General features: G+C 39.7%; 13 protein-coding genes and 1 long non-coding RNA gene across 18 annotated transcripts; 7 read left to right on the forward strand and 7 right to left on the reverse strand.

The window, feature by feature from the left end:
* Positions 1-22592: 22592 nt before the first annotated feature.
* LOC120412965 (dynein light chain Tctex-type) lies at positions 22593-43743 on the reverse strand. Its single transcript, XM_039573613.2, has 3 exons — positions 43546-43743; positions 37743-37908; positions 22593-23597 (listed from the first exon to the last, which is right to left on the reverse strand). Exons 1-3 carry the CDS (start codon positions 43564-43566, stop codon positions 23449-23451), a joined length of 336 nt encoding a protein of 111 aa, XP_039429547.1. The 5' UTR covers positions 43567-43743; the 3' UTR covers positions 22593-23448.
* A 21-nt stretch (positions 43744-43764) lies between these two features.
* On the forward strand, positions 43765-45032 carry LOC120412964 (uncharacterized). 2 transcript variants are annotated; one of them, XM_039573612.2, is made up of 3 exons: positions 43765-43856; positions 44031-44177; positions 44264-45032. In XM_039573612.2, the coding sequence occupies exons 2-3, from the start codon at positions 44161-44163 to the stop codon at positions 45015-45017; spliced, it is 771 nt and encodes a 256-aa protein (XP_039429546.1). In that variant the 5' UTR covers positions 43765-43856; positions 44031-44160; the 3' UTR covers positions 45018-45032. The 2 variants fall into 2 exon arrangements, with proteins under 2 accessions (XP_039429546.1, XP_039429544.1); XM_039573610.2 differs by lacking the exon at positions 43765-43856 and having other exon boundaries at positions 43874-44177; positions 44235-45032.
* Positions 45033-45049: 17 nt separating this feature from the next.
* Positions 45050-45683, reverse strand: LOC120412966 (uncharacterized). The gene is made up of 2 exons (XM_039573614.2): positions 45508-45683; positions 45050-45449 (listed from the first exon to the last, which is right to left on the reverse strand). Exons 1-2 carry the CDS (start codon positions 45681-45683, stop codon positions 45050-45052), a joined length of 576 nt encoding a protein of 191 aa, XP_039429548.1.
* A 3978-nt stretch (positions 45684-49661) lies between these two features.
* On the forward strand, positions 49662-50103 carry LOC128093543 (uncharacterized). The gene is made up of 2 exons (XR_008212572.1): positions 49662-49796; positions 49863-50103. It is a non-coding gene; the product is annotated as an uncharacterized LOC128093543 (long non-coding RNA).
* A 2290-nt stretch (positions 50104-52393) lies between these two features.
* Positions 52394-59105, forward strand: LOC120412936 (DNA-directed RNA polymerase II subunit Rpb4). The gene is made up of 3 exons (XM_039573573.2): positions 52394-52556; positions 52616-52972; positions 59089-59105. The coding sequence occupies exons 1-2, from the start codon at positions 52493-52495 to the stop codon at positions 52969-52971; spliced, it is 420 nt and encodes a 139-aa protein (XP_039429507.1). The 5' UTR covers positions 52394-52492; the 3' UTR covers position 52972; positions 59089-59105.
* Positions 53069-53603, reverse strand: LOC120412937 (uncharacterized). Its single transcript, XM_039573574.2, has 2 exons — positions 53232-53603; positions 53069-53175 (listed from the first exon to the last, which is right to left on the reverse strand). The coding sequence occupies exons 1-2, from the start codon at positions 53581-53583 to the stop codon at positions 53132-53134; spliced, it is 396 nt and encodes a 131-aa protein (XP_039429508.1). The 5' UTR covers positions 53584-53603; the 3' UTR covers positions 53069-53131.
* Positions 53630-55143, forward strand: LOC128093541 (uncharacterized). Of its 2 annotated transcripts, XM_052710774.1 has the most exons (3): positions 53630-53747; positions 53851-54922; positions 54993-55143. In XM_052710774.1, exon 2 carries the CDS (start codon positions 53863-53865, stop codon positions 54793-54795), a length of 933 nt encoding a protein of 310 aa, XP_052566734.1. In that variant the 5' UTR covers positions 53630-53747; positions 53851-53862; the 3' UTR covers positions 54796-54922; positions 54993-55143. The 2 variants fall into 2 exon arrangements, with proteins under 2 accessions (XP_052566734.1, XP_052566733.1); XM_052710773.1 differs by lacking the exon at positions 53630-53747 and having other exon boundaries at positions 53761-54922.
* A 26-nt stretch (positions 59106-59131) lies between the features above and the next one.
* LOC120412935 (gamma-tubulin complex component 5-like) lies at positions 59132-66222 on the reverse strand. The gene is made up of 4 exons (XM_039573572.2): positions 65976-66222; positions 64136-65917; positions 59325-60543; positions 59132-59268 (listed from the first exon to the last, which is right to left on the reverse strand). The coding sequence occupies exons 1-4, from the start codon at positions 66054-66056 to the stop codon at positions 59225-59227; spliced, it is 3126 nt and encodes a 1041-aa protein (XP_039429506.1). The 5' UTR covers positions 66057-66222; the 3' UTR covers positions 59132-59224.
* A 2999-nt stretch (positions 66223-69221) lies between these two features.
* LOC120412930 (uncharacterized) lies at positions 69222-81208 on the forward strand. 2 transcript variants are annotated; one of them, XM_039573560.2, is made up of 3 exons: positions 69222-69356; positions 75384-76426; positions 78298-81208. In XM_039573560.2, the coding sequence occupies exons 2-3, from the start codon at positions 75474-75476 to the stop codon at positions 81077-81079; spliced, it is 3735 nt and encodes a 1244-aa protein (XP_039429494.1). In that variant the 5' UTR covers positions 69222-69356; positions 75384-75473; the 3' UTR covers positions 81080-81208. The 2 variants fall into 2 exon arrangements, with proteins under 2 accessions (XP_039429494.1, XP_039429496.1); XM_039573562.1 differs by having other exon boundaries at positions 69224-69344.
* A 4284-nt stretch (positions 81209-85492) lies between these two features.
* Positions 85493-111909, forward strand: LOC120412921 (probable ATP-dependent RNA helicase DDX55 homolog). Of its 2 annotated transcripts, none has more exons than XM_039573552.2 (3): positions 85493-85676; positions 85732-87468; positions 111782-111909. In XM_039573552.2, the coding sequence occupies exons 1-2, from the start codon at positions 85572-85574 to the stop codon at positions 87457-87459; spliced, it is 1833 nt and encodes a 610-aa protein (XP_039429486.1). In that variant the 5' UTR covers positions 85493-85571; the 3' UTR covers positions 87460-87468; positions 111782-111909. The 2 variants fall into 2 exon arrangements, with proteins under 2 accessions (XP_039429486.1, XP_039429487.1); XM_039573553.2 differs by lacking the exon at positions 111782-111909 and adding an exon at positions 102689-102816.
* LOC128093542 (SRA stem-loop-interacting RNA-binding protein, mitochondrial-like) lies at positions 94976-95254 on the reverse strand. Its single transcript, XM_052710775.1, has one exon. The coding sequence runs from the start codon at positions 95252-95254 to the stop codon at positions 94976-94978; it is 279 nt and encodes a 92-aa protein (XP_052566735.1).
* On the reverse strand, positions 95273-96087 carry LOC120412922 (histone-arginine methyltransferase METTL23). Its single transcript, XM_039573554.2, has 2 exons — positions 95930-96087; positions 95273-95863 (listed from the first exon to the last, which is right to left on the reverse strand). The coding sequence occupies exons 1-2, from the start codon at positions 96035-96037 to the stop codon at positions 95273-95275; spliced, it is 699 nt and encodes a 232-aa protein (XP_039429488.1). The 5' UTR covers positions 96038-96087.
* On the forward strand, positions 103219-107279 carry LOC120412919 (NAD-dependent protein deacetylase Sirt7). Its single transcript, XM_039573551.2, has 2 exons — positions 103219-103351; positions 104019-107279. Exons 1-2 carry the CDS (start codon positions 103229-103231, stop codon positions 107277-107279), a joined length of 3384 nt encoding a protein of 1127 aa, XP_039429485.1. The 5' UTR covers positions 103219-103228.
* A 5295-nt stretch (positions 111910-117204) lies between the features above and the next one.
* On the reverse strand, positions 117205-121377 carry LOC120413002 (uncharacterized). Its single transcript, XM_039573652.1, has one exon. The coding sequence runs from the start codon at positions 121375-121377 to the stop codon at positions 117205-117207; it is 4173 nt and encodes a 1390-aa protein (XP_039429586.1).
* Between the last annotated feature and the right edge of the window lie 519 nt (positions 121378-121896).

Genomic DNA, 121896 nt, shown 5'->3' on the forward strand with positions numbered 1-121896 from the left:
TCTCATACGTGTAGAAATTGTGTTTGTGGTTTTTCAAATAACCAACAAAAGTTTGGTGATCTTGTAAAGATTCCGTCAACAAGCGACATTCTCCTCTTCGACCAAGCTGGAACGAAACCTTCAAATTGCAAGTTTCCTTGCAATTCTTCAGTTGCGTTCGAAAGCTGGCCAAATCGGAGACGGAAGTCACTACAATTGGCGGAGCCTTTACTCGTTTCTCGACGGCAGTAGGCTCAGTACGAGGAGAAGGATCCTTGTCAACAGTTTCGGATAAAACACCGAAACTGTTTGCCAATGGAATTGGAGGATTGACCTCACTTTCAGAATCAGAATCAGACCTCAGAAGAGGCTGTTTTCTTTTTCTGTTTCCGTTAGCCGATTTAGCGTTCAAACGCTTCACCGACGTAACGACCAAATCTTCAGAAGATTTGCGTTTACCTTTGTTTTGACGCATTTTGCAATCAAAGTTCTCTTAAAAAGATGGCTTCGTTTGTAAAATACAACAAAATTTCAGGTGAGGTTAGTCTTGAAAAGACTGTTTAGAATTTTGGAAAATAACTCAGGTAGTCTTTAAAAAGACTGTGAATTTTGTTTGAAATAACTCTGAGCTTAGGTAGTAAAAAATACCGCAGCTCTAGTGTCCGTTCACCTCGAAGGTTCGCAAGACACTGTTCTAGTCAGATAAATATATTCATCAGAAGGGCAGAGAGTGAAAATAAAAAATCATGGGAAAAGTTTTGCCCAAGCGCGAAATGAAAAGTTCATCCAGCAGCGAAACAACAATTTAATTGTTGGGAAACTTTTTTGAAGGTGCTTTAGAAAGTTGACAACAAAAATTTAAGTTAGATGTTTAACAAGATTAAAAACAAAAATAACAAAAATAATATTTTTTTTAAATATATAAAATATGACCGTTAAGACATTATGAAAAATTAGGCTAGCAGAGCGTAACCCAATACCTAGACATGGTGGATAATAATCGAGGCGAAAGAATCAATAAATTACACAAAATATAAAAAAAATCAAACAGAGTTGAAACCATCCAAACCCGATAACGCTAAACGAGGGCGGACATCGGCCCCTGAAATGAAAAGAGTAAACAACCAACGACGTGCCTAATGAACGCGTAATTTGGCCGGGCCAGGCCGTCGATTCGATTAATTTCCATTTGTGGGATTGTTTTGCCGCCCTCCAACTTTTTTTCTGTTTAGATACTCTAGAATGCTTGTTGAACTGGAAACGGTGGTGATAAGAAAGTGTTTTTGAAGGGTGGGAATTTTTTGAAATGTTATGTGAAAAAAGGGTGGGAATTTTAGTAAAAGTTTAACAGTAGAATTTTTCCAACTAAACTAAAAAATCGAATTCATTTTTTTAATCTGTAAGTGGTTCTATTCTATTGGTGGTTTATTTTTTATTGTCGAGCTTAAATATGACCCCTTAACTACTCTAATAGTAGTTTATGCAACAAGTTGCAAAAAGAGTATTTTTTCAGCACGAGTCGTACATTTATCCAACGAGGTTGTACCGAGTTGGATAAATACGAAGAGTGCTGAAAAAATCAAATTTTGCAGCGAGTTCCATACAACATTTTTTGCAATTCCAGAAAACACCCATTGAGTGAAGTTTTAAGTCAAATTTCCATGTATTTTGTCAATAAATCGTTTAAATCAAAAAAAATGTTGAAAAGTGTTACTTTTCGAAACAAGTGCTGAAAAGTTCAACTTTTCAGCACCCATTTCAGTGCTGAAAAGTGTTACTTTTCAGCATTTATTTTAAAAAGTGTTGCTATTCGATTCTGTTATTTTTGGTACAGAAAAGTAGGCTATTTCGTCGTTCAAGAATGACAGGAAAAGTAAGTAGTTTCACGACGGAATTGCAAAAAGTGATTTAGAAGTTATAAATCCAAGATGGCGGCCAAAATGGCAGTGATGAAATATTGAAAAAATGCATTTTTTAATTTAATAGGCATTCTACAATTAAATTTTGACTAAAATGAGGCGCAGAGCTCGAATTTAATGTTGAAAGCATGAAAATAAAAAATACAGCACATTTTTTTTGCTCCTGATTCGGTTACCCGAAGTCCCATACAAATCTTCAGATAATCGAACTTCGGATAATCGAAACATCGGATAATCCAGACTGGACTGTAAATCAATTCTCTACGAAATGAGCCTTCCTCTAATTTTAATTTTTGATTATTTTTCATCTATAGGTGAAAAATCCTCCATACAAATTTAGCAGCTGTACATACAAAAATGATATGGTAAAATTCAATTCACCTCTGTATTTTTTGAAGGATTTTTTTGATCGATTTGGTGTCTTTGGCAAAGTTGTAATTATGAATGAGAACCAAACCGAAAAAAATGATACACGGAAAAAATGCTAATTTTCAAAATCACTTTTTGTCACTAAATGTTGTTTAAAAAAAAAAGTTTTTCTACTTTTTTGTTATGGAAAACAATATTTTCATCATAAGTTAATGGTGCCGTTTGGTTTAAAATCACGTGAACTTTCAGAAAAACTAAAAATATGCAGTACTTTGTTCTATAAATCCCGAGGAAATCTAATCTATGACATTTCCCCGAAACCCATATTACCGAAGGGACATTTCCCCGAATGCCACTTCCCCGAAAAGACACTTCCCCTAATAGTCATTTCCCCGAATTCCATTTACCCGAATTTCCCATTTCCCCTAATCGTCCACATCCCCGAAAGTCATTTTCCCGAAGGCCACAATCCCGAATGCCACTTACCCGATTAGTCATATCCCTGAATAGTCATTTCCCTGAATGCCATTTCCCCGAACGCGGTCAAGCGGAAATGCATTTTAGGGGGAAAGGGTGTTGAAAGGTTTGGTACTATTCATTCAAATACAATGAATATTGTTACAGACTTTTGGTTATATATTTTCAAACCAAATACTTTTTTTCTTATAGACTTATAGTCAATAATAATGCAATAGAAGTTTTGTTAATTTTTATGATTCAGAAAGCATACTGTGTGATTTTCGTTGTACAGAACCCCGTTCACACTGATCATTTTATTCACATTGCTAGTTTTGGATTTGGCGAAAAGTATAATCAACAAAAACTTTAAATAAAATTTGTACCAGCCTTATGTACCTATTTGTTCGATTTTTGGGTTCTTGAACACACAACAACTCGATTATCCGAAGGCCTCGGAAAAATTTCACTTCGGATAATCGAACTTCGGATAATCGAAACTTCGGATAATCGAGGTTTCGGATAATCGAGTCTGGACTGTAATTGGGTCCTAAAATTAAGCTGATATTAGTGTTCACAATGATAAAGCTTATTTTTCTAAGTACAATGACCCTTTGAACGACAGCAAAGGATTTAAAATGGATTTTTAATTCAATTTCTTAAAAATCACTTCACAGCCCTTCTTGGCAGAAAAGCTCTTACTTGACAGTTAGATCCAGGGGGGCCATAGCTGATCCATCGAAAAAATGTTGTCTTGTCAATAACTTTTTTTTTTTGCATAAAAATGAAAAAAAAAGTTATCAGAAATGGTTTTTAATCGTGTTTCTTGCCGTTGTTCAAAAAAATTGACAACATTTAATCAAAAGCATACCCGAAAAAGCTGTTTGTTCGGTAAAATTGAGAGAGAAAATAACTGTTAGTCGTGGAAAAAGGCTTTAGCGAAAATAAAGATTAGGGAATATGAAAATTCGGGAAAATTTAAATTTAAATAAACGGCAATTGGCGTAAGTGTCACATCGGGGAAATGGCCGATTAGGGTAAATGGCATTCGGGGATATAGCCGATTAGGGGAAATGATATTCGGGGAAATGGCATTCGGGGATGTGGCTGATTAGGGGAAATGATTTTCGGGGATGTGGCCAATTAGGGGAAATGATTTTCGGTGAAATGGCATTCGGGGAAATGAGCTAGACCCGAGGAAATCAAGTTTTTCCGCGAAGACCTAAAAAGAAACCTTAAGTCTGGGACAAACTTTCATGGTTAGTATATGTCTCTAAACTATTTTGGAAACTGTTTGAACATATGTACGAGAACGTATTTTTGAACGCTGTTCGAAATATTTAGATTTTTTCACTTTTAATACAGTTGTTTATTTTCTTAAATATTTTCGTAATCCTTAGTGTTAAACAGCTATTATTTAGTTGAAATTTTGATAATTTGGCTTTATTTACTTATTCTCTTATTCCCGGTTGCAATCAAAGGCGTGGAACATAAACTTTTTTGTATAGTAATTTCAAACAATCAAAATAATGTCAATCCTTACCCGCAATTATGTTTGCTGAAGGTTTAGTTACCTTTGTAAAGAATCAAGATATATCTCAAATGTTATATGAAAAATCGATTGCAACGATTTTTCAATGAAGTAATCAAGTTTTTGTATTCATTAGTGATTGGCGCCAGATTTTGTAGAAAATTGTGAAGAGTGTTGAAAATTATTTCTGGACTGTTCTATCATAGCGAAACAAAAGCCTGTATAAAAGTGTTCAGAGAGTTATGAGAGGTTAATTGATTTTTTTTTTCTAAAATGCCGCCATTTATAACGCAGTAGGCCTGGCCGCTTTAACGTCTGTGATGTTTCAATGCATTCCGATGCAATGGCGCACTACAGATGTTAATAAATGACAAGAAGAGTGCTAGGCGTCATCTAACCTAAGGCACTCTCCAGGATCCCTTCGAAAGATTGGCTGCGCTAGGGTTTGATTAGATTAAAATTCCGCCATTTATAAAAATTCTTACATTACTCATGCACAACAGATTCGTTAATTCGAATGGAAACGAAACTATTGGCACTACGCCCCCCGGGGCATGGCCTTCCTCTAACGTGGGATTTCTGCTCCAGCGCCTCTGACGAGACAGGAGAAACCGGGACCGACGTTTTACTTCACCATCCGATAGAAGCTCAGTGGATAAGGCGGGAATCGAACCCGCGTCTCATAGCATCATCGGGATCGGCAGCCGAAGCCGCTACCCCTGCGCCACGAGACCCCCCCCCCCCCCCGAATGGAACTGCATGCGAATTAGTGAATCCGTATCCGCTCATTGGAATTGTCAAAATCACGAAAACACTTGCTCAGAAAACGACGAACAAGAGAGTCATAATATAAACCTAAACATTAGTGTGACATCTCAATTTTGACATTTGAGTGCTTTTTAATTCGATTACGTTCGAATTAGCAAGCATTCAAATGAGCGGACGTTCGAATTAACGAATCCGCTCTGTGCGTTTATCCCGGGATTTTTTTATAACCGAGAATCCCTTCCCCGGTTTTCCTAAAATTAACAAAAAAAACATTTTTTATACATTAACCCTATCAGGCCTGATGGGTCATAATGACCCAAATGTCGAAATTTCCAAAAACTAGCCTATAATTTTCGTGTGGACCTAAAAGTCATTTTCCGATCATTAGATGCAAAAATATTTTTTTCAAGGTTCAGGCCTGAAAGGGTTAATCTGAATTTGCATGTGGAAATAAATAATAAAATATATATTTTAAAATCATTAAAATTCCCCATAAAAATTCACTAAAATTCACTAAATGAACTAAAATATGATAAAAGATACCAGACTTGAAATTATTTGAGATTTTTTTTTTATATTTGCTAAACAAAAAAATCAATCAATAGAAAAAAAAAACTTGAGTGAATAGAGAAAATAATTTTAGCCATAAATTTATTCAATATTTGGAATTTTGCTTGAATTTTAAGTACTTTAAAAATGGTTGTCCATATTTCGACTTCAGTCCAGATTAACCTCAGCTGACGGTAATTAACAAATATAAAAAATCCAAGATGTAAGGATAAATAAAAACTACTAAAATGTGTTAAAAGTTTGTTTTATTGACCTTTATAAAATTTCCGGATTCAAAGTGCAAATATCTAATTTCCTCAAGATAAAGATTACAGAATGTTTTCAAGCACTTTTGTTCCCCAACATTTCAAGAAAGACTTGTATGGGCATGATGCAGTATGGATTTTTTATAAAAAACTGAACCAACAATATTTTCTATTTTTTTTAATATTTCTACTGAATTTAGTTTCAGAAGAAATTTTGGGATGAAATTATGCAACTCCATTAGTTAAATATCTGGGTTTAACAAAGTATTTTAATTGGAAGGGTAATCTCAAATTTGAAGCATAACGACAAAAAAAATAAAAATTCTAAAAAATATGCAAAACTGAAATCTACATAATATACAGTATTAAAAAGTATTTACACCCCTTGGGCACTATGCACATATTGTGATAAAACATGTAAACAATTTAAATTTTGACAGAAACCTAGTACTACGTTCTGTTCAGAAACGCATGCCGAACATTTTGCTACAAAATGCTCATGAAAAGATGATTTCTATAAAAAGTTATATAACAAATACAAAAATCAAAAAAGGTGCAAAAAAGTTTTTTACACCTTTCGAAAAATTAACATAAATATTGCTGTGACTTTAAGTTAAAAGTTATTGAAAGTTTGAGCATTGAACTTGAAACTTCTTTTGGGAAAATTATGATTGCAGCTGCATATTTGCCTTTTCAATGCACTGGGGAAAATAAAAATTATTTCAAAGGGGATTTGAATAAACTTACTCGGCATAGATCTCGATTTTTGATCATCGGTGATTTTAATGCCAAACACCAATCTTGGAATAATTCAAAAGTAAATTCCAATGGTAAAATTCTATTCAGAGATTGCACTTCTGGTCTTTATTCGGTTTTATACCCGAATGGGCCAACTTGCTTTTCTTCTGTTAGAAATCCATCAACAATTGATTTGGTTTTGACAAATCAAAGTCAGTATTGTGGTCCTTTAGTGACTCATGCTGATTTTGATTCTGATCATCTTCCAGTAACTTTTTCAATTTCTCATGAAGCAGTTATCAGACCCAATAGTTCTGTGTTTAATTACCACAAAGCTAATTGGGACAAATATCAGCATCATATTGAGAATAATTTAAATCATGATTTTGTTTTAGCAACCAAAGCTGATATTGATTCAGCCTTGGAATCTTTAACTAATGCAATTTTGGATGCTAGGAATATTGCTATTCCTAAAGTCCAAGTCAAATTTGATTCTCCCATTATTGATGACGATCTTCAGCTTCTGATTCGTCTGAAAAATGTTCGCCGAAGACAGTATCAACGTTCTCGTGATCCTGCACTGAAGCGAATTCAAAAAGATTTGCAAAAGGTTATTGACCACAGATTCACTCTCCTGCGAAATGAAAAGTTTGCAAGAGATGTCGAACAAATTAAACCTTATTCCAAACCTTTTTGGAAACTTTCAAAGGTTCTTAAGAAACCTCAAAAACCAATCCCTTCTTTAAAAGATGGTGATAATATTCTATTAACTAATGGGGAGAAAGCTTAAAAACTTGCTCAGCAGTTTGAGAGTGCTCATAATTTCAACTTAAATGTTTTGAGTCCTATTGAAGATCAAATTTCAATAGAATTTCAGAATATTGTTGATCAAGAATTTTCATCAGATGAAGTTTTTAACACAGATCTGAATGAAATAAAATCTATTATCAAAAAAATTAAAAATATGAAAGCCCCTGGTGAGGATGGCATTTTTTACATTTTAATTAAAAAGTTACCTGAAGCAACTTTAAGTAGCTTGGTCAAAATTTGCAACAAATGTTACTTTCCCAGTAGTTGGAAAAATGCCAAAGTAGTTCCGATTTTGAAACCGGATAAAAATCCTGCTGAAGACTCAAGCTATCGGCCCATTAGTTTGCTTTCATCTATTAGTAAATTATTCGAAAGAATAATTCTTAATAGAATGATGACGCACATTAATGAAAATTCAATTTTCGCTGATGAGCAGTTTGGTTTTCGCCTTGGGCATTCAACTACTCATCAGTTGTTGAGAGTTTCAAATTTAATTCGAAGCAACAAATCTGAGGGCTATTCTACTGGCGCTGCTCTTCTAGACATAGAAAAAGCATTTGACAGTGTTTGGCATAAAGGTTTGATTGCGAAATTAAAAAGGTTTAATTTTCCGATTTATATCGTGAAAATTATTCAAAATTATTTGACGGATCGTACTCTGCAGGTATGTTATCAGAACAGCAAATCTGATCAACTACCTGTACGTGCCGGCGTCCCTCAAGGAAGCATTTTGGGTCCAATTTTATACATATTTTTACTTCTGACTTGCCTGATTTGCCCCCAGGATGTCAGAAATCACTTTTTGCTGATGATACAAGCATCTCCGCCTTCGTGTCATCACAAGAAGATTACAAAAAAGCTTGGATATTTTCAATTCTTTTTTGAAAGAATGGAAAATTACTCCAAATGCTGCAAAAACTCAACTTATTATTTTCCCTCACAAACCAAGGGCTGATTTTCTTAAACCAAAAAGTCATCACATTATAAAGATGAATGAGGTAAATTTAAAGTGGGAGGATAAAGTGAAATATCTTGGACTTGCTTTTGACAAAAACCTTACTTACAAGGATCACATTGAAAGTATCCAGGTTAAATGTAACAAATATATTAAATGTTTGTATCCACTTATAAACAGGAATTCTAGACTTTGTCTCAAGAATAAACTGTTAATTTATAAACAAATTTTCAGACCTGCCATGCTTTATGCTGTGCCGATCTGGACAAGCTGTTGCTTAACCAGGAAGAAAAAACTTCAGAGGATTCAGAACAAAATTCTGAAAATGATTCTGAAACTTCCTCCCTGGTTCAGCACCAGTGAACTTCATCAATTAGCCGAAGTTGACACTTTGGATGTTATGTCCAATAAGATAATTGATGCATTTCGACAAAAATCATTGCAGTCTTCAGCTGCATTGATCCGCTCTTTATATAGTTTATAAGTTAGTTTTAAGTTATCCCTTTTCCCTTTTGTACATGTAGGACCTCCTACATTTGAAATCACTGAATAGCGAAAGCTACAATATTTCATGAATAAATGAAAGTTGCTAGTATTTAAAATTGAGGTGAAAAGTCATCGATTGTGATTGGACACTCAATAATATTTTAACTGAATGAATGTACATAGAAGAGAAAATCTGAATAAATATAAATTTAAAAAAAAAAAAAAAAAAAAAAAAAACATAAATATTGCTATTTGTTGACAAATCACCATAAATCCAGTCTCTCAACTCCAAATAGGCATCTTTGACTGGATAAAAAATAATTTGGATTGAATACTTAGTATAAAAGTTTATATAACTCTGGAAATTCTATATAAAACTTATCTAAACTTAATTTTGCAAACTTTTAATTCAACTAATTGTCAATATATTTCCATAGAATTGCTAAATAAACATTTTGGAGTGGGTATAACACCGTTTTGGGGGTCTTTGTATCGCTAGAATAGATTTTTCGTTGGAATTTCGTACCAACCCAGAATTACGTCGTCGGAAAATCCGCCGGCATCCGAACCGGTCCACAATTCACAAGTCAACCTATGTGGCATTGGAAAGGGCATAAAATTTCTGATCTTTTGATACCCATACATCTAGGTTTTCTATAAATACCTGGTAAGTTTGATCCACGAGAACAAAAATTACGAAAGTCCATACAGTTTTGGCAGATTACTCAAACGAAACCATAACAACAGTAGTTACAGAGAAATTATTTTTAAAAATATTGCTTTGACGAAAGTAACAAAGCTGTATGTGATATAGATTCAGAGAAAAATGTCCGCACGCTAGGGAAAATTCAGGGGTTTACATGTTTCTTTGCAACGGCTATCAAAATCAAAACGGCTATATTTAATATTAAACATAACAATTTGTGAAAATTTAAGGCATTGATAATGCACGACTCCACTGATTCAGCACAGTGTAATAGTTTTAATGGCAGCTCACGCAAGTAGTTCATAAACCTACATTCCTGCTAAAAGCACCACTCTCTTCAAACACACACTCGTCGCGAAAGCACTTATTCCTGTTCCGGAAGCGAACAAGAAGCTCGCAAGACACATTTCCGGCAGCAACAACATCATTTTCAAAGAAAAGCCATCATCCCCGGGAAAACTGACGGTCGCGAAATGGCCCATCAAACGCGCTGAAAGCCATCAAAAACATCATACGTCGTTTAAGCTAGTTGAATAAATGATTGATCCACGTGCCAACCCTCTCCCCCCTCGACTTACCAAGCAAGATTGCCAGAAGCTGCAGACTGTATCGCCGATCCATCCCGTTACCAAGCAGCAACATCAGGGCCGGAACAATTTGACGAGCGCGCGGTGCGGAAGTTTGGAGATTTGTCAAACCCTGTGGCAGGACCAGTGCGAGGACGCACCGGGGTAATCCTTCGTCAAATCGAGCAAGCAAGCAAACACCACTTCAAAGAGTGCCTCTTCCTCTTTGGGATGAGAGTTGCTCTTCCGGCGAAACTGTTATTATTCAATTTGTACTTGGGAAAACACTCGATTTGCTGGCCCCTGCTCTGTTGGAAGGTAAAGCACTTGAAGAGACTTCAAGGACGAGCTCTTTTCCGCTTGAATATTTAACAAACTTTTATTCACTTTCAGGAATGAAAGACTTTTTCTTCACGATTTGATCTGGACACTCGCCAGCGGGGCAAAATTTCCCAAAATTTCTAGAATTAGAATGTATTATGAAGCACTCTCCAAACTTGGACAGCGTGGAGATTCAATTTTCTCACTTGACTCGAGAGAGCACCGACACACACAAACTTTATCACCAACTAAACAACGACCGAGAAGGTAGCGCTGGTAACCTGCCAATCAACTATTATTTATTCACAAATCAATTACACACTTCTCGACCAGACCAGCCTCGACGGAAGCTGCTGCGAACTGGACCACTTTTCCCACCTTGACGGAATTTTGCTTCACCTCAGGTGCAACTGCCACCTTTCAACTCACTAATCACGTACACACACACACACCCTTCTAGATATTAAATCGCGATTAAGCGCGGGTTTAATCACGCGCGCGCGCGTAAATTTCAAACAATCGCGTCACTCAAAATTCGAATCTTGCACACGCGTCCGTTCGGCTCGCCGGTCACAGTTCTACTGAACTCACGTGCGTTCAACAGAAACCAGTTCCGTTCCGCGTCTAGCTGGCACGCGAGAGAAATTCAAACTGATAACCTCTACACGCCAATACGCCTCAAGCTCACAAAAGCACAATGTGGTGACCATCTGTTTTTGGCGCGAGTGCTCGCTCTCTTCTCTCCGCTCTGTGAGGATTTTGCTCTCTGTTGTTGAAATTTTCTGCTCACTTTTCTCTCAGTTGCATGCTCTCCCTCTCTCTGTTTATCTGCACGATATCAGCTGCACCACATGTGGATAAAAGGTTCATTTCAAATTCAAATTTGTTTTTTTTTCGCGCTAACAACTGAGAAACTCGCCTAAAGTTATACTGAAGACTGTACTCGAAACAGTACTTTTTGAAAATATTTTCAAAATATTTAATTTAAATTTAATATAGTAAACACCAGGTAAACACTATAACAAGGAGCGGTCGTGGCTGAATGGTTACGATGTTCGCTTTATAAGCGAATGGTTCTGGGTTCGATACCCATCTGCTCCCAACGAGAATGTTCTGGAATCATTAAATTTGGAATTAATGGAAAATCATGAAAAGCTCACGGCGGGGTTCGATCCCCTGTCCTTAGGATTGGCAAGCAAAAATGCTTTCCACTTAACCGTGGAGCATTGGTAGCTTGAGGAGGAATTAGACTGGTATAGTTGAATCCAAGAATCGGACAAAAGAATCAAAATTGAATGCAAGTTGAACATCAGAACTCAAACAAGATTGCATGCAAGATTTGCAAGCGCAGTTGAAATTGAATCTAAAAATACCTCGCTATAAATAGCCTGGGCGACTGATAGAATTCATCCAATAAGAGATGAGAAGAATTGAAAGCTTTCCCATTAGAAATGAGAACACACGAAGAATTCGAACAACAATGCAAACGGTCGTTACCACTCGCCTAGGGTGGCTCCTCAGACCATTCACCTTCCCAAAAACCGTCCAACTCCAAGCGAAACTTACTTGAGGATACCGTGGAGATTTTCCCTTAATACTCTTAAAAAAGTGGAGCATCAACACTTCCCGTCTTCCAATTCCCTTTCCTTGTCCCTGGTGCGCGGTGGAGATGGGAGCGGCCGGCAATGGACGGCTGCCATGGTGGTGAGAATCTGGTTCAGGTGGAATTGGTTCTATTCCCAATTATCGATTCCTAGGCAACTTGGGCTTAGACAATCATCACATCACATGGCGAAAATCCAGTCTGCAATCCGCTAAAATCACCGTCTCCTAGCGAAGCGAAGCGAAACACCAGGTAAACACTATAACATGGAAACAAATAGGGGTCAGGGTCATCACGAACAAAATAAAAATCGTATTTTTTTTTATTTTCTTGCTTTTAACATCAAATTCGAATTCTGCGACCCCATTTTAGGCAAATTTGAATGATCCAAGATGGTGGCCGAAATGGCGGTGATGAAATATTGAAAAAAATGCATTAAATTGAAAAATCTTGGATTTAAAAATTCTAAATCACTTTAGAGTAGTTTTGAGAGAGATGTATTCTCAAAGGCTGCTATTGGCAGCCTTGCTTATATTACATCTTACATGAATATGTTGGTTTTTTAATGCTAATGCTCGTATTTAATTACATGTTTGATAAAAATACTTTATATTGCTGTTTAAGCCCAAGAAACTAAAACATTTTGTGTCCCTATTTTGGGGATATTGCTCGTACCCAGTCAAATCAATCCGAATTCTGAAACGGAATCTAATTAGAATCGTATACAAATTCCGTTTCAAACGCAACAACCGGTTCCGTGTTCGAACCGGTTGTTGCGTTTGAAACGGAATTTGTATACGATTCTAATTAGATTCCGTTTCAGAATTCGGATTGATTTGACTGGGTAGGATACGACCTTCTTTGTGCCTATTTTCGGCCTACTTTCTGATTGGTTGAAATCTCGAAGCAAGTGGCGAACTTTTTTGAGAGCGTTCTTTTATTACGTAACGCAGTTAGGGGGGGGGGGAGGGGGGGTCGGCGTCTGTTACGAAATGTTACGAAAATTGGGGGAGGGGGGGTGTGAAAAAAAATTATGTTACGTAACGCAAAAAAATGCAAATTTTCCTTGTGTTATGTGTTATAGGGGGGGGTAGGGGGATCGCTCATCTGTTACGATTTGTTACGAAGGGGGGGGGGGGTAGGGGGGTTTATATTCCCAATTTTGCGTTACGTAATAAAAGAACGCTCTCTTTGACGTACGGTTCAGCCCCAGCTCGTACAGTACAGCCGCACTTTACGAGCTTCCATTCGCTTGTGTTCTGATGGACTCAAAATTCTGCTACCTACCAGAAAGGATCACAACTACGTTCGGGATTTCCTGAACAACACAAAGATTGAATACTACAGCCATGATGACCCAGGTAAACGACCCATGAAACAGGTCCTCCGTGGCCTGTACGACATGGATGTGAGTGTGCTGAAAGAAGAGCTCAAAACTCTGAAGTTGAACGTGATCGAAGTCTTCAAGATGACGAGACACAACAAGGACATCAAGTATCGTGATCAACTGTACCTGGTTCATCTCGAGAAAGGATCGACAACGCCGTCTGAGCTGAAAGCAGTTCGGGCAATTTTCAACATCATCGTGACTTGGGAACGTTATCGTCCAGTGCACCGTGACGTGACACAATGTTCGAACTGCTTGCAGTTTGGACATGGTGGAAGGAACTGTGTCATCAAGAGTCGTTGTGCAACCTGCGGAGGTGAGCATAAAACTCAAACTTGTAACACTATCAACGAGAACATCAAAGCCTAATAATAAGAATCGGAGCTGCCCAAAACGGGCTGAGTTTGTAAAAATTCAGCAGCAAGCGACGACGAGGCACCAACCAAATCGTCGCAAAACACCACCAACTTTCACGGACGTAGATTTTCCTGCTTTGGCGTCACCAGGAGCGGAATCTGTTCGAGTGGTTCCAAATACACGGAAAAAAAAGGTTTCCGAAAATCATGCAAATCGTACCATGAAATCGTGAATATCGCGATTTTTGCTTTACGAATTTTTGAACTATGCATAATGGGCACGAATTATCCAGGAATCGTGAATAAATATGCATGACTTTCCATGACCGATTTCACTCGTAAACGTGAATAATATTCATGATTTCATGAAATGGATGCATGAAGTCGTGAAAAATATTCACGATTTTATGAATAAAAATTCATGATTACGATCAAAAAAATATACCTCGTGAATTAAAATTCATGATTTCATGCATAAAATTCATGAAATCATGAATTTTTATGCATGACTTCGTGCACAAAATTCATGAAATCTCGAATTATTTTTACGATTTGTAAATGAAGGCGTAAAAATATTCGCGATTTCATGCTCACAATTCATGAAAAAATGTAAATAAATCATGAAATCGTGAATTTTATTCATGAATTCGTGCACAAAATTCATGAGTTCTGGAATATTTTTTATGATTTATTTTTGAAGGCGTAAAAAAATTCGTGAAATCATGTATAAACTTCATGAAATCATGCATAAATTTCATGAATTCGTGATTTTTTTTATGAAATCATGAATTTAATTCACGTTTACGAGTGTATTCGGGCATGTCTAATCATGCATATTTATTCACGGCTCCTGGCTTATTCGTGCCCAATATGCATAGTTCAAAAATTCGTAAAGTAAAACTCGTAATATTCACGATTTCATGGTACGATTTTCACAATTTCCGGATTACTTTTTCTGTACATTTACCATATCGTGCCACTGGGGGCACATACCGGAATTGACAAGGAATCCTGTTTTGTGAAAGAAAAAAAAACGGAGCACATTTTATGTGATTTCAATGTTCTATGGCCCAACCTGGCCACTTTGGAACCGGTCACCGGTTACCGGTGGTCACTGAAGACATTTCGGAATGTGCATGAACCCTGTCTTGTGACATATTAAAATTCATGAAATTTAAAACTGTGGCCATTTTATGTGATGCCAATGTACACTGGCCCCACCTGGCCACTATGGAACCGGTCACCGATTACCGGTGGTCACTGGGGACATTTCGGAATGTGCAAGGAACCCTGTCTTGTGACATATCAAAATTCATGAAATTTAAAACTGTGGCCATTTAATGTGATGCCAATGAAATCTGGCCCCACCTGGCCACTTTGGAACCGGTCACTGGTTACCGGTGGTCACTGGGGACATTTCGGAATGTGCAAGGGACCCTGTCTTGTGACATATCAAAATTCATTAAATTTAAAACTGTGGCCATTGTATGTGATGCCAATGCACTCTGGCCCCACTTGGCCACATTGGAACCGGTCACCGGTTACCGGTGGTCACTGGGGACATTTCGGAATGTGCAAGGAACCCTGCCTTGTGACATATCAAAATTCATGAAATTCAAATCTTTGGCCATTTTATGTGATGCCAATGTAATTTGGCCCCACCTGGCCACTTTGGAACCGGTCACTGGTTACCGGTGGTCACTGGGGACATTTCGGAATGTGCAAGGAACCCTGTCATGTGACATATCAAAATTCATGAAATTTAAAACTGTAGCCATTGTATGTGATGCCAATGTACTCTGGCTCCATCTGGCCACCTTGGAACCGATTACCGGTCACTGCGGAAGAATTCTGAATTTACAAAGGTCCCAGTTATGTGATGTTCAAAAATGCTTTAAATAAATTAAAAATACAATCATAAATTTAGTAAAACCAACATTCAAAAACTTGACATGAGCATTTCGGAAACGTTAATTGGGTACCGATCGTTACTATACAAAAATACAACGAAAACTTAAATTAAATACAAAAAGACCAAAGGGATTTCTTGTACACTCCAGACTCGATTGTCTGATGAACTAATAATAGAATAATCGATAATTCGTATAATAAAGCAATAATTTTTTTGACTCATTAATAACTCCAATTACAATAAAGTGATTAATTACAATAAAAGGATTTATTTTTGTAAATGCAGATGATCAAACACTTTAATTTGACGCAAATAGAGTCATAGAGAGTTGAATTGAAAATTAAAAAAAACACCGAAATTCTTAAAATACTCAACAAAATAAAAATCTTTAAAAACTTCAAAAACTCAAACTATTTAAAATACGCAAAATAAATTAAATACTTCACAAACTCAAAATATTTGAAATACGCAAAATACATAAAATAAATAAAATGCTCATAAAACTTAAAATACTTGAAATACCTAAAATACTTTTTTTGTATACTTTATTATAGAGTTTTAAACTCTTTACTTAAAGTAATTAAAATTCTTAGAATACTTAAAATACTTCAAATACTTCAAATACTTCAAATACTTTAAATACTTTAAATACTTTAAATACTTTAAATACTTTAAATACTTTAAATACTTTAAATACTTTAAATACTTTAAATACTTTAAATACTTTAAATACTTTAAATACTTTAAATACTTTAAATACTTTAAATACTTTAAATACTTTAAATACTTTAAATACTTTAAATACTTTAAATACTTTAAATACTTTAAATACTTTAAATACTTTAAATACTTTAAATACTTTAAATACTTTAAATACTTAAAATACTTTAAATACTTTAAATACTTTAAATACTTTAAATACTTTAAATACTTTAAATACTTTAAATACTTTAAATACTTTAAATACTTTAAATACTTTAAATACTTTAAATACTTTAAATACTTTAAATACTTTAAATACTTTAAATACTTTAAATACTTTAAATAATTTAAATACTTTAAATAATTTAAATACTTTAAATACTTTAAATACTTTAAATACTTTAAATACTTTAAATACTTTAAATACTTTAAATACTTTAAATACTTTAAATACTTTAAATACTTTAAATACTTTAAATACTTTAAATACTTTAAATACTTTAAATACTTTAAATACTTTAAATACTTTAAATACTTTAAATACTTTAAATACTTTAAATACTTTAAATACTTTAAATACTTTAAATACTTTAAATACTTTAAATACTTTAAATACTTTAAATATTTAAAATACTTTAAATACTTTAAATACTTTAAATACTTGAAGTACTTGAAATACTTTAAATATTTAAAATACTTTAAATACTTTAAAAACTTTAAATACTTAAAATACTTAAAATACACAAAATACTTAAAAAAATTACAATACTTACAATACTTAAAAACTTACAATACTTAAAATACCTAAAATACTTAAAATACTTAAAAACTACAAATACTTAAAATACTTGAAATACTTGAAATACATAAATTACATAAAATACTATAAATACTTAAAATACTTAAAATACTTAAAATACTTAAAATACTTAAAATACTTAAAATACTTAAAATACTTAAAATACTTAAAATACTTAAAATACTTAAAATACTTAAAATACTTAAAATACTTAAAATACTTAAAATACTTAAAATACTTAAAATACTTAAAATACTAAAAATACTAAAAATACTTAAAATACTTAAAATACCATGAAATCCTTAAAATACTTAAAATACTTTAAATATGTTAAATATTAAAAAAAAACTTTAAATACTTACAATATTAAAATTATCAACATACTCAACATACTTTAAAAAAACATCTTTCACTTAAAATAATAAAATACCTAGAAAAAAATAAATGCTTAAAATTATTTAAATACTTATCAAATTTTATTCAATTTAAATATTTTAAATAATTGAAAAAAACGTAGAATATGAAAATACCTGAAAAAATGAAAATACTTTCATTCATACTTGAAAAATAAATATTTCAAATACTTAAAATTATTTAAATACCTAGAAAAAATTAAATTCTTAAAATTATTTAAATACTTAACAAACTTTAAACACTCAAATTATTTCAAATACTTGAAATACTAAAAAACTTTAAAAACATATTATATTAAAATACCTGAAAAAATGAATATACTTAAAATCATTAGCATATTTAACATATTTAAAAAATAAATATTTCAAATTCTTATAATATTATTAATACTCACAATATTAAAATACCTAGAAAAAATTAAATGCTTAAAATTATTTAAATACTCAACAAACTTTAAACACTTTGAATATTTAAAATACTTGAAATACTTAGCTCAAAACAAAGCGCCGAAATGTCACTCAGCGCATCCACGGGAACCGATAAAAAAACGGGATTTTTTAGTTTCCAAACCCAAAACAAACCTCACTGTCTGTCACACGCGTAGAATGCCCCGGCAATTGACAGAAAACCGAAATCCCTACGAGTCCGCGACCAAGAAACTGTCACACGCGGAGATAAAACACGGGAACTGTCTTATGGACCATGTTCCCCTTGATTCGGCAATCAAAACAAACACGCGAACAAACCGGGAACTGTTCTGTCTTTTGCAGATTGTCCTCACTCTTACCTTGTTACTCCTCCTGCCGCCCGGTCCTCCTCCCACGCTCGGTCCTCCTCCTGCCACTCGGTCCTCTTCCTGCTAGCCCTTGGCTCCGTTGCCATTTCCAACGGAACGGCCGCAGATCTTTTCCCGGTTCCGGTGGACAGCACCTCCAAATCCCGGGTCCACAAATCACGGTCACTTTCACCGGCAAACACAACAGGACGCGACAAGTCACAACGCGATTGACTTCGTGGCAAATAAACACGCGGCTGAACTGGCAAGCGAAAAACAAACTTGACAGTTCGAGCGAAACTGTTCTTGATTGATCAAGATCACTCGTCATAAACATGGATAAAAAATCATAAACCCATGAATGTTATGCACGAATTCATGCATTTTATTCATGAAATCATGTAAACTTTCATGAAATCATGAAAAACATGATTCATAAATTCGCGAATAAAATTTTACGACGTAAAATTTACGCATGCATAAATAATCGTAAAATCATGAATATTTTTCATGAATTCATGAAGTTTAGTCATGACTTCATGAAAATCAGTCATGAAATCATGAATAGTGATATTCATGATTTCATGAAGGAAAATTCATGAATATTCGTAAAATTATTTTAGCCATGAATAAAATTCATAAATTCGTGCATTTTTATGCACGATTTCATGAATAAAATTCATGAAATCATGAAAGGTATCACGAAATCATGCACAAAATTATTCACGAATTCATGAATCGAAATTCACGATTTCTCGCACACTTTTTTTTCCGTGTATGCAGCCATTGCCGTTGAATCAGCGGCAAAAAGTTGCAGAGAATACAACACCTCCAGGCTTCAGTCAGCAACCGAGGGAAAACCAACCAGCATCAACGGATGAAGGCAGTAGTGACCTGTTTTCACCACAAGAACATTGAACATTTTCATCGAGATGACAACAACACAACGTGGGTGCAAAACTCGTGCGGAACAAGTAGGGGAAATATACCCTTTCTAATCAAACACCTATCTTCGTCATATGGAGAGTTTGATGCTCGATTAAAGCTCCAAAAATACTATTTAGGCTATAAACTTACCAGCAACAGCACCGCCTCGAGTAAACACGCAAATTTTTGCCATTTACTGGCCACAGAATCAAATTTAATGCACTTTTGATCATAATTTCTATTTTGCGAGACCATTTCTCATCATTTTGGTGGCAAACACATCCACACGCAAGATCAGAGGTTAACTGCTTAACGAAAGTCGCCATCAATATCTTTTCACTTGCGCTAACGATTTCAAAGCGCTTAAGATATAAAATTGCTTCCAACTACCGGCAACATGTTCTTTTGACCGTTACTTAGTCCTTCCTTGACTTGACAAAAAGTACACACTACAAGTTATCGTATCCAATAAAGCAACAAATTACAAATTACTTAGTCACTCACTTGAAAAATAATCCCGAAACATGTAAATAATTAGCAAGCACCATCAAAAAAACAAACGCGCCAAGTCGTTTGACGTTTCAATTTTGAATACCCATTCCAATCGAAGGCTGAAGAAAACCGAGCGAGGAGCGAAGGCAAATAAAGAACAAAGGGTGGCCACCAACACCACCAACATGCTGGTGCAGCGCCTGTTGGAGTGAGCAAGTGCTGCCAGGAAAATTTCGCTATAAATGCTACTTTGATGCTACGTGAGTGCTCGCTTAAAATTTCATCAATTTTGGCAGCACTAAGCAGACCCAAAAGAGCGCTGGAAGAAAAAAAGAACTAAGCTGAAAATAGAAAAATGGGCGTGGCCCAATGCACTCGACTGATTAGAATGCATCATTCAAACACGACCGCTTATTAGGCTTAAAATGGGCATATTTCCCCTAAGAACGCTTGGAGGATTTATCTTAAAATACAGTTCGTAGTTTACTCGTTCTAATGATTTTGAATATTTAAATGAATTTACTTTTTTTAGTTTTAAGTTAGGATTAGTTGTTAAAGTGATTTATATTTCTTTTTTACCCAAATGTATTCGATTCAATGCAAAAATGTAAAACAATTTGAAGTAATGTGAATGTGAACAGTTAATAATAAAACGAAAAATACAATAAAGACGAAGAGCATTTAGCCATAACACTTAGAATGTAAATGAAATGTAATTATTTTAAGAAAGTTCAATAAAGACATATTTAATTTTAAAAAGCACATACAGAAAACATATAAATTCAAGTTCGCCTTGCCCAAACAATCGCTGCTCGGCCAAAGTTTTGTTATTTTGCCGAGACCGGCTTTTGCGTAGATAGGGATCCCACGGTAAATTATTTCAGAATAACAGACATCATGTTTCCGATATCGAGTCCAAGAAAACTAACGGGACAGGCTCTAACGACGAGTCCAACAATGTCATTGTATTGATGATTTGCGCAAGGATACCTACAAACTGTTGGGAATTCGCAGGATAACCTTCTTAGGTTTCACGTTGGCGTTGCTGGCTTATTTGCCCTTCAAATATCACATGAAGAGATGTGATGGCTGTCCTTCACACCGCTGCAGAGAAAAGTAGTACGATCGTAGTAAACCATGCAAGAAAACGGGATTGATCGCAACAGAAGAACAGTCAGACATAAGTCCGTAGGAAAGTCCAAGAGACATACGAAAACACGAGGAGATATTGGAAAGACTGTATCCCAGTACAATAGGGAGACGGTCAATTGAACTTTCCAGTATTGAAATACCGTTTTACCCGTACAAGTCAATTGGTATTCGCGTTTGTTTTAATAAGCAATTGAAGTCCGTACTTGAAGAGATAAACTTCAAAGTATAGTGAAAAGACGTACAGAAAGATAACTTATCTTTCTGAAATGGCTTTCCTGTTTTTATTTCGTTCCTGATGACCCGTGCAAAACTCTCTGGCTAAACAAAGCGGGTTCTACTTTTTGCATACGTATTGGGCGTCTCGAAACTGAGGAGCGGCTGTGGCTGAATGGTTACGGTGTTCGCTTTGTAAGCGAATGGTTCTGGGTTCGATTCCCATCTGCTCCTATCGAGAAAGTTAAGGACATAGAAAAACTTGAAAATGCTGAATATGAACGAAAAATCAAAGTCGCTTGTGGCGGGGTTCGAACCCCCGTCCTTTGGATTGGTAAGCAAAAATGCTAACCACTAGTCCATGGCGACTTGGTGAGCCTAGACTGGAATTAGGAATACTGTTATTCTCGATTTCATTGGTAGGTTTTCAAACGAGCACGAAGCAAAATGTTTAACGTTCGGTCAAAACGTTCATCATTTGTGCAAAACGAGAGAGAATTGAGAGAAAAATACCATTTCCGGTCTCTTTTCGCTCAATTCTCTCCCATTTGTCATCGAATTCCTTCATTTTCTTGACATTCGCGTCCTACTTCCTACTCCCTGATTCCTGTTTGTGTCATTTTACATGCATTCGAGTTCATCGCTCATCAATTTGAGTTCATTGTAAGTGCTCGTTTGAAAACCTACCAATGAAATCGAGAATACAACCAACCCGCAACGCCTTTCGAGGTGTATCCTAGGGTTTTACCTCTCCTACTAACATTGAGTCCAAAACCTCCCTACAAACATCTATACCACTAAGGTGACGTAGGGGTCCTTGCGCACTTTAGATAGGTGTTTACTAACGATCCTCCCCTTCCCTGAGGATAGCTTGGACCCGGCCTGGACCCCCTTATGCCCTGGGCTGTATTACACACTCATCAAAAGATGAAGACATGGTATCTCCCGTGTTGGATTATTGTTCCGGATGAGGGTCTAATACAACCACACCAAACAGTGGGATAAGCGTTGTGGAGCCTTCCGGTGGTGGGGCGTCCTCCAAATGCTAATGCTAATGCTAATGCTAATGCTAATGCTACGTATTGGGCGTCTCGAAACTAAAATACCAAATAATATTTCTAGAGATTTTTTTAAAAAAGATCCAGTAAACTATAGTCTTTCATATGTGTTTGGGTGGACCTTGGACTGGGCCGACAGGACACGAGACCGGAGGAGAATAAAAGACGACCGCGTACTACAACTTAACTAAAACTACCGTTTATTTGCTTCTGATCGCGTCGAGTGGTGGTAGGAGACAGTTGTGCAGGGTTGCCAATTCACCGGTAGGGAGCCACCGGAACAATATGATTATAGAACCTATTAATAAAAACTCTAGATTTGTTAAGCAGCGACGCGAACCATCAGACTGACATTTTCGGATAAAAATGAAACAAGTTATGAGTTAATTAATAAACCCTACAAGTTACACTTTATTTTGATATCAACGCGTTCTCATCGTTCACTTACTTACGCCTTCATGCAAAAACCACGAGAATTTCTCGAAAATTCAGCTTAGCTCATCTCGAACCAGCAGCAATTATTTTTTCTCTTGTTCATTATTGTTAACCTCTTTGCGCGTTACGATTTACCCCATCTTTTGGCTCCATTCACACGCACACATTTTCGTTCGCCCCACACACTTTCATAGTCGTTCCTAGATTATTCAATTTTTTTTCTTGTCTAAGCGCTAAAAACAGTTAATTGTTTAAGGGACTTCCAAACGAAGCTTGCTAGTGTGTAACTTTAAGTAGGAAGAAGAAGGGGGAGGGAAATTTTATGGATATTTTTTTTTCTCGGTAACAAAAACTGCTTACACGATAATTGAAGTGTTTTGTTTTTAAAAGCAGGGTGACAAATTCAAACAAGATCTCTTAACCCGTCTCAAAGCGTCTCGTTTACTGTACCAAAAAATACATAGAATTTAGCTGTTTAACTCATAACAGACTCGATTAATTTCATTCGGTGTGTCACTAATTGCTAAACTCTTTAGAAAAACAAACGGACGAAAGCGTCAATAAGATTTAAAATTAAAAACTATGTTAAGTTGAAAATTTTTGTTTGTTTTTTTCTCGGTTTTCTGTTGGAATATATATAAATAGTGATGATATCGTTTTACAATTGTAAGTTTAGAATGTCTCTGTGTAGGTGTGTCTGATCTCTCTGCTGTGTTTGTGTGTTTTTTTCCGTGTATCATATATTATTATCATTCCAACCGCACAAACAAACTAGGACATAAATAAAAAAAATAGCGATAATCCTTAGATCGACAGCCCAAACACCGACACGATGCAGTACATCGTCTTGTTCTCCCAGCGCACCGTGCAGGAGCCGTCCGTTTCGTTGTTCCAGAAGCAGGAGCTGGCCGTGTGCAGACCGGCGCCGTTCTTCTGCATGATCATACAGGTGACTGGAAAGAGGGAAGAGGGAAGGCGAAACTTTATTCTCCGAGCAAACTCAAAACAATGATAAGGCGAAACAATTATATCGATGGCAGTGCACTATCACTCCTATTGTGTCGGTACACCTTTTGAATGCAGTGCGCGCAGACACGGTGAAAGGAACCGGAACCGGGAAGGGAAAAAGTTTTTCTTTAATATCACACTTAATGAGTTTTCCACCGCCGCCGTTGCCTTCGGAAAAGTACCTTCCCTATACTTCTTCTCTGGCCACTAAGGAGTTGATAGATCCGCAGCAGCGCCCAGCGGTGAGTTAATAGACAATTATAGGCTGCCGCTGCCGGACTTGAGATTGTTGCTGAAAGTGTGAGACGTTCCAGCTTTCCCCTCTTGAACAGCAAGCTTTTAATTGCTCAAGTCCCTGGGAGAATGATTTTAGTTTTTCACTGTTTTTGTGCTACTGCAATGGAAATTCTTTCATCAAATCTTAGTTGAGTTTTTGAAACAGAAGCGTTTTATCAAATAATTTGAACCGAGATTGTTACAAGGTAAGCATTTCCCACTCACGGACTTCAACGTCAAGGTACCTCTGCAACTCTTCAGTGATAATCTTTGATAGGCAAAGGTAAGTTTCAGTGTAAACATTAGTATACAAAATTAAGATGAATTGATCTAAACATAACATTTCGAGCATAATTCCTTAGGCAAGTCCAGTAGACATACGAAAACACGAGAAGAAGTTAGAAGTATTTGAGTGAATGATTTTAGTTTTCACCTAAACAGAGTGACCACCGAAATTCTATATTAAATTCCCGGTTTTCTAGAGATTTTTTTTCACGTTTTTCTTGAAGCCAGTTTTCAGCAGTAAAATGCTTAGAGTGCATAATTGGCAAAGGGAGCGCGTGGTCGTAAAAAAATATTCGGAGTGAAAAGTGTTTTTTTTGGTGTGCCTTTTGTTTCGAATTTTTGTCGTGAATTGTGTGCTGCGAGGAGAAGAATACCCTCTGAAAATGCAGCGTCATCAGTGCATAATTGGCAAAGGGAGCACGTGGTCGTAAAACGATATTCGGAGTGAAAAGTGATTTTTTTTGTGTGCCTTTTGTTTCGCATTTTTGTCGTGAATTGTGTGCTGCGAGGAGAGGATTAAAAAATATTCGGAGTGAAAAGTGATTTTTTGTTATTTTTAAAGCCCTTCCTTTATCATCGTTGATCGGAAGGCACGGCGTCGGGTGGACTGTGTTTAAATTTTTCGAGTAAGGTTTAATTTTTGCGGCGAAAAAGCCATTTATATATAATTATCGAAAGACGCACTGACAATTTGGATCGTCGAGTTAACAGTGGAGCAAAATAACTGTGTGTGAGTGATTTTGTGTGTTAACCAGAAAGACCTTCCCATAGCATTGTTGCTCGGAAGGCTCGCCGACGGGTCTGTTATGAAAGTCCTCCCCATAGTCGTAGCTCGGGAGGCATCGAATAGCCAATACCTTATCCTACTAACCCAAAAAAAAAATAATCACGTGATGCTTGAAGGAGATGCTGTGGATTCAACGGTCTCATGCGGTATCAACAGGTATATAGCGAAAAACTGTATGCTTGATGAATCTGCAACTTCAATTATCGGACTAACATTCCTCCCTTTCGTTGAACTGCAGGCTTCTTGGGAGGGCGCCGGTATTGACTAATAAAGTAGGGATCTTCAGAGGTTAAACAGTGAGATGGTTGGCTCCCACTGATCATTTTTGATTCATTGTTTAACTTCAGCTGACCTGTCAATAACGGAGTAGCAGCTCATTGGCAGTCAACCATGCTCATGCTCATGCTCAAGCCAGTTTTCAGCAGTAAAATGCTTAGAATTAAGAACAACTCATTCAAAATTGCAAGAAAATCTTAATTTCTTTTCTCAAAAAAAAATAGTTGGATTCATAAACATATTTTTAAAACTAATCTATTTTTCAAACCATTGAGATACTCAGAAACAGGAAAAAAAAGAGCTCAAATCAAGGCCTTTTCAAATAAAACTCTAGATATTTTAAGATCAGTTCCTAACTGGACTCGGTCGTTGGAAACGACCGTCGGCTCAACGACCGACGAAATAGGCGGCGGGCCAGATGCGGGCATAAAAATGCCAAAACCTCTCCCTTCTCACTTCGTCTCACCATCCAGCTGTAGTTTGTTGACAAACAAACGGAGCACGCGGTCGCATGATGGCGGCATCGAGCCAGAATTAGGGGTGGTCTTGTGGTTAAAATTGAAACTTTTGTCAAGAAAAATAATATTTTTCCAACTGAATAAAAATAATTGCGAGCATGTTCAAACAATTATTTCTGATGTCAGAGAAGTGACTAAAAATCAAAATTTCAATCCGTAATTTTTCTGGTTCTATCCCATTCCCCAGAATCCCATTCCCCAGAATTCCATTCCCCAGAATGCCATTCCCCAGAATGCCATTCCCCAGAATGACCCATTCCCCAGAAATATTTAGGACCTTGAAAACATGTTATGTTTCCCTTGATTGTGTCACGTTCCCCAGAAAACCATTCCCCGAATACCATTCCCCAGAAATCAATTCCCCATAATGAACCGTTCCCCAGAAAAACATTCCCCAGAATGTATTATTCCCCAGAAAACCATTCCCCAGAAATATTTATCGCGGTGATTATAATTATTTCCAAAATTTCAAAAAAAAAACAAAATTTTAAATTTTTTTAAAATTTTCAAAATTTACAAAATTTTTAAAATTTACAAAATTACCTAAATTTCCAAAATTTTTAAAGTTTCCAAAAATTCCAAATAAATTCAAAATTTCCATAATTTCAAATTTTCAAAAAACAAAAAAAATAAAATTCATAATCTTTGATTTTTTTTTTTAATTTTACAATTTCTTTTCTCTTTAATTTTGATTTTGGAATTTCAAACTTTTTGATTTTTTGCCTTCCTCACTTTACTGAGGAAAGGCTATAAAATCACTCGAAAAATGAACTTCTTAATTTGACCTCCTAGACCCACCTTCACGTATACATATCGACTCAGAATCAAATTCTGAGCAAATGTCTGTCTGTGTGTGTGTGTGTGTGTGTGTGTGTGTGTGTGTGTATGTGTGTGTGTGTGTGTGTGTGTGTGTGTGTGTGTGTGTGTGTGTGTGTGTGTGTGTGTGTGTGTGTGTGTGTGTGTGTGTGTGTGTGTGTGTGTGTGTGTGTGTGTGTGTGTGTGTGTGTGTGTGTGTGTGTGTGTGTGTGTGTGTGTGTGTGTGTGTGTGTGTGTGTGTGTGTGTGTGTGTGTGTGTGTGTGTGTGTGTGTGTCTCATTCGATCCGTCTTGGGGTCCCATAAGTCCCTATTGAAAATTATGAAGTTTAGTTAAGTACTTCAAAAGTTATGCTAAAAAAACGATTTTGACTAAAGTCCGGAAGATTGTAAAAAGGGTGGTTTTTGTAAGAAACCCTGTCATGCTATACATTTTTAGAAAGGTATTTGAAAGACCTTTCTAACGCGTCCAAGACATTGAAGATCTGACAACCCTATCAAAAGTTATAAGCACTTAAGTGTTATTTATGCACTTTTTGGAGGCCGGATCTCAGATATTTTGATGAAAACGTTGTCCGGATCTCTCATGCGACCTGTCGTTGGATAGGTAATCAAAATACCTTTTCAACGGGCACGAATTAGATTGGAGATCTGACTACCCAATCATAAGTTGTAAGCACCTAAGTGCCCTGCAATATGAAGCTCTGACTACCCAATCTAGTGGTATGAATAATAAGTCAAATTGATAAAACACTGATAAACACCGCCCTTTTGTGTCTTTTTTGGACAGCACCCTTTAAATGTGAGGAAGGCACCAACCATTGGAGGGTGGATTAAGTAACGTTTTTTTTGAGAATTTTGAAAAAAAAAATTATGACATTTTTGAAGCTTTGGTCCCGCCAGTAATGACAGGAAACGCTGACAAACGGAATATGTGCCAAAATCATAAGTGGTTTTTAACATATGAAGGGAAATCATCGTGAACTGGAACTGCCGGCCGTTAGCCCGGGTAAAGTGGAAACGTTGAGATGATTGTTGTCCTCTGCTCTCATCTCGCAAAAAGCCATACAGAGAACCACGTCCTTTTCAACCGGCTCCGTGGCTTAATGGTTACGGCTTCTGTCTCCCAAGCAGAAGGTTCAGGGGTCAAATCCCGGTCGGTACCTTTGAAATTTGGAATCAGGAATTTGAATATGAATAAAAACTAAAATGAATCAGGTGGGATTCGAACTCACACCTTTGGATTGGTGGTCTGTGACGCTAAGCAGTCGGCCATCAGAAGGTTCACACTCTTGCAGAGAATTGATCCGTATATCACAGTAAAAAATTTCTGTGTAAAATCGCATGCAAAAGCATGCACATCACCTTTGTGAGCAAAAGCATGTAATATTGTATGAGAAAACGTGTACACAAAAAGCATGTGAGCAATTCTCTCAGATTTCGGTCATTCGTTTTTTTTTTGTATTTTTTAATCCGACTGAAACTTTTTTGGTGCCTTCGGTATGCCCAAAGAAGCCATTTTGCATCATTAGTTTGTCCATATAATTTTCCATACAAATTTGGCAGCTGTCCATACAAAAATGATGTATGAAAATTCAAAAATCTGTATCTTTTGAAGGAATTTTTTGATCGATTTGGTGTCTTCGGCAAAGTTGTAGGTATGGATATGGACTACACTGGAAAAAAATTATACACGGTAAAAAAAAATTGGTGATTTTTTTATTTAACTTTTTATCACTAAAACTTGATTTACAAAAAAACACTATTTTTATTTTTTTTTATTTTTTGATATGTTTTAGAGGACATAAAATGTAAACTTTTCAGAAATTTCCAGGTTGTGCAAAAAATCATTGACCGAGTTATGAATTTTTTAATCAATACTGATTTTTTCAAAAAATCGAAATTTTGGTCGTAAACATTTTTCAACTTCATTTTTTGATGTAAAATCAAATTTGCAATCAAAAAGTACTTTAGTGAAATTTTGATAAAGTGCACCGTTTTCAAGTTATAGCCATATTTAAGTGACTTTTTTGAAAATAGTCGCAGTTTTTCATTTTTTAAAATTAGTGCACATGTTTGCCCAGTTTTGAAAAAAATATTTTTGAAAAGCTGAGAAAATTCTCTATATTTTGCTTCTTCGGACTTTGTTGATACGACCTTTAGTTGCTGAGATATTGCAATGCAAAGGTTTAAAAACAGGAAAATTGATGTTTTCTAAGTCTCACCCAAACAACCCACCATTTTCTATCGTCAATATCTCAGCAACTAATGGTCCGATTTTCAATGTTAAAATATAAAACATTTGTGAAATTTTCCGATCTTTTCGAAAAAAATATTTTCAAAATTTTCAAATCAAGACTAACATTTCAAAAAGTCCAAACATTCAATATTACGCCCTTTTAAAATGTTAGTCTTGATTTGAAAATTTTGAAAATATATTTTTCGAAAAGATCGGAAAATTTCACAAATGTTTCATATTTTAACATTGAAAATCGGACCATTAGTTGCTGAGATATTGACGATAGAAAATGGTGGGTTGTTTGGGTGAGACTTAGAAAACATCAATTTTCCTGTTTTTAAACCTTTGCATTGCAATATCTCAGCAACTAAAGGTCGTATCAACAAAGTCCGAAGAAGCAAAATATAGAGAATTTTCTCAGCTCTTCAAAAATATTTTTTTCAAAACTGGGCAAACATGTGCACTAATTTTAAAAAATGAAAAACTGCGACTATTTTCAAAAAAGTCACTTAAATATGGCTATAACTTGAAAACGGTGCACTTTATCAAAATTTCACTAAAGTATTTTTTGATTGCAAATTTGATTTTACATCAAAAAATGAAGTTGAAAAATGTTTACGACCAAAATTTCGATTTTTTGAAAAAATCAGTATTGATTAAAAAATTCATAACTCGGTCAATGATTTTTTGCACAACCTGGAAATTTCTGAAAAGTTGACATTTTATGTCCTCTAAAACATATCAAAAAATAAAAAAAATTAAAAATAGTGTTTTTTGTAAATCAAGTTTTAGTGATAAAAAGTTAAATAAAAAAATCACCAAATTTTTTTTACCGTGTATAATTTTTTTCCAGTGTAGTCCATATCCATACCTACAACTTTGCCGAAGACACCAAATCGATCAAAAAATTCTTTCAAAAGATACAGATTTTTGAATTTTCATACATCATTTTTGTATGGACAGCTGCCAAATTTGTATGGAAAATTATATGGACAAACTAATGATGCAAAATGGCTTCTTTGGGCATACCGAAGGCACCAAAAAAGTTTCAGTCAGATTAAAAAATACAAAAATTAAAATTGAAGAAAAAAGACCGATTTCGTAGAGAATTGCTCATGTACAAAAGAAAAATAAATTAATTTTGCACACCCCAAAAATAACCATCAATCTGTTGACAGTCATATCCAGATTACCAAGTCTGCGCCCCAACCATCTCGGCTATCTCGCCGCTGTGAAATTCGCTGGATCAACACCGATGTAGCTGTGCGTTCCCCATACATCGTATACAGTTAATTCAGTATTTGACGTACGGGAAACCTACTGCTACATCGGCGTTGTACACAAGTTTTACAAGACGGTGAGATAGCCGAGACGGTTGGGGCGCGGACTTGGTAATCTGGATATGACTGTCAACAGATTGATGGTTATTTTTGGGGTGTGCAATATTAATTTATTTTTTTTTGTACATGCTTTTTGTGTACACGTTTTCGTATACAATATTACATGCTTTTGCTCACAAAGGTGATGTGCATGCTTTTGCATGCGATTTTACCATCGGATTTTTTGCTGTGTAGTTGAAACAAGTTATCTTCTCATATTAAATACGCGCTGATCCCTGTTTTGCCTGAGGGGATTGGAAGTCTAAATATAGATCAAGTTTCCTTCAGATGCTTGCTTCTATGTTTAGGCGGGGCCGAACAATGCCCAGCGACCTCGGAATTGGACCGCAAGGAGCTCTGTCATTCTGAAATGGGTCGTTGGAAGCAGCGCGAGGGCTATCACCACCTAATACCCGGGACTGAGATAAGCTGTATCAGCATTCGGCATGTACACAGTCTGATACAAATTATACTTTCCCATAATTTCGCTACCGGTTAGCGGGTATTGGATTGGACCACACACACATGACATTTTTGAACCTTTGGTTTTTTTGACTTACCATTAACAAATTATGATCGTAATATTTAGATCGAAAAATCTCGATCGTGATGCGAGAAATAAAGATTGCGCTCGAGTGCAATAATCACCACGTTAACTTGTGTCAGCAGTTATTACAAGGCTAGAAAAGTTGAATTTTACCTTTAAAAGGGAGGAGGAGAGTTTTCCCTTCTGTAAGGAAGAGAAAAATGTATAGCCTTGTTATTATAACTGCGACATGGGTTTAGTTTTCCCTTTTTTAAGTAAGGGAAAAAATACTTGACCACTTACACAACTTTTTAAATTTGTTATCACTAGTCAAGAGAGTTTTTCCTTATGGAAACAAGAAAGAATACAAGAAAAACAGTTTTCCCTTCTTTAAAGAAGGTGAAATTCAACTTGTGTCACGAGACCTTAAAAGAAGGAAAAATTAATCAGTTATTGTAAGTCAAGAGAGTTTTCTTCTTCCAAAAATGATAAATTAAATTTTGTCACCTTAAATCAAATTTAGAAAATTTCAATAATCATGCAAAATGAGCAATATGCCAAAGGTCCAATATGTCAAATGGAATCATACCAATGACACCCATAATCATATTTTAATTTTAACAAACATTTTTCTTCCTTGCAAAATAAAAATAGCATTCACGGAAAACAAGAAATAAAAAGAAACTGCAATTTATTCGGCATTTGTATAACAAATTTAACACGACTGAAAAAGAAGGGAAAATTTCTTAGAATAATAGAACGAGTCATAAGCCGAATTAACATTTTCTGTTATTTTCTCAAGAATTGCTGTCAAAAAAAAGAAAAATTTCTTGGCATGGATAAAATAACCTTGTCCAATTTTTATATTTTCTAAGAAATTTCAAACAAACTAATATTTGAAACTACTTTGATTTTTCGAGAAAGAAACTTTTCTGGGGAATGGTTTTCTGGGGAACGTGACACAATCGTTTCCCTTTTGATACAATGTTTCGGCTCAATTTTCACATTTTTGATCGTCAAAATTACAATTGTTGATATGTTCATGGATTCTTTGATGGAATCGGTTCTCAGATGTCTAGTGAACATAACTTTGATAAAAGTTTGGAAAAATATTTTTGCAGGTCGTTTTTATGTAAGTTTTAAGTGAAAAATTGGTCCGGCCCGCGGGCCGGATTGATTTTTGACGTAAAATGTAGATAAAAATGACTTGTATAAATATTTTTTCAAACTTTTGGTAAAGTTATGTTCACTGGTCATCTGAGAACCGATTCCATCAAAGAAACCATGAAAAAATGAACAATTGTAATTTTGACGATCAAAAATGTGAAAATTGAGCCGAAAAGGTTGGGCAGGCCTGCTTTAAAGTATGTTTCTGAACCAAAACTTGAGTGAATGCTCTGCCACGTGTTCACCGTCTGATATGGGGCGTCGTGGTTTTCACCTAGCCGTCATAGCATACTAAGGACAATGCGTACATTTGAAGGGTGAATCGTTGATTCTGGAGACACCGGACGTCGATCCAATGCGCACCTTGGGGACAGAATGGACAACCCTCATTCCTTCTAGAATTTGTTCATTGGACCATCCCCTACACACCTGTCTTTATTCCGAGTGAATCCATGTTGTCCCCAGACCTGTAGGAACGATTGAACGAAAAGCATAAAAATCCCATAGTAATTTACATGTAAACTTTGAACCGCTAAGGACAGGCCAATTCTCAACCAAATGGGCTGATATTTGGCATGAGAGTCCCTATGGGTATCCTCTACTAGGGGAACCTCGGTTTGCCTGATTCTGAGAACTTTTTTGTTTGGATGAAATACCCTAATAATGATATTAAATTATCAACATTAATTCAATATTAGAATCGGATTAAAGAAGCCTTCTCGACTTGTGATAACTGCTGACACTATTTTTTTATTCTTTAAGAAGGTAAAACTCTCTTTACTAGAGACTGCTTAAGCAAAATTGTCAGTATGCTGCAGTTATCACAAGTCAACAGAGTTTTCTCTCTTTAAAGAAGGGAAAATTCTACTTTAAAGGGAAATTAAAGTTTTGGCAGACAGTCCCCTTCTTTAAAGAAGGGAAATTCAACTTTAACGGGAAATTTAACCTTTTGTCCGCAGTTATGACAGTCACGAGAGTTTTCCCTTCTTTAAAGAAGGGAAAAATCAACTTCAAAGGGAAAATTAAACTTTTGTCAGCATTACTGACAGGCAAGAGAGTTTTCCCTTCTTTGGATAATTCAACTTTAACGGTGCACATCAACCAGAGTATTTGCACTAAGATTTTTGTTACATATATTTTACTATTTTCGAAACTACGGGAACTATCGATATGTTTTTTTATTCATCCCCGAAAGTACTGTCTGCTGAGCGATTTATAAAAAAAAATGCCTTTTTATACAATCATATTGTTGCAGGATTGGTTCCGTAAGTCTGTCAATTTTTGAATAAGAAGACAACTACTTCCTTGGTTGCTGTGCACCCTTAAAGGGAAAATTAATCTTTCGTCAGAAATTATCACAAGTTAAGAGCGTTTTCCTTCCTTTAAAGAAGGAAACATTTAACTTTTGTTAGCAGTTATCACAATAAAGACGAAATCTAAATACTTCACACTTTAAAACTGAACATTTTTTGAAATAAAGTACATTCATAATAAAAATAAAGCTTTTCTGGGGAATGGGTCATTCTGGGGAATGAACCATTCTGGGGAATGGATTTCTGGGGAATGGGATAGAACCAATTTTTCTATGAATTGAACTTTTTCACACCAATTGGGAATCCCTAGGTCTATCCACGACCGTTTCCAATGACCTTGAAAAGATGCCAGAAGATCCAGCTACCAGCGAAATCCACAATATGTTAATTAAAAACGAGGAATTTTAATTCGTGATCAACGTGTAGGATTTTTTTTAGGAATTTAGGAAACTGTGGCAATCTAGATCACAAATCGGAAAAGACGTAAAACTTTAGAAAAAAAAATTGTTTTATTAAATTAATATGTTGTAAATTGTATGATTTTGTAATGCTTTGTGCATCATTTTTTTAGAATTTGATTTTTGTTTTTTTTTATTGATAGAAATTTGAAATTAAGTTTTTTATATTTCGACTTTGTCAAGAGCCAAGGAACAAAAACTTAAAATAACATTTGTACTAGCCTTTTTCAAATGAAAAATGTTTTATTAGTTTGTTGTTGTTCACATAGTTTACATAAGTCATGACTCGAGTTTCAGAACCGTTTAAAAAATTAAAAAGATAATTGTCTTATATCAAAAGTGATCCGACAACGCGGGCGAAAAAAAGTGTCAAAAAAAGCGTTCCAAAACGATTTTCGCAATAACTACACTGCTGGTTCGACGTGGAATCGCTGTATATTTTTTTTATAAATAACTTTAAGCTTTTATTTCGCAAAAACCACATTTTTCAAAAAATCGCCATGTTCATGAAAATCAGCTAAGGGGCAAATGAATCGAAAAAGGTGGAAAATCACTGATTTATAATTTAGAAAAAATTTCCAATAATGCCCATGCAAATATTTATCAATGTTGTTTTTCCAAACATGCTGAAATGATTTAAAACACAGGGGAATGCATTTTAAATTGATTTCAGCTGATTGCATTGAAATTTCCATTGAAATTGTGAAGCTTTCAGAAAAATGTGTGCCTCCTTATTTTGAAGGAAAGGGAGGGGGGAAAAACCCGGCCGTTGCAAATGTTTCTTGAAGTTTATGTCAGGCGAGCGTAATATCAAGTTTTTATTTTATTTTAGTCGCTTTTCCAATACCTTATTGTTGCGAAACTATAGAGAAACGCTGAAAATACTGCTGCAACTATTTTGTTTTCAACATAATGCAAGATTTTTTTTCAATCTTGAAAACCTTGATTTGCGCTCTTATGTGCGTTATTTGGGGATTTGGGTGCAAATCGTGGGGTGTAAAACGCAAGTGGCGTATACTGGGCAGCGTGAAACGAGATTTTAATGTTCTTGCATGAAATAGTTTTAGATTTTTTATCAGAAGCCCTTCTAAAATATTTTAAAAATTAATACTAAAAATGTTCAAATTTCCCACTCACGGACTTCACTGTTCAATACAGAATTGAGATAACTTCAAAAACTGGAAATTTGTTTTATTGGACCTTTAAAAAAAACTCCAGATTTGATGACAATAAAAAACCGTCAGACATCACTATAAGGAAAATCCTGAAAACATACGAAAACATGAGAAAAAAATGGAAGCCTTTTGACGTATAATATTAATTTCTACCGTTTTTGCACATTTTCAATGTACATATACTCAACGGAAGTTCTTATCGAACTTTCGCAAAGGTAATTAAGTAGCTTTTTTTAAAGCTAAATGGAGTTTTAATATTAACATTAATGAACCGAGTTTGAAAAAGAATTGATCAAAAAAAACTGTTGGAAATAAATCCATTGGTTGGTCCAAAAGACACATACGAAAACACGAGAGGATTTTTTTTGACGAGATTTTGCCTCTTTTACTTAAAATAGATCGTTGATTTAGTTTTCGAAAAGAAGCCTTCAGCAAACTGTTTTTTTTTTTTTTTTTTGGGAGGGTGGTCCAGCCGCACATCGTTGATGTCGCAACCTCTAAACTGGGCCCTCGTCCTGTCACGTCCGTCAGTAGTCTTGTCGTACATTACAACTAGAGCCAGATCTGCCAATGAATTAGTACACTTCGACCAAATAAACACTGACGCTGTATGGATCTGACTCTAGAATAAATGCACAGTTGTGTGTTATTCATAAGTCCAAAATGTTCAATTATTCATATAAGTCCAAATATTCATTTGCGGATAACTACCTAACTTGAATTGAATACAATATTTAAAGTAACCTATCCGAAAGCTACTGTTATCTCAAATCCCCGACATTTTAATTAATAGACAAAAAATCTAGAACGTTTCTTTAAAAACCTGTCTGGCTTCTTTAAAAAAACAAAAACAAAAAAATAGATTAACAGTTCATATTTTACAAGTCATGAATTGAAAAAGAGACGACCATTTGATCGTCAGAATTTCAGTAGATCCTCGATTCGCAACAATGGTCGATACAATCATAATCCGACAACCGTTAGTTCAACAGATCAACGAATTTAGTCCGATATCATTTCACTATTGATTGATCGAGACTCTATGGAAATTTTTACAAATCAGAATGGTTTTTATGCAATTAATTCCCAGAAGCAAAGAAAACAACATAAAACAATGTTTAACAGCTTAACAGGCCCTCGTCTTGTCACGTCCGTCATAAGTCTAGTTTGCTGAAAGTTTAAATGGTTAGTGTTGTAGTTAATCGTATTCAACATGACCATAATAGGCAGGCCTGTAATACGATTTCCTTACTGATTTGTTACTTAGCTTTTAAGAGGACGACCCCGCAACCGCCGTCAGATGTCCTAGATCACCTTCGCCAGTAGATGTCGGAATTGGTCAGTAACGAGTTTGACTTGGTCATCCTTTGACCAGCTCCGCTGATGAGGCTGGGTACCTGCAAATATTAAGCAAAGGTGGCGGCAGTATCTTTTTTCTCCTAATTTCTAAGGAACGAAGAACTCATTAGGAAGAAATAAACCCTACAAATCTTCTCTAAATAATAATAAAAATAAAACTGAAGCTCATGGGCAAAATAAGTGTGCCTAAACCTAAATGCACTTTTAAATTTCTAAATAGTCTAGCTTAATTCCGCTTAACACCTATCATTTCTAAATTGTCTGTTGAACAAGCAAAAGGCTTAGGTAACAACAGATAGTATTTTTTTAAAACCTGTTATAGAAAGTTATGTGGAGATAACAAACAGATAAATATTGTAATGTTGAAAATAATTATCCTAAATACTCTAAACATTGATTTCAAAATTGTATGGCAAACAGTAATTTAGACCCTACAATGCCTAGAAGAGGCCTCGGTTTCTGTTGTTGTGAGTAGACGCTGGTTTCAGAGTTCATTTTTCAATTTAAAAGGGGTGGGAGACGACTAATTTGCTTCATGAACTCCTAATCGACCCCGGGATCACCTCTTGTGTTTGTCCACTGATCGCTCCTAGCTAGGTGTTACCTAGACACAGTGTTAGAGGCCCGCTTCGCATGGCAAAAATGTTGGCTGGGGGGAGGGTGATATTATCCAATGAATTTTATTTTTAAGCCAACATTGCTAACGGCGTTGAGATCTCTACTCATGCCCAGGGAAGAAGCCTTCAGCAAACTGTTGCAACAATAATAGCTACCAAGTAAATATTTCCCACTCGCGAACTACAAGGTTCAGTACTGTTGCTGCTGATGTATAAAAGAAGCGACAAATGAACACATATTTTCCACTCGCAGTTAAATATCAGTGTTCCCTACAGAAAATTAACTTGAAATAGTTAACGATGGTAGACGGAAAAGTTAATACCACTGTCGCCCAACAACATCTTATCATTGCACAGTGATGGTTCGCAAAACAATCCAAAAGCGAAATGAGATCATTTTTGATAAGCATGAACAAGAGAAAGTTGTTCATTTAGACGAGTTAAAGCGTCAGCCCTCTTTGGGCACTTGAACGTTACGTCCGGAGTAGAGAAAAGTACCCTCTGCTATACTGAAATCATATTGGGAGAACAGCACAATCTTCGTTGACCAATGCATGGTTTATGTCTGTGCATCGTAAAATAATGCCATTGGTTGGAGTTACCACTGTTGGAAATAAACTCATTGGTTGGATTTATTTCCAACAGATTTCAGAATGTACAATGCATTTTGCAATGCCGAGCTACACAAAAAAAAACGAAAATTTACTTCGACAGCTAGGAAAGGCAAAGCGAAGGTCACCTGTCCTAAGCATTGACTGGCAGCCTGACACAAAGTAACGATTGGTGCAAACAATTGAATCCTAAATTTAGACTCAAGCCTCTTTCTCACCAAGGTTGTTCTGATTTTTTTGAAGACTTTTCGAGCAGAAACTAACCCTAAGAGAGACAGCCTCCAACTTACCAATGTACTTGTACGGCTTCTGCAGCTTGGTCAGCACGCTCAGGCACGTCTCCACCACCGAGCCGGTCCAGTTGTTTACCTTGTCGTGCTGGTACGCGTTGCCGCCGATGGTGGTCTCGATCGCTTCCTTGATGATTTTGCTCACGTCGTCCACGACGAACTGATGCTGGTAGAGGATGAGCATAATAGCGTGGAATTAATATGGTTGTTGGTTTTTATTAATCCAGGGGAGAGAGAGGGACAATTCCAGAATTCCCGAGTGCCAGAGCTGCCGGGAGCGACTAACGGCAGGAATTCCAAGCCCCACCAAAATCAAGAACTGCTCGTTTTTTATTGCACGAGCCTCTGCTATCGTCGTCGCGAAATTCCGACGAGGCGCCTACGGAGAACGTGTTACCACAGACAAGCAGACGGGAAACGGGTTTGAAGTCCATCGCTTAAAATAACGGTCAATTTAAATCAAAAACTTGTCAAACGTTTTTGCTACAGGCCACCAGATTGCGCTAGTAACCAACACAACTCTTAAGATCACATCCATTTATCTGTGGCGTAGCATAATTTCTCACTCACGAGCAATGAGTAGCGTGCACGCGATCAGTAAGGACATGCTGATGTGAAAACTTCCACGCCAATTTATGTTTTCATTCGTTTACTGTCACAACTTGCAGGGTAGAGCCGCCAATTGTCGGACTCCAAAACCCAAAAAAAGTACCAGTTTCAAGTCCAATAGATGACGGATTGGCTGAGGATTACTTGCTCGCAAAGACACGCTATCGCAATTTGCGCGCGGAAAATCAGAATCGTACGGGAAGTCGCTGGGGATGGTTCGTGGAAAGGAAGAGAGCAAGTTGCTAATGTTTGATCAATGCCGCGATTCCAGACTTATGTGTGCCATGTGCGGAGTGGAGCTGCCAAGAGGTGTGAGCAAAACTATCCAGGTTCTGGCACGAAAGCTGGATTAATGATGTCGGGGCAAATGGGAAGGGGGCACGGTAAGTTTTCAGGAGGTAGTTGCACTCGAGTGTGTAGGCACGAGATTTGAGACTTGATTAATAACGCAGGGATAAGGACAATTCATTTGAGTTGTAGCCAGTTATTATTACAGAAGCAGGTCCTTCGATTGTGTTTGCCAATCAGGATTTTATTTTCAGTGTCATATCAGCCATCATGACCTCGGATACTTATTTGAATTTTCAAGTAAAATAATAATTTTGATTCAATCTTTTCGACAGCAAATTAAAGTTAATTTATAGAGGTTGTAAGATTGAAGAGGGCCTAGCATCTTCTTGTCAAACCATACAATTTTTGGCAATATAGGTACCAAAATTCATGGTTTTGATACTGGACATGAAAATGGTCATTTCGATGATGGTGGCCACAACCTGGAGTGGCCGGTGCCCTCTGGGAGGTTCCCCCGGGGGACATTTACCGAACCATAGATTTATGGCAATATGGGAATCAAAACGAATGTTTTTTTATGCTGGAAATGAACATTTATATTTCCACAGTGGTAGCAATGTTTGAAAAATTAAAAAATAGAATAAATTAATTTTAAATCAACAAATCAGCAATGATTCAAAAAGTAAACATTGAATAAATTTTCTAGAGTTTTGTGCAAATGGAGTGTTCTTTTATTATGTAACGAAGTTAGGGAGGGGAGGGGGTGTCGGCGTCTGTTACGAAATGTTAAGAAAATTAGAGGAGGGGGGGTGGTATGAAAAATTATTTTACGTAACGCAAATTTTCATATAAACACTTATAAAAATTTACAAAAAGACCATGTGTTATGGGAGGGGGGGGGGATTGCTCATCTGTTACGATTTGTTACGAAGGGGGGGGGAGGGGGGCAAAAATCCCAAATTTTGCGTTACCGACATCAAGGGTGACATTGGGTCTGCGGGGTGAGATTGGGTCATACAAATATTAGCATTTTTGTATGACCCGATCTCACTCCCCAGACCCAATGTCACCCCTGATGACGGTACGTGATAAAATAATGCTCCCTAAGTTCTTTGTTATATTGGTCATGTGTAACATAACCACCTGAACCATTTTATACTCATTTTTTTTCACCAAAAGTAAAATCCCCAAAAAACGTATTTCTTCATAGGCAATCAAACGTCAAAATAACCCCCCACTAGAGGGCGCTGAAACTTGGGGTGATGTTTTCATTATAACCTACAGCGAGTAAATTGGTTTGAAATTTGAAATTGTTTTATTTCATCATAAAATCGACATTAGTAGCAAATTATACCATTTTCAGGTAAGAAATAAATAGCTTAATTGATATAAACAAAAATATTTTTGCGATGGCCGATTTAACCTGTTCATTATCTGATTCAAAATAAGGGAATGTTTTAATCAACCAAAACCTAACTAATCAATTGAGAATGTAGATTATCCAAGTGGACAAATATTTTTAAAAGTCACTTCTATCATAAAAAGCAAAGCTCTGCTTCAAAAATGATAATTGGAATGATTTTCAAAATTAGCAATCTAACCTCATTTTCGCGTTTTCAATCCGGATCTCAGAATTTTCAATGAAAAAGGCAACTTAGCAAAAAAATCAAAAAGTCAGTCGATAGAACTTTTTATTTCTTACCTCCTGTTAACTTTATTTTATTCCAAAAGATCAATTTTCTTTTAAAAAACCTTAAAATAGTTTTCACTCCCCTTTGCACTTATCGCGCAAAAACGTAAACGTAACCTTGCACCAAAGTTCTCCTACTCGAATGTAGGTGGCGAATCGAGTTTTTAGCTTTGGTTTTGGGGGCCTATTGTTTTCATGTTTTTTTTTTTTTTCATATGCTTTAGTGGACAAAAACGGCAACTTTTGAGCCACAGAGAAGTCGGTTTGGAAAATTTGTTAAACCTTTAAAAATGTCTAAAAAAAAAATTTCTGATTTCAAAATTTAAAAATCACGCCAACACATTGCAACAGGTTCTTAATTTGTCAATTATTTAATAGATTCCCAAAGCCTTAAAAAAATGTACAGAATTTTCTCAACTTCTTGGAGAAAATATTTGTAGAAATGAACATAAATGGAATTTATTTTATAAAAGCAAAAGTTTTTTTTTTTTGTGCATTCAAATGTTATCATTTAAAAACTACTTTGTTTATCGAGAAACAACGTGAAGTGCCTTTCTAATCTTATCTAATCTAAATTAATCTAATCTAATCTAACCCTAGCGCAGCCAGTCTTTCGCGAGGGCATCCTGGAAAATGCCTCAGGTTGATTAACACCTCTTGTCATTATTAACAATTGCAGTTCCCCATAAGGCTTTCTAGGCCCAGTGAAAAAAATATTATTTAACCCAAAAATGACGAACTTCTCGTCACAGTGTCCTGATGCAAACAATGATCGAGCTCGAGCTGTCACAGCCCTGCGAAGTATGTTGGCTGACATATCGGGCGGCCAGTCAAAAAAACCAGCAAGAAGTCGCCTGACAAAAAACTTTTGCTAGAAAGAGATAGGAAACCTGATGCAAACAAACCTCCAGCTGTAATGTAAACATACTTTGAATGTGTTGGTAAATTTCTGACTAAAAAGCCTTATTGCATTAGAATGCATTGAAACATCACAAACGTTAAAGTGGCCAGGCCAACTGCGTAAAAATGCCGCGGTTATAGCGCCACAACTCGCTCAAGAAACAACGTGCAGTGAAAAAAGAAAAAAAGATTAAAGAAAAAAATAGATTTAATTTAAAAAAAACCACGATTTTTACAAAAAAAATCACTTCTAGAGTTTTTTTTTAAAGGCCCTATAAACTATTGTCTTTCATATGTTTAAGGGAGCGTTTTTTTATTACGTAACGCAAAATATCGGTTTATAGTGTTAAATTAACACTTAAGCGGTCATAACTTTGGATAGAGTTGGCAGGTCTTCAATGTTTTGGACTCGTTGGAAAGGGAATATATCTGGAGTTTTTGTTTTTTTTTTTTTTTGAAGAGGTCCAACATACCAATTTTTTTAGTTTTTGCTTTTTGGGTGTTTTATAATATTCCTGACTCAAGGCGGTTTCAAAAACACCCAAAAAGCAAAAACTGGAATTTTGGTTTATTGGACCTTTTAAAAAAAAACTCCAGATATTTCTAAAAATGTAAAATTTGACGAGTTTTTTTTTTACAAAAAACACCCTTTTTAGAATCTTCCGGACTTAAGTTAAAATCGTTTTTTTATCGTGACTTTTAAAGTACTTAACTAAACTTTATTATTTTCAATGAGACCAAAACGGACAAAATTGGGCCAGTGCTGAGATAACCAAGTGCAAATTTTTTACTTTACCATAAATAAATCGAACAGTTTCAGTACGATGGGATGTTGCACCGTACTGAAACTGTGCTATTTATTTATGGTGAAGTATAGTAGGACCATATGTTTACAAAGTAATTTTTGGTCGAATCCATAATTTCAGGACCCATTTGTATTGTTCATATCGTCGCTTATATTTTAAATGTCTCATACAAAGGTCATTCCGTCGTGAAACTACTTACGTTTCCTGTCATTCCCAATAATAATCAAAAATAACAAAATCAAAAATCAAACGATATTTACAAGGGCTGAAATTTTTACTTTCAGCACTGAAATAGGTGCTGAAAAATTGAACTTTTCTACATTTGTATCGGAAAATAGTACTTTTCATATTGTTTCGATTTGAAAGTTGCATGGACTGAACACATGGACATTTGACTTAAAATTCCATTCAAAAGATGTTTTTTGGAATTACAAAAAAAAAATTGCGACTAGTTGGAAATGTACGACTCGTGCTGAAAAAGTCAGCTTGTTGCATAAACTACTATTGTTTGTTACTACTGGAGATAGCAATAGACTCATTAACTACTGAAAACTAAAACGAGATTTCATCACAAAATGGAGTTAAGGTAAAAAAAAGTTTGCATTTAAACTTTCAAAATTGCAAAAAAAAATATCTGCTGTTGACCAAATTTGGCCCGCTGTACCTAGGGGGTCATCCACCAGTAGATCCAGCTTGCATTGCTCAAACATAAACCTGCTGAAAATGGTTATATCGAAACTAAATTTTATATCACGCAATTGTGACTCGATCAACAATAAAAGACTGAAGGCCCTTCTCAACAGCAAGGCACAGAGAAGGTTCGCACTTCCGTGGCTCAATTAATGATTCTTCTACCTCTAGTGACAGGAAATCAAATCAAACTAAGCGTAACAATCTGTACCCAACCAGCACAACAACAATCATCTCGCTTTGATTTCGAATTCTCCTCACCACTTTTTTTCATCGATCAAATTCCGCCCGGTTGCGAGGGTGTTTCTTTACACTTGAAAAATAAATATTTCTGTATCACACAATTCGCGACCCAAATCCACTCGCCAAGGAACAAACTCTGAAGGCGATTTATTTACATTTCGAGCGAGCGAATTAATTTCCATTTTCGTCGCCAAATAAACGACAGCGAAAATGAGATGATGATGATTGTCCTCTCCCCCGACAAATATTACGATTTCACAAGACCCCGTTCCCGTAATAAATCTATAATTACAAAACGGTAAACCGCCGCGCAATTGGCCGCATTGGCCGATTACCATAATCTAACAACACCAAAGCAGGATGATTAATCGGTGATGCGACCTCCCCGCAAAAAAAAGTGACGCAAGCCACCCCGAGAGTCCGGGAATGCGGGACGCTGTGCGGGCGGGAAATAACTCGACGTCAGCTGGCAGACTCTTGATGGAAGAGGGGGAAGGAGCGGGAGCGAAAAAGATCCAACGGAACTCTTTTTTTTTTCGGAAATTCTGGAAAGATCCAAGTTGTCGATTCTTACCTCTTCCCGGCCGTCATCCATTGTGTGTGGGTGGGGGAGGGCGTAGGTGACTTGTTGAATTCCGGAGCACTAGAAGCACAAAATGACCGATTCTTCCGTGGAGCAGCAGGAACAACGCCGAAAAACACAGAATTTTCCGCACCAAAAAACTCTCTTCTCACAGACGAAGTGACAGCTGCTACCTTCGTTGATGATCTGTCAACCAAAGCAAGCTGCACCAAAAAGTCTGCAGAGGAAAAAGATGACGTTTGTCATTTTTGTACTCATTTCTGAGCAGATTCGGATTTGACGAAATCTGAGTGATTTCGCATGTGCGTGTAGATTTCTTCTTGTTAATGCATTTTCGACCGAAGTTCCGACACCAGTTCGGATGTAAATATAAACTTTTTATTTTGTGTGAAACCGGCAAATTCGAATTTAGGCGCGAAATCAATGATTTTTTCTTAGGTTTATTTTTCATAAAAAATGCAATGAACTCGCTCCAGTACAAGTGCTCCTGCGATTCCCAGCGACGACGGATTGTGCTGAACCGGTTCCACGACCCCGCAGAGGCAGCCCAGCTGGACAAGGCCCTCGACACGCTGGTAGATTCCGCCTGGGACGACGAGGACGAAGATGCTGACGAGTTGCTTGTAATTCAATTAAATTTCCATCAAATGCGTTTAAAAATTAGTTTGAAACTGTTTTAGTGCACCCTTATAAAAACTCTCAAAAGCAGCAGTTCAAACATCCCGGAAGATCAGCTGATAAATCTGTTGCAACGCCCTCCGGATGATCCCGTTGAAAAGACGAACCTCATTCTGTCAAACGACAGGACCTGCGACGACGAGGAAGATTCCTGCCACTGTCGAGAGATTTCTCACAATCTCTCCTTAGTGCTGAACATGGGCTTTAGCGAGCTAAACTCCAGCTCAGAACCAAACGAGCGAGTTTTAACGGATTTGCTCGATCAGTTGGTTCCATTCTCGGAATGCTTTGCGGGTAATTTGGAGGGATTTCTGAGACAAACTTGGCATTACGCTGTTCGAAGTAGTAAAAGCAATCTTATCAGTAGGTTGGTTGCAATTTTTCCTAAAGAAATTGATAGCTTAGTTGAGAAAATTCTCAAAACTAACTTTGTAGATTCCGCAAGCATTCAGGACAACGACGATTTCATTAGTTTAGCAAATATCATTTGCAACGAGGAGGTTTTCAGGCATGTTAGTTTACATTTAGCTAAAAACTATTCATATTATTCAAACTCACAGAGTTTAATTAGTGCCATTGTTAGGTATGTTAAGTCCAACTTAACTAAAAGTAAGTTCTTGAAACTTTACTCCACTGAGCTTAGTTCAATTGTTGCCATTCTTAACGAGGCGATCAATCCAGATGATCCTCTAGTGTTAGCATTGTTAGAGCAAGTAAAACAAGAAAACTATTTCAACTTTCTTATATTAGTTACACATTTTCCACTATTTTTACACTTAAAATAAAACTTATAACAATTACAAAACGTTTTCCTCACTCAACAATCAAACATTTCCCTGGCCATCGCGTCCAACCGTGATTCCAACTTCTTATTAATCCTTTTCAGCCTCAAATTGCAACCAATCAACTCCTTCGCGCGCTCAATCTTCTCACATCCCTGAACTTCCACAAACGGACTGTAATCCCGTGCCATCGCCTCAACAATCGTTTGCAAAGTTCGCTCAATTTCCAGCTCATTTCCCCCCTTTGCAACCAAATCCGCTCTCATTTCCTTCACAGAAGCAACCAGATCTCTAGCACTAGTCAGCGGCGATTCCGGCGGTCCCTTAAGCTGGACACTTCCAAAAACGCGCACCGTGCAGTTGCGAGGAATGGACCCGTAATAGTTGCCGAAGCTCAGCGCGACCTGGGTGGCGCCATCCGGAAGTTGAAGATTTCTAGAAAATAGGTTTAATGTTAATTTGAAGACAAATTTTCAAATAATTAAATTTTTACTCTGGCAAACTGGGAATCGCCAGCGACTCTAGAACATTTGGGCGAAGATATCCAACGAGGGCGCATTTGCCGTAATGCACGGTGCTGGGATGGCGGGCCAGGGCGATCTCTTCTACCAAAAGGGGCTCGTAGTGTTCGCAGTACGTTGGAAGTGGTGTGCTGATTAGTGGTTCCATGATGAATCGACTGAAAATTAAATAGTTTTTGAAATTCGGTCGTTCAATGGGGAGCTTCAATGGGAATGGGTTTAATGGGAAGAAAGGCCGTAATCGAGAAATTAAAAGTGAGAGTGTGTGCAACATGGAGTTAAACTTTCTGTGCAGCTGCTGTGAAGGTTTCCATGGTACTTCGAAAAGTTTAACTCCATGTTGCACGCACACACTCTCATTTTTAATTTCTCGATAGCAATGTCGTACCGATGACGTCGTACCTCGCGTCGTACCGTCCCTTTGAAATGTTGCTCCAGAAGAGATCTATTTCTTCGACCGAAGAGTCAATATACTATTAATACATCAAAATAAATGTTCAGTACATCGGCATTTCGTTAATATATTGATCCCACCGTGGATCCCACCCAATATAATCTGTTTTATGAAATATTTCATTATAAATCTAAGGGCTTTTGTTAATTTGATTTGGTTAACCGCGGTGGATTTTCTTGAAATATTTCGAACTGTCAAAAATCCACCAAAGGATCTACCGGTGGATATTTTTCTACCACAGTTTTTTGTGTGATCAATGTGGTAGATGTTTTGGTGGATTTTTGACAGTTCGAATTATTTCAAGAAAATCCACCGCGGTTAACCAAATCAAATTAACAAAAGCCCTCTAAATAAACGGATCAATGTCCATGAACCATCATAAAGAAGGTGTACAAATGTCAAAGTGAATGTCATTTGTGCACTGTTACCAAAAATTACACAATGCTAAGTTTTAGTCTTTCACCATTGTACGAATTGTGCTGTTCCACCCAGATTATGCTATCCCGAGTAACCATCCTGCACTAAAACAAATCACTGTTCAGCACTAAAAGCGCTTTTACAGCTGCGAGCTAATGCGAAAGTGTTTTGACATCTGCATCAAAAGCGCTTTTCCAGCCGATTTGCAGCTGAGTTTGGACTTTATATTTCTGATTTCCAGCTGGCCCCTACTGTTGTTGTTCCACCCCTGCAAAATGACAACAAAGTTGAGAGAGGCAAAAATATTGCTCTCTCACATTCTCTCTCAATTCTATTTTTAGTTTGTTTTCCCACTTTACCAACTCAGCTGTCCGAGCGGAGAGGCATTTTTTTTATTGAATTTACTTTGTTGGGGATGTGATGCCAGATACCAGAGGTGATCTTCGATAATTGTTGATGGTTCCTGCGCCCGTGTTGTCACGCCTGTTTGGGAAATGTTTAACTAGTGTGATTTCACAGCTTCAATTGCCGTTACATCCTCTAGCAAATCACTCGAAACCAAACCTTTGTAAAAATGTCCGCCCTTCGGATACAAATGTAAATATATTTCTTTGAGAGAAAAACAAAACTTAATTGGATTTAGGCTCAAAACCATTTTTTATTGATAAATATCAAACGTCGCACCTCGCATCGCACAGTTAAATTATCACAAACTTAAAACACGGAACTCGCTTTCGTAAATGCATCTGGGGCACCACGAAGTGTCCTCCAAATCCGGACAATTCAGCGTAGAATTCGTGGATCGTCGTATCTGCCAATGCCAGATTCTGATTTCAACAGGCGGTGTTTCCTCGCCGTCGTTGAAATGTTGGAATTCCATTATACAGCTGTTGATTCCTGAAAAATATGTGTTTATTTATCATGCAGTTATGCAAAACTAATTATCTTGTGTTAAACTTACTAAAATAGTAAAAAAAGGAGTCCAGATTTTCCCAGTTCTGATATTTCCATGTTGATTTCACTACGAGTGAGCGAGAGCTTTGTATTGATTTGTTTTCCTTCCCGCTCACTCTCTCTCACTCTCACTCAAAATGACAGACGTGATGCCAGATTTAAAAAAAATAAAAACAGTGTTGCTAGTGACCGCTGTAAATCAGCTCTAATTCTGCTTTTCTTAGAGCAGTTGATTTAGAGCTGATTTGCAAAAACCTTAGCTGTTTTATGACAGGCTAGCTGAATGCTGTTTACCAACTAATTTATGATTTCTTTTAGTGCTGGATGGTTACTTGGGTATTTTTTGTCATTGTATGCAAGATTGTATGTGAATTAGCGAATCCTCCTTGGAATTATCTCTAAACTTATCAGAAGATATGAATCATTTAAATATCAATTATTATTCAACCATCCAAAAGAGGAAAAATCCGAACAATCTGTTTTGCTACGTTCACTCTCATCCAAAATAATTTAGTTTTTGTCAAACACGTACGTTTAAAACAGGGGTGCTCAAAGTTTTTGAAGGCCGGGCCAAATTTGAAGCTCAAATGAGCTTGCGGGCCAAATTTACAAAAAAAAAGGTTGTTAAAAAAAATTACGTTATTTTAATGTAAATTATCGGACATTTCTGTTATTTAAAAAAAAATATTTTCAAAATAATAGAAACCATTAAATAACGAGTTTCTATCGGTATTGTTGTTTCTGATATTTGAAAAAAAGAAGTTCTTAGCTGAATGTACTTGTGTTTTCAAAAAAAAAAAAATGTTTTTATATATCGAAAATTGTGGTGACATTACATGCTGAACAATTCTTCTATAAGTTAAGTTTGGCTGAATGCTCTTAAATTTTATTTTTTGTAAGTTTTTTGAAAATATATTTTTGTTCCTGGTTTTTCGAGTCAATTTTTTAATAATGGTGAAGGGGTAGGTTGATCGACAAAAGCTTTGTAAAATATTTGCTGCAAACTTGATCCTTCGATTTCCACATTTTGTCTGCCTGAATCAGTTAATAGTCAATCAGATTCGTTATCTAACTGTAATGAGTTCGAATCCCTAATGAAGTGCAATGTAAGTTTGAGGGTGACTTGCAAATTAATAAAGAAAACTTGTATTTTTGCAACTATTACAGAATTCTACCTAAGTCAAACTTGAACGTCTTTTTGATATTTCTAAAAATGTTTGATGAAAGTTTTGACGACATTTTTTAGTTTCACTCACATTGAAATGTGTGAAATTGTTTTAACGGTGCACAGCAACCAGAACTTTTGCACCCAGATTTTTGTTGCAGACATTTTAGTATCTTCAAAACTACGGGTACCATCGAAAATTTTTTTGCTTTTCTCCCCTAAAATTCTGTCCACAAAGAAATTTACAACAAAGTTTCACAAATTTTACAAACCCGTAGTTGCAGGATTGGGTCCATAAGTTTGACAATTTTGGAATAAGAAGACAGCAACATCTTTTGTTGCTGTGCACCCTTAATTATAAAATATTTTGAATATATTATTTGTATCCTAAAGTGGGGATCAAAATATTGATAAATCATAAGTTTTTTTTATTAACAAAAAAAATAAAAAAGATTAGCATATAAAAGCTTAAAATAAACCATAATTTTGAAAAAGTATAAAATCACTTTACAAGTGGCCAACGGGCCATTTTACATGATCATTCAAAATGGGTCCGCGGGCCACAAAATATCACCTCGCGGGCCACGTTTGGCCCGCGGGCCATACTTTGGGCACCCCTGGTTTAAAACCACTCAGTGTTCGTCAAAACCGGCCCCACTCAGAAATGAGTAAAGGGGGCATCTGTCTAATTTGAGTGAATTTAACTCAGATCTGGGAGGATATCACTCAGTTTTCGTGGAATTCTGAGTTAAATTCACTGAAATCTGACATATGCCCTCTTTACTCATTTCTGAGTAGGATCGGTTTTGACGAAAACTGAGTGATTTTGAACGTGCGTTTTTGAAGTAACAGAGTAACGATCGTTTTGAAGGTTGTTTGATTGATTGATTCGTTTTTTCATCATGACAGAAAAAGCAGGCAAAGGATGAGTTATCTGAGGGATTTTGGATATGCGTGCATTGATTTTAACAGTAGTTTTTTTTTAAATCAGAGTAATTTTGAATTAGCGTAATTCTTCATGTAAACTTATGTCAAAAACAAAAACAATGACTTTTATATCCCGCCGTTTGACTTGTCGGCTGGGGTCATCCCGCCAAACAAATCCTAGTAAACTCTGGGTTGCGAAGCGCAAAAACTTGTCAATATTTTTTCTGTGTTTGGCAGAAGTAGTGGAGTTTTCGAAAAAACTATTTTCTGGCCAAAAAAGAACCTGTTCTGGTTTTGTAGGGGGTTTTGCCGTTGAGAGTTCAACCAAGTGTCGTAGCGCTAAGGTTTGTGGTTAGCTTTTGTTTTTTTTTTTAATTTATTTTCAATAATTTGCTCATTTTGGTTCACAGGCCAGCAAAAATCGAAACGCAAAATAACCTGGAACTAAAATGTGAAATGCAAAGGGTTTGGCCCCAAAGACTATTGGTTTGGGGCTGACCAGACTGAGGGATTAGTTGCATTCTAAATGTGAGAGTAACTGTCCGACATGATTTAGAAAGTATGCAACAAGTTTAAAAGTGATTTGACAGAAAATTAACAAAGAATGTTTGTAGTAATTTATTAGATCCTCAAAATATAACACAAAACACATCAGATGCTTTTTAAATTGTTTTTTTATTCATGATCTCCTACCGTCATCAGGGGTGACATTGGGTCGAGGGTAAAGTTAGGTCATTCTTCAATGCATAAATTTGTATGGCCCAATCTCACCCCTGATGACGGTATGTAAAAGCGTTGTAACACCTTTTCATAATCTAATTATCCTGAAACCTAAGTGATTCAACGAAGAAATTCGTTAAACCCCAATAATTAACATGATTCAAAACCCATGGATGAATCGCGTTCGAGTTTTTAAAAACTTCGTCCCTATTTATTTTTACAGTAAAAATAAATTGTTAGCAAGTCCGTAAATTTCATCCGCTCGTGTTTTTGTGTGGGCGGCAGCCCAATAAAAGACATTGAATAGTTTTTTTTATTTTCAAGCATTGCAACAAAGTATAATTTTTTTTTAGATTTGTACACTTGTACAACGACCATTTTGCTTCACGAACGAAATGCAATCTTCAGATGCAAAAATAACATTTCCTTTCGCCTCTCAGCCCCAAAATAATCTTCTTTTCACAGTTTCACAGTATAGTTCCGGGTAATTTTACATTTTGATTTTTGCCGGCCTGTGAACAAAAATGAGCAAATTGTTGAAAATATATTTAAATAAACGAAAACTCTAACAACAAACCTTAGCGCTACGACACTTGGTTGAACTCTCAACGGCAAAACCCCCTACAAAACCAGAACAGGTTCTTTTTTGGCCAGAAAATAGTTTTTTCGAAAACTCCACTACTTCTGCCAAACACAGAAAAAATATTGACAGGTTTTTGCGCTTCTCAACCAGGGATGCCACATTTGAAGATTTTCGAGCACAGGCTCAATGCTCAAACGTATTGTTTTGCCATGTTATTCGATGATTTTCAATTAAATGAATTACTCACGAAGAAGATAACAATGTTTTGCTTCTCTTGCCAAAAACAGATTTGTAAAATATTATTTTGCCATCAAGTTAAACTCATTTGCGTTTTTGTGATGTGCCCGAAAATCTTCAAAATCTGGCATGCCTGTTCTCAACCCAGAGTTTGCTAGGATTTGTTTGGCGGGATGACCCCAGCCGACAAGTCAAACGGCGGGATATAAAAGTCATTGTCTTTGTTTTTGACCAGCCCTCTGTCACGACGGCCATGTTTATGAAACCTAAATGTTCGACGCGAACATGAAGACGACAAAGAAGATGAAGAACGCATTTGCTGTCAAAATTTGAAAATAAACAAACCGCGTGGTAGAAAAAGGCATTATTTCATAATGTTGAAATGATTTCCATGAAAAAATAACGGCACGGGACACGGGACGGATTTCCAAACGCAAGTTCCCGAAGGACCCTATCCGCCAGAGACTATGGATAAATGCCCCGCGAAGTGGCGATGAAGACGGTTTTGCAAGTTCAAAGTTCAGATTTGTTCGGACCACTTCGCGATGAACTTCTTGTGAGTCCACGAAAGGTCGGATTCTACACAAGCACGCGATTCCTTCGATTCTCTGTGCGAGTCGACAGCGGGAGTTGGCCAGGATGTTTCTGCACTTGGTCGGTTACTCCCTGCCGGAGATTGCAGCGAGTTGTTCGGAAGGATCAACAGCGGGACTTGGCCAGTCCCCGGTCCAGTACTACCCGGCAAATCTTCCCGGTCAATCGGAAGCAACAGTTCTCATCTTTTTTCGTAACAGATTTGCACACACAAAAAGAGATGTTTCTTGAAAATTTGGTGTAAACAAACAGACAACACCAATACTGCTACACTCACAGAGCCCACGCAGTAGTATTAGTGAAGAGCCCACGATAAACAACGTGGGCTCTTCACTAATACTACTACGTGGGCCAGGCATGCCAGATTTTGAAGATTTTCGGGCACATCACAAAAACGCAAATGAGTTTAACTTGATGGCAAAATAATATTTTACAAATCGGTTTTTGGCAAAAGAAGCAAAACATTGTTATCTTTCTCGTGAGTAATTTATTTAATTAAAAATCATCGAATAACATGGCAAAACAATACGTTTGAGCATTGAGCCTGTGCTCGAAAATCTTCAAATGTGGCATCCCTGACGTGGGCTCTTCGAGGTTTTGGTGACTGTCAAACGTTCTAGCCATTTACAGTGGTGCCAGGGGGTTGTTTTTGACGTAAGTTTACATCTTGAATTGCGGTGTAATCCCCCCTTTGAAATGTTTACCCTGAACGCCACTGCTTCATCTTTTCGAAAAAGAAACCGCTTGGCAAATGTCAAAACAGTGACAACTGTCAAAAACAGTTTAGACGGAAATTTTGAAGCGCGCGTCTTAAATTTTGTCTTCAAATTCAAAAAATAAAAGCAATTTTAAAAGCGATTTAAGGTTTTCCAACAGTCTAACAAAACAAAACAAGTTAATTTCACAATGGCCGGTTACAATCCCGTCGATTTGGTTGAGGAGGACGCCGCCGATTTGCAGTTTCCCAAAGGTAAACATTCCAACTAGTGTGAAAGCGGTCCTCTCTTGAATCTTGATTCTTTTCTGCAGAGTTCGAGAACGCCGAAACGCTGCTCATCAGCGAGGTGCACATGCTGCTCGAGCACCGCAAGAACCAGAACGAGTCGTCCGAGGAGGAGCAAGAGTTTTCCGACGTGTTCCTCAAGACGTACAACTACACGGGCCTGTTCCGCAAGTTCAAGAACAAGGAGACGATCGCGAGCGTGCGCAACCTGCTCATGTCCAAGAAGCTGCACAAGTTCGAGCTGGCCGCACTCGGGAACCTGTGCCCGGAAGCGCCCGAGGAGGCGAAGGCGCTGATTCCGTCGCTGGAGGGCCGCTTCGAGGACGAGGAGCTGCGGCAGATCCTAGACGACATCGGGACGAAGCGCAGCTTGCAGTACTGAAGGGGTGGAGGGGGAGGTTCTCATTTCTTGTTACTTTAAGTAAGTCCGTAGATTTGAGGATTAACATTGTATTTAATCAAAGGATGGTGATAACACGCTAAGAATAAATAAACTGGAAAAAGATTCCAATAAACGGGTTTTACTTACCGTTACGAGATGTTTAGTGAGGAACGTTGTAGCTGAAGGCGTCTGCCAGGGCGGCCACTGTAAGTAAAGTAGGATTTGAGTACTTCTTTTTGTGAAGCAAGTAACAAACTTACGATGCATCTTCCGCTTCGCATAAACCTCCCGATTCAGCAACTCCGCCAGCTGCTGGTGGCACTTGCAGTACGTCGTCTCCAGCATTCCGACCTGGGCGTTCGCGATAAAGTCTCCGATCATGCTGTTGTCCTCGATGTACCCGCGGGCGTCCATCTCCACGTACAGCACGTTGCTGTTCCACTCGTCCCGCACGATGTGGACCAGGTTGAGCAGCCGGATGACGCCCTCGCGGAAGGGTTTGCTGTCGTCCGTCTGGAACGAGTGATCGTAGATGGTCCCAATGTACGATCGATGGACGAGGATCATTTCGTTCAGATTGTCGGCCGCTTCGAGCCGTTCGTCCAGTTGCATCGCTTCAGGTTCAGGTCGTCAATTTTTGACAGCCACCCAAACAAATTTTTTTCGCGTTGATCGCAGGAGCCGACCATTTTGGTCGCGAAAAAAAAACAACGATCGCCAAGGACGACTCGCGTAACCATGGTAGCCATAGTTACGAGAAAATAACAAGCTGAAAGGTGTGTAGGTCAAGTGCAGACCCCCTGTTCAGCCATACCCGCTTGGGACGTTGGTGAGGTTAGACGCACTTACTAATTTCTCTCTCTCTTTTTCTCATTTCAGATAGCCGGAGAAATGGGTGCGAAAATGTCTCGCCGTAAAGGGCGAAAGGCCGCTGCGGCCGCCGAAGAGGCCAGTACGGTCGAGGAGTTGGCCACTCCGCGTACGGACGAAGCTGACGTTGACCGGGTTGCGGGTGGCGGACGGGTTGACGGGGGTGATGACTCGGCGGGGGGAATTCCGGAACCGGATCCGCCGGTTCTGGAACAAAATTTAACTGACTCTTGTTTTGACCATTCCGATGAACCGGCGGATCCGGTTCCGGAAGCCCCGGTGGTAATTGAAATTCCTTTTCCTTTAAATAACTCTTTGGACAATACTGCGGCGGTTCCAATTCCGGAACCGCTCGTAGATCAAAATTCTACTTTGAATGATTTGTCTATTTCAGGGGGAATCGAGGGCCAAATCGATGAGATTACCGTTGCTCCGATACCGGATCCACCGGTCACGGAGCAAAATTTAAACGACGATTCTTTGGAAAATTCCGAAAGACCGGTGGATCCGGTTGAGGAATCAACGGTAATCGATTCAGTTGAATGTTCGGAACCTGCGGCGGCTTCCATCTTGGAACCGCCAGAACGTTATGTTCGCAAAATTAGTTTGGAGGAAGTTCCGGAACAACCAAATTTAAAGGTAGTCCTAAATTCTAAAAAAAATGTCCGTTTTTCAGATGAAGCCCAGGTTCAGGAGTTTACAGTTGAGGCATCCGCCTCAATCCCGACTTTTTATACGGTTCTGGTAAAAGATTCCCCAGAATCTGTTCCGGAACTTCCCATACAAAATTCAAAAAACATAAAATATTTTTGGTGTTACTCCTGTCAAAATTTTGGTTCAAATTCTTTGCCCTGGTTGCTGCGATTGCGGTATTCAAAATTTTCGATGTGGTTGCGCCATTTGTTTTGTGGTTCGATGTGTTGCGCGGTTATTTGTTTGCTTGTTTTTGTTTGAATTGTTTAATGTTTTTTCTCGTTTCATGAGCTGTTTCTTGTTAGGAGCGTTTTTAGCAATTAAAGATGACGATTGATGACGATGACGATGATGATTAAATGCGATGAATATTGGATGGATTAGTAAAGTAAGTTTTGAGATCGTTAACAAATAATTTATTACAAATAATTACAAATGTAATGTTTTTTTCATTTCAGATGCCGAATTTCTGGACTGGACTGGACGATACTGACGGAGCTGGGAGCTGGGACGGAGAGGCCTTTGACTGGAGATTTGTTATTATGAATGAAATGTATTTTATTTCTGTATTTTATTTTTGCATTGTATGAAATAAATGTATGAAAACATTGAAAACAATTGTTCTGCTTTATTTTAAGAATGTAATAAATTTCAATTAAAAAATTCCAAAAAAATTTAAAAAATTAAAAATTTAAAAATTTAAAAAAAAAATAGAATTTAAAAAATTTCAAAAAATTTCAAAAGTTTCAAAAATTTAAAAATTTCAACAATTTTAAAAATTTCAAAATTTTTAAAAATTCGACAAATTTCAAAAATTTCAAAAATTCAAAAAATTCCATAAGTTTTAAAAAGATTTCAAAAAATTTAAGAGCTTCAAAAAATTTAAAAATTTCAAAAATAAACAAAAATTTCAAAAAAATCAGAAAATTTCAAAAGTTAAAAAAAAAATTCAAATTTTAAAAATTTCAAAAGTTTTAAGAATTTCAAAAGTTCCAAAATTTTTAAAACAATTTAAAAAGGTTGAAAAATTCAAAATTTTACAAAAATTCAAACAAAACAGAAAATTTCAAAAATTTCAAAAAAATCAAAAAATTTCCAAATTTTTTAAAAATCTCAAAAATTAAAAATTTCAAATAAACAAAAAAAAAATTTAAAATTTTAAAAAATTTAAAAATTTTAAAAAATTAAAAAAAATCAAAAATTTTAAAAATTTCAAAAATTTTAAAATTTTTAAAAATTTCAAAATTTTTAAAAAATTTAAAAAACTTCTAAAATTTCAAAAATTTGAAGGTTTTAAATATTTCTAAAGTTTCAAAGTTTTTAAAAATTTCAAAAAAAATAAATTTAAAAAAAAATCAAAAAATTTAATTTTTTAAAAAAATTCAAATGTTTTAAAAAATTCAAAAAATTCAAATATTTAAAAAAAATACAGAAAAATTCTAAAATTTCTAAAATTTTACAAAAAAATTAAATTTCAAAAATTTCAAAAACTTCCAAAATTTACAAATTTAAAAAAAATTAAAAATTTACAAATTTAAAAAAAAAATAAAAATTTGAAAAATTACTAAAGTTTCAAAAATTCAAAAGATTAAAAAATTTCAAAACTAAATAAAAGTATCAATGACGAAAGAAGATCTGCTATATTTAGGGCATGATTATCAGGCTTGATTAACGATGCTTGATAATCGAGTTGCTGATAGTTTGATATTTTTACCGCCCTGCTAGGTGCTGCTAGTAGGGACAGGGGGGCAGAATGGCCCGCCTAAGTAAAATACGCCAAAAACCATAGAAAAACATACAAATTTATGAATTCAGTGTAGTAGGCTTATGCTTTGGGATGTTCCCTTCAATATTGTATACTTGGTTGGTGAAAAATTTTAGCTAAAAACTATTTTTTATGCAATTTAAAAAAATGTTTTTCGACTACATTTCCAGGGTGCGGGGCAGAATGGACCACCCTGCGGGGCAGAATGGGCCACCTTAGAAAACAATCTATTTTGTCTAATAAAACGTTGAAGGGAGATAATAAATGACTTAAGGGACCTTAATAACATAGTTTCCATGAAGTTTGACCACTTTTATGAAAATAGTCACTTACCAAAACAAACATTTTTGAAAATAGTTTTAATATGTTGAAATAAGACACTATTTTTACAAATAAGCATCAAAACAACTAAAAAATCAACTAATGTTGCATTAAACGTGATTTGTGAACCTACCAGGAGCGACATAATCCATTTAACCAAAATTTCATAACTTTTGATCTGGGTGCTGAAAAGACAGAATGCGTAACGTGATTTTCGAAAGCTCCCCACTGCTCCCCACTAATACAACAGCAATACAGCTGTAAACATAAACAAAGTAGAAGGCTATGTTCAAGCTCAAGCGTGGCATATTTTTTGCTGCTGAAGTGAATTGATTTGAAACATTTTGGATCTGTTGATGTTGATGTTTTCGATGAAAAATTAAGTGCATCCTACTTTTTTCTTCGTATACTAAACAATGGGCGGCCAAAAGAGGCCTTTTTTTGTTTTCCACGTGATGAAAAATTGTGTCAAAAGTGGGTGGAATTTCGTGAACCAGAAGAGCAACCAAATGGAAGTTCCGAGATTATGTATTTTTGATGTGCAGTGATAATATCGGAGCAAGATTATCCAATATTATTTGGTAGGTACCATTCATAGTTATTGATAATTCGTCGCTAACATTTCAAAAAGGGTCATAAACATGGGTTTTGCGTGAGACATAGCGATTTTGAAATATTAGCAACGAATCATGCCAATCTCGATTTCAACCCTCTTCTTAAGATGTTTTGACTTCGAATACCTTAATAGCTCGACGCCATCGACTTTTTTTATTCCTGACAAAATAAATTATAGATCGATCACAATACTTGCCACTTCTTGGTATTATTTTGCGAACAGTAAATTGGTTCCGCATTGACAGTTCTAAATTGAGGCCGCTTTGCGGACAACTATTCTGCACCCAGCTTTTGATTGTTTTTATAAGGCAGGAAAAGGGTGGTCCATTCTGCCCCCAAGTGGATTTTAATTTAACACTTCCACCACCAAGCCTCTAAATGATTTGAAGGTTCCGTTGTTGTTTGATTACCTTCGTAATAGCTCCTGGTAACATTATAAACATTGAACAAACTTTTTCAAACAATCTAACTTTCGAGAAAGCTTATTTAAGAACCTCGAAATAAACAACATTTGCGTGGTTTTGTCAATAAATTTACATTTTTGCTCATAATTCGAAAAATACAATGAATTCAAACGTCGTTTTCGGTGTGGTGATGTTATTTGACGTCCTTTATAAGACCCTTGCCTTACAGTTGGTCTAAATCCATTCTAAAGCCCAAAACCAAGGGTGGCCCATTCTGCCCCCACTGCCCCTATGCAATTTAAAATTAGTGGAAACAGAGTAATGCCACTTGAATGGCGATTAACAACGTAGTTTATGTTAGTTTAGTTCATCGAGAGGTACTAGAAACTCAATGATTGCAATCGATCGGTTGGTTTAGGAAACGCAAGTTTGCATTCTAAGTATCAAAAAGAGCTACCAAAAACGGGAAGGTAAACAAATAAAAAGGTAGAGGGCGTTTAAGAAACAATAGCAAATGAAACATAAAAACGAGGGGGATGACACTTCGCGATTTGAACCAAATCGCGTCAAATTCCTTCATTCTTGTTCATCGCACATTCATTTGGTTTCTGATGCACCATACGCACGATACGGAAGTCGGTTAAGCAGTACTAAAAAAAATCAATGAATGGAATTTTTTTATTCGAATGGCATACAATATTAAAAGCAAAATCGTTCACTTTTTAGTAATTTTTTAGTTCGGCTTCACTGTTTCCCGAATTCTGCCGATTTCTTTATCAGTCTCACATCTGTTAGACGAACGTCATTAGCTGGCCACCCTGTCTGGCTGTGGTTGCCGGAAGCCATACAGCTAGGCGTAGGCTAGGTTCAGGTTACCAACCGCGACGTCACCAGCCCAGCGCGTCTTGCAGGATGAGTCGATAAGGTTCGCGTACGCGTCAATATTCTGGCAACACTGAGATTGGCCGCCATTTCCTGAGGATTTGTAAAGAACGGTTATTAGATAAGCAAGATTCGTTTCCCTCGAGGTGTCCGTGGGGTAGATTCCGCCGACATGGTTTCGTTCGTCGAGTCAACAATGTTGAACATCTGCAGATGCTCGTCCGAGCCGTCCTCCATGTCGTGCGCTCCAGCAACTCTTGTTGGTTGTTTGAACAAGCGATCGAGACGACGATAAACTGCTGCCAGCCTTGTGCTGAATGATGTTGGAAACGGGCTGGTGCAACTGAAAAAAACTCAGGCGTGGGCAATTGGTCCGACCGGAAGTCGCACGTGACCTCGCTGAAGATTCACGACAGATCGGCCAGTTCGGCGTCTGGAAAGTGTGGAAACAAAAAGAAGTGCGAGAATGTTAGTTACGGATTTCGAGTGTTCAGGGATAGCTGATTAAATTGATTCTTTTGTATGGACCTGACGACATTGGGACGAAGCACAGCTTGCAGTACTGACGGGAGGTTCTCATTTTTCTTTGTTTTTGCGGAAAGTTCTTGGATTTGAGGATTAACATTGTATTTATTTGAACGAGGGTGAATAAATAAACTGGAAGGTGACTCCAATAAAGGTATTACTTACGGTTACGAGATTTTTAGTAAGGAACGTTGTAGCTGAAGGCGTCTGCCAGGGCGGCCACTGTAAGTAGAGTAGGATTTGAGTACTTCTTTTTGTAAAGCAAGTAACAAACTTACGGTGCATCTTCCGCTTCGCATAAACCTCCCGATTCAGCAACTCCGCCAGCTGCTGGTGGCACTTGCAGTACGTCGTCTCCAGCATTCCGACCTGGGCGTTCGCGATAAAGTCTCCGATCATGCTGTTGTCCTCGATGTCCCCGCGGGCGTCCATCTCCACGTACAGCACGTTGCTGTTCCACTCGTCCCGCACGATGTGGACCAGGTTGAGCAGCCGGATGACGCCCTCGCGGAAGGGTTTGCTGTCGTCCGTCTGGAACGAATGATCGTAGATGGTCCCAATGTACGATCGATGGACGGCGATCATTTCGTTCAAATTGTCGGCCGCTTCGAGCCGTTCGTCCAGTTGCATCCCAAGCGACTGCAGCACGTGCGTCATCAGGTGCGAATGGATGCACTGCACGGAGAAGATCATCCAGAACTTGAGCATCGAAAGGCGTTTCAGGTTCAGGTCGAGCACGCACGGCTCCTCGTACGGCGGCCGACGTTTGTAGCACTCCGGAAAGCGGAGCGACTCCAACGTACAAAGTGCCCACTTGACCTTCAACAGAAACCGGAACAAACAGTTGTAACTGGCCATCGCTTCTTCGTTGATCATGTTGCTCAAATCATTCCCCGGATCGTACAAAATCCTCAGCTTATCGATCGCGTCCAGCACCGTCGTCGTCTCCGCCTTGTGCTCCGGAACAATCTCGATCGTAAACAGCGACGTCATATCATTAAACCGCGAGGCCAAAATATCGTTCAACTGAATCGTCAGCAAGTAAGGATTCGCCCAGCTCTCCCCCGCCTCGATCCTCCTGAACAGATCATTGTAGAAATAATACATCAAATCGCTCGCCTCCAACAGCAGCACCTTCCGGACGTTCTTCAAATGATGCAGCACCAGAAACTCCTCCTTGTAGATCGTCGTCACAAAGTGGTTCGCGGCCTGCCGCTTCGTCTCCATCAGATTCTTGATCGCCCCAAACAGGACATGTTCCAGCGGAAGCATCAGCTGGCCGGAAATCGAATTCAGGCGCGTGTACAGCGAGTGGGCGTTCGTAAGGCAGCTGGGCGAGGGCGCGGACGGAAGTTTACACTCTTCTCCGTCATCTTCGTCGTTGTCGGCGCAGGCCAGCTGCAGCGAACTGTCCAGCGCCATCATGAGCAGCTCGTCGTCGCAAATCTCGCGAATCTGGTTGCGCAGGTTCTGCAGCTTGGACGCGCTGACGGTGTCCTGGAATGAGGGGAGGATATTTGTTTAAATTCAAACTAAAAATTTATTCTGGTAGTCAATTTTTTATTTTTGACAGCCAACCAAAAAAAAATTGCGTTGATCGCAGGAGCCGACCAGTTTGGTCGCGAAAAACAACAACGATCGCCAAGGACGACTCGCGTAACCATGGTAGCCATAGTTACGAGAAAATAACAAGCTGAAAGGTGTGTAGGTCAAGTGCAGACCCCCTGTTCAGCCATACCCGCTTGGGACGTTGGTGAGGTTAGACGCACTTACTAATATTTCTCTCTCTCTCTCTTTCTCATTTCAGATAGCCGGAGAAATGGGTGCGAAAATGTCTCGCCGTAAAGGGCGGAAGGCCGCTGCGGCTGCGGCTGCGGAAAAGGCCAGTACGGTCGAGGAGTTGGCCACTCCGCGTACGGACGAAGCTGACGTTGACCGGGTTGCGGGTGGCGGACGGGTTGACGGGGGTGATGACTCGGCGGGGGGAATTCCAGAACCGGATCCGCCGGTTCTGGAACAAAATTTAACTGACTCTTGTTTGGACCATTCCGATGAACCGGCGGATCCGGTTCCGGAAGCCCCGGTGGTAATTGAAATTCCTTTTCCTTTAAATAACTCTTTGGACAATGCTACGGCGGTTCCGATTTCGGAACCGCTTGTAGATCAAAATTCTTTGACTATTTTGACCATTTCAGGGGGAATCGAGGGCCAAATCGATGAGATTACCGTTGTTCCGATACCGGATCCACCGGTCACGGAGCAAAATTTAAACGACGATTCTTTAGAAAATTCCGAAAGACCGGTGGATCCGGTTGAGGAATCAACGGTAATCGATTCAGTTGAATGTTCGGAGTCAACTGAGGGGGCTTCCATCTTGGAACCGCGAGAACGTTACGTTCGCAAAATTAGTTTGGAGGAAGTTCCGGAACAGCCAAATTTAAAGGTAGTTCTAAATTCTAAAAAAATTGTCCGTTTTTCAGATGAAGCCCAGGTTCAGGAGTATACCGTTTTGGAATCCTCTATCCCAAAACAGTACTCGATTCCGGTGAACGATTCCTCAGAATCCGTTCCGGAACTTCCCATACAAAATTCAAAAGAAATTAAATATTTTTGGTGTTACACCTGTCAAAATTCTCGTACGAATTCTTTGCCCTGGTTGCTGCGATTGCGGTATTCCAAATTCTCGATGTGGTTGCGCCATTTGTTTTGTGGTTCGATGTGTTGCGCGGTTATTGGTTTGCTTGTTTTTGTTTGAATTGTTTAATGTTTTTTCTCGTTTCATGAGCTGTTTCTTGTTAGGAGCGTTTTTCAGTTACTGATGATGATGACGATTGATAACGATGACGATGATGATTAAATGCGATGAATATTGGATGGATTAGTAAGGTAAGTTTTGAGATCGTTAACAAATAATTTATTACAAATAATTACAAATGTATCGTTTTGTCATTTCAGATGCCGAATTTCTGGACTGGACTGGACGATACTGACGGAGCTGGGACGGTGAGGCCTTTGACTGGAGATTTGTTATTATGAATGAAATGTATTTTATTTCTGTATTCCATTTTTGCATTGTATGAAATAAATGTATGAAAACATTGAAAACAATTGTTCTGCTTTATTTTAAGAATGTAATAAATTTCAATTTAAAAATTCAAAAAAAAATTAAAAAATTAAAAATTTGAAAATTTAAAAAATTTCAAAAATTTCAAAAAAATTCAAAAATTTAAAAAATTTAAAAATTTCAACAATTTCAAAAATTTCATATATATCATATATTTCATATATGAAAACATTGAAAACAATTGTTCTGCTTTATTTTAAGAATGTGGTACTTTGATAAATTTCAATTTAAAAATGCCAAAATAAAAAAATTGAAAATTTGTAAAATTTAAAAAATATTGAAAATTTCAAAAACTTCAGAGATTTCAGAAATTTTAAAAATTTCAAAAGTTTTTAAAATATCAAAATTTTAAAAAAGTTCCAATATTTCCAAAATTTCCAAAATTTCCAAAATTTCAAAAATTTCCAAAATTACAAAAATTTCCAAAATTTCAAAAGTTTCAAAAAATTTAAAAATTTCCAAAATTTCAAAAATTTTAAAAAATTTAAAAATTTCAAAAATTTTAAAATTTTCAAACATTTTAAAAATTTCAAAAAAATTAAAAATTGCAAAATATTCAAAAATTTCATAAATTTCAAAAATTTCAAAAATTTCAAAAATTTCAAAAATTTCAAAAATTTCAAAAATTTCAAAAATTTCAAAAAATTTCAAAAATTTCAAAAATTAAAAATTTCAAAAATTTTAAAAATTTCAAAAATTTCAAAAATTTCAAAAATTTCCAAAATTTCAAAAATTTCAAAAATTTCAAAAATTTCAAAAATTTCAAAAATTTCAAAAATTTCAAAAATTTCAAAAATTTCAAAAATTTCAAAAAATTCAAAAATTTCAAAAATTTCAAAAATTTCAAAAATTTCAAAAATTTCAAAAATTTCAAAAATTTCAAAAATTTCAAAAATTTCAAAAATTTCAAAAATTTCAAAAATTTCAAAAATTTCAAAAATTTCAAAAATTTCAAAAATTTCAAAAATTTCAAAAAATTCAAAAAATTTCAAAATTTTTAAAAATTAAAAAAAAAATAAAATTTTTAAACATTTTAAAAATTTCAAAAAATTTTAAAATTTGCAAAATATTCAAAAATTTCAAAAATTTCAAAAATTTCAAAAATTTCAAAAATTTCATAAATTTCAAAAATTTCAAAAATTTCAAAAATTTCAAAAATTTCAAAAATTTCAAAAATTTCAAAAATTTCAAAAATTTCAAAAATTTCAAAAATTTCAAAAATTTCAAAAATTTCAAAAATTTCAAAAATTTCAAAAATTTCAAAAATTTCAAAAATTTCAAAAATTTCAAAAATTTCAAAAATTTCAAAAATTTCAAAAATTTCAAAAATTTCAAAAATTTCAAAAATTTTAAAAATTTCAAAAATTTCAAAAATTTCAAAAATTTCAAAAATTTCAAAAATTTCAAAAATTTCAAAAATTTCAAAAATTTCAAAAATTTCAAAAATTTCAAAAATTTCAAAAATTTCAAAAATTTCAAAAATTTCAAAAATTTCAAAAATTTCAAAAATTTTAAAAATTTTAAAAATTTCAAAAATTTCAAAAATTTCAAAAATTTCAAAAATTTCAAAAGATTTTTTTAAAGTTAAAAAAAGAACCTAGATTTTTTTGAATATTCAGTTTAAATAAAACATATTAAAAAAATGTATTACAAATTACGATCGTAATTTCTCGATCCACGCTCAAAATTTCTCAACAGTAAAATTACGATCGTAATTTCTCGATGGTAGATCGAGATTTATCGATGGTAATTCGCAACTTACTATCGAGAAATCTCGATCGTGTTTTGAAACTTCATAAAAACCAAAAAAAAAATGCTCCGCGTTTGCCCTTGGGAAAATTGTTTTTAGGTTCAAGACAAAATATACTCATAACCTGAAAAAGGTTGTTATGTTCCAGACATGTCCAGTTTGACAAAGAACATTTTTGAATCAATAAAAAAATGACAAAAAGTAAGAAAACCCACCTTCGCAAACTTCTCCACCTGCAGTCTCGCCTCCTCCGCGCCCTCCAACGCCGCCACCGCTTCACTTTTCTCCTCCACCGTCCGGAACCCCTCGAGCACGTCCACGATCGCCTCCAGAAAGCCCACGTACAGCATTCCCTCCTCCCACGCGCACCCGCTCCTCAAATCACTAATCCGGTCCAAACAGCTCAAGATGTTCAGCGTGTAGCCGGCCTCCAGCGAGTGGTGCATCAACAGCTGAATGATCGCGTCCGTTTCGATCACCTCGGATATTGCTGCACTCACGTAAAACGAGCGCTTCTTACACTTGGAGAAGAGCCGGGTGCGATAGCCGGTCACGCTTGTTCCGTCCGCCTCGGAGTATGTCTTTTCCACGAGGAACTCTTCGCGCCAGTCGTCCAGGCGGCCTTCGGTCCACCACATGTCGATGATGTTCATGTAGCCTTTCAGGGTTGAGAGGAGAAGGGAGAAGGCGAGGTTGGACTTGGCCAGGTTGCCGCTGAGTTTGACGCTGCGGAAGAGGCCGGACAGGAGGTGGGCCACGGCGATGTGGGCCGGGAATTTGGTCCAGTCGAGGACGGAGTAGCGGTGGATGTCGTTGAGGTTCTTGAGGAGTTGGAATTGGGGCTCGAGGTCGTGGAACAGGGTTATGATGGTGAAGATGCGGTCGGGTTGTTGAGCGATGGCTTGCTTTTCCAGGTCGACGACGGTGGTTTCGAGGTTTTTGAGGAAGTCACGCACGCCGGACGCGTAGCATTCGAAGCTGTACGGGGCGGGGATGGGTTTGCTCGAGGTGTTGGCGACCTTTTGGCAAAAGTTTCGCAAGCGATACACGATCGTCATGTGTTCGGTGAAGTTGAGCAGGAAGGTGTGCAGGCCACGTTCGGTTGTACTCGAGAGGGACACGTTCGGGTTGATCCAAACCTGGTCATCGTCGATTCGGAAGAACTTGCAATTCGCTGGATTTGTAAACATCCAGAGAATCTCTCGAATTAGACAATATTCTGACACTGTAGAAACTGGATCCGGTTTGATGAAGCTGTGGGAAGCCTTCAAAATCGTTTGGCTCCAATAGTCGCAGAATGAGGCGCCCTCATGCGAGCTGTTGACCTCAGCTTTGGCCTTCGGATTCTGCCACCAGTTCGACTGGACGTTCTCCTTAAGCCAATCCTCCGATCCGGAAGCATCAAAGCTCTCATATCCCAAATCTCGCTTCGGCGACTCAACTCTCGTATAAATTACCACCTCCTTCGCTTCAACCTTCGACTCCTCCACCACTTCAGGAACCACCTGCTCTCCCTCTCCCTCCTCCTCACCCTCCGAATCCGTCCACTCACTCAGCTCCGAATCATCCTCCACCTCCCTCCCTCCCCCAACCTCAATATCATCCTCCCTCAGCTCCTCCACCAACTCCCTCCGCTCATCGTCCTCAACGGCATCAACCTCCGACCCCGACCCCGCTTCCAACATCGCAACCGGCGACCCGCGCCGTACCCGTTCCTTCAGCGCCCCCACCGGATTGTGCGCCACCGTCATCAGAAACAGCAGCACCGACCACTGAATGTCGTGCACGTAATGATCCGCGCAGGCCGGTTCCACCACAAACGCCTCGAACAACCCCCGGAACTGGTCCGCCACCCGTTCTAGATTTGAAATGCGCAAGTTTTGCATCAATCCGTCCGCGCGCCGCCGAATCTCGTGGCTGTTGACCGACAGAAAGCGGTGGTTCCGGATCGTGGCCACCGCAAACTGGTGGCACAGTGTGAAGTTTTCTTCCGTTTCCTGTAAAAGAACCATCACTTAGAGCAAGATTAACAAATAATTTTAACTTAAAACCTACATCGAAACCAGTCAGCTGCTGGATCAGCTCCGGAATCAGCAGCTGGATGTAGCCTTCGCGTTCCTCGTAGGCTTGGGACATTTTTTAACAGTAAGTTAACACTAAACAACCAGCTAATCACTCAATTTCATTTGTTATAAGTACTTAATAATGGAAAACAGAAAGCAACTGCGGGAGCCGCGGAGAAAACAAATTTTGAACAACAAACGGAATGTTTTGATTTTTGATGCCGCAATTTTGACGTTTCGCGGAATGTTTTTCGAAAACGGAGAATGGAGTTGGGCAAAAAGGTCGAAGGAATATTTTACCGTCAGCGTGGAAATTCTTCGATATGACGAGTTTGACCTTAAACCCCCCTGTTTGAAAAATGTCGCACGTCGTACGAGTTGTCGCACGGTTTTGATTTTACCGTTTCGATATCGATTGGTCGAAAGGACGACAAACGTACGACAAACACTCGACCTGCCCGACATTGTTTTTTCCATCGATTAACCTTCAATTCGACGTCGATTATCGTCGACGCAAACAGTTTGACAGTTCTCTTCAGTTGATCTTGTTCGGACTTGATTGCAACCGAGCCGAACCAGTTGTTGTTGGTTTTAGGCTTTGGGAGGATTTTGGACAGCTTAAAAGTAAGTTGTGTTCTAGGTTGAATTACTTTTTCTGCCGGAGTGGGCGAGCGACCGAATCAAAGTGTCTTATATTCCAGATTTCGATGTTCGTGGCGGTATAGGAGAGAGAGCAGGAGGAGGACAGGAAATATGGTTTACTCGGCGGGCCATTCCGGAAGACTGGACGGGAAGGAACCAGTTTGCGATCGAGGAAGCGGTTGGTGAGTCATGTTTTAGAAACGATGAAGGAGGTGTGCTGGAAGTGCGATTGGACGATCGAAATTAAAAATAGGATGAATGGAACATCGCAAATTCTTAACTTTTCAGTCCAATAATTCCAAACTGAAAAAAAATCTAAAATACTAAAGTTTAAAAAAAACTTCAACGCTGATTTGATTTGATAATTGTAAAATTAAATTATAAAGTTTTTCTTTCTTATTTAAAATTCTAGCATTCCAGAACTTAAGAATGCAAGAATTTGAAAATTCTAAATTTATTTAATTTCTTGATTTTGTGCAAATTGTTAAAATTCTCAAATTTCTTGAATTTCAAATTCCCTAATTCCTAAATACTAAAATTCTTCAATTCATAAATACAAAAAATCTAACATTATAAAGTTCTTAAATTCCTAAAACGTTAGTCGCATGAGTTGGAATTTTGAATTCGAAAATTCTAAACATTATAAGTTCTAAAATTCCAAAATTGTAAATTTAAAAATGCTAAAATTCAAATAATTTATAATTTTAAATAAAAAAAATACAAATTCTAAAAATTAAAAAAAAATGAAAAAAGAAAAAAATACAAAGTGCAAAAATTATACAACATTAAAAAAATACAAAGTATTTTTTTTAAATTTTAAAAATCTTGACTTTTTTTTGATAAGGTCCTATAAACAAATGTAAACATTGAGTGTATCCCGCTTACTCCGATGGACTTTGACATAAGGTGTGAAAGGGATACACTCAATGTTTACATTTGTTTATAGGACCTTATCAAAAAAAAGTCAAGAAATGTTATAATTTATAATTTTTTTTTAAATATTTTAAACATTAAAAAATCTTTTAAAAAATCTAAAAATTCTTAAATTTAAAAATTTTAAATTGAAAACAATATACAATCTATGATTTTTGAAAATTTTCAAGGATTTTACAATGTTTTTAAAAAATGGTCTATTAAAAACAGGAGTTATAAAAATATCACAAATTGAAATAAATGATTTTGGTATGAGGTACTCTAAAATTTTGAAATTCAGAAAATTTTAATTTTAGAATTTTAGAATTTTAGAATTTTAGAATTTTAGAATTTTAGAATTTTAGAATTTTAGAATTTTAGAATTTTGGAATTTTAGAATTTTAGAATTTTAGAATTTTAGGCCTGACCAAAAATCATGATTTTCTGAGTTCAATATCCCACTTTACATTCGTTTTTTTCAGTTCAACCCTTATAACCATTTTTATGGTTGTAGTACCTGAACTTAAAAAATCGTATGGAAAGTGGGATATATATATGTTCAAAAAGTTTATGATTAATTTCTAAGTGAATAATTGACACTTAAGAATGCCGCATATTTAAAACCAATAAAGTTCAATATAGGTTGTTATAAAGTTGGGGTGTGTTTTTCTCAAAACATTTTTACAACACAATTTTTTCAAATGCATAACATTTCAATATCATGTGGCAAACACTTTCGTTTTAAGTGCGAGAGGCAAATGAAAAGTTATGTGGAAAACCACTTGAAGCAGAAGTGTGTATTTTTGGCAGTGTCAAACTGGCTTGAGAAATTCCAAATTTCTTTAAAATCATCGAATCCAGCCAAGGTTGCTCGCTTGTTTTGTAGCTGTCAATCCGAATTCAAAAATCAAACCATCCACATTCACGACCCTTGGGACTTTTGTGTTCTCTATTGCAAGTTTCTGCTCGAACCTAGGAGTCCGAAGGCTTGAATGGGGAGAGCACCCAAACCTCTTTCTACTCCTAGGAACCTTCCACCCTAGGTTTCGAACTGCCGACCCTTGGATTGCGAGTCCAACCGCCGCCAGCGATGCCACCGGAGCAGGCTTGGTTTGGTGTGTTGTTTGTACATATGGCAGGGAGACGACTCCCATACCTGGAATGACTTAACGGCCTAACAACAACGAAGGCCGGGACCGACGTTTTACTTCCCCATCCGATGGAAGGTTGGAGCAGATGGGAATCGAACCCATGATCATTCTCTTACAAAGCGGACAGCTTAACCATTCGGCCAAGCCTGGTCAATCCGAATTATAAAATGCGAACAAATGCAAATGTCCAGTAAAGTGGAAACAAGTCGCATGTTTTTCATTCTTGTTGTGCGAGAGGAAAGTGTGAGCACCGAGGTGAGCACACCAATCTCAGTTAAATTTACTGAATTCTGCACTACTGAATTCTTCAGTAAACTTGTTGAAATTTCAGGAAACTTTAACAGCTTCATACTAATTTTAACTGAAGTTCAGCAAAAAACTAACTAAAATTTTCAGTATATGTGATCACCACGAAATTAATCGCCCATTCTGTTATCTTTCATTCGACCTCAACCGCCCAAACCCCCTCTCAAATTCGCGAAGGTCGAAATTTGCAAAGTCAGCTGTCAAGTCTAAAAACTGCAGCCCAGCTGTCAGTTCAGGTTGTGAAAAGTCGCGAAAAACATCTCTCCGTCGGTCGGTCGGTCGGTCGTTCGTTTGTCGTTTTCTACAAATCCAGGTGGAAAATCGCTGCCGTTCTGTTCCGGATTGTGCAAGTGCGTTTCCAGGTAAATGTTCCGGCTGCTTAAAGTGTGTTTGCTGGAATTGTTTTTGCATCAAACTTTCGGCGAAACTTTCCTCCTCCCAAAAGTTTTTTTTTACGCTGACGTAGCCAAAACATTTCACTTCTGCACGGCAAGTTTTCTCTTTTATTGCGAAGTTTCTTCCGCTGGGTCGGCTTTTTGCATATCGGGGCGGTCTCTTCTCGGTGCTTGGGAGGTGGGAGGTTCCTCCCCGTGCTCGAATTTTTCCTCCTAACATGCAACATGGAAATCGCGTGTGTGCGAATGTGTGTGGGAGAGCTAGCGGTTTCGTTTAGTTTTTTTTTCGTGTTTGCCCTCCTTCAAATTGCTGCAGCGGAGAAGGCGGAGGAAAGCTCCCACGCCAATATCCAATCTCTGCAGGAGGATGGGTGCTCCACAAAATTTCCAGCTAATCTCGGTCAGCAGCCTCAGCCTCAGCAGCAGCACAATGTAAATAAGGTGCTCTTGCGGGGTGTTTTGTTAGCTTTGGCTCTTTTGATAAGAAATTAAGGCTGAAGATAAACTTATCACGATGGAAGGTGGATACAATTTGATGAGTGTGTTACAACACCCACGGGAATGCGGAGAATTAGTCACGGTTTAGAGGAATTTGTTAACCACTCTGTTGGTGAGTAGTGTTGCTTGTGTGTAATTGACGACCCTCTCCGAAATAAACCGTGTGGCCGTGACATTGAAATTCCGTGTAAATAAACATTGCCCGTAATGTTGCATTTATCGTGTGTCACCCGGTGCCACCGCATGAGTCGTTCATTGTGCAAGAACGGTTTTTAAATAGTAGCATGATTATTGATTGATCCGGACTTGAAATAACTTGAGTTGAATTTTGCACTTTCAAAACCTTGTGGAAATCCTAGAGTCTAAATATATTTCTAGAAAAGTTAGACTTATTAAGCTACAATCATCGCAATGCCTTGCTTTTTTTTTTACATAAAAGGTATTATTGATCGTTATAGATGCAAAGAAAATGCTTGTATTTTAATCTGACACTTAATGTTTGCTCGTACTTTTACAACATCGAACGTGGATTTTTAATTGTAATCAAGTATAATCAACAGTCTAGTGAAAAGTGAGCAAGCCGATTGTTATTACAAGATTTACGAAATCACCAAAACATAATGTCAAAATTTTGCAAAAAAGAGCTTTAAAATCAAGATAAAGACAAGGTTTTTCTTATTTTTTTTACATTTTTTGAAGGAATTAAATACGTCTTTAAAACTAATAAAAGGGTCCTCAAATTCCAAAACTCTTAAATTTAAAGATCCCAAATCATCTAAACTTTTATATTTCAAATCTACGAAATTTCAAAACTGGAAAACTTCTAAATTTTAAAACTACTATTTTTTTATCTTCGTAGATTCTCAAATAACAAAATTCTCAAACTCTAGAATTTTAAAACATCTTTCATTCCGAAATTCCCAATTTTCGAAACGACCCAATTCCAAATCTCTCAAAATCCAAGACTCCAAAATTCTCATTTTTCAAAACGACTGAATTCTGTCTTCCTTGACAATCTGTACTTTACAGTCCCAAGCTTAGGAATGTTAGAGTTTTAATGTCTTGGGAACTTGAAATTTTCAAGTTTAAGAAAGTTGGGAAGTTAGATGTTTTGAAATTTTAGAGCTTTTAAATTTTTGAATATTACAATTTTGAAATTTAAAAGTTTCGAAACTTTGGGACCTAGAAATTCAAGAGTTTTGGGAGATTTGAAATGTAACAGTTTTGTAGTATGCATGTTTTGGTATTTTGGAGGTTTTAGAATTTTGGATTTTGGAAATTTAGAACATTCAGATTTTTGAAATTTTAAAATTTTGGAATTTAAGTTTTAAAATTTTAAAATCATAAGCGTTTTTGAATATTGTTATTAAATTTCGAAGATTTGAATTTCAAGTTACGGGATCTTGAAATTAAAGATTTTGGATTTTGGATTTTGAGAGATTTGAAATTGAGTCGTTTCTGTTTCGAAAATTGGGAATTTCGTTTCGTTACGTTTTAAAATTTTAGAGTTTCAGAATTTTCTAATTTGAGAATCTACGAAGATAAAAAAAATAAAAAAATAGTAGTTTTAAAATTTAGAAAATTGTGATTTTTGGGATTAAGTAATTTGGGAGTTGTTGAATTTACAAAATTAAGAGTTTCGAAAATTGTGAATTTTGTCGTTAAAGAATTTTTGAATTTGAGATCTCTTAAATTTTTGAATATTAAAGGCTTGAGAGAACGTAAATTTCCACATTGTGGTCCAAGGCTACGTGTTTAAGCCTTAGACCACAATGTGGAAATTTACGTTCTCTCATTTTTTTTTATTTTACCGGGCAATCGTCAAATATTAGATAGGGTCCTAAAGCCCTATGTAAATATTTATTTACAACGGTAAAAAACGCGATTCAAACCCATTTCTAATCACTTTTTTTTCATTTTAATGCAAAAAAATGACAAGACAACATTTCTCGACTTTTTTTTATTAGGTCCTATAAACATATGAAAGACAATAGCTTATAGAACCTTTTAAAAAAAACTCTGGATTTTTTCGATGGATAAACTATGGTCCCCTTGGAACGAGCTGTCAATAAGAACCTTTTCGGTCATGAAGGGCTGCGAAGTTAATTAAAAAAAAAACTGAATTAAAAATCAATTTTGAATCCTTTGCGATTGTACAAAGGGTCATTGAACTCAGAAATTTTAGCTTTATTTTTGTGAACATCACAAATTTATTCTTAATTTTGAACCCAATTGACCATTGTAGCACCCCATCCAGCGTGACCCGTTATGCTATGCTATGCTTTTCATGTATTCCAAAATTTAAAAGCTTCGAATTCAAAATTTTACTTTTAAAACTCCCAAATTCCTAAATTTTAAAACTCCAAATTCCAAAACATCCAAAACTCTTCAATTTTTAAATTTCAAAGCTTGTTTTTTTTTATATTCTGGAGTTTCAACACTCTCTAATTCCAGAAAAACAAAACTTAAATATTCCATTTTAAATTTTAAAACCCCTAAATTCTGAAACTCTAAACATTCCAGATCCCAATATTTAAAAACCTTCAAATTCCAAAAAATGCAAAACTATACTAAAAATCTGAAATTTCAAAACATTTTACAAATTACTAAACTGTCAAATTGACAGTTTACGTCTGACAGCCGGAGACAGCGGTTGTTTTTTCTGCTGTTTTCGTGGCGCGGCACAGTGCTTACGGATGGAGGTGGAAGAATCCTCCGACGGGGACCAGTTTCGTTCCGTAAATGGAACGGGGAAGCGGAGGAAGACCAGCAACGGAGCCGTTGTCGGGGATGGCTCAGAGGAGAATCTTCTCAACAACAACAAGTTCAGTCCGCTGGCGGGGAACAACAACAACAATAACAATGGTATCCCAGCCGGGAAAGGAAGCGTCTCACCGGTTCCAGTGGTTCCAGTGGCCAAGAAACCACCACCTCTGGTGGTAAAGAATACGAGCTACGCCAAGCTGAGGACTGTAATGTCGCCGTGCACAACCAAGCCAAGTTACAAGCTAACACCGTTTGGGATCAAATTGCTGTGTTCCTCCGAGGAGCGTTTTGAGACCGCGCGGGCCCACTTGATTGCGAACAAAGTGGAGTTCTATACCCACGAGAAACGATGCGAGCGGCAACTCCGCGTCGTCGTCCGAGGACTTCCGTCGGCTTCACCTGAATTCGTCAAGAAGACCCTCAAGGAATCGCAAAACCTGGATGCTGTGGAGGTGCACGCCATCAAGAGAAAGGGAGAGTTCGCCTCGTCAGAGGAAACCCCGTACATTGTTACGTTCCCCAAGGGGTACACCAGCCTCAAGCAGCTGAGTGAAATCAAGCGCTTGAGAAGATTTCACATCCGGTGGGAGGCCTACCGGAACAAGCGACCGAACGTGACCCAGTGCAGGAACTGCTTGCAGCTGGGTCATGGAACCAGGAACTGTCACCTCAAGGGGAGGTGCAACAACTGTGGGGGTCCCCACAAGACGGACGAGTGCGAAGTCCAGGAAGCCCAGCCAAAGCGGTGTGCCAACTGCTCTGGTGCCCACGAAGCTACGGACCGCAGCTGCCCCAAGCGTGCGGATTTCATCCAGCGGCGACAGCAGGCGTCAAAACCAAAACCGCCGGCAAGGAAGGCGGAGAAGCAGAGTCCAGCAGTTCCGGCGTTCACGCCGGCGGAGTTCCCTCCGCTGCCGGGCGCAGTTCCGGACGGAAAATTGAAGGATCGCCCTCGACCCGCAGGAAGCAGCCAAGGTGGCCCCCGAGACGGTGGAGCCACGGAGAAGGAAGCCGGGGAGGTACTCTATAGTTCGGCTGAGCTGTGGGGGATTTTCTCCGAGTACATCGGCAGATTCAAGACCTGCAAGACCCGCTTGGACCAAGTAACCCTCGTCAGTTACATGATCTCCAAGTATGGAATTTAAGGAGTTTTGTTTTGTTATTATATATTGTTTAACTGATCCTCGGTCCCAACCTGGTCACAGCACCTAAAAGGACCTAATAAAAATAAGTTAAGAAAAAAAAAAAAAAAAAAACTGTCAAATTTTAAAACTCTAAACGATCAAACTCCCAAGTTCTTAAACTTAAAAATTCCAAAAAGTCCAAAAAGTTCGAAAAACGTTTAAAACTCCCAAATACCAAAACACAATGATTAAAAATTCATAAATTCTGGAACTCGAGAATTGTTAAATTGAAAATTCAAATAAAAAATTTAGAAACTCTCGCCAAAAAAAAAAAAATAAAACTAAAACTCAAAAAAAAATATTTTTGATTCAGATGAAGAAAATAAACCAAAATCAACAAAATTTTGCGTTGAGATGAACCATATTTTTCTCAATCCCAAAAAATGCATAACTAGGGGAAATATGCGTATTCTAATCAAACACCTATCTTCGCCATATGGAGAGTTTGTTGCTCAGTTACAGCTAAAAAAACTATTTAGACCACAAACTTCTCATCATTTTGTTTGCACACACATCCACACGCAAGATGAGAGCTTAACCGCCTAACGAAAGTCGTCATCAATATCTTTTCACTTGCGCATTAACGTTTTCATAGCGCTTAAAATATGATATTGCTTCTAACTACCGGCAACATGTTCTTTTGAACATGGTTTAGCCACTCACTTGAAAAATAATCCCGAAACATGTAAAAAAAACTGCAAGCGCTGTCAAAAAAAACAAACGCGCCGAATCACTTGACGTTTATACCTATTCCAATCGAAGGCAGCGCAGCCAGTGATGCCAGGAAAATTTATTTATAAATACCACTTTTCGTGAGTGTTCGCTTAAAATTTCATCAGAAATTAGGTTTTACACCGTGACGTCATTTGACAGCTCGCAGCTCGTGTGCACTGTTTACATGGTCTTCGTCGATTGTCGACGAATTTCCCCGAACAAAATCGACGACCGCATCGAACTGTGCTAAGTCCATGTAAACAGTGCACTTCTTTCTAACCTCCAAATCGAGTCGGCGTAAAACCTAATGGGGCAGCATTAGGCAGACACAAAAAAGCGCTGGAAGAAAAAAAGAACTCAGCCGATAATAGAAAAATTGGGCGGGGCCACGTGCATTCTCGTCTGATTAGAATACAATTGGGAAATATTTTTTTAAAGTGCTTGTAAAAGGAATACGACAGCTTTTAATAAAAATAAAATTAAACAGAAGTGTTCGCAAAAAGTTGCTCTACTGGTTGGTGTACTTGGTTTTAGTAAATTTCCAGGAACACTCCAGATTATCCAGCATCATTCAGACTAAGAATTAGTATATTTCCCCTATATTCAAAAACATAGATTTCAAAACATTATCCAAATAACTAAGCTCTCAAATTCCAAAATTTCAATGCCCTCAAATTCGAAGATTTTAAATTCCGCAATTCAAAAAAATCAGATTTCTCCAATTCCTAAAGTTCAAAACTCCCAAAATCCTAAATTCTTTCGTCTTTTTTTTTGTTACTAAACCACTCACAACATTGACGCGCCGTAATCCAGACCATCATCATCTTTTCAGGTCATTCCGTTGGCGCTCAAAAGGGTATAGTGATAGCCTGTTCCCGGGTCGCCCCCAAGGCAATGGACCACCAGCACCACCGACAGCACGATGCCACAACACTATAAGAGCCAACTGGCGGCCCTCATCAAGGTTCGCGGCCAGGCCGGCTTCAGCGAGTACGAGGTGTTGAAGATATTCTGCGATGTGTGCGAATCGCTGGCCATCCTGCACTGCTGCCAAGCGCCGGTCATCTACCGGGACGTGAAGGTCGAGAATGTCGTCCAAAATGACATGGGCCGGTTCATCTTGGCCGAGTCCGGGTCGGCGACGGCTCGGTTTTTGAATCCGGTGGCGCACGGGAAGAAGGTCGTTGAGGAGGAGGTCCAGAAGAACACGTCGCTGCCGTATCGGGCGCCGGAGATGGTTGATTTGAACTCCGGCCATAGCATCACAACCAAGGTGGACATCTGGGCGGCCGGAGTGCTGCTGTACAAGCTCTGTTTCGGCACGATGCCTTTCGGCGAAAGCTCCAAGGCGATCCTACACTGTCAGTATAACATTCCGGAAAAGTGCAAGTATTCCCCGGAGCTGTGTCAATTAATTCGGTTTCTGCTGGAGCCGGACCCGGAGAAGCGGCCCAACATCTACCAGGTGTGCGAGGTGGCGTTCAAGATCAGCGGCAAAGATAACCCGTTGAGGATTGCACGCGAGCGACAGAGAAGCCAGGTGGTCACCAGCAACAGCAACAACACCAACAATCCCGCCTCGGCGGAACAACAGCACGAGCGCAAATTCCAGACCGCCGTCATCAGCGGCACCAGTGTGGCACCACGATCGCGTCCAAAGCCACAGCTGACGGGGGCGAGTGTCCCGTTTACGCTGGGACCTCCCCCGTTGAACCCGTCGCCTAAGAATGTCGTGTCGCCGGTTCCGGGAGCGATGGCGGCCGAAGTAGATCGAGCGTTCGTGGCCAACTTTAGCGAGAACTTTCCGAAGGCGGGTGCTGGTGGTTCCAGGAGTCCAGCTATTGGTGGGAGTGACGTTCAGGAAGCGGGCTTTAGGTGAGTTACGTGAGGTTGTGGTTAAGGTTTTATTTTTATTTTCAGCAAGAGAGGACAACTCTATCTGGACTATTCTACAGCAGTTCAAGCCCATTGCTCTAGCGATCCAGCAGTTGTTGAATCTCAAGTCATTGCTCCAGCGATCCAGCAAGTCATATTTCTAACGATCCAGCAGTTGTTGAATCTCAAGTCATTGCTCCAGCGATCCAGCAGTAGTTGAATCTCAAGTCATTGCTCCAGCGATCCGGCAGTAGTTGATTTTCAAGTCATTTCCTGAGCGACCCAGCAGTTGTTTAATATCAAGTCATTGCTCCAGCGATCCAGCAGTAGTTGAATCTCAAGTCATTGCTCCAGCGATCCAGCAGTAGTTGAATTTCAAGTCATTGTCCAGCGATCCTGCAGTAGTTGAATCCCAAATATTTGGTCCAGCGATCCAGCAGTAGTTGAATCCCAAGTCATTGCTCCAGTGATCCAGCAGTAGTTGGATCCCAAGCCATATCTTCAGCGTTCCAGCAGTAGTTGAATCCCAAGTCATTGCTCCTGCGATCTAGCAGTAGTTGAATCTCAAGCCATTTCTCCAGCTATCCTGCAGTAATTGAATCTCAAGTCATATTTCCAACGATCCAGCAGTAGTTTAATCTCAAGTCATTGTCCAGCGATCCAGCAGTAGTTGAATCTCAAGTCATTGCTCCAGCGATCCTGCAGTAGTTGATTCACAAGTCATTGCCCTAGCTATCTAGCAGTAGTTGAATCTCAAGTCATTGCTCCAGCGATCCAACAGTAGTTGAATTTCAAGTCATTGCTCCAGCGATCCAGCAGTAGTTGAATTTCAAGTCATTGTCCAGCGATCCTGCAGTAGTTGAATCCCAAATATTTGGTCCAGCGATCCAGCAGTAGTTGAATCCCAAGTCATTGCTCCAGTGATCCAGCAGTAGTTGAATCCCAAGTCATTACTCCTGCGAGCCAGCAGTAGTTGAATCTCAAGTCATTGCTCCAGCGGTCATTGAATCCCAAGTCATTGTCCAGCGATCCTGCAGTAGTTGAATCTCAAGTCATTACTCCAGCGGTCATTGAATCTCAAGATATTGATCCAGCGATCCAGCAGTAGTTGAATTTCAAGCCATTGCCCTAGCGATCCTGCAGTAGTTGAATCTCAAGTCATTGCTCCAGCGGTCATTGAATCCCAAGTCATTGCTCCAGTGATCCAGCAGTAGTTGAATCTCATGTCATTTCCCGAGCGATCCAGCAGTTGTTGAATCTCAAGCCATTTCTTCAGTGATCCTGCAGTAGTTGAATCCCAAGTCATATGTCCAGCGATCCAGCAGTAGTTGAATCCCAAGTCATTGCTCCAGCGATCCAGCAGAAGTTGAATCTCAAGTCATTGCCCTAGCGATCCAGCAGTAGTTGAATCTCAAGTCATTGCTCCAGCGATCCAGCAGTAGTTGAATCTCGAGTCATTTCCCGAGCGATGCAGCAGTTGTTGAATCTCAAGTCATTGCTCCAGCGGTAATTGAATCCCAAGATATTGATCCAGCGATCCAGCAGTAGTTGAATCCCAGGTCATACTTTCATTTCCCGAGCGATCCAGCAGTAGTTGAATCTCAAGTCATTGCTCCAGCGATCCAGCAGTAGTTGAATCTCAAGTCATATTTACAGCGTTTCAGCAGTAGTTGAATCTCAAGTCATATCTCCAGCGATCATATCTCCGTGTCTAAATGGTATAATTTTACGTTGAGGATTACATTTCTTAAACGACGAGATCATCTTACGACACATCAACGAACCATCGAACCTGCACGATCCCATCAACCGTGAACTCTTAAAGACGAGTAACGCCTCCTGTTTTCCTTCTGATTCTCCCACCCCATCAGATTCATCCCGTCCGACTCGAAGCACCTGCTCGTGCCGGCGATGGAAGCTACCCGTGACAAATCCGCGACCGTTTCGCCCGCCTCCCTGCTGCTGTCCCCCTTCGAACCGCCCAGCGAACCACCCTCGTCCTCTTCGTCCTCGACGAGACCCCGACCCACGACGCTGCTCGCACCGGCCAAAGCGCCCCATCGACACGTCCTGAGCAACTCCAACAGTGAGAAATCGCTCGTTTCGCCCTGCTCCAGCTCGACCTGGAACCCGTTCGGCGATCCGTCGCCGTTCAGCCCAAACTCGACGCTCACCGAGGATCAGCTGTTTGGGGCGGAGTTTGACAAGCTGCGACTCGAGGGCGGCAGTCAGACGTCGATCGTGACGTCGCCGGAGGAGATGAAGTCCGAGCAGGCGGTTTCGTGGGAGCGGCAGAAGGAGCTGAAGCAGCGGTTTTCTCTGCCGGCGTTGAACCAGGTCGCGCTGGTGGAGGAGGATCCGTTCGGGTCGGCGCCGTTCACGCTGCCGAAGCGGCTGAAGGACAAAACGGGTAGGTCGTCGAAGTTGACGTCGAAGCTGAGTGAGGTAATTTCCAGTGCGACTTCGGGTGGAACCACGCTTTGGCGTCATTCGACTGGGGGTGGGAAGGAGAGCTTGATCGCGGCGGCGACACCGGGGGCGGCCAGTGTTGGCGGGGAGGGTGGGGTGGTTGGAAATGGTGAAGTGGGGATGAAGCTGGAAGATTTGATGAGTGGAGGGGACAAGGGGTCGCCGAACTTTATCAAGTTGCCGCTGGATGATCGCAACAAGTACGAGAAGCTGAACTCCAACGACGTCACGTCGGATGATAGCGATTCGGAGTTTTATCCGGATTCGGTTGGGGGTGGGTTGAAGAAGCAAAGCTTCAAGCAGTTTGTGGAAAACAATATTCCGGAGAAGCTGCAGGCCGTGTATCACAAGGTGGACAAGGGTCAGATCAAGAATGTACAGATTGTGAAGAAGCTGCGAGGAAAGGTGGTAAACAAGGATGAGGTGAAGCGAAAGAAGGAGAAGCGCGTCAAGACGACGACCGCCGCCACGGTCGAGGAGCAGGACGAGCGGGAGTCGGACGATTCGATTGGGTCTGCGAGTGATTTGCGTGCGAACGACGATTTTATGGAAGGAGACGAAGTGGACCACGGACAACGGGTGATTCCGGGCAAGCCTGGAACGAGACGATTCAACCGGGGAGCGTTTGGAGACGGGAGTGTGGACGATTGTATAAGCGAGAGTATTAAAACTTGTGGATCAAGTGCCTACCATGCGGAGTGCGAGAGTGTGACCACCAACGAGGACAATAGCAGTCGAATCGTAACGAGGGTTCGGGTTAAGAAGCGAGAGCATGACTCCAAGCACAGCGTCATCGATGAGGACGATTCCGGCGAGGAGGACATGCTGCACGGGGACAAACCTCTGCTGCTGGACGACGAACTTGACTACGAGTCTGCTCCGGAGAACAATACCAGCGGTGAAGACGTCGTACTTATGGATCCGTTTACACCGGAATCCCTACCGGATGAGTCGGGAACGAAGCAGGTAGAAGAGGACGAAGTCGTTCTGGATCCGTTTGCGATGGCACCCTTCCGGAAGCCGACCGTTCCCAAACGAAACAGTATTATCAAGTACATGCCGAACGTGGTGCCCATTCCGGAGAACTGTCCCACGGTGTCTCTTCCGTCAAGTACCGACAACTTCTGCACATCCACACCGGTCAAACCAACCCGTCGATCTCTACCGGAGGCCACCGTCCTCCCACTAAAACCTCCAGTCGCCGAAATAGTCCCTCTACCCAACCCGCGGACCGATCTCTTCGGATCCGAACCATTCCCGGCGATGGTCGTCCTGTCGGCCCCGCAACCCATCGTCGAGCCAACCCCGATCCCGACCGTCTCCGTTGAACCCGGCTCGGTTGCCTTAACGCACATCATTCCATCGGCGATCCCGAAGCCACAAATCCTCCTCGAACCTCCAACCGCACCAGCGCCAGCTTCCGCTGCTCCTCCAGCGCTCAAGCAACCCCCGCTGAGTACACCCATGACGGCCCGCCTTACCTACATCAACTTTGGCCAGATCCCTTCCCAAACGAGCACAAACAGCGCTAGCTCCGTGACCGCGACCAGCATCTCACCGGACAACAATTACGTCAACTTTGCACCGGACGGCGACGACGATGACGCGCGGAAGCTCAAGTCCGACGAGTACGACAGCAGCGAACCCGTCGTGAAGAGTTCCTCGAAGGTTAGCGGCGGTACCGGATTCCTCAAAAAGGACAAGCTCCGGTATAACTCGCTCAAGGAGAAGCTCAGCAGTAGCGGAGCCAGCAAAGACGATTCAGCCAGCGTAACGTCCAGCACGACCTCCACCGGGAACCACGTCCTCGTCATCCCGTCAAAACTGAGCTCGAAAGTCAAGGTGAACGTGTCCGGCTACAAAAAGGTCTCCAGTAAGCTCGGTAAAAAGGACAAATCGGTTGGGAACGGCGCCGCGGAATCGGACCAGCACCGCCAAACGGCCAAGGTCAGCAAAAAGATGGGCTTCAGCAACATGAGCTTCGAGGACTTTCCGTCGGACGATGCGCTCGAAGAGCATCCGGCAGCGGCGGCCGCGGCATCCGGTCCAAGGCATGGTGGATCGAGCGTGGGCGCAAAGCTGATGAAGATTGCCCCCTTCGAGGTGATCCGGAACGAGAAGATGCTGCTGGAGGCGGAGAAAAAGTTTGGATCGCTGAAGCGGCGCAGCAATCCGTTCTCATGATTGTACGCGGAATCTCAGAAGCGTAAAAAGTGAGTTGCAAGGGGTTTGTAATGCTTGTGCTAGGTTAGGATGTCGAAAGTTTAGGTTGGATCAAGTGGAAATGATTGCTTTGTGCTAGGTTTTATTGAAGGAAATGAAAAAAATTGTATTAACATTGATTCATAATAGTGAGTGTGATTTTTCAAGTCCATACTTTAGCATTGTTGGCCGGATGGCACGTCGCCGAATTGACATGATTCTAGACTAGATTCAATTAATTTTAATTTCATCAACAAAGTTCACATAATACGTGTTGTCATGTTTTTGTTTGCGAAACAATGTAAGTAAAACTCTTACACAGCAATCATGTAATTTTACAATCATGACTATTGTATTTTTCAATTCAAAACCATTAGTTTGATTTTTTGTGAGTCCGCCCTTTTTACGACAAACATGTCAAAATCTGGGCAACGTGTTGTTTATTTACAGCTGAAAATCAAGCGAGCAGCTCGACTCGCTTTAATAAATTTTGATGTATTTTTGTAAAAATAATCCTAGTAAAAACATAACTTTTTAATCACAAATAATTTATCTTTAGAACACAAAAAAAATTTGAAGTTATGTTTTTTCAACCAGCCAAAATTTTGCGCTAGTTGTAAATATTTAAATACCGTTCAGTAAACATGTTTGTAAATTCAATTTTCATTCTTAAAACCTAGCACAAGTAAATCGAAAAAAACAAAACCCATCCACACCAACTTACCAACCCATACATCCGGATGCAAGCTTCTGGAAATAGAATGCTAAAAAGCTACTTTTTTCTCTAATTTATGAAAAACGTTGATAAAAAGTTTTGCAAAAAAATAATTCCATAAAATTGCTTTTGTTGAGTAGTATTAAGCTTGCATTAACTTTTTTTCTAAATTGAGTAGAAATCCGGTGTATTGGATATAGAAAACTCTAAAATCATAAAAAAAACCAAATGTCACCAAAAGTGGAAAAAGCAGCTTCAAAAATTATGTATCATGATTGAATTTGGTTTAAGTTATTAATAAGGAACATAAAAAAGTAGATTTAAATTGGTTTGTTATTTTTGTTTCGTTATTGCGTTATTTTCCCAACCGTTTCAGTAAATTTTACTTTAAACCGTAAAATTCAAAATTAAGTTTCATCACTTGTTACTCACTGACGTAGAGAACACAAACACACCACACTGTCCTAGTTGATAAGACGACAAAAACAAAACACTAAAAACTGTTGGATAGTATTGTAAATTTCCGTTTCGGTTGTATTTATACTGTATTTGTAAACCGCGTAGCAGCTAAATAGTTTTATAAAATGGAGAATAGTATTCTGTGTATGTGTAGCGCGAGTCGCGAAGCGGCCAGGCGAGCGTGAACAATGCTAGGGTCAGTGAATGCAAAACAAAAATGCACGCTAGGGCAGCAAGAGCATCGATGAGGATTAAATTATTATATATGATATTATATTAAAAGCTGATTTATAAATTAAACAACAACAACAGCTACCGTAGAGTTTGAGACAGCTAACAACACAAAACAAACACACACACACAAACAAAGATGCATTACGGCAAGAAACAAATATGAAATTCGTATTCTTATGCAGCTATCTCAATGTATACAATAAAAGTGAATAAATATCCTATATATTTATATTCGAAAAAATAACCTTTAAAGTTATTATTGTTTTTATCCGAAACATAATCTGAAAATGTTAAGATATTTAGCAGTTTCAACAAAATATCTAAGGTACTGCATCGAAAAAGAATATTAGTATCTCTTAAGTGCACATAACATTAGAAGGGGTTGTCAGATCTTAAAACTGTATCTTATCACTTTATCAGGCATCATTTTCATTAAAATGTCAGAGAAACAATTGAAAAAAGCAAAGGAACACAGTTTTTCGATGAATTTCGATGAATCAAAAATTTTAACAATGAAAAATGCCTCTCAAAATGAAATTTTAAAATTCTTCAAATTTATAATTCTGAAATTGTGAAATTCTTCGATTCTATAACTTAAAAATTCCAAAATTTAAAAATTCTTCGATTCCAAAAATCTATAATTTAAAAATTCTTTACTTCCAAAAATCTATAATTTTAAAATTTATAAATGCGATTTTTGAAGGTTTCTTTAGAGACTTCGGAAGGTCGAATCACTGAAAAAAATAATACATAATAATGTATAAAACATATAAATAATATATTTAAAAAAATCATTGAATAACATAATATAATCTCGGGGTTAGCATTTTGCAACAAGATACATTTAACTAAGTCCAGTTTTTGTTTTGTTTTGCTATAGAAACAAATATGTGATATTTTTGCAACAATACGTTGCAATGTTTCAAACGCTTCGAATTGAAAACAAGTTTGCGACAATCCATTTCATTTTGTAATCGAAACATATTCTAATTGGTAAAATGGGTGCAACATGTGACTCACCCTAATTTTGAAATCAAAAATCCTTAGATACAGTTCAGCCCAACTAGAGGGTGACGAGCGGGAATTCCCGGGATAAATTTCCCGGGAAATTGACCATTTTTGGACCTCTCGATTCCCGGGAAATTCGGTCGAGACTCCCGGGAAATTTTAAACTTATAAATATTGAAGCAAAATTATATAAACTGTTCAGAAGAAAATTTTTAAAAATTCAAAATTGTTTAATACATTGAATGTTGAATATTCAATGTTCAAGTTCGAATAAACCAATGCTTCTCTAATCTTCTTATTTAGAAAGTGTAAATTTTAACTTGTCAAAAATTCCAATAACTATAATTGAGAGAATCCAAAAAAAATGTGGACCCCAAAATTTACCTTAAAAATATTTAGCAGTTACACCCCAGAAATGAAATCAAATGTTTGATTTTCGAATATTATTTTTTTAATTATTTCTAAGAGGGAAAAGCTTTTTCAAGTGAAGTTCAATTTCCATATTTTCTCTTCAGCAAAGCAATCCTCATAATTAAGTTTTTTTTTGAAAACATTTGGGTTTTCCTGATAACTGAACTTTTTCTTCAATGAATGTTTACAGTTGACCTTAAAAATAAAAAAAAAACAAAAACTGCAACTTTTTAAAAGTCACTCAGTGCGAATTAAGATTCATAAATATTTTGAACTACAATTTTGAGTTTTAAAAGGTCCAGAAACGATTTTGAATTTGTAGATTCAGAAATAAAAAAAATCTAAAGGTTTTATATAATTCATCACAATAATGAGGCTACTTAAATTAACGTTTAATAGAATAAGTATGAATTAATTGCAACTGAATTCATTGAAAACAACAAATTTATTGCTTTTCATTTTAATTTTTTGGCGCTATTGGAATAGTCAAAAAAAAAAATCCCGGGTCCCGGGAATTCCCGGGAAATGTCCAAATTCAACTCTCGATTCCCGGGAAACTGAAAATCTCGAGAATCGTCATCCTCTAAGCCCAACCAAGCCCAACCATTTCTCCTTTGATCAATTCACTCGTGGCTCTGTGATAGAGGCATGAAGCGACGATCTGAAGGTATCATTCCAAAATCACAACAGAGGCACATTTATTTTTTGATTTGAAGGACATTTTTTGTTTTAGGGCGTTCCACCGATCTACCGGTGAGAATTGGGTCCCAAAATTAAGCTTAAATTTGTGATATTATTGTTTTCAACCAAAAAGTTTATTTTTCTTAGTACAATGACACTTTGTACGACCGCAAAGGATTTAAAACGGATTTTAAAATCAATTTTAAAAAAATATCTGCGCGGCCCTTCTTTACAGAAAAGGTCCTACTTGACAGCGTTCCTATATATATCCTATATATATATATCCTATATATATATATATATATATCCTATATATCTCGATTAAATTTTCAAAAGGTCCTATCTGCATAGGAAACCCATGAGGGATAGGTTGTTTTGAAAATTTACTCTAGATATAGGGAACCATATATGGTTGATGTTGTCTTATCAATTTATTTTTTTGCATGAAAATGAAAAAAAAAATGATCAGAAATAAGGAGCCTGTATTTCTATTGGACTGCTCTAAAAAATGGATTAAATGGTCTTATTTTAAATGAGTGTATCGACATATCTTTTTCGAATCCCAAAACAAACTGTGTATTTTTCTTACACAGATCGTTGTTAATTTATAACTGGATTTTTCGTGTACTCAGAAATGAGTAAATAAAAATTTAGTGAAATTCAACCAAAATTGAGTGTAATTCACTCAAATCTGACAGATGCCCCATTTACTCATTTCTCCGAAAGCTTTCGGTTCTAGTTCGGTTCTGACGAAAACAGAGTTATTCTGAACGTGCATTCATTATGCCCAAAAAATCGCGCACCCGACCCTATATTTTCGACCCGACATTCCACTTTTCGACCAGTTCGTCCAAAGCCTTTGGCAACTGTCAAACTCACCTGCGAGCGAAAAACAAAAACAAGCGCACGTGCAAGTTCCGCGACATTCCGTTTGTTACCGCGGTTCCCCCAAATGCGCTGATAACAATGTCCCGTCCAAGCTCCAAATGGACCGACCTGGGCAAACCGCTCAGCCCGCCTGTGCTGGAGGTGATCGAGCAGCTCGGCTTCGAGAAAATGACCCCCGTTCAGGTGAGTTTCCAATTTGGCGTAGTTTGAGTAGGAATTGATTCCGGAACCTTTACAGGCCGCGACGATTCCGCTGCTGCTGTCGTACAAAGATGTGGCCGCCGAGGCGGTCACCGGGTCGGGCAAGACGCTGGCCTTTGTGGTTCCGCTGGTGGAACTGTTGCTGAAACGGCAAAGGGACTCGGCGTGGAAGAAGGCTGAGGTGGGGGCGATCATTGTTTCTCCGACGCGGGAGCTGGCCACGCAGATTAGTGACGTGCTGGGGCAGTTCTTGGGGCACGAGGAGTTGGGGAAGTTTTCGCAGAAGTTGTTGATTGGTGGGAATTCGGTCGAGGAGGATGTGAGTGGAATTGTGAGGGAGGGGGCGACGGTGTTGGTGGCCACTCCGGGGAGGTTGAAGGATTTGTTTGAGCGGAAGGGGGATTTGAACATGGCATCTAGGGTGAAGAGTTTGGAGCTGTTGGTGTTGGATGAGGCGGATCGGCTGCTGGATTTGGGGTTTGAGACGACGATTAATACGATTCTGGGGTATTTGCCGAGGCAGCGTAGAACGGGGCTGTTTTCGGCCACGCAGACGAAGGAGGTTCGCGATTTGATGAGGGCGGGATTGAGGAATCCGGTGCTGGTCAGCGTGAAGGAGAAGGCCGCCGTCAGTACGCCAAAGTTGCTGCAGAATTACTACGTTATTGTTGAGCCGCAGTTTAAGTTGGCGGTGTTGTTGGACTTTATCCGGAAGCAGGACTTGAAAAAGGCCATGATCTTCTTCCCAACTTGTGCCTGCGTAGAATATTGGGGTGTGGCCCTAGCCGAGCTCATGCGACCGATGAAGGTCCTCGCCCTTCACGGCAAGATGAAAGCCCAACGGAATCGAATCCTCACAGATTTCCGCGAATCCGAGACCGCCCTTCTACTCTGCACAGACGTCCTCGCTCGCGGCGTAGACATCCCCGAGGTAGACTGGGTTCTGCAGTGGGATCCTCCCTCGAACGCGGCCGCCTTTGTACACCGCGTAGGCCGAACCGCCCGCCAAGGCCAAGAAGGCAACGCCCTCATTATGCTACTGCCAACAGAAGACGCCTACGTGGAGTTCCTCACCCGCAACCAGAAGGTCGCCCTCAAAAAAGTCTCCTTCGAAGTGTCCGAAAAGAAGCTCACCAAAACCCTGAACGTCCTGCACCGCCTCCAGAAATCCGACCGCGGCGTCTTCGACAAGGCCAACCGTGCCTTCGTGTCCCACGTCCAGGCGTACAGCAAACACGAATGCAACCTCATCCTCCGTCTCAAGGACCTCGACCTGGGCAAGGTAGCAACTTCCTACGGCCTGCTCCAACTCCCCCGAATGCCCGAAATGAAGGACCACTTCAAGCAATCCTTCAAAGGACCCGCCGACCCAGTCGATTGCAACAAGCTCGCGTACAAGGACAAACAGAAGCAAGCCTCGTACGACAACAAGGTGAAAATCTACGAGGAAACCGGCGAGTGGAAGAGCAAAAACAAACTGCTGAAGAAGAAAACGGTTCCGTGGGAGCAGGCAAAGCAGGAGCGGGAAGACCGGAAAGAGATCCGGAAGAAGCGGCGGGAGGCGAAGCAGAAACGCAAAGCTGCCGTTGAGGCCGGAGAGTTGGAGGTGGTAAAGAAGAAGAAGGCCAAGTTCTCGCGGGAAGAGCTGGAGGAGCTGGCCAATGATATCCGTGCGTTGAAGCGGTGCAAGAAGAAGAAGATTACGCGAGAGGAGTGCGATGAAGAGCTGGGAATTGGCGCGAGTGAGCTGGAGGATAGCGATTAAAATGAAGAGGTATGTTATGAAAACATCTTTTTACACTGCGTCATTTTGTAGAAAATTTGAGAAAGTCCATTGCTTTCTAACTATGTCTGAGTGTAGGGTCTTGCCCAGTTGGTGGCATAAAAGCCGTTAAAAAAAATCCAATTTCACTTTCCTGTACATTCTTGGGATGACATGACACTTTGATTTTTTTTTTCCTGGAAGCACTTTTCAAAACGTTGTTACCTGTATCCATACAATAATTTTGATAAATATTTTAATTTAAAAAAAAAGTACCAAATTATTGTAAGCCTATCTTTCTGAAGAATAAAGTTAAAAACACAAATTTTTAGCCGGTCATTCGAAACTCTTGACGTTGAAACCTATTTTTACACGATTGTTGTAGTTGAATTTTCTTTACGTTTAAGCAAATTGACTTTTCTTTGTATTGTCGTACAAGTCTCCAAACAATTTTGAATGCTGCTCATACTAAATCTGCAAAATAATGTTCAAAAAATGTTGATCTTCACTGAAAATTCTTCAGTAAAATTGTAGGTTATAGCTTATGACTTTTCAGAAAAAATAGTTACGATCGTAATTTTTCGATCTACCATCGCCAAATTACGATCAACCAGTGTTGTACAAATTTGCCACCGAAACAAGCCCACCGCGGGGGGCAAATATGGGTTTTTATCATTTTTTGCTCTCGTTTACCTTCAAAATCAATAATTATGTGTTGATTCATGCCTAGAAATGCCAAAAGTTTATTAAACTTTTAAATCCTATTGAAAATTTCATAGAATTTCATTTTTCGAAAATGTCGAAAGTTAAACTATTTGCTACCCGATTTGATTCCCAGCAAATTTGCTCTCGAGTTTGCCCCAGAGTCTCCCACCGCGCGTAGCAAAGCAGGTATCAAATTTGATCTCAAGTTCATCTGTAAAAGAAAAATATGTGTCGGTACCTGTCGGGTACTCATTTTCTGATACCCGCCAAGTACCGGCAAGCCGGGGGCAAAGTTTTGAATGCGTGTTTCGGAGATTGTTGTATGTCTGCTTTATGTATGATGTATGATTCAAAAAGTCAAAAAACTCAAAAATTCCAAAATTCCAAAATTCCAAAATTAAAAAATTTTAAAATTCCAAAATCCCAAAATTCAAAAATTCAAAAATTAAAACTTTAAAAATTCAAAAAAATTAATTTTTTTGATTTTTTTTAATTTTTTTTAGTTATAATTAAAAAAAAACATTTAACCCTGGGCTTTGTCATAATGAGTGTCATAGGTTTGATGCTTGTTTGGCAAAGAGTATGATTTGATTCGATGTGGAATTCGAATCGAATTTTTCAGTATATTGCTGAAGCTTCCATTTTTACACATGGACACCACTTCATGCTGCGAGAACCCACTTTGGCGCAGTCTCAGGGCTTAATCGATGGCCGGTAAGCTGTCATCGAGACAAGGAGGTTCTCCGATAGTGGAAATATCACATTTGTACAATGAACCGCTACATATGTGATTTTTCCCTATCTTAATGTGGGTGTCAGGTTAGGATGCGGGTTTTTAAAAATTTAGTTTTTGTAGAATTTAGGATTTTAACTATAAATATCAACTTTTTATACTTTGCCTTTAGTTATTTAGGGACAAAATTAGTAACAGTGAATTTAGTAATTCTATCAGAATCGGTGATTTTCATTCAAGTAGCATAAAAACCATTCTGATTTGTCAAAATTTCCATAGAGTCTCGATCAATCAATAGTGAAATGATATCGGACTAAATTCGTTGATCTGTTGAACTAACGGTTGTCGGATTATGATTGTATCGACCATTGTTGCGAATCGAGGATCTACTGAAATTTTGACGATCAAATGGTCGTCTCTTTTTCAATTCACTACTTGTAAAATATGTACTGTTAATCTATTTTTGTTTGTTTTTTTTTTCAAGAAGCCAGACAGGTTTTAAAAGAAACGTTCTAGATTTTTTGGCTATTATCTAAAATTTCGGGGATTTGAGATAAGAGTAGCTTTCGGATAGGTTACTTAAAATCTTGTATTCAATTCAAGTTAGGTAGTTATCCGCAAATGAAAATTTGGACTTATATGAATAATTGAACATTTTGGACTTATGAATAACACACAACTGTGCATTTATTCTAGAGTCAGATCCATACAGCGTCAGTGTTTATTTGGTCGAAGTGTACTAATTCATTGGCAGATCTGATTCTAGTTGTAATGTACGACAAGACTACTGACGGACGTGACAGGACGAGGACCCAGTTTAGAGGTTTCGACATCAATGATGTGCGGCTGGATCACCCTCCCAAAAAAAAAAAAATAAAAGAACCATTTAAATTTTATTTTTTTTCAATGTTTTTTAGCTTTCTTAATTTTTTTTTTATTTTTTTTCTAATTAGGCCGTTGCAAATATTTTTCAAAGTTTATGTCAATATTTTTTTTATTTTATATTTTTTTTAATTTTTTTTAATTTTTTTCAAATATTTTTTAATAAAAAAAACAATTAAAAAAAAGGTTTTTTCCGTGCATGATTCAATTTTCCGTGCATCATTCCATTTGCCACGGTAGCAAACCAGCAGAATAGCGGGTAGCAAAGTGAAATCCCGAAGAACTGAGAGCAAATTTGCTACCGCGACAGGTACCGCGGTGGGGTTGACGTCGGGTGCAAATTTGATTTGCTTCGATGTTTGCTACCCGCGCTGGAGATGCACTGAGTGATAGAAAAAGCTATCATTTGATGATTCCTGCACCAACATATCAGGAAGTATTTAGAACGTCACTATAGCTTGTGAGTTCTCTTCTCTTTTTTCTCGCTTGCCAGTGTCACACGTGATAAAGGATGAAAGTCCTCCTCATAGCATCGTAGCTTGGGAGGCATCGAAAACCAATACCTTATCCGGTTAACAGAAAGCAAAGAAGATCGGAAGGCACGTTGATGGTTGAGTTCGTCGGGTTTGTCGCGTTACAAAATTATTTTGATTCAGCAAGAACGTTGCGTGGTGCGCGAGTGTTTTTGTGTTGAAAAAGACCTTCCCATAGCTTCGTAGCTCGGAGGGGTCGACGTCGGGTGAATATGTGTTAAGTCCTCCCCATAGCATCGTAGCTCGGGAGGCATCGAAAAGCCAATACCTTATCCTACTAACCCAAAAAAAATATTAATCCCGTGATGCTTGAAGGAGATGCTGTGGATTCAACGGTCTCATGCGATGTTAACAAGTATATAGCGAAAAACTATGTGCTTGATGAGTCTGCAACTTCAACTATCGGACTAACATTCCTCCCTTTTTTGAACTGCAGGCTTCTTGGGAGGGCGTCGGTATTGACCAATAAAGTCGGGATCTACAGAAGTTAAACAGTCAACGTTTTGATTCATTGTTTAACTTCAGCTGATCTATCAATAACGGAGTAGCAGCTCATTGGCAGTCAACCATGCTCATGCTCATGGTGATCGCAAGTCGCTGAGAACTGAAAGTCTGATACAACGTACAACCCTGCGACCAACGATCGAGAATATTTCGATATGTGTTTGAAGATTGTTTTCAAAAATCTAAATAATATAAATATCCCAAGTTTAAAAAAATCTAAAATTTATTTATTTTCCATACATTTTTGCTTGAAAATTTAAAGATCCGAATCCAAAAATTTCAATGTTTAGAAACAAAAATTAATAATTTTAAGAAACACAATTATAAAAAGCTAAAAAATATAAAAGAATCTAAATACACTCAACCCCCGGTGGTTGGTCACTTTTTCGTTTGACACTTTTTTTTTTGTTTGTGCCCCGTTGGTTGGTCAAAGTCAAACTAAAAAGTGACGAACTGTCACTTTTTACACGGCGCTCACGCACACTATCAAATCAAACGTTCAGTCGTGTGTGTGAACTCCGTGTAAAAGGGGTGTCAAACTAAAAAGTGACAAACCAGCGGGATTTGAGTGTACAGTCTATACTCGATTATCCGAAACATATCATCATCACAAGCTGGACCTTATCCTGACACCTCAGGGAAAGCAACCTATGGAATGTTAACTTAGGACCTATTTTTTTAAAAAAAAAAAAGGCCGTTGCAATTGTGGCAAATGGGCAGTATTCATGATTGCTGAGTGTCGCAGGACTCTCGCCCTTTGCTATTAGTAAGTATCCAGCAAAGCAAAGGGTATAGCATGCATTTGATACTGTCAACTTCCATTCGGCTGTGTTCTCGTCGCTGTCATGTTGTAAACTGGAGCCGAGGGAGGTCCTGTTGTGAATTCTAGTTGGAGGTGGTCCGAAGATCATTGAAGAAGGTAGAATTCGCCATCACCCAAGACACGAAGGCACGAAGGATAGACCATGTCTTGGGGGTGAAAGGATGATAGGATTTAGTGATAATACCACAATTTAATATTTGTCTTTCTCTCTTATTTCAGACAAAAAGTCTGGTCCGAGTCCAAGGTGTTGCAGAAATCTTCCACTGTACAGAATGGGGTCTACCTTCTATCATTTCCTGTATTTTGAAAAAGGTGATGTCTTGAATGTGGACATATAGTTTATCACATTTACTCCATACGGTGTGAACGTGACATGCTGTATGTTTGCTCTTGGTGCATTGGCTATTTTCAAAAACAAGCTCGATTTTTCCTATTCTTTTAAGATAAAATTTAGTAAAATCTATCCATCTATTTATTTTGCTATTGCTATAACTTGTCTCTTACCCCATAAACTTTAACTACTCAATTATTCTAACTTGGAATCGCAATACATCATTGTAGAAATGTAACTGCTGAAAAAAATTGGTAAGAAATTTGGGCATAACTGTTATTAATATGATTAAAGGTACGTTCAATCTATTTTAATATATGTATATGTTAACTATTCAAGTTTGTTTGTCTCGTCCCATATTTCACAACTTCAGTTGTTTTCTAGTAAACTTCTCGTTATATGTTGGTAGTTCTGTCTAGTTGCAATAAATAAGGTTTCTTTATTCTTTCTTTCTGTGTTAGTCTGTTATTCAATGTTCGATTTTATTTTACATTGTACATACCATACCAATCAGCATAGCGCACCAGGTACGCGTGCTGTAGCAAGAAGACGCTTCCATCTTTCTCGGTCTTGTGCTGCTACTCTCCAATTTCCCAGGTTACAGATCTTCCGGATATCACCATTCACTTGATCTCCCCACCGTGCGCGCGGTTTCCCTGCTCTTCTGCCTGTTCCGCCAGCTGGTTCAGCGCGGTCAAAAAGCAGTCTGACAGGCTGGCTCTCGTCCATTCGGGCGACATGGCCGGCCCATCTGAGCCTCCCGATCTTCGCCTGGGTGGCGATGGTCGGTTCTTCAAGAAGCGCGTGCAGTTCGTGGTTCATGCGTCGTCGCCACACTCCGTCAGACACCTGCACTCCACCGTAGATCGTTCGTAGCACCTTCCGTTCGAAAACTCCAAGGGCACGTTCGTCCTCCTGCCGCATCGTCCAGGTCTCGTGGCCATAGAGGACTACCGGTCTAATCAGTGTTTTGTACATCGTCAGCTTCGTGCGGCGTTGCACCCGATCCGAAGTGAGGGTCTTCCGTAATCCGAAGTACGCACGATTCCCAGCAAAAATACGAGTCCGGATCTCTTTGCTGGTGTCGTTGTCGGCGGTTACCAGCGATCCCAAGTACACGAACTCGCTCACCTCCTCCAACTCATCATCATCCACAGCTAGAGGGGTGAGACTTGGGGGGCCGACGTCCCTCGAGCCCCTTCCTCTCATGTACTTTGTTTTCGTCGTATTCATGCCAAGTCCTACACGTCTTGCTTGTACCTTCAGTCGGGTGTAGACATCTTTCACCGTCTCCAGGTTTCTTGCTACAATGTCGATGTCATCGGCAAAAGCAAGCAGCTGGTAGGACTTGTTCATGATCGTGCCACTCGTTTCGATGCCCGCCCTTCGAATAATGCCCTCAAGGACGATGTTGAACAGCGCACAGGATAAGCCATCACCTTGCCGCAGCCCTCGGCGTGATCCAAAGGGTTCCGCTAAATCCCCCGAAACACGCACGTGACACATCACACCATCCAAGGTAGCCTTGATCAGCCGAATCAGTTTATCCGGGAATCCGTTCTCGTGCATAATCTGCCATAGCTGCTCGCGGTCGACTGTATCATAGGCTGCCTTGAAGTCGATGAAGATGTGATGTGTGGGCACGTTGTACTCACGACATTTCTCGAGGATCTGTCGAAGACAAAATATTTGGTCCGTGGTGGCGCGCGCGCCAGTGAAGCCCGCTTGGTAGGGCCCCACGAACCTCCTTGCATGGGGTGACAGCTGACGGCAGAGGATCTGAGAGAGGATTTTGTAGGCCGCGTTGATAAGCGTGATTTTACATTGTACTTATCCCATTTTTTCTCTTTTTCTTTTTCATGTACCTTGCGAGCATACGATGACCGAAAAAGTCATTGTATCAGCCAACAGTGTGTATTTCACAGTGAAAAGATAATCATGTCCAAAATTAAAGTAGACAAAGCAACAAAACAGAACAAGTATTTTTATAAGTGCGTGAATAACAATCGTTGAAGCTCAATAAAATGTGAGAACAATATCGCGTCGTGGTTAAGTGATAACAAGGTGAAGAAGGTAGACGACGATTCCGCATGAAGGATATAGTGGAAATTCTGCGTTAATTGTACAATGGATGAAGGTTTGAGGTTGACACTATCAAAAGGAAATGGTAAGATGCAATAGTAATATTGCTAGGTTTGATAGTGTCAAAAGGTAAGATCAAGGAATAAGGATTATATGAACCTATATTGTCATAACTATTGTATTCACTGAAAATTCTATCCACTTTCTACCCCCAATGTGTCCTGCACTGGGGGTGCCTGGGGTAACTTCGAGTTGACCTGGGCCGCCCGAGGAATTATGTCGTAGGTGGCTCATGTACCGGTTCATACACCTCTCCTCGCGTCAAGGTTTTCCGTAGGTCTACACTCGAACATGCAATATGGGACAGCATGAATCTTCAGCTGAAGCCGGACGAATGTATTCCGAAATTACAGAATTACAGAATTACAGAAAAAAAAGGCTTTTTTTTTCAGTTTCATTTTTTTATCTTTTTTTCTAAGTACAGTCCAGAATTAACTATCCGAAGGCCTTGGAAAAGATTTATTTTGGGTAATCAAATCTTCGGCACATTACTATGGGTTTTTGAGGGCTTTTTTAAATATTTTTTTAAATCTATAGATTTCTAGATACTTTTATTACATCAAATTTCTTTGACGAAATCCAGTTTTTTTTCACGAAAATTTAACAAGCATATGGGGCGATATGGGAAGGTTGCCGTTAATGTTTAAATTATTGAATTCCGCTGCCACGGCACTAAACACATCAAAGACAATAGCTTATACCTAGGACATTAAAAAAAAACTCTAGATTTGAGTGGAGGGTTGATGTGATATCTCAATCGCATCGATTACTACAGAAACAGACTAAAACCACCCACTCTTTTTTTCTAAAACTTACTATATATTGTCCCGTTCAACTTCTACATAACATTACATGATTACATAATCTCACGACGCCGCCGGCTGCACGTCCAGCAGCCGTCCCTCCAGCGTGTGGTACGGCTTGTTGGTCGCGTTTGCGTACCCATCGCGGGTACTGAACACAATGAAGCCGTAGCCGCGGCTCAGTCCGGTGGTTTTGTCGTAAATCACGTTCGACGACTGAACGTGGCCAAACTTGGAAAAGTATCCCTGCAGCTCCTTTGTACTAACGGTCCACGGCAGATTGCCGATGAAGAGTTTCTGCACCCCGCGGGCAAAGGCCGTGGCGGCTCCCGGCGAAGACATTGCTTGGCTTGGTTTGATTCAAGATCGTCGCGTAACTTCCAGCAAGTGGATGGTGTGATTGCCCATCAACTCCTGCGGATCGACGCCCAGCTCGGCACTGAGATTGTCCAAGCTGATCACGTTGCAGGACAGGTGCCACTTCTTGAGCAGGGTTTCGATGCACCAGTCGGCGCTGCGTTCCTGATACGCAAACAGGAACTTGGCCTGGGGGTTGGCTTCCAGAAGGAACGATACCGTCACGAGGATTTCCTCGAAAACCGACGGATCGTAGAAGATGTCCGACCCGAGAATCAGATCAACGGGACCCAGCTGGAAGATCTGGTCCAAGAACAGTCCCCACGTGAGGCCAATGACTTCGATGTCCTTGCCCGGGGCGAGACCGTTCAACCGGCAGCACCGTTGGATGTGTTGCAGCGTCTTCGGCAGGGTCGTACAATCGCTGAGCGTTACGTGGGCGCCACACTTGGCCGCAAGAATCCCCGGCAGAGCGGTGCCCGCACCCAACTCCAGAACCCGCTTGTTGATCAGCGACAGTCGACGTTCCCACAGGAACCACGCCAGAATCGGTGCCGATGGCCAGGTGTAGAACGAATATCCCGGTAGAAGAAGCTGTCGGAAAAAACCACAAATCGATCAATCGGTGCCGAAGCCGCGCTTTCAAGCGGTTCAACCTACCTCGGGGATTACGATTTCTAGCTTTTCAGCAGGTTCCGTCGTGTTTTGCTTGCCGAAAACGAACTTTTTTATCTGCTCGCCATTGTTTTCCATTTGGAATCTTGTCATTTTTGACGCAACACGCGATGTTCTTGACGGCTGGGCCGAAGGGAAGAATGTGATGATCGATGATGATGATGGAACTCGATGAAAATGGCTTGGTTGATGATTAGTCACGATTTCACGGGGATCAAGCGTTTTAAGGGGGTGCATCATTGAAAGCGATTAATCATTCTAAGAAAGTTAATTTTTTACTCGAATTTATACAAAAATCGTATGCAATTTTTTCTTTATTTTTTTTTTAATCTTAAATAAAAGAAGGTAGATTTATCTAGATTCATTGATTCGATTCAAAACATAATTTTACTTATTTATTCCACTTTGTTTTAATTCAAAAACAAAAAAAAACTTTAAACAAAATTAAGAAATCAATAATTTAAAATTGTAAATAATATTATAAAATCTAATCTAATCAAACCCTAGCGCAGCCAATCTTTCGAAGGGAGCATGAGCATGAGCATGAGAGACCACCCATGGTTGTCCTTCTCCATTGCTGAACAGAACCGTAATATCCTTTCAGCACTACTGATCATAGGCTTCGACGATCTAGTGGTGTTTCCCTTATCAACAGCATGTATGAATGCGCCGAGAAGATAAAACACCATGATTTCCAAAACAAGATCAGTTGCGAATAGGTAACAGTCATTGGCCACCAACGGCGCCCGCCATGTCAGTTTGTAGATCTCGATTTTAAGGGACGGGAATGTTAGTTAGCGCAGGTTGCTACTAGGGCAGCTGATTTACTCTGTGCTTACACCCCACGAGCGCCAGGAACCTGAAAACTTGTTAGTAGGATAGGGTGTTTGGTCAGGATTCATCATAGAAGATGATGATGCGACCAAAAATCATAGTGTTTGTTGAAAGGTTTTATATATTATTCTCAAGGCAAACAATCGGATGCTGCGGATGAGACATTTCCCGTTTAACTGTTGTTAAATTTTTAATGAAATGGTTTAATCTTAGACAGCCGGCTGTGGCAAGATAAAACCAAATAATATTTATTTATAAAATGAGGTGTTAAACGCAATGCTGCAATGATAGCGTAGTCTGATTTTTAATTATATAATCATTTAGTTCATGAATTTGTTACGGAATAGACGCGACGAACTCAACCATCAAGTGCCTTCCGATCTTATTTCTGTAGGCTAGATAAGGTATTGATTTTCGTTGCCTCTAGAGCTACGATGCTATGGAGAGGGCTTAACATACAAACAACCGACTTCGAGCCCTCCGAGCAACGGAGCTATGGGAAGGTCTTTTCAACACAAAAAATACTCGCGCACCACACGACGTTCTTGATGAATCAAAATAATTATGTTACGCGATAAACCTAACAAACTCGGATCGTTTTTATCGAAAACTATATAAAGAGAACAAAAAAAAAAAAACTCATCGGCCAACGAACGCGCGAACTAAAAAAAAATTAAAAAGAAGAAGAAGAAGACCAATCACCCCATGCACACAAACAGCGACACAAAAGAGACGAAAATAACACAAAAAGGCAGAAATAAATAAAACAAACAAAAAAATACCAAGAACATTAAAAAATAGGATTCACTAAGAAAAGGGCCTATATCTCCCACACATACTTAAAAAAATCAATTAAACACGCAACATGGAACGAACTCACCAGATGATAGTTGATAATCCTCCACTCGCAGAAATTTTTCGCTTTCATAGATGAAGAAGTCCACCTTCCATCTTTGAAACACAACCGCCACCGATCACTCGCAAACCAATATCACTAAACCAATGAGCCTCCCACCCAGTGTTGCGTTCCTCACGCGCTCACGCGCTCGTGAGCGCTCATTTTTCGCTCATTCGTGAGGAGGAGCGCTGCGCGAGCTAGCTCACGTTTGCCCGCGCTCACGTTTGCTCCGATTTTTTCAGCTCGCGTTTGCCCCACGCTCGCGCTCGCGCTCATTTTTCGCTCACGGAGCGCTCACTTTGGAAATATCGCGAATCGTTTTACGTTTTGAGAAAGTTTTTGATTTTCAATCCTCGTTAGATCTTTTGCGTAAGACGCAGCATGTCAGTGGAAATATCAATTAGGAAAATTTTTTATATTTTAATTGGAATAGCTTATTTTCATTAACTATGTTTTGGAATAATAAATTGGATTCGCAAGGGTCAAACCATTTTGGAAACCTATAGTCAGAGATGAAAGTATAAATATTTTCGAATTAATCGGCCTTACCTTAATAATAATTAAGGTAAGCGGAGACAATTGCTGGGGGAAGGGTATGAGCGCGTATGGACTGAAAACCTTAGAAAAACTTACAAAACAATGAATTAATTCAAGAAGATTTATGCTGTGGTAAGTTCGATTCGATGTTATGTGCTTGGTTGATTAAAATATAGCATTAAACTGTTGTATGTACCTAAACAGTTTGTTGACAACCTTTCCGACGTGCGGGTCAGAATGAGCAACCATAAAAAAAAGTCATTCCGTATAATAAATCGTTCAGTGCTTGGAAACGGCTGAACATTTAAATAAATATAATCTTTCTCATTCTAGAAAATAGGGTTAAATTGTTGAAACCAGTGTTGCGTTCCTCACGCACTCACGCGCTCGTGAGCGCTCACTTTTCGCTCATTCGTGAGGAGGAGCGCTGCGCGAGCTAGCTCACGTTTGCCCGCGCTCACGTTTGCTCCGATTTTTTCAGCTCGCGTTTGCCCCACGCTCGCGCTCGCGCTCATTTTTCGCTCACGGAGCGCTCACTTTGGAAGTATCGCGAATCGTTTAACTTTTTGAGACAGTTTTTTTGTTTTTCAATCCTAGTTAGATTTTATACTTAAGGCGCAGCATGTCAGTGGAAACAAAGGAAGGGGGAAGTGCGTGAACAAAAGGACTGTTAACCTTAGAGAAACTTACAAAACAATGAAATAATTCAAGAAGATTTATGCTGGGGTAAGTTTGATTCAATGTTATATGTTTGGTTGATTAAAATATAAAATTAAACTGTTTTATGTACCTAAACAGTTTGTTGGCTACCATTCCAGCGTGCGGATCAGAATGAGCAACCATTAAACAAAAGTCATTCCATTTAATAAATCGTTCAGTGCTTGGAAACGGCTGATCATTTTTATAAAGTTAATCTTTCTCTTTCTCATTCTAGAAAATAGGGTAAAATTGTTGAAACAGTTCTCTTTTTACAAAAAAGCCTCCAAATTGCTAGTTTTTGAAGTAACTCATTTGAATGAAATAATATAAATTGTCATTGTTATGTTTTAGCACATAAAGGGTGGCTCCTCTTCCGTCAAGTAAATTTTATCTAACACTTCCGCTACCAAGCCTCTGAAAATATTCAATTACAGATTCAATAAATGTTTTTTTGAATATGGACATTTTCTAAAATGTTCCGAATATGAGGGAAGATTATAACTTTTATAAAGCTTACTGGTGTTTTTTTTTTTAAATGTCCAATAAAACAAATTTTTTTTTGGTGTTTTTAAAACCGCCTTGAGTCAAAACTCCGGATTCTAAAAACTTAAAATAAACATTTGTCAATTAATTCAATTTTTTGTACATATCAGTGCATCTCTTCACGTCAATGATTTTTTACATTAAGAATGGGTTATCTCTTTGTTAGCACACTCAAGAGTGAATCATTCTGCCCCTTGGCTAATTCTGAATTTAAATAGTACGTATATTTCGGTTCGCCGACTAAATCCATTTTATTACTTACTGTTGTTTGTTTGACCACTTTCTTGTTTGTTTTTGCTGCCTGTGCTGAGATAGTTCTAGAAACTTCGTTTCAAACAGGCAGATGCTTCAACAGGGAAAAAACAACTACCTACTTTGGCTCACCAGCTCACGTGAGCGCAAAACGCTCCGGTGAGCGTGAGCGAGCACGAGCTACCTGATAAAAACTCACGCTCCAGCTGGAGCGAGCACGCATTCGGTGAGCGCTCGCTCATTCGCAACCCTGGTTGAAACAGTTCTCTTTTTACAAAAAAAAAACCCTCCAAATTGCTAGTGTTTGAAATAACCAATTTGAATGAAATAATATAAATTGTCATTGTTTTGTTTTACCACATAAAGGGTGGCTCCTCTTCCCCCAAGTAAATTATATTTAGCACTTCCGCTACCAAGCCTCTGAATATATTCAATTACAGATTCAATAAATGTTTTTTTTTTTTTAAAAAAGGGACATTCTCTAAAATGTTCCGAATACGAGGGATGATTATAACTTTTATAAAGCTTACTGCAGAATTTTTTAAAGGTCCATTAACACAATTTTTACTTTTTTGTTTTTTTTTGTTTTTTTAAACCGCTTTGAATCAAAACGTCGGATTCTAAAAACTTAAAATAAACATAATTTGTCAATTAATTCAATTGTTTGTACATATCAGTGCATCTCTTCACGTCAATGAATTTTTACATTAAGAATGGGTAAGCTTTTTGTTAGCTAACTCAAGAGTGAATTATTCTGCCTCCTGCCTAATTCTGAATTTAAAATAGAACGTATATTTCGGTTCGCCGACTATATCCATTTTTTGCATACTTTTGTTTGTTTGACCACTTTCTTGTTTGTTTTTGCTGCCTGTGCTGAGATAGTTCTAGAAACTTCGTTTCAAACAGGCAGATTCTTCAACAGGGAAGTATAACTACCTACTTTCGCTCACCAGCTCACGTGAGCGCAAAACGCTCCGGTGAGCGTGAGCGAGCACGAGCTACCTGATAAAAACTCACGCTCCAGCTGGAGCGAGCAAGCTTTCCGTGAGCGCTCGCTCATTCGCAACCCTGCTCCCACCCAACACCCTGACTCGGTAGTCAACACCACCCACCACCGTTAGAGCACAGCGCCAGCATGTCATCTGTTTACCAACAAACCGCGATGACCCCAAACACTGACGATGCTCTCTCTCCCTTACTCAAAACGAACAAACGTCACTGGACGGCGGACGCCACTCCTCAGCCCTCGCAGCCAATCTTTCGAAGGGATCCTGGAGAAAGTCTTAGGTTAGATTACGCCTAGCTTTCTGCTTGTCATTTATTAACATCTGTAGTGCGCCATTGCATTACAATACATAGAATCATCCCAGACTTTAAAGCGGTCAGGCCTACTGCGTAATGTTTGAATCGCAGAGACACGATTCATTGAAGTGGGTTGAGTTTGAGCACGGAGTGTTCATACAACAACACAATTCTGAATCGACAGGGTAGGAAGAATCGTGGGGACACGAGATTTTGTTTATTCAAGGGTTTATTCGTTGGGAGCACCATGCTAACATGTTTAGATTTAGATTTTTTTTTTATTTTTCAAAAAAAAAAGAGTTTTTGAATCTTAGAATTTCGGGTTTTTTGTAAATTTTTATTTTCGAATTTCGAAATTTCAGATTTTCAAAACGTTTGTAATTTTGACTTGTAATTTCTGAATTTTTTTTTTCAGTTTTGGAAGCATTCTTTTATAAGCGGTATACGCACTTCGGAAGGAACCGGTCAAGAAAAAAATCAAATGGGCAGCAGCGGCAGCGCAAGCAAGTCAGAGAGGGTGAAGAAAAGCCCCAAGAAATCGCTCTCTCTCCTTTGTTCTGCTGTTCGTAAAGCTGTTTCTTGACCCCTTTCCTTCCGATCAGCATACTAGCCTATAAGGTAACGCAAAAATCTAGATTATAAGAAACCCCCCCCTCCCCCCCCCACAAAATTTCCATACAAATTTTGAAAATTTTGTATGGAGTGTATTAAGACTGCCTTCGACCCTTTCGATCTTTTTTTTACATTTCTGCTCCCCTCGCTCTTTTTTTAATTTCTGAGCTTTGGAATTTATAAATACTTTAATATTTAAATTATTATTCAATTCTGCATAGTTTTTATTTTGAATTTCCAAATTTCAGATATAAAAAATTGTTGAAATTTCCTTTATTATTTCTCAAATTTATTTGTTATTTGAAATTTCTGAAATTTAAATGTTTGTTTTTCCATATTTTTGAATTTTTATTTTTGAATTCTTTGTATTGTTGAATTTAAAAATTCCAGATGTTTTTATAAATGAATTTTTCAGTCAAAAAATTTATATTTGTATGATTATTTTTAAGACAACTTCTTCTTTAATTGCATTTCGAGATTTTGACCAAAAAAATAAATCTGTTTGATATTTTTAAGATTCTGCATTATGAAATTCGGCCGTTTCCTTGACCATTTCTTGGGCGTTTTTTATATGGAGTTTTGCGTTCCTTACGATCTGCGTATCAGCCTTTAAAATGAAAAAACGTTTATTAATCCACGATTAGTAGTTGATGCCTTTCTCACATTTACAGAGTAATTCCACTTCTAAAGGAGCTATTACACTACGGCAAACAAACAAACAAACTCGCACTTTTTGACAGTTTGCCTGGATTTGTTTGTACAAACGTCAGCCTGCATACATTTTGCCTTGTTTGAGAGTTTGCCGCAAACTGTCAAACGCGAAAAAGTTCGAGTTTGTTTGTTTGTGGTAGTGTAATAGCTCCTTAAGTTGTCCTAATCCAGATCCGTCCTGGTTCGGTGGCTTAGTTGATAGGCCCTTGCTTTCACATTTCAATGGTCTTGAGTTCGAATCCCAAGGTTAAATGGACCATGGCTATTTTTAAAATATGAAATTAGGAGGTGTTGAGTAACGTCTCAGAAACATAATGATTTCCTTCTAAAATTCCATTTATTTTGTCTCATATTAGTCTCATCCACAGGACTTTCACGATCATCGATTCCGTCCCCCTGCAGTACGACCCTGGCATTTTTCCCCTTTGCTCGATGCATCATTCCCCTTATTCGTCGTGTGTCATCAAGCGTGCTTGCTTCGCCTGCTGCGGTTCTGCGTGATGCTTCCATCATGCGAAGTAGAAGAAGAAATAAATAAACAATAATAAAAGCAATTAAGGCTCCAACATTATTCGCACTTTTCGGCCGGAAATCGACGCAAAACCGGGCCAATTCGCACCGGAACCGTACCCGCAGGTGACGCGGAAGTGTTTGCGACTGTTGGTTTGGGGGAAAAAGTTGGATTTTGAACGCTTTTTTGGCGAAAAGATAGTTCCAGAACAGCGAATCCCTTTCCTCGTCGTGCCTCACACCATCCAGTCCATGACGGAGGGGACATCAACAAAGGAAAGGATAATGGATTCTGCTCTTACTGCTGCTGCTTAATTACGAGATGATAATGGATGACTGATTTTGGACTTATTGGAGAGCGCGTGTGGTGAAATCTAGCCGAGCTGATGATGCGCCTCAAGGCAGGCATTAAGGTTTCGGCGATTCTGGAGCAGGGGACGAAGCGGAGTCGCCGGACCGACAAGGCTGCGGAATGTCCCAAGAAGAAAAAGTTGGACCTCTGGAAGAAGGTGAGTTCGGGTCGAGATGGGAGGGTTGTTTTCTTTCAGGGTGGTGATCTTTGATGGCTTGAATCAATCGGAGAGCAGCATTTCCCAAACACCGACGTAATATTCAAGCCTCAACGTGGACAAGGAATCCGGTCAACCTCAAGTAAAATCAAATTTGATGCGTGAAACTCTGAAGTTTATAGCAAGAAGCAGGATCATGAACATGGACAAAGATTCCAGTCAACCTCAATTCAAATCAAATTTGATACGTGAAACTATGAAGTTTATAGAAAGAAGCAGGATCATGAACATGGACAAAGATTCCAGTCAACCCCGATTCAAATCAAATTTGATTCGTGAAACTATGAAGTTTATAGCAAGAAGCAGGATCATGAACATGGACAAAGATTCCAGTCAACCTCAATTCAAATCAAATTTGATTCGTGAAACTATGAAGTTTATAGAAAGAAGCCGGATCATGAACATGGACAACGAATCCAGTCAACCTCAACTCAAATCATAGTTGATTCGTGGAACAAATCTTGAAGGACAAAACGAAGACGCTTCCAACAAACCCAATTGTCAACCATCGTGTTCAGCAACAATAGAACTCGCATCTGGAAACTCACGTCGGTGTTTGGGAAACGCTACTGCCGGCGACACTTTGAACATCATCTTCTTTTTTCAGGTCGCCGCCATTCTCAACAAGCCGGAATCGAAGCGTTCCCTAGAGGATGAGCGCGTGCTGGGCAATCACAAAACGCTGGTGAAGCAGGTGCTGGAGCGGCGAAAGCGTCGCGTCGAGTACAAGCAGCGCATGCTGGAAACGGAAGACGATCCGGACGAGCTGGAGGCAAAAGCGCTCCGGCTGGCGCAGGCCATCGCCAGGTCGAACCATTTGGTGGTCTACACGGGCGCGGGGATCAGTACGTCGGCAAAGATTCCTGATTATCGGGGGAGCCAGGGCATTTGGACGCTGTTGGCACAGGGTAAGGACATTGGGGAGTACGATCTTTCGCTGGCGGATCCTACGTATACGCATATGGCGCTGTTTGAGCTGCACCGGAGGGGCATTTTGAAGCACGTGGTTTCGCAGAATTGTGATGGATTGCATTTGCGGTCGGGACTGCCGAGGAGGTCGCTGTCGGAGGTTCATGGGAATATGTACGTGGAGGTTTGTAAGAGCTGCAAGCCGAACGTGGAGTACTGGAGGTTGTTTGATACGACGCAGTTGACTAAGCTGTACAACCACAATACGAACCGGCGGTGTAGGAAGTGTGGCAAGCCGCTGGTAGACACGATTGTACACTTTGGAGAGCGTGGACAGCTCAAGTGGCCCCTGAACTGGGCAGGGGTCACTCCTCATACGCAAAAGACTGACGCCATTCTATGTCTGGGCTCGAGCCTGAAGGTACTCCGGAAGTACACCTGGCTGTGGGCCATGGACAGGCCAATCAAGAAACGTCCTAAGCTGTTCATCATCAACCTCCAGTGGACGCCCAAGGATAACGTGTCGAGTATTAAGCTCAACGGGAAGTGTGATGAAGTGATGCGGCTGGTCATGAAACACCTGAACATCGAAGTTCCCGAGTACCACCGGCTCAAGGATCCGATATTTGCTCACGCAACCTTGCTACTGCCAGAGGAGCAGCACACGGCCTCTCAACCGATGCTTATAAAGGCTACCAAAGAGGAACCTGGCGAGGGTTGCTCCTCGAATGGCGTCAACGTCAAAACAGAACCCGACGTCAAGAAGGAACAATCCCTCCAATCGCCACCTCCTCCGCCCCTCCCATTCATGCTCAGCCCGCAGCAACTCCTCATCAACAACCTGCTCATGCAGCAGCAGATCAACAACTACAGCATCGTAATGGCGGCCGCCGCCGCCGCCCAGCTCCAGGTCAAAACCGAACCCAGCTCCAACCCCACCTCACCAACCGCTACAAAACTTCCGGTTCCCCCACTCGTCCCATGCTCACCACCACCCCAACCCACTCCAAACGGTCCGAACGTCATCAAGATCGACACCGCGTCCAGCTTGTTCGGCAATCTGCGCCAGATGATCAACACGGAAGACACCAACACCAATTGCTCAGAAGTGACCTCCCCTCCGACGTCCCCCAACAAGATCCACATCATGGTGAAGCCGGTTCTGCCGACGGTCGTGCCGCGATTGGTGCCGATATCTCCGGAACAGGTCAAAGCTTCCAAGGAAGAAGAGGAACCGCCGCTTGACGAAAAGGTCCCCGAGGGTCCGTCACTGCTGTTTGACGATCCCGTGAAGGTTAGTGAGAGCCTGCCGGAGTGTATTCTACAGGAAGACTCGGTCGAATCGGAGTCGCGAAGTCTTGCGACTGAGGACGAGACTTCTGAGGAGAGTCTGGATGCTCGGGAGGAAAAACCTGCTGATAAACAAGTTGGTGAAGAGTTGGTGGAGGAGAAGGTTGAGGAGGATCGCAAAGATGATCCTCCCAAAAGCGACGTCGATCTTGAGAACGTCTCGAAAGAAGCTAATAATGCAAGTTCAGATCAACAAGACTTAAGTAAAGATTCAAACATTACATCGGACGAACCTTGTAATGAACCTCCCGTGGAGAAGAAAGACTGTCCGATAGATCTCAAGCCGCCACCGCCAAACACGGTCAAGGTGGTCCTTAGTCACAGCCCGATCTTCAACCTGTACGAAAGTCCGCCCAAGTTTGTCGACGGATGCCCGCCGGCCCTCGCGTTGATCAGTAGTCCGATCAAGTATCAACTCCCGCTGCCGGCAGCCGGGACCAATCCCGGACAACCACTTCTCCTGGGGATCCCCAAGGTGCTTGGTGACAGCAACAGCAAGACCGTCCCGGACCGGAAGCTCATCTCCGCTAGTCGAATCATCCTCGGAGGTCAACAACCCATCCAGCAACCTCGGCTAGTCCCGCCGATGAAGGTTTCCGACAGCTTGAAGAGCTTCCGGCTACAGAAGCCCAACAAACCAGCCGTAACTTCTCCTCCAGTGTCCCCACTTCAAATCCCAACTCCGATAACCTCACCGCGAACGAACCCAACCCCAAACGGAGTCCCGCCGCGGACTCCACTCCTCGTCAACGGCTCCGTTGTCCCTCCGGGACAGCTCATGATCAACGGCATGCCGGCGATCATCACGACGAACCTCGGAACCAACGTCCCCAAAGCCATCCCCGTCAACCCGGCCCAGCGATTCCCGATCGCCTACGTCCTGAACGGCGGTCTCCCGAACCAAACCGGCAACATCGTCCTACTAACGTCCCCTCCCAAACCGGTTGGAGCCGCTCCAAACGTCAAGATGCTACCCGAAAACGCCCTGCCAACGGCTGCGAAGCAGCCAGCCCAAAGCGACCCGGAAGATGTCTCCTCATCAGAGCCGGAGGACGAATCGTGGACTCCGCGCAAGTCGACCCGACGATCGAAACCACTCGAAGAACCCGACAAGACGGACGAAAACGTTCCGTCGGAGGAAACACCCCAGAAGCCGGATCAACCACCCACCGACGAACCAATGCCCGAAAATACCCCCGAGGAACCGTCCCCTGGACGGACGCGAAGCTTCCGGATCCGCAAGAAAACCGACTTTCTCAACATCAAGCATCCGGAGAAGAAGAAGTCGAAAAAAGATCCGGCAAAAGAAGATCCGCCAAGTTCGGCGCCTGTGGCGCCAGAACCCAAATCCGAACCTCCACAGGAACCGGTAACTCCTGCGAAGACGATGCCAACCGTGTCCCCGATGTTGCAGACCATCGTGATGTCGCCGGCCGCCCACCAGCTGCTGAGGACGCCGCCAACGGGCATGGTCAACGGGTCGCCGACCAGTACGCTGCCGGTGAGGAGCATTCTGACGTTTTCGCCCCCCGGCGTAGGAGGAGCAGGGGGAGCAGGAGGATTCTTTGGGCCGTTTGTGACGCCGGTGCAGAACTTGGGAGGTGAGTGATAATACTTTAATTGTGATATTCGTTGTTTCAACATTAATGCAAGCTCATCCCAGTTCAACGATTCATATTTGCGGTAAACTTTACGCAGTGTGTCTGGCTGCTTTGACGTTTGTTATGTTTTAAAGACCGATTGGATCATTTCAATGTTTCAGCAAAGGATAGTTGACAAAAACTAAAATATCAACCTATTCGGATAAACCCCAATTAATTTTTGTTTTTTGCTTTTGTATCCAGGTTTTTAAGCGAAGATGGCGTTTGAATGTTGAACGTCCGAAATGTCAAAATCGCGCAGTAGCACCAACATTAGAAAAAAAATGCGGCTGTCATGCCATGGCACACTTTTTCCGTAATGTTGGTACCACTGCGTGATTTTAACATTTCGGGCGTTTACCATTCCAACGCCATTTTCGCTTAAAAAGCTGGATAGAATGTTATAGAATTTTTATTTGCATTTTTTTTTATATATTTTTTTATTTTTCTAATAGTATTTTGGGTAAAAATGTAAAACAATCGTATTTCTGCTATTTCTAAAATCATGCATAAAATCTATATTTTATTATAAATTTCGATCATCTTGACTTCATTCGAAGCGTATCAGCAAAAACTATGAGTTCTGATATGTTTTAGCACGATTGAAACATGACTTCTCTTGTTTCTATCCATTTGAACCGTTTCTGCAAGAGGCATACCATAGAAACAAGTCGAAACTTCAAGATTTTGAAATCGGATCCTACCCAGACTGCTTCAGTAAGTATGGAAGGCTACAGTGCACTGTTGTAACAACTTTTTTTTTCATAACTTATTTTTATTAGGTCCTATTAGGTACTGTGACCAGGTTGGGACCGAGGATGAAATTAAAATGTAATATATAATAATAACAGAAATAACTTCTTATACTCCGTACTTCGAGATCAAGTAACTGACTAGGGTTACTTGTTCCAAGCGGGTCTTGCAGGTCTTGAACTTGCCGATGTACTCGGAGAAGATGCCCCACAGCTCAGCCGAACTGTAGAGCACCTCCCCGGCTTCCTCATCCGTGGCTCCACCGCCTCGGGAGCCACCTTGGCTGCTTCCTGCAGGTCGAGGGCTATCTTTCACTTTTCGAAAGAGAACACCGGAAATGCTGGACTCTGCTTCTCCGCCTTCCTTGCCGGCGGTTTCGGTTTTGACGCCTGCTGGCGCCTCCGGATGAAGTCCGCACGCTTGGAGCAGCTGCGGTCCGTGGCTTCGTGGGCTCCAGAGCAGTTGGCACACCGCTTCGGCTCTGCTTCTTGGACTTTGCACTCGTCCGTCTTGTGGGGACCCCCACAGTTGTTGCACCTCCCCTTGAGGTGGCAGTTCCTGGTCCCATGAAGCTTGATTTCACTCAGCTTCCGTCGATGAGGCGAACTCTCCTTTTCTCTTGATGGCATGCACCTCCACAGCATCCAGGTTGTGCGATTCCTTGAGTTTCTTCTTGACGAATTCAGGTGAAGCCGGTGGAAGTCCTCTGATGACGACGCGGTGTTGCCGCTCGCTTCGTTTCTCGTGGGTATAGAACTCCACTTTGTTCGCAATCAAGTGGGCCCGCGCAGTTTCAAAACGGTCCTCGGAGATACACAGCAATTTGATCCCAAACGGAGTCAGCTTGTAACTTGGCTTGGTTGTGCACGACAACATTACACTCCTCAGCTTGCCGAAGCTCATATTCTTTACCACCAGAGGAGGTGGTTTCTTGGCCACTGGAACCGGTGGGACGCTTCCTTTCCCGGCTGGGTTACCATTGTTGTTGTTGTTGTTGTTCTCCACCAGCGGGCTAAACTTGTTGTTGTTGAGGAGCTGTTCCTCGTTGCCATTTCCGACGTCGGCTCCGTCGTCACTTGTCTTCTTCCGCTTCCGCGTTCCGCCAACGGGAAGAAACTCGTCGTCGGAGGAATCTTCCACCTCCATCCACAAGCACTTTGCGCGCAGCAACAACAGAGGAAAAACGCGTCCACCACGTTGAGCTGTCAAACGGGAATGTCCTGGGTCATCCTAGAGGACTTCCCCAGTCACGAAATATTCTAGCAGAGCTGGTTCTGTCAGAATCCTGCTAGAACGGTGGAACATTTCTGCTAGAATGCTGTGTCTATTACTGTAACAAGCAAGATGTCGACCGATTTTGACAACGGATCATACCAGATAGCGAAAAATAACATATTTTTTCAAGTCCTTTTTTCTAACAATAAAAAAACCAGTTCTGCGACCCCATTTTAGTCGAATTTGTGTAGTTGGTTGCCTATTGAAAAATAAAATACTTTTTTTTAATATTAAATCACCGCCATTTTGGCCGCCATCTTGGATTTAAAAGTTCTAAATCATTTTAGCGTAGTGTAAGGCCATACTTCTGGAGCAACATTTGATAAGGGCGCATAAGCATTTTGACAGGCAGAACTATTTTGAAAATTCCGAGCCAACGGGTTACTATTTAACAAAATTGGCAGTGTTAAAAGGTAGCTGGGAAGGCCAGCTATTGTTTTACAATTCGAATTTTGTGGAAAAGTTACCTGTTGGCTCAAAATTTGGAAAATAGTTCCAGCTGTCAAAATGCTTATCCGCCCTTTTCTCGTGTTGCTCCAGACTTGAGCTCTACAATCAAAAATTAGACAACATTTTTTTTTTCTTGATTCGATTATCCAAAGTAAAATTTTTCCGAGGCCTTCGGATAATCGAGTCTGGACTGTATTAACTTTATGAATGTGAGGAAGGTACCAACAACGTTTTTTCTCTATTTTTAATTATTTTTGTTCTTAATGGGAAATCAAATTTGCAATTGAAAAATATATTACACAAATTTTGAAAAAGGGGCCGTCTCACTTAAAGTTAGATTTAACAACAACCAGTTTTTAAGTTTTTTTTTTTAAATAGTATTTAAAGTATTAACAGCTAACCTTTTTAGTTTTTTCTTTTTTTAATTTTTAGGCTTTGTAAAAAAAATTAAATTTAGAACAAAATGCACAAAAAAAAGAGCTAATAATTTAAAAATGTCAAGAAATTTTATAAATTTTAAACTAAAGAAATTCTTAAGCTCTTTTATTTTATTTCATGAAGAAATAAAAAAAACTGAAGAATATCAAAACATTATTAAAAGGCTTAACAATTTTACCTACTTCAGTTTGTTTTAATTTTATTTTTTTTCTGAAATTTAAACGTCTTTTAATTTTTTAAATTTTTTACAAAAATGCAAAATATTTAAAAAAAAGTCAAATCAAATATTCACTCTACAGCATTGCCTTGGCGTTCTCGATTGCGAGATTCCTACTCGAAACTAGGTGTCCGAAGGCTTGATTGTTGAGGCAATTGCAAACCTCTTTTTACACCTAACTGGCAATTGCAAACCTCTTTTTACACCTAAGCTTCCCATCCACGCCGGATTCGAACTGACGATTATGAGTCCAACTGCCTACCAGCGACTCCACCGAGACAGCACCCAGGGAGACGACTCCTACTCCTGGACTGGGCTAACGACCTAACCTCTAGGTTAGACCGGGGCCAAAATTTACTTTCCCGCCCGACGGAAGGGGACCATCCATAAACCACGTGGACCCTTTTTTGGGAATCTGTATACAAAAAAAATATGTTTTGTATGGATCGTGGACAATCGACAATAGTTTTTCAAAGTGTTTTCCAATCATCTTTTTTTTGGAGCAACACTTCAAACCTACGTGAATAACACTGACCAACAAAAATGACTGCGCAGGCTAAACTCGAGGGGGAGCATAAATTTTAGGGTCCCCAGAAACACGTGCACTTTGAATTTTTCAAAAATATTTAGACAGGCCGAATGGTTTTTCTCCAAAGTTTCGTCGCTGTTGCACACAAGCAAAAATTTGCATGCAATATGTGGGAGTAGCGAACAGCACTCCGAGGTCGACGTGTTTCTGGAGATCCCAAAAATTGCAGTCTTGATTGCAGTCTTGATGGCATACAGAGCAAAATTTAACGTTGTAAAAAGTTTGTCATAGAAAAATCGTTAAAGCAATCGCGGATGTTTATGCCACATTTTGAAGTGCTTCAAAAGACATTCTAAGAAAATTGGAATACATCAAGTTTTACGCAAGTGCGAGCTAATTTAAGATTTCTTATGTTTGTTGGACCCCAAACTTCAAGGCCCGTTTTACCCCACTTCCCTTTGTCGTAGAGGGCTCATATTTGGCATGAGTTCATCCCATGCATATACAAACGAACGAACATCCACGAGCACCTCGATACGACATCTAGAACAAACCGAGCAAAATCTACAAAAAAATGGCTCCTAAACTCGAGATCTTCAAACTGGCATGGCGGGCGCCGTTGGTGGCCAGTGACTGTAACTTATTTGCACACATGTTCAAGTTTTTGCAGTCTTGGTGCCAATACAAAGATAAGATTTTCAAAGTTGAAAATTAAAACATTTCTGAAACTTAACCTTGATATTTCAAAAAGATTTGAAGTATAGATTCATGCATTTAAAACTTATTAACTATTTTTTTATCCTTTCCAGCGGCCACCTCCGCCCAGGACAAGGTCAAGCGCATCCTCAACTACTGCAAGGTCATCCAGGCGGTCGGCGGCTCGGCCAACGCCGCCACCCTACTTCCCCAGTGGTACGACGTCAACTACGCGTACTCGGGCCTGCACAGCATCATCCATCCACCACCGCCAAACGTGAACCTGTGGGGCGCCGGAGGATCCCCGTTCAAGCACCATCCACACCAGCAACCAGAACCAGCAAATGTCGAGTGCAAGTTTTGCTACGAAAATTACCGCCTGGTCGAGTGCCAGTTCTATCTGCCCCAGCCGGGCACGTTTGCCGTCACGTCGAATCGACGCGGCAAGGTGGTCGTGTGCGAGTGCTGTGACTTTTCCGACGAGGAACCTGACGAGGAGGACGTTCCCAAGGAGGAGAAACCCTCGGAGGAGGAGTTGAAGATCAAGGAGGAACTGCCGTCGACTTCGACTTCGCAGGAAGAGATAAAGTCGGAACGGGAGTCCGAGGAGGACGATCTTCGACCGTCGCCGGTTGAGAAGCGTGATGTCGACGAGGTCAGCAGCAGTAGTGATGACGTCCAGAAGCGACTCCGCAGTGGGGAAGCCGGGAAGGAGTCTCCCTGTGATGACAAGGCCAGCAAAGAGAATGCCGCCGGGAAGGCGTCCGGTAAGTCGTCGTCCAGCAGCAGCAAAAAGTCTCGCGTCAAGCCCGGTTGGTACGGCAAAGGGTACGGTAAGAAGCGCAAGAAGAAGGGACGATTTGGTTAAGCTATTTCCTACCTGTTGCATTTGATTTTTCGCTGTGTGTGATTTCCTACTTTAAGTATTGCCGAGTTTATCGAACAAACTTGAACCTTATTGTCGTCGTCCCTTCTTGCGTGTTTTCTATTTGTATTTCTCAGATGTCCTTGACGAAAGGACGAATCGATTAGTTATTTTAAGCTTTGCGTGACTACTCGTAATTCTCTGTACAACTTTTGCCCCCCAAAGTTCATTGCTTTTAAACCAACGTACGTAGAATTCCATAAATTATTTTCAAAGAAAAGTCAAACTTTTTGTATAAAAAAAACCTTTGCCTCACGTTGTGGTTCTGTAAAGTAAAGATTAAGAGAATAAAAATCCCTCGAAAAGAAAATTCCCTTTTCTAAGCAAAGAAGAGATCTCACGAACGCAAATTACACCATTTATAAAGAAAAGCAGCTCAAAGAATCGATGAAACAATAGTTGCTGAAAAATTGATGTTAAGAATCGAAATTAGTTGGTTAGCATTTTTCAAACAAGAGTCATACCCTTCGCGCTTCAATATAACGTAATTTCGAAGGAAGGGGAGAACAATCGAACATGTTGCAGTGTTGTGTACATTTGAGACTAATTGATAAGAGAGAGAAAAAGTAAATAAGGTAGAGTTTAAAAATTTAAGAATTGTATTTCCGGTGCTGGAAGTGTGCTACTGCCAGCGGGGAGGAATAAATTGAAAACCGAAGAAACGTATAAAGTAAAAGGTTTTGGTGTTGAATTTACTGATCCGAAATAACACTGTTTTCTGTTCTGTGTTTTATCCAAGTTTGGTAAGTAGGTTTTTTTATCCAAAAAAAACCTTGCAAAACTCGCTTCCTCAGCACACGTCGTACAACTCGACGCCAACATTTCAAAAAGCATCATGTACAAACCATGCGTTTGAGAAAAACGCATTTGAATGTTGAGCATCCATTTTCAATTCCCATTTTAATATAAAAGAAAAATAAGATGTTCTAATAATAACAAACGATGAAAAACGTTGCTTTCATTGATACTTGATCATCCAAATTCAATAAAACATTATTTCCGTCGTTTTATTTAAGAAAAACAAACATAACTCCTTTTGAAATCACCAACGTCTATATCACCCTGCTGGCATTGGAGGGAGCGCTTTGTTATGATTCGTTTTTCTTCGCCGAATGTACATGGCGCTTTTTTCATGATGCTTTTTTTTCGTCACGAGGTTCATGTAGTCTTTTGTTTGACAGGTTGACAGGGCTATATAAATAGGGACTGCTGATGGCAGAGATTTTGTTTATGTTACTTTATTTAAAATCATGATTAAACAGACTTTACTGAAGTAACTTTTGCTCATTTTTGGTGGAGAGGTAGCTTATTAGGAGTACTTTTAGAATATGCAATAACCCAGAAAGTGTCAAAATGTACATGGTGCCTTTTGAAATGTTACCGTCGAACTATGCAACAAGTGCTAAAAAAATCGAGTTGTAGGTAATACGGTTTCGGATCTGTCGTAACAAGGCAGAGCAATTATGAGTTTCACAGTGATTTTATCTTGAAGAGTCCTGAATATAAGTTTTTTCAAAGGACTCAAAAAAAAAAAAAAATGGCAGAGCAATTATTGGTCCTCGGGGAACAGATGATTAAGCACATCTACAAACGATAGAAACAAAAATTGTGATCCAGTTTTAAGCTTTCTCTATTTCTATCCCCTTTCCCTTACAATTTTATTAAGTTTTTTTTTATTCGTACTCTTGGTAACCTCTTAGTTACAAGCAATAACTGTTCCAAAATGGATATTGAAACAACACACAGCCAGGGTGACCACTCAAATCCCATTTTCAAATTCCCGACTTTTTTCCGACTTTTCCAGAAACTCAAATAATAGGCATTTCTAATCCAAATAATGATTTCAAACAAAAAAAAACTCGTTAGAAAAATGATATGTCACTAGGGGTTAATCACTTCGAGTATACTGCATACGCGTATCATACGCACATAATATTCTCATTGTCTGCATACTGTATCGAGAAATTAAAAGTGAGAGTGTGTGCGTGCAACATGGAGTTAAACTTTTCAAAGTGCCATGGTAATCTTCACAGCTACTTCACAGAAATTTTAACTCCATGTTGCACACACTCTCACTTTTAATTTCTCGATTGACGATATAGACCCCATATTCGTCGCATATAGGTCATTCCATCTGAAGCGGAACAGCATTTGAAAATTACCATCTCCGATTCTGCTCAAATTTGGCAGAGCTGTTGAGACTATCAAAACATGCAAAAATCCCGAATTTCATCCAAATCGGACCACCCCCTCCATTTTTGTACCCTCCCAAAAAATCGACTTTTTGGCGATTTTTGAGCGAAACCCCTATCTTCAAACGACGATAACTCAGGAACCACAAATCTTAGAGGGTCGGTCTTAGACTCAATTTTGAAGGAAATTGGACGTAGAATCCATTTCCATGATCAAAATTTAGATTAAAATATGTTTTCTACCTGTATTGCGCAATTGAAAACTTTAAATGGCCGTATCTCAAAACAGCCCTATTTATTTTTTAAATTTGACCTCACCATCGTATTCCCCGGCCAATTTTACATAAGAATCACTTATCGACAGAAATGAATATGTTTCGTTCCAGAGATATCGAATTTTAAAGTTTTGTGTTTTCGAGATTACCTACATCAGCTTCATTCGCCGCATCTGCTAGAAGCACTCGGGCGCGCTGATCAATAACTGCTACCTGGTTATTTATTGAAATAAGATTTCATCCCAATTAATCATTAGCAAATTAGGCAAAAATTGTAGGAAACTGCTGTATTAATCTTAAATTTAAAAAAAATAGTATACGGTGAATTTATGTGCTAGCCCACAGGACAGAGCAAGAACGACACGCAATACAGGGCAGAATGGAATTCCCGCTGAGCTAGCAGGAAATTGAAATTGATCTTGTAAGTAACACTTAAGAAAAAGTGTACGATACATTATCAAACTGGCTCACAATATAAAAATCGGTTTAATATGATCATGCTCAATCTTTCAAACCGTAAGGCAGATTTTGGGGTTTTTTGCCGAATGGCACTATTTCGCTACTGCACATGGCAAAAGCTCTAGAACCCATGAGAATTATTTCATCTACTACATCCAGCTCTACATTTGTTCTTGCTTCAAATAAAAGAAATATTTTGATAAAGTGGGAAGAAATGAGGAATAAGGAAAAATATGAAAACAATAGAAAAATTTTATTTTTCAATTGTGTTGTAAAAACGTTGTAGCATTTGCAAATAAATATTAAAAGTTCAAATTTTACCTTATATGGTTCAATGACACTGAGATCAGGAAAAACAGTGCATTCAAAATTTCCCAATAAATATTCCTTAAACAAAAAATAGATTGTTCCAGGTATTGATTATCTCAAAATCGTATAAAATTATAAAAATAATTTATCTTACAGAACACCAGGTAGTAATTATTGATCAGCACGACTAAGTGCTTCTAGCATATGCGGCGAGTGTAGCTAATTTAGGTAATCTCAAATCTCAAATACTCAAAACTTTAAAATTCGATATCTCTGGAAAGAAACATATTCCTTTCTGTCGATAAGTGATTCTTATGTAAAATTGGACGGGGAATACGATGGTGAGGTCAAATTTAAAAAATAAGTAGGGCTGTTTTGAGATACGGCCATTTAAAGTTTTCAATTGTGCAATACACGTAGAAAAAAATATTTCAATCCAAATTTTGATCACGGAAATGGATTCTACGTTCAATTTCCTTCAAAATTGAGTATAAGACCGACTCTCTAAGATTTGTGGTTCCTGAGTTATCGTCGTTTGAAGATAGGGGTTTCGCCACGGATTTCGCTCAAAAATCGCCAAAAATTCGATTTTTTGGGAGGGTACAAAAATGGAGGGGGTGGTCCGATTTGGATGAAATTCGGGATTTTTGCATGTTTTGATAGTCTCAACAGCTCTGCCAAATTTGAGCAGAATCAAAGATGGTAATTTTCAAATGCTGTTCCGCTTTAGGGCTAGTACGCTGATCGGAAGGAAAGGGGTCAAGAAACAGCTTTACGAACAGCAGAACAAAGAAGAGGGAACGATTTCTTGGGGCTTTTCTTCACCCTCTCTGGCTTGCTTACTCTGCCGCTGTTGCCCATTTGAATTTTTTCCTGACCGATTCCTTCCGAAGTGCGTATACCGCTTTAGATGGAATGACCCATATAGAGTTTTTTGATCGTTGAATTTTTTATGGGAAAATTCGCAAAAATGCATGGGGAAAAGCAAAAATTTCAAAATTATAACATAAGGTTGCGTTAAATGTATCATGTATGAGATTCTTGGGTAAAATTTTATGACAAACAACTTTGCCGAAGACCGCATCCGAGTTAACCCTGACGAGTTATTAGCGATTTAAAGAAGACGTTTTTGTGTGTAAATATCTCTTTTCACCAACTTTAACGATCTATGGCGACCCTTAAACTCCGTTTTGGCTAAAAAATTTCACAGTTACATATTTTTGCCTAAGAAATCTCTTGGGGCAGAGGTGGAAATAACACGTCTAGCGTGGGTTACGGTTTAGAACAGAATGAAAAGTTTTATTGAGCTGCCAGGTAACTAACAAACAAGTACAAATCCATAGGTTGCTTGATCATCTCCAACACTCCTCCTCAACCTAGGGATGCTGCAGACCAAGTTGATCTCGGCAGATCTCCATCTTCGTACGGCACAGCGGTTTGGTTAGACCATCCGCTGTTTGCTCCTCGCTCCGAACGTAGTCCACGACAACCTCGCCTTTCTCCAGCGCGTCCCGGATGAAATGGTGTCGTATGTCGATGTGCTTCGTCCTCGGATGATAGCCACCGTTCCGTGCGACCGCGATCGCACTTTGGTTGTCGCAGTGGATCGTAATCGCCTCCTCCGACTCGATACGTCCCCGCAACCGGCGCCACCAGAGCGCCTCCTGCACCGCAGCCGACAACGCCATGTATTCGGCCTCGCAGGTCGAGAGTGCAACGGTTTGTTGCCTCTTGCAGCTCCAGGACACGGCTGCACCTTGGGCGGTGAACACGTACCCCGTGATCGACTTCCGGTCCTCCAGATCAGCAGCCCAGTCGGCGTCCGAGAAACCTTCGATCTTCGAAGCTCCTCCTTTCGTGTAGGTCAGACGAAACTTCGAGGTCCCGCGCAGGTAGCGGAACAGATGCTTCACACCACACCAGTGCTTCTCACCTGGGTTCGAGTTGAAGCGGCTGAGGATGTTGACCGCGTAGCAGATGTCCGGTCTGGTGCTCTGGGCCAAGTACATCAAGCACCCAACGGCTTCTTGGTACGGCACGGACTTCATCCTCTCCTTCTCTTGGTCAGTCGACGGGCACGCGTCGCGCGTCAACTTCTCGCTCACGTTCATGGGCGTACTGACGGGCTTGCAGTCCGTCATCTGGAATCGACTCAGGATCGCTTCCACGTACTTCTCCTGGTCCAGGGCAATCTCGTCCTTGCTCCGGCTCACCCGGATCCCCAGAACGTACTTCGCAGGTCCGATGTCCTTCATTTTGAACTCCCGGCTGAGTTGGGCCTTGATCTCCGTCTTCCAGCGGTCACAGTTCGAGAAGATCAGGACATCATCCACGTACACAGCGACGAACAGCATCTTGTCGCCGCGCACCTTGGTGTACACACACGGGTCGTAATCGGTGCATACCAGGTCGAATTTCCTCAGGGCAGCATCCAGCTTCTTGTTCCAGACACGACTGGATTGCTTGAGCCCGTACAGCGCCTTCTTGAGTCGGCAGACCTTGGACCGCTTCTTGCCGTCCACGAAGCAAGGGGGTTGCTCCATGTAGATCTCCTCCGACAGTTCTCCTTGCAGGAAGGCCGTAATTGCGTCCATCTGGTCGACCTTCATGTCCAGACGGGCAGCCAGTGCGAAGAGATATCGCAGCGAACTATAGCGAACGACCGGGGCGTAGGTCTCTTCGTAATCTACCCCCTTTCGCTGCGAGTATCCTTTGATGACCAGCCTCGCTTTGTACCGGTCGATGTCCCCGTTCACGTCCAGCTTGGTCTTGTACACCCACTTGCACTTGATCGCCGAACGTCCTTCTGGTAGATCGCACAGCTCCCACGTTCCGTTTGAGATGAGGGCTTCGTACTCATCCTTCATGGCCTGTTTCCAGTGTTCAGCGTCGTCCCGAGCCAGGGCTTGTTGGTGCGTGAACGGATCATCCAGAAGCGGCTGTGGAGTGTCGATACCAGTATCGGGTGATTCATCAGGGTTGTCAGAATACTTGCCTTGGGGCGGGCGCCCCCTATCGCAAAGCATCAATCGTTGTTGACCGTCATCGGCAACTGATCTTTGATAAGAGCACGACGGGGGCGCAGCGGCAGGATCCTCGGGCCTCGCGGCTGCATTGGTCATCGTCGTCGTCTTATCTGGAAGAAAACGCTCCCTACCACTGAGCCTCAACCCCCCTTTGGGTGGTTCTGAAGATGATTGTGGCGGGAGCGCAGGCAACGGGTCATCTTCAGCAAAGGACACGTCGTCGTCGCTGCTCTCGGCCGACTCGAATGCATCTTCAGGTTCTTCGTCAGGCTCCACTTGTGGTTCCGCAGCTTCCGGTGGAACAACCTCTTGAACGACATCCGCTGGCACGTAGTCCCAAAAGTCCAACCGCACACATGTCCGCTCCGGTCCACTAGCCCTCGGTTCAGCGGTCACTCCACGTTTGACCACTCCTTCCGACACGAACGTCACGTCTCGGCTGTTGATGATCGACCTCGTCTTCTTGTCGTACAAGCGGTACGCCTTGGTGTCCTCTTCGTAGCCAGTGAGAATGCATTCCACGGCTTTCTTGTCCCACTTGCGGCGCTTCTGCTTCGGTACATGAGCCATCGCGCTCGTGCCGAACACTCGTACGTGTGACAAGTCCGGCTTGCGACCTGACCACGCTTCCTCCGGTGTCATCTCGATGCCCTTCGTCGGCGACCTGTTGATCAGGTAGATCGCAGCAGCCACAGCCTCTGCCCAAAACGGTTTTGGCAGATCAGCTTCGAACAGCATGCATCGAGCGCGTTCCACGGCAGTCCGGTTGACCCTTTCTCCGAGTCCGTTCTGCTCAGGGGTGTACTCCACGGTGGTTTGGTGACGGATCCCCATCCCCGACAGGTAGTCCTGGAACAACCGATTCGTGTACTCCAGGCCGTTGTCCGTCCGAATCACCTTCAGCTTGCAGCCCGTTTGCCGCTCAGCAGTCACGTGGAAATCCTTGAAGCACTGCAGAACCTCTTCTTTGGACTTGGTTCGCAGAAAGTAGACGAATATCTTGCGCGTCTTGTCGTCGGTGAAGCTGAGATAGTAGCGACAGCCACCCAACGACTTCTCTTCCATCGGGCCGCAGATATCCGAGTGCACCAGGTCCAGGATTCCAGCCGCACGAGTCCCTGCGTGGCTGAATGGCAATCGTGTCTGCTTACCTTCTGCACAGACAATGCAGCCTCTGCCACACTCGTTGCCTTCGAACTTGATTCCGTTGACGAGACCGTTCTTCAACTTGATCAGGTTCTTCATGCACATGTGTCCCAAACGCTTGTGCCACAGCTCAGCAGTTTCGCGGGAAGAGCACGCCAGCGCTCTCGGCTTGATCTGGTCCAACTTGAACAGCCCGTTCGATCTGCTCCCAGTCGCGAAGACACTGTTGTCTTCATCGATCACCTCACATCCATCTCGGTTGAACACGACGGTATGGCCTTGATCCACGATCTTCCCGACGGAAAGTAGATTGACCGCCAACTCCGGCACTAGTTCAACGTTCTCGATCTCGATGGTGTCGTCGTAGCACGTCGGCTGCAACGTCGTAGTTCCCTCAGCAACGATCTTCATCGCCTGGTTGTTCGCCGCTATTATGCTTCCAGACGTCGTCCGGGGGTTCTCCAGCAGCGCCTCGTTCTTGGTCAAGTGCTTCACAGCTCCGGAGTCGAAGTACCAATCGTTGGCGTCGTCCGAATCCAGCACCGAGAGCACGGCACAGAAAGCTTTCTTCTTGCCGTCGCGGTCGTTGCGCACTGGTTCCTTGGCTGTGCAGTCCCTGGCGAAATGGCCAGCTTTGCCGCAGCGGTGACACTTCGATCCCTTCGATTTGCTTGGAGCAGCACTCGGTTGAGGCTTGCTCTGCTTGTTGTCCTTGTAGCGTCCCTTGGACACGTACGCTTGTCCTCCGGCTGGTTCCACTGGCAGGTCGTCTTCCTGGAGCAATTTGGTTTTAATGGCGTCACCAGTGATTGCGATCCCGGAATTCTCGAGCCCCATGACCATCGGACGATAGTCCAGCGGTAGTCCCGCCAGCAGCATCATGCCGATCCATTTCTCGTCCAGCGGGAAGCCGATTCCGATAAGCTGATTCGCTGTAGTCGTCATCCGGTTCACGTACGCCTCCATGGACCCACTGCTCGCCAGGTTCGTCGTGATGAGCTTGTGCAGGAGCGCCCACTGACGGGTTAATCCAGTGTCCTCGTACAGGCCGCACAGCTTCGTCCACAACTCTTTGGCAGTCTTCGCGTTCTCCGCGTGGTGGAAAATCGACGGATCGAGGAAGAAAATGATTTTCCCTCGAGCGATCCGGTCCTTCTTCACGTCGACGGCCGTGCCTTGAGCTGGTTCAATCACGTCCCACAGGTCCTCTATCTCCAGGTACGTGCGCACTGCGAACCTCCACGTCCGCCAGTTGTCACGTCCGACCAGCCGCTCGATTGGCGGATGGCCCCCGACTCCGTAGTTCTGGCCACGAGCCTCAGGTTGGACAGCACCTTGAGCACCAGCAGCGGCACCGCTTCCGTCTCCGTTAGGCATCTTCCGATTTTCCTACTTCTTCATGAAAACTTCTTCAGGTTGAAAATTAAACTTCTTCGAGAAAATTCTTCGAGTTCTTCAAATTCTTCAACGTTCCGGAACCCACTCTGGGCCCATAACCTCTTGGGGCAGAGGTGGAAATAACACGTCTAGCGTGGGTTACGGTTTAGAACAGAATGAAAAGTTTTATTGAGCTGCCAGGTAACTAACAAACAAGTACAAATCCATAGGTTGCTTGATCATCTCCAACAAAATCCAATCAGGGGGTATCCCTGAGGTCGATTTTTTTATTATCACCTTAATGGTACATCTTATCATATTTTTATATGCTTCCCTTGGTTGGGCTTTGAGTCTTTTACTTCTATATGTACTTAAAAAAAAGAAACATGTCTGGAGTTTTTTTTTTGTTTGAAAAGGTCCAATAAACCAAATTTCCAGTTTTTACTTTTTGGGGTGTTTTTGAAACCGCCTTGAGTCAGGGGTATTAAAAAACACCCTAAAAGCAAAAACTAAAAATTT

The sequence above is a fragment of the Culex pipiens genome, chromosome 3 (assembly GCF_016801865.2).
Source record: "Culex pipiens pallens isolate TS chromosome 3, TS_CPP_V2, whole genome shotgun sequence".
In the NCBI taxonomy this organism is placed as follows: Eukaryota; Metazoa; Arthropoda; class Insecta; order Diptera; family Culicidae; genus Culex; species Culex pipiens.

Coding starts and splice junctions, on each gene's coding strand:
- LOC128093541 (XM_052710774.1), top strand. CDS start 53,863: ATGGGTGCGAAAATGTCTCGCCGTAAAGGGCGAAAGGCCGCTGCGGCC.
- LOC120412964 (XM_039573610.2), top strand. CDS start 43,881: ATGCATTTTCGACCGAAGTTCCGACACCAGTTCGGATGTAAATATAAA. Junction 44,178..44,234: donor AAGATGCTGACGAGTTGCTT/GTAATTCAATTA, acceptor AAACTGTTTTAG/TGCACCCTTATAAAAACTCT.
- LOC120412919 (XM_039573551.2), top strand. CDS start 103,229: ATGATGCGCCTCAAGGCAGGCATTAAGGTTTCGGCGATTCTGGAGCAG. Junction 103,352..104,018: donor AGTTGGACCTCTGGAAGAAG/GTGAGTTCGGGT, acceptor TTCTTTTTTCAG/GTCGCCGCCATTCTCAACAA.
- LOC128093542 (XM_052710775.1), bottom strand. CDS start 95,254: ATGTCTTCGCCGGGAGCCGCCACGGCCTTTGCCCGCGGGGTGCAGAAA.
- LOC120412930 (XM_039573560.2), top strand. CDS start 75,474: ATGCCACAACACTATAAGAGCCAACTGGCGGCCCTCATCAAGGTTCGC. Junction 76,427..78,297: donor GTTCAGGAAGCGGGCTTTAG/GTGAGTTACGTG, acceptor CCACCCCATCAG/ATTCATCCCGTCCGACTCGA.
- LOC120412921 (XM_039573552.2), top strand. CDS start 85,572: ATGTCCCGTCCAAGCTCCAAATGGACCGACCTGGGCAAACCGCTCAGC. Junction 85,677..85,731: donor AGAAAATGACCCCCGTTCAG/GTGAGTTTCCAA, acceptor GAACCTTTACAG/GCCGCGACGATTCCGCTGCT.
- LOC120412922 (XM_039573554.2), bottom strand. CDS start 96,037: ATGACAAGATTCCAAATGGAAAACAATGGCGAGCAGATAAAAAAGTTC. Junction 95,864..95,929: donor TAGAAATCGTAATCCCCGAG/GTAGGTTGAACC, acceptor TTTTTCCGACAG/CTTCTTCTACCGGGATATTC.
- LOC120412965 (XM_039573613.2), bottom strand. CDS start 43,566: ATGGATGACGGCCGGGAAGAG. Junction 37,909..43,545: donor TGGATGACGGCCGGGAAGAG/GTAAGAATCGAC, acceptor ATCCTCTACCAG/CATCAGTTCGTCGTGGACGA. Junction 23,598..37,742: donor GAAGCCGTACAAGTACATTG/GTAAGTTGGAGG, acceptor CCCTCTTTCCAG/TCACCTGTATGATCATGCAG.
- LOC120412966 (XM_039573614.2), bottom strand. CDS start 45,683: ATGGAACCACTAATCAGCACACCACTTCCAACGTACTGCGAACACTAC. Junction 45,450..45,507: donor GCGATTCCCAGTTTGCCAGA/GTAAAAATTTAA, acceptor CCTATTTTCTAG/AAATCTTCAACTTCCGGATG.
- LOC120412937 (XM_039573574.2), bottom strand. CDS start 53,583: ATGCAACTGGACGAACGGCTCGAAGCGGCCGACAATCTGAACGAAATG. Junction 53,176..53,231: donor TGCGAAGCGGAAGATGCATC/GTAAGTTTGTTA, acceptor CTTTACTTACAG/TGGCCGCCCTGGCAGACGCC.
- LOC120412935 (XM_039573572.2), bottom strand. CDS start 66,056: ATGTCCCAAGCCTACGAGGAACGCGAAGGCTACATCCAGCTGCTGATT. Junction 65,918..65,975: donor AGCAGCTGACTGGTTTCGAT/GTAGGTTTTAAG, acceptor GTTCTTTTACAG/GAAACGGAAGAAAACTTCAC. Junction 59,269..59,324: donor TGCGAAGCGGAAGATGCACC/GTAAGTTTGTTA, acceptor CTCTACTTACAG/TGGCCGCCCTGGCAGACGCC.
- LOC120413002 (XM_039573652.1), bottom strand. CDS start 121,377: ATGCCTAACGGAGACGGAAGCGGTGCCGCTGCTGGTGCTCAAGGTGCT.
- LOC120412936 (XM_039573573.2), top strand. CDS start 52,493: ATGGCCGGTTACAATCCCGTCGATTTGGTTGAGGAGGACGCCGCCGAT. Junction 52,557..52,615: donor CGATTTGCAGTTTCCCAAAG/GTAAACATTCCA, acceptor TCTTTTCTGCAG/AGTTCGAGAACGCCGAAACG.